Source organism: Mytilus galloprovincialis, chromosome 6 (assembly GCF_965363235.1).
Source record: "Mytilus galloprovincialis chromosome 6, xbMytGall1.hap1.1, whole genome shotgun sequence".
NCBI classification, from domain to species: Eukaryota; Metazoa; Mollusca; class Bivalvia; order Mytilida; family Mytilidae; genus Mytilus; species Mytilus galloprovincialis.
The window spans coordinates 95786864-95908951 of NC_134843.1; the positions used below are offsets into that span (position 1 = coordinate 95786864).

At 32.4% G+C, this 122088-nt stretch overlaps 9 protein-coding genes and 1 long non-coding RNA gene across 12 annotated transcripts in view; 2 read left to right on the forward strand and 8 right to left on the reverse strand.

Annotated features, from left to right (window-relative positions):
• The window catches only part of LOC143080810 (uncharacterized), a 12870-nt gene extending 8023 nt beyond the window's left edge, over positions 1 to 4847 (reverse strand). Inside the window, exon 1 of the mRNA XM_076256867.1 lies at positions 4474 to 4847. Within this exon, the coding sequence (XP_076112982.1) occupies positions 4474 to 4723 (250 nt within the window). The 5' untranslated portion in view covers positions 4724 to 4847. The remainder of the gene's footprint in view (positions 1 to 4473) is intronic.
• A 4799-nt stretch (positions 4848 to 9646) lies between these two features.
• On the reverse strand, positions 9647 to 16052 carry LOC143078439 (uncharacterized). The gene is made up of 10 exons (XM_076253308.1): positions 15605 to 16052; positions 15235 to 15356; positions 14364 to 14529; positions 13836 to 13941; positions 13246 to 13482; positions 12809 to 12909; positions 12420 to 12522; positions 11491 to 11629; positions 10969 to 11073; positions 9647 to 10103 (listed from the first exon to the last, which is right to left on the reverse strand). The coding sequence occupies exons 1-10, from the start codon at positions 15658 to 15660 to the stop codon at positions 9976 to 9978; spliced, it is 1263 nt and encodes a 420-aa protein (XP_076109423.1). The 5' UTR covers positions 15661 to 16052; the 3' UTR covers positions 9647 to 9975.
• An 18815-nt stretch (positions 16053 to 34867) lies between these two features.
• On the reverse strand, positions 34868 to 53911 carry LOC143080811 (hemicentin-1-like). The gene is made up of 14 exons (XM_076256868.1): positions 53755 to 53911; positions 52498 to 52779; positions 51705 to 51992; positions 51119 to 51303; positions 50148 to 50303; positions 49436 to 49583; positions 48808 to 49101; positions 48135 to 48428; positions 46643 to 46828; positions 43106 to 43198; positions 40126 to 40410; positions 39281 to 39391; positions 38862 to 38907; positions 34868 to 35213 (listed from the first exon to the last, which is right to left on the reverse strand). Exons 1-14 carry the CDS (start codon positions 53804 to 53806, stop codon positions 35024 to 35026), a joined length of 2610 nt encoding a protein of 869 aa, XP_076112983.1. The 5' UTR covers positions 53807 to 53911; the 3' UTR covers positions 34868 to 35023.
• On the forward strand, positions 46824 to 49388 carry LOC143080812 (uncharacterized). The gene is made up of 2 exons (XR_012979803.1): positions 46824 to 48026; positions 48779 to 49388. It is a non-coding gene; the product is annotated as an uncharacterized LOC143080812 (long non-coding RNA).
• A 3863-nt stretch (positions 53912 to 57774) lies between the features above and the next one.
• Positions 57775 to 63610, forward strand: LOC143080813 (putative G-protein coupled receptor 156). Of its 3 annotated transcripts, none has more exons than XM_076256871.1 (8): positions 57775 to 57852; positions 59251 to 59398; positions 59818 to 59953; positions 60429 to 60536; positions 60792 to 60914; positions 61200 to 61541; positions 61840 to 61980; positions 62513 to 63610. In XM_076256871.1, the coding sequence occupies exons 2-8, from the start codon at positions 59274 to 59276 to the stop codon at positions 63335 to 63337; spliced, it is 1800 nt and encodes a 599-aa protein (XP_076112986.1). In that variant the 5' UTR covers positions 57775 to 57852; positions 59251 to 59273; the 3' UTR covers positions 63338 to 63610. The 3 variants fall into 3 exon arrangements, with proteins under 3 accessions (XP_076112986.1, XP_076112985.1, XP_076112984.1); XM_076256870.1 differs by lacking the exon at positions 57775 to 57852 and adding an exon at positions 58221 to 58348; XM_076256869.1 differs by lacking the exon at positions 57775 to 57852 and having other exon boundaries at positions 59138 to 59398.
• Positions 63611 to 65344: 1734 nt separating this feature from the next.
• LOC143081077 (uncharacterized) lies at positions 65345 to 78441 on the reverse strand. The gene is made up of 7 exons (XM_076257311.1): positions 77677 to 78441; positions 73741 to 73923; positions 72910 to 73110; positions 71307 to 72088; positions 70478 to 70568; positions 69720 to 69827; positions 65345 to 67821 (listed from the first exon to the last, which is right to left on the reverse strand). The coding sequence occupies exons 1-7, from the start codon at positions 78206 to 78208 to the stop codon at positions 67022 to 67024; spliced, it is 2697 nt and encodes an 898-aa protein (XP_076113426.1). The 5' UTR covers positions 78209 to 78441; the 3' UTR covers positions 65345 to 67021.
• Positions 78442 to 80304: 1863 nt separating this feature from the next.
• On the reverse strand, positions 80305 to 85433 carry LOC143080814 (uncharacterized). Its single transcript, XM_076256872.1, has 4 exons — positions 85274 to 85433; positions 82435 to 82576; positions 80706 to 81020; positions 80305 to 80445 (listed from the first exon to the last, which is right to left on the reverse strand). The coding sequence occupies exons 1-4, from the start codon at positions 85299 to 85301 to the stop codon at positions 80379 to 80381; spliced, it is 552 nt and encodes a 183-aa protein (XP_076112987.1). The 5' UTR covers positions 85302 to 85433; the 3' UTR covers positions 80305 to 80378.
• A 953-nt stretch (positions 85434 to 86386) lies between these two features.
• LOC143078440 (uncharacterized) lies at positions 86387 to 91352 on the reverse strand. The gene is made up of 4 exons (XM_076253309.1): positions 91262 to 91352; positions 90395 to 90530; positions 87876 to 88520; positions 86387 to 86501 (listed from the first exon to the last, which is right to left on the reverse strand). The coding sequence occupies exons 1-4, from the start codon at positions 91287 to 91289 to the stop codon at positions 86429 to 86431; spliced, it is 882 nt and encodes a 293-aa protein (XP_076109424.1). The 5' UTR covers positions 91290 to 91352; the 3' UTR covers positions 86387 to 86428.
• Positions 91353 to 99475: 8123 nt separating this feature from the next.
• LOC143078441 (V-set and immunoglobulin domain-containing protein 4-like) lies at positions 99476 to 103051 on the reverse strand. Its single transcript, XM_076253310.1, has 4 exons — positions 102896 to 103051; positions 102048 to 102413; positions 100716 to 100910; positions 99476 to 99774 (listed from the first exon to the last, which is right to left on the reverse strand). The coding sequence occupies exons 1-4, from the start codon at positions 102954 to 102956 to the stop codon at positions 99626 to 99628; spliced, it is 771 nt and encodes a 256-aa protein (XP_076109425.1). The 5' UTR covers positions 102957 to 103051; the 3' UTR covers positions 99476 to 99625.
• Positions 103052 to 109213: 6162 nt separating this feature from the next.
• LOC143080815 (uncharacterized) lies at positions 109214 to 113620 on the reverse strand. The gene is made up of 5 exons (XM_076256873.1): positions 113556 to 113620; positions 112155 to 112219; positions 111334 to 111702; positions 110013 to 110207; positions 109214 to 109465 (listed from the first exon to the last, which is right to left on the reverse strand). Exons 2-5 carry the CDS (start codon positions 112213 to 112215, stop codon positions 109305 to 109307), a joined length of 786 nt encoding a protein of 261 aa, XP_076112988.1. The 5' UTR covers positions 112216 to 112219; positions 113556 to 113620; the 3' UTR covers positions 109214 to 109304.
• Positions 113621 to 122088: the final 8468 nt, after the last annotated feature.

Sequence of the window (122088 nt, forward strand, 5' to 3'; positions counted from 1 at the left end):
TGTTGGATGGGATATGAGGGAGTAGCCTTAATGATATTATCATGATTATGATAGATTAAGTTCATGAGCATCTGTCTTAAACTATTTTTTGAAAGTCCAGAAAAATATGACCTAGAGTTTGATGAATTTCACATGACTGGAAATTAAATTTATAACACCACAGGACATCATCTTTGTTGTAAATTGAGATTCTTGTTCAAGGTTGCAAGCTTATAAATGAAGATATCTGTCTATAGCATATCAATTAACTGATAAAGAGCTAATTTCTATATAATTTTCTAAAAGATATTTTCCATTTTAACGATGGACACTGCTGATCACAAGCTGGTTGAGTTTCATACAATTTCAATCACATTATCCATCAGTGGACTTTCTACCTTTCATATTTCAATTGTCCATCATTTTAGAACTTGTCCGAGATATTGCCAATATTAACATATACAATAAGTTTTATAAAAATCTGGTAAAAATTGCACCGGTGAGAGCAATAACCATACCATTTTCCATATCTTTAATATTTATAAGTGGCAAAATCTCTTTTTAAAAAGTTGATAGTTCACCATTTTAGAACTTTGTTGCATACAGTGTACTATCAGGTCCTATCGCACCCAATGCATCTTTGCAGACTACACATTCGCACCGCACATGTTTGCCCCCTTGGTCTGTTCATGCCTTAATTTCTATTCAAATTGCATAAGATATCTTTTTATACATTTATATACCAAATAAATGACATTTTCCTGAATATAGCTTCTTTTTTTTATTAATTTGATGATTAATTATTTAATGTTAATTTTATATCGATTTCTGCTCATTTGAATTAAACACAGCTAAATTTGGTATTATTATTTTGAAAATCATAATAGTTGTTTTGACTTTCTTTGATGTAAATACTGCATATACTTAGATTAGTATGAGAAAAAATTTGTAAGGGTTCCGTGGAACCCAGTGTCTCGCCTACTTTTGCTGTTAATCGCAGGCTCAACAAAAACAAGGAAAAAAAAAAATGTCTCTCAATACAATCTTTTTATTGTAAGAAGCTTCTGTCCAAGTTTGGTAAAAATCGAGGATAGTTTATTAATCTAATAAATGTTTTAAAAACTTTAACTGCAGACTATACAATGTATGTAATGTAAACTGGAAGAAAAACTAAGTCCATCTATAAGTAAAATATGAAAATAAACAGGTACAAAATTTTAAAAAAAATTTCCTTCTAGATACAAGCTTTTGATCATAAACAAACTTTTGTCCAAGTTTGGTACAAATCCAGGAAAGCTTATGAAAGTTATTAAAATTTCAAAAACAGAGTGAATGTAATGTTTCCTGACCATGCTGACAGAAAACTTAGTCAATTTATAAGAAAAATACAGGGAAAAAAAATCTTTTTTAATACTAAATTTACATCTGGATACTTGAGATAACTGTATTGTATTTGAAGCTTTAAGGACGTCCATCAGGCCATAATAAATAATAGGTTTGTTTGCCCAAACGCTACCTACCCAGAAAAAAGCTGCCTACTCAAATTCTTTTATTGTCCTGATTTGAAGAAGTTTTTTTTAATCAAATAGGCATGAAGACTAATAAACATCTGATACTTCAATTTCTTTTTTTTGAAAAAAAAAAAGAAAATGCCTACCTACATTGTACCTACCCACTGTCTCAACCTTTGGGTAGGGTTTGGGCAAACCAAAATATTTTTAAGTGTGGCCTCAGTAGTTTTACTTTCGCAAATTTAGTTTACCTGGCGACGCGTAGCAGAGACAGGATAACGGGTATTTGCGACAGTAAAACTACCGATGGACGTCCTTAAAGCTTCAAATACAATACAGTTATCTCTATTCTAATGCAATCAAGTTCATAATTAAATTTCAATCATTATTTTAGTGTAAAATCTTCATTAAAGAAAATTCCGCGAAAAAGATGTTATCTTCTTTGGTCCCTACACTAGGTGACATCATAGGTATGCTTCCGGCGTCAAACATAAACACTGGGCGTTTTCTGGCTTCTGTGCCGCTTCAGGACGTAATAAAATTTGTTAAAAAGAAGATTTTTAGGTGCAACATGTGAGTTTTTTGGCTTTTTATTGTAGACATTACATGTCAATACATTTAACAATTCAAAATGTCGGCTTCCTTAGTTACAGACAAGGAGATAGAATTTTACGCTAACTGAACCATTGATATACAATAATTGCATTAGAATATCTTATGATAATGAACAAGCTTCTGTCAAAGTTTGGTAGAAAACCAGGTTAGTTTAAGATAGTTATTAAAATTTCAAAAACTTTAACCACAGAGTGAATATTTGTGGACGCTGATGCTGCCGATGGAATGTCAGATCCCTATGTCTTGCTTTTCGACAAAAGTCACAGGCTCAACAAAAACAATGCACTAACCAAAATATGATTAAGATTTATTCACCACAAAAATCGTTGTCAGAATATCACTTTATTTGAAACAATGAAAAAAAAAAATTCGTAAGGGTTCCACGGAACCCAGTGTCTCGCCTACTTTTGCTGTTAATTGCAGACTCAACAAAAATGAGGAAAAACATCAATAAAAATTTCCCTCTCGATACTGTCTTTTGATTGAAAGAAGCTTCCAAGTTTGGTAAAGAAATCAAGGATAGTTTATGAATCTAATAAATGTTTTATAAACTTTAACTGCTATATATTTTGAAAGAAAAACTAAGTCCATTTATAAGTAAAATACGGAAAAAGTGAGAAAAAAATTTCACAAATAATACTTCTGAATAATATCTTATGATCAGAAACAAGCTTTTGTCTAAGTTTGGTAAAAAATCCAGGATAGTTTAAGAACATTATAAAAATTTTAAAAACTTAAACCACAGAGTGAATGTTTTGTTTCTGGCAAAAAAACTAAGTCCATTTATAAGTAAAATACGGAAAAGTGGAAATTTATTTTTACAAAATTTTCTTCTTGATACTATCTTATGATCATAAACAAGCTTCTGTCCAAGTTTTGTACAAATAAAGGATAGTTTATGAAAGTTATTAAAATTTTAAAAACTTTAACCACCATGACCACAGAGTGAATGTAATGTTTCCTTGCAGAAAAACTAAGTCCATTTATAAGTAAAATACGGAAAAAGTGAATTTTTTTTTCACAAAAAATACTTCTGAATAATATCTTATGATCAGAAACAAGCTTTTGTCTAAGTTTGGTAAAAAATCAAGGATAGTTTAAGAACATTATAAAAATTTTAAAAACTTAAACCACAGAGTGAATGTTTTGTTTCTGGCAAAAAAACTAAGTCCATTTATAAGTAAATTACGGAAAAGTGGAAATTTATTTTTACAAAATTTTCTTCTTGATACTATCTTATGATCATAAACAAGCTTCTGTCCAAGTTTTGTACAAATAAAGGATAGTTTATGAAAGTTATTAAAATTTTAAAAACTTTAACCACCATGACCACAGAGTGAATGTAATGTTTCCTTGCAGAAAAACTAAGTCCATTTATAAGTAAAATACGGAAAAGTGGAAATTTATTTTTACAAAATTTTCTTCTTGATCATGTTGATACTATCTTAAGATCATAAACAAGCTTCTGTCCAAGTTTGGTACAAATCAAGGATAGTTTATGAAAGTTATTAAAATTTTAAAAACTTTGGCCACAGAGTGAATGCAATGTTTCCTCACAGAAAAACTAAGTCCATTGATAAGTAAACTACCGAAAAAATGGAATTTTATTTTTACAAAATTTACTTCTGGATACTTTCTTATGATCATAAACAAGCTTCTGTTCAAGTTTGGTAGAAATTCAGTATAGTTTAAGAAAGTTATTAAAATTTCAAAAACTTTAACCACAGAGTGAATATTTGTGGACGCCGCCGCCGACGGAATGTATGATCGCTTAGTCTCGCTTTTTCTACTAAAGTCGAAGGCTCGACAAAAATCTAGAAATACACCATTTGTACATTAATCCAAACATGATTAAGATTTATTTAACCAAAAATAAACAGTCAGAATCTTACTTTATTTTGAAACAAAGAAAAAAATTACAGCAATACCATGAATACGTTTGCTAACCAAAACATGATTAAGATTTATTAAAAACTTGATTACAAAATTATTAAACACAAAACCTAATAATATTCAAATCCTTGACAAAACCAATAAAAAAGGGAGCGAACGTGATGGGTGTGAAAGGACTTTGGATGTAAAAATGTAAGGTTTCGAAAATAAAAGTGGACGATCAAGAAGGACTTGAATGTGTTTTGTCTTTTGAGGCAATCGGACCAGGATTCCTACTATAAAATGTATCATTCATGATTATTGTACAAAACTTAATTTGGTGAAATATCAAAAAATATATAAATGTGTAAAATATTTCCATTTGATCTGCTTTAAAATTACCAGGGAGACAAAATAAATAATTGGGTGGGGTGTACCAAACAAAACCACGCCCACGTTAACAATAACAACTTCAATATCAGAAATTATTTTATACCTGGGAGATCTTTTTCAATTTTGAAATTGTCTGAAAAGAACCATTTGCAATTATCTAGTATCCCAGATGTAGCAGGTCCGCCAAGACAACTGATCCATAGACCGCAGTCACAGTTTGTTGATGCACAATGGCATAAGGTGTCTTGTTTGTTGACAAAATGTAACCAGTTTGGCATTGCAAAACACACAATCGTAGCTACAGTCGTGATTAACACAAGTAAAACTGCTGTAACAACTAAACAAGAAGCCATTTCTATCGTCTGTTAATCTGTAATTAACAATATATTGTGTACTAGTCAATTTTGTCTTAGACACTTCTTTTCTTTCTTTTATATTTCTTCTGCTTCGGTGCTTTTGTACACTTCCGGTGTCTTTTAAGGCATTTCCGGTTATAGTCTCTTTCAACTTTCGGTGAATTTGAACAATTTCGGAAGCTTTCACGTCACATAGGAAGAAATTTTGTCGTTCAATGTTTACACAAAACAATTTTATAATTTAACATGGGAAATGTTAGCATACAGGGTTAATAAATCAAAAGTATGTTAGAATTAATTTCAGAAATAGACTGAGATTCAAATTGTCCAGAAGTTCTGTAGAATGTCTAAGAATCCAAAAATGCCTACCACTACTGGATTAAAATAATTTTGTCGTTTGTCGTTCAACGTATTTTCTTATTTATAATAGAACTGCAACATAATGACATTTAATAGAAGAATAATATAATGACGGGATCTTTTAAAGTACAGAGTCACGTTATAAGAACCAAAGAAACATAAAAAGTCGAATATACAAAACACACTAGCAAAAGTGAAAGATAATACAAATAAATTCCTGTTTTGCATCAGGAACTTTCTATACTAAGTTAGTACAGAAAGTTTATACTAAATTTGTATAGAAAGTTGTACTAAGTTAGTATGAGTTATACTAAGTTAGTATAGAAAGTTATACTAAGTTAGTATAGAAAGTTATACTAAGTTAGTATAGAAAGTTATACTAAGTAAGTAGTCCTTAGTATAGAAAGTTGTACTAAGTTAGTATAGAAAGTTATATTAAGTTAGTATAGAAAGTCCCTGTTTTGCTTGTAGTAAAAGAACCCTTCATAAAAGTACACCAGCATAATATATTTTTAGTATTCTATTCCGAGTTAAGTAAGACGGACTAGAACACAGGCGCTTGGTGAATGGACACCTCTTTTTTCTTTCCCATTTTCTTTCTGTTTGCATGGTGTTTACATTTTTTTTAGTAAATATTCTTTTTACTCATTTGCATGACAGTGATTCGGAATCCGGCATTCCGAGTCCTCTATACGTATTTTCAACGTACACTGTTAATGAAACTGGGAACTTGCACATATTTTCGGCTAGGCTGTCTACTGACTGGCTGCTTACCAGTGATCACTTGCACTTGTCTCTGAATACGATTTTCTTTAATAGTATAGATACATATATGTATATAGGCTATGCAAAATTCTGCACTTACTCAAGAGATTGGGAGAACTTTTTCGTATCTATAAAAACTGGCTGTGTAACTGATTAAAAATGTACCAGCTGAAATCCCCTGGTGGATCTTTTGCTATTCTTCAGTGTGAAAGAATATTCTTTAAATGTTTGATAAGTTATTTTTTATTTTCACTGGCATAGAGTAAAAAGAAATTATTCAACAAAATGCATCCCACAACCTGTCCCGTAGTCCGTACATCAGCGTGAACGGTATGCGTTCGATCTGTCAATCCATAATATGTTATATGTTCATGCCGGTGTGGGCGGAACTTAGCACATATGTCTGTACCGCAAAACTCTTTATCCCGTCGGTTGAAAACCAGAAATTTGGTTTCTTCATGGTACTCTTACGGATAAGAGGAATTAGTTTATAACTGCATGCAACAATCGAATACTGAATACAAAACTGTTTTGTGGGACGCCAATTAAAAATGAATTTTACTCCGCTTTCAGGCGATGCAGCTTAAACTGGATATTTACTACCTTTTATCCTGCAATACCAGTGCTATGGACTTAACAGTTGACCAAATTAATAAGATTTGTGTTTTTAACTGGAGCAAGTCTTCAAGAATTTAATGAATTTGTTGTTCAGGTATTTAGCAAAGTTTTCATTGGGGCTAATGCAGTAAAAAATAGTACGTAAAATAGAACAATCTCGATTACGGTGTTGTTTGTTTTTTGGGGTTTTTTTTTTTTTTTTTATTTTTTGGTGCGTATTTTCGATTCATTAAATTTAAGCTCACCTGACCAAAAGGACCAAGGTAGCTTTTTTCATCACTTCGTGCTCGTCGTCCTTCGCCGTTAATTTTTACAAAAATCTTCTCCTCTGAAACTACTTGGAAAAAGTTAACAAAACTTGACCACCTTCATCTTTGGGGTATCTAGTTTTTAAAGGGTGTTTGACGACTGCCAACAAACATGGCCGCCATGGCTAAAATATCTAACATACGGGTGAAATGCAGCTTTAGGCTAATATCTCTGACACTAAAGAATTTAGAGCAAATACCACAAAGGGTATAAAGATGTTCATTCGGTTCAAATTCACTCATAGATACCAGGATTAAAATTTTATATTTACGCCAGACGCGCGTTTCGTCTACATAAGACTCATCAGTGACGCTCGAATCAAAAAATGTTTAAAAGGCCAAATTAAGTACGCAGTTAAAGAGCATTGAGGACCAAAAATTCCTAAAAGTTTTACCAAATACAGCTAAGGTAATCTATCCTCCTTGAAATCTCAGACTAATCAGACGAATTAGACAACCCGTTGTTGGTTTGCTGTCCCTGAATTTGGAATTGGGAATTATCAGGAAATTTTGTAGTTTTAGGGTTATTATCTTGAAAATTATTATAGATACAAATAAACTGTAAATAGCAATAATGTCAGCAAAGTAAGCTCTACAACAAATCAATATGAAAAGTGCTTGAATAGAATGGCGTATTCACATAGGTAATTTTCTATGCTAAAGTGACTGGGAAATTTCATTGTTGAAGTTGTCTTAATGTGTGCAATGCATTAGAAACATTAGGTCACATTCGGGTGAAAGTGGACGGGTGTGGTTACGACAATTGAAACATAACCGTCGTGTTGTCAACATGAACACTGTTTTAAAACGAGTAAAACCCTTTTCTCTTTCACTAGTTATTACAATCTAATTAACATATAGATATCTGATTTCGTTAAACTACATATGATAGTTTAATGAAACCAGAGATCTATATCTTAATTAGATTGTAATTGTTACTGGTTAGAACCATGAGTGATTATTAACTAACTATTAATAGGACGAGTGTATCACCCACCCAGAAGTCATACATTGCTTTTGGTATCGCACATATGTATCATATTATGATATCAGTAAAGAATTTACAGCAAGTATTTGACAAAGTTTAAATGTTATAACATATAGCACATATCGTATCGTGTAACTGTTAGCATGAAGCAAGACATTTAGAGTATTCAGCATGCGTATTAGTCTTGTTTTCTATGTTGTGTTTTATGTACTATATTTGTTTGTTTGTCTTTTTTTGAGGGACCATTGATTTGTTTGTTTATTTTCGATCTATGAGTTTGATTGTCCCTCTGATATCGTTCACCCCTTTTTGGTAAGAGGGTGCTATAAGAAAAGACTGTTAACCCTCGAAAACATTGTCAACTTGGGGATCGGAGTAACAATCAGTTTTAGCACCCTCTCAGTTTAAACCTCAATTTTTAAATAAATTCCGATTGATTCAAGATGTCAAAATTGATGATAGTGGCAAAAGCTTCAAATAAAAACCGGTTTCCATTAGTATGAATGTTTGTGACAACATCACGTGGTAAATGATAATAATGATCTTGTATGATAAAATGTGTCTCTATTGTTAAAAGTTATCTACAGGTCAAAAGTGTTTCACCATTCGGAAATTCACCTAGTATATGTATTTCATATAAAATCACCTTTTTAATAAATGTTAAAAACTTATTTAAAGGTCCAATTTTTATGAAGGCGATATGAAATGTATCATGAACTGTAATTCACATTGGAAATCATGTTGTTTATATGCCAATATCGAACACATTTTCTATGTTGCCATATGATTTTTTTCGAGCAGAAATTCATGTTTGTCTATGTACATAAACAGTGATTTTCTTACAAGTATAAATCATAAATACATATCATAGTTATTGCAAGAAACTGTATACAAACTGTTGTATCTTATGGACAAATGCGTATAATTATAATTTATAATTAACCTATAAAACAAGATAAATAACTCAAAATACATCAGATACAGCGGATATAGACTAGCTAGTATTGCAATCTAAATACAATGTACATTATACAAGTTATACACGATAATCAATTAAGAAGTAAATGATAGCCTGATATAATTTACATACACGATATAACTCAAAATATATTAACCCAACAACATTTGAAGTCACGCCCTTGCGTAGTCATATAATACAAGAATTCGTACTGAAGTCTATATCATTTGCATACAACTGATTTAATCATCGGATATATGTTTTTTGCTATGAATGCTGAACCCCGATAAAACAAAAGTATGATGTAAACGACATGGACCTACGAAGTCTTATATTATTGGACTAGCCCTTCCGGAGTACCTGAAATCACCCCAATTTTTGATGTGGTTCGTGTTTCTCAATTTTAGATTATTATTGTGTTTTGTCTTCATTGAACAGTTATTGATTTCGTTATTTTGCCATGGCGTTGTCAGTTTATTTTCGACTTACGAATATAAATGTCGATGTCGTATCGTGGCGAATCCAGAACTTTTCATTTACGGGGGGAAGGGGCGCTGACGGACCTAAGCCGGGGAGCTCCAGTCATGCTTCAGTGATTTCCTATATAATCAGCCAATTTTTCCCACAAAGCCCCCCCCCCCCCCCAATCCCCTGGGGTCCTGTTGGTGTCTCTCCACCCCCTTGATAAAGTAATCAGTTTTTTTTTCTGTGTGTGACGTCAAGTAAAAGGATTAATTTCTGTCCCTATATCCTACATTCCCTCTTTTTCTAGCGCAAGTCTGAATTTCCTGTCCTTCATCAAATTGCGAGAGACTGACGTGGATGTTGTTTTCCTTTTTTACAGAATAATCGCAAATGTATTTGATATGAAATGTTGGCCAGATATCTTTACAATTTGGAAAAGATGATAAAAATAAGATCTATTCATAAAATTAACTATTTAATCTACAGCTTTTATAAACATACACACTCTCTTATACATTTACACTCAAGACAAATCTTTTCTCTCTTTCTCCCTCCCAAAACACAAATTTCTCTCACCCTCTATAAATCAGTCCTACCTTCGCCCATTTTCACACACGCGGTTACTAACAACTTCCCAGTTTCAGACAGAAATATATATACTCTCATTCTCCCAACCATACAGAAACACACAAGTGTATATATGATACCATATAAAAATAATCACAATCAATCACAATCAAAGCACACGGATCCATCCATAAAAGAATTGGAAAAATCTCATCAATGTTTATGTCCTCATGTTGTCAGCAGATTTGCAAAAGAATCCCCATTTCTTTTGGTTCCATGGATTTGTCTTATACCACCCAAAGGCAACTTTTGATTCGTCTGTGGCAATCTTCAACTTGACGATCATTCCTGAAAGTTATAAGGCCGTGTTAATCATTCTCTATATTATTTATAGTAATTGCAATATAAAACAAATTCTTAACATTGTATAAACATACCGGTTATTAATTCGACATCTTGTAGTCTGTATTTACAGAACCACTTTAGCTGGTTTATAATACTGTTCATGAGAATGTAAATTGGCGGAGCATTTATTATGGTGATATTGGCATATCTACTTTAAAAAAGGCCTGAAATAATAATAAAACGCCAACCTTTAATAACATGCGTATGTTCAAATGTCTTTCAACCAATTCATCCCCTTCAAAATATATATTTCACAACTCTTTGTTCCCTAAATTGTCTAAATTGTGACCCATTATGTTCCGGAAACCCCCAACTACTGAAAATAACACTCTGGATTCTGAATACGTTTAATAGGCATACTATATAGCACATCCACTCATAAGTAATAATGCAAATTCACAGAAAAGTTAATTTAGGCCCGCAATATTTTAATTTTCATTTAGCAAAAATGTCATTCATGTAAATTTATTCTGCTAGTTTTAGAAAACAACATCACCAAAATCTCTAAGAGCTTGGTGTATTTTATAGGCACTGTATTGAATCATCTAGATGATGATCTCTTTTTGATGTCGAATTGTTATCTCGTGTCAAGCCTAAATGCAATTTCTCTGATTGAGATGGTACATATCTGTGAATCTTCTTCAAGTTGTTAACATCTGAAAATATCAGTTTGACCTCTAGATGTCCTTTTATGGTCTTATTTTGTTTTAGTTTGCAGTTTCATTGACACATTCATACATCTCTCCTTATCCATATGTTTTTTTTCTGGTCATCAATTGTTTTGTTTTCGATCATATAATAACTTTACCTTTGGTTATATTGACGAAGCACTCGTTGGGTTTTTCTGATAAATCTTTTGTTTTCACGTAAGTGTTGCTTAAAAACTTGAACTGGTTGTCTTGGTAACTGATGTCTGAAAAAAAAATCATTATTTTTTTTTTCATTAAAAAGACAAATCATATCACAAACATACTTTATATTGTTTAAGCCTTAAAGTGGCCTATAGTTGTTAATTTCTGTGTCATTTGGTCTTTTGTGGAGAGTTGCCTCATTGACAAACATACCACATCTTTGTTTATGTTTAGTTGTAAGCATATAGCTCCTCGGACAATACCGCCTTTGGCTTTACAGGTAATATATTCTATGTGTTCGAGATTTCCTCTTGATAACAAACTTGACATATCTATGCTAGCAAAACACGGTGAACTATAGATGTCTGGTTTATTGTTACAAAATTGACGGTTCCTTTTTAAAAATAAACCAGCCGATATAAAACTGATTCAAAATGATTACATGACCTACGTACATGTACAAGAGATAACTGACTTACTATTATTATTACGTTGTTCTTCTGTCTGTTCAGAATGAGGCTCTGATGGTTGTTCCTTCGATATCTGTGTAGCTGCTTTGCAACTTACAAATCGTGTATCTGGTAACTTGGCATTAAATCCGTTTGCAATGTGAAATTCCTACATAAAGATGGTCAAAATAATTAATTATTCTACAAATTATAAAATGTATTTTCCAAATATATGTATATGGCAAAAAGTATGAAAACAAATCTTGAGCCTTGTTCTGCTCTTTGGTCGGGTAGTTGTCTCTGACACATTCCTCGTTACTGTTTTATGGATTATGTATGACTATCCGTGGCTGAAAAGTATCCGTGACGGAAATCGTTCCTTTGACATATCTTTCTCTGAAAAAACGAACTTTAAGATGTTAAAACATTTAGAGGTGACGGTGCATATTTCTGCTCAGCAAAAAAAAAGCTGTTGCGAAAGTTAATTATAAATGTCAAGTTGTTAGATTTAACGACGGAAGTTCGCTTTTGTCAGATTTTCGGAATCCTCTGGTTTTATCCATTTGAATTCCTTAAAAAAATTGCCCATTGACCCCCATTTTCCTTTTTATAAATCTTTTATAATAATAAGCCATCTGTAAAAGTCTTAACTTAATAATGATAAAGCTATGAAAAGTCAAGAGAGAATATTTTCCCGCCAAAATCTCAATGGCTAATATCTCAAAAACAAGCACATTTACCTTATTATATTTTTTTGCTCTTTTGATTCCTTTATTAATCCCTATATAAAATAGCGTTTTTAAAATTAATTATTTTGAGACTGAGAAAAATATTTCAAGTTAACAAGTGTGCACACAGATCAATGTGGATAGTATGTTTGGATGTTTGACAATGTTTTCTGACAAAAATTCTCTGGTATAAGTTAAAAAATTAATGTTCATTAGAAAAACCCTATTTACCTGTGGTGAATTATATTGGTATTTGGAGCTTATCTTCTCTATTAGTGACTCTGCAGCCAGTCGGCAGTCAAAGTCGTCAATAATTGGAAGTAATTCATAAAGTCTACAAACGAAGAATGAAAATGAGTGAACTTGGGTGTTGATGAAATAAATAATTTCAAACTAAGATTCTTTAAATAACGTATTCGTTGAAACTTGGTGTCAATATAAGATAACCGTCATGACAGATCTCCAAAATCAACAGAGAGTTTAAAGTCTAAAAGTGTTAATTTTAGGTAACCATGTTGTAAGAGTATTCACCCCTCTTAGGTAACCATGTTGTAAGAGTATTACCCCTCCATTTGCTTTTACCCTCCACAATACATACATATTTGATATAAATAGCTTACTTATTAGTCTGTGAGGCTAAGATGTACTTCATAGATACTAGTCCGCTCTGAATACGATCTATCAAGTTAAATTTGATATCGTCCAAAAGGTTCCTTTCAATCTATAAAAATATAATTTTAAAAAATCAATTCAATACTAAAATACAGATAAAAATGTTAATTGGTGTACGAGAACCGATAAAAATTTTAATTGGTGTACGAGAACCGATAAAAATGTTAATTGGTGTACGAGAACCGATAAAAATGTTAATTGGTGTACGAGAACCGATAAAATGGTTGATTTGGTGTTGACGTGTTCATGCTATGAACCATTTTATCGATTAGTCTACAACAATATACTGTTCGCCTTTCACAATTTCAATGAATTTAAATATAACTACATCTTTTTCTGATTTGTTACGATTTATAAAAAAATGTCATTCTTCTGTTTTACTAACCAGTTTCAAGGCATTTCTTGTTGCCTTCTCCTTTGTTATTAAGGTTTGGTATGTCTTGGCTGTTTCCGCTGCTCTCTCCTTTTTATCATTAAGTGTTTTCTGCAAAAATTGAATGCTGTCATCTCGTTCTTTCAATTTTGAACTAGATAGTTTATCTGCCATGTAGTTTCGTGACATCTCGGCCGTCTTCAAGCATAATTCGTATGTCTGGACCTTACTATTAGCACTCCAACATATCTTTAAATATAAAACATTTTTTATTTCAAGTTGTGAGCCATATGTACACTGCATTATTTATCACTAGCTTTAACTAGTCAGTTGAATATTTGAAAACATTTGAAATTTTGTGTGGAAAACAATGTAAGATTATAAGTATACCAATGATTCTATAATGATCGTTATTAAATGGAGTTCTCAGAAAAGTAGTTGCTGAATTTCGGACTTCGACTAAGAGGAATAGACCATATCAGTCACACATTAAAGCATTATCTACAATTTCTCGATTGCAAACAATAGCTCTTGAAAATAATTAATTAAACTAACCACATGCAGAAAAAAGTTATTTACAAATGTATGTTGTTTGAAATTACCTCTTGTTGTCTTTGCATGTCTTTGTATATATGTTTGTGTGTTCTCATCAGTTTATACATTTCATCGACATCTGTATAATATTCCTCAGTTTTTACATGATCAAATCTGAAAATGTGTAATTTGATATGAAAAATAACTTTTACAAATATATTGCATGTTACTTAAAACTTTTGCGTATTTGAAGCAGAAATCTACTCATGTACTATATTTTTTTTCATAAATGCATTGGCAATTTGGTAAGTAGGGTTTAATTGTTTGTTATCCTGTTGATATATATTAAATCATGTTCATAGAACTTTTTTTACACAATCATAGACCTCTTCCACAACCTATTACCGGCTATCACTACGGTAGATCGGTAGGTAATGCCTTTCGGGTTGTCATTCAAATGTTTTTGTCTGTTTTTTTTTTAATCAGCGCAACAAGGAATGATATATTAAAAATCAATGCTTTAGTTTACAGAAAACTCCTGCCAGTAAATATAAGAAAACAATATTTCTGTTTTATTTCTAAATCAAACAACTTACGTTGGTATTGGCTGAAAGTTGTCAGAGGAAACTAGTTTAAGAAATTTGTTCTGGATCCTTTCACCAACAGATTTTCCACCACTGACATTGTCTATCTGGTGTGATTCGACAACACCCAACACCATTTCAGTCAGCAGATAAAGCAATTTGTTAATTTCTGGGAAATCTGGAAAACAAAAATCCTGCAACTTAATGATTAAATAGATATATACAATCAAATGGTATAATAAAATAGGGAAAAAAACTTAAAAGGGAGAAAACACCAAGTTCAAATGATCTTTTTCTGTTCACTTCACCGCAAATGTTTTTTGTGTCGTCTTTGGAATCATTGTAATTTTTTTTTATTGTATTTGCATTTTCAACTTATATCTGTCATTAAAAAGGCCTTTTATCTATGCTTTATACATATAATTATACATTATCTTGTAAAACATTTGGTGAAGGTCGCAAAGGTCGTTTAAATGCTTATTGTCACTATCTTGGAAATCCTTTTGAGAAATGTTTTCTATTGTAGCCGGATGTGGTAATTTCGCCTTTTTAGAGCTAAGGCGAAATCGAAGCGAAAACAAAACAATTTCGCTCCTTGGATATATGGAAGATTAAATAAGAAAACGCAGAACGACCACCTCCGGCCAGCATACTTTAAATTTATTTTGACTATTAAAGAACGGTGATTTTTTTAAAGTTTATAAATAAATACACGTTTTATTGAAATGTCCTCCATTGTGTATACAGGCGCTGCAGTACAATACGATGGAAGTATCTGTTTTCACAATAGATGTATTTTCTCGTCTAAGTTCCAATCAAGTGGTGTCATAATATATTTGTTGGCAATGTTTTTTTAAATTGATTACATTACTTAAAATCTTACCCGTCTTCTGTCTGTAATTCACCATTTCATGCATGATGTCATGTATTTGTTGTCTTGGGAAATCTGTTCCCGAATTGAAGTTCACTTCAAGGGACTCGCTGATGGTAGCGAAAACATCGATTCTAAAGAAAAGAAAAACGAATTACGCTTGACACCAAGTCAGGACCCTTACTTATAAAAAAAAATCTTGATTTTTCCCCATTTAAGAACGATTTCTCTGCCTATGGTAAGGAACAATTGTGAACTAGTTAAAATTCGAAGACAGAGGTTTTATGTTTAGATCATATATTTTTAAAGCAACTAACTAAAAAGGTATATGGAAAGAAGAGTATTGATAAAAATCTGATTACTAAAAGAATTAAAAACTTACGTTTTGTGTGAAACTGAAGTAATGTTAAAAATATCTGGAAAATAAACACAATCCATTTTCCTTTTCTTCGAAATCTTTTGAAAACACTGCTACTAGGAAATCTCTAACTGGACGTTCTGTCGTAGCGAGGGAAAGATAGCCCGGACGACGAAAAGTGGTAACGTCATAATCTGGACGTCTTCTTGTTGGACGTTGGCACCAGACGGATGGAAAGAACGTCACAATTTATCTATCTATGATGGGTTTATTTACAAACTATATTATGCAAGGTGTAAAATAATAATAATTATGCTTATTTATTTTCACCTGCTTGATTATTGTGCCACAAGATTAGTATATTTTGATTGTAATAAAATTGAAAATAGAAATGGGGAATATGTCAAAGAGACAAAAACCCGACAAAAGAGCAGACAACAGCCGAAGGTCACAAAACGCAGCTTACTCGAATAATTCAAGCCCTTTCCGTGTCTGATTTTCTCCCACACGTTAATGTAGCCTTCGTAGATCAGCGGAATATAACGACTGAATTATTCGGGTTACAACGCAGCTAGAAAATTACGCACCCGGAGGTGGTCCTCAGCGGGCCCCTAAATACAATTGTGTACTATTTTAGTGGAAATGGACGTCACAATCAACTCCAAAACATATAAAAGAACTAAAATTAAAAAAAACATACAAAACTAACAAAGGCCAGAGTCTCCTGACTTGGGACAGGCGAAAATGCGCTTGTAAATTCACGAAGAAAAAATATATATAAAAAATAAAAACTATATTATGCAAGGTGAAAATCCTCTGCATTTCGAATTGATTAAAAGAAAGTATGGCTCCGTTCCTGCAAATAAATGCTTATACATGCATGTTATACAAACGCATTTATATTTGTGTACGTAGACTAATGGTGAAGTTGACTGACTCTCTGAAGATATTCACCAGAATATAAATGAATGTGTTTAGTAGCAGATTCAGAAATATGTCTCTTGGAGATACTATATATCTGAGAAAATAAAATATCCTTATTTCTTTTTTGGCCCAAAAATGTTTTGAAATGTTGATTGGCAATTAAAACAGGGTATACTAAAAACCAAAGGACGCGTCATTTCACATATACGAATAACACCTGGAATGACCGAATTACACATGAAAATTTAATTTTAGCACATATTGGTGACTTTCAAACATTTGTTTTTAAATAATTTTACGTAAAAAATATACGACCACCCAATGTGTTCATTTTGGACCACCAAAGTGGAGCGCTCACACCACGACTGAATATGTTCTATCTAATTTCCCTTTAAATTACCCTTTTAAGTTACTGTAGGTAACTGTCAAGAATAATTATGTTTTATCGTATTTATATATTATCTACATTTTCTAATTTTTCACATTATAATCAAAAGTTACGATGTATTAATTAGAACGAAAGAAAACTTTTTACAGGATACCTCTTGAGAGATAACAGGTAACGGGCATACCTGTCGTAGTACGCAAAAAACTTTTTATTTAGAATTTATTGTAAACATTTAAAACTACTAAGATATCCTGCACAAGGTACGGGCATACCTGTTCTAGTCCGCGTAAACACTTTATTTAGAATTTATTGAAAAAGTTTAAAACTATTAGATATCCTGCACAAGGCACGGGCATACCTGTCGTAGTCCGCGTAAACACCTTATTTAGAATTTATTGTAAAAGTTTAAAACTACTAAGATATCCTGCACAAGGCATGGGCATACTTGTTGTAATTCGCGTAAACACTTTATTTAGAATTTATTGAAAAGTTTAAAACTACTACGATATCCTGCACAAGGCACGTGATACCTGTTGTTATCTGCGTAAACTCTTTATTTAGAATTTATTGTAAAAGTTTAAAACTACTAAGATATCCTGCACAAGGCACAGGAACACCTGTTGTAATCTGCGTAAACACTTTGTTTAGAATTTATTGTAAAAGTTTTAAACTACTAAGATATCCTGTACAAGGCACGGGCATACCTATTGTTATCTGCGTAAACTCTTTATTTAGAATTTATTGTAAAAATTTAAAACTACTAAGATATCCTGCAAAAGACATAGGCATACCTGTTGTAATCTGCATAAACACTTTGTTTAGAATTTATTGTAAAAGTTTATACTACTAAGATATCCTGCACAAGGCATGGGCATACCTGTTGTAGTCCGCATAAACACTTTATTTAGAATTTATTGTAAAAGTTTAAACCTACTAAGATATCCTGCACAAGGCACGGGCATACCTGCTGTAGTCCGCGTAGACACTTTATTTAGAATTTATTGTAAAAGTTTAAAACTACTAAGATATCCCGCATAAGGCACGGGCATACCTGTTGTAGTCCACGTAAACACTTTATTTAGAATTTATTGAAAAAGTTTAAAACTACTGAGATATCCTGCACAAGGCACGGGCATACCTGTTGTAATCTGCGTAAACACTTTAATTAGAATTTATTGTAAAAGTTTAAAACTACTAAGATATCCTGCACAAGTCACGGGCATACCTGTTGTAGTCCGCGTAGACACTTTTATTTAGAATTTTTTGTAAAAGTTTAAAACTAAAAAGATATCCTGCACAAGGCACGGGCATACATGTTGTAGTTCGCGTAAACACTTTATTTAGAATTAATTGTAAAAGTTTAAAACTACTAAGATATCCTGCGCAAGGCACGGGCATACCTGATGTAGTCCGCGTAGACAGTTTATTTAGAATTTATTGTAAACGTTTAAAACTACTAAGATATCCTGAATAGACACGGGTAAACCTGTTGTAGTCTACGTAAACACTTTAATTACAATTTATTGTAAAAATTTAAAACTACTAAGATATCCTGCACAAGGCACGGGCATACCTGTTGTAATCCGCGTAAACACTTTATTTATAAAATTTTGTTAAAGTTTAAAACTACAAAGATATCATGCACAAGACACAGGCACACCTGTTGTAATCTGCATAAACACTTTGTTTAGAATTTATTGTAAAAGTTTAAAACTACTAAGATATCACGCACAAGACACAGGCATACTTGTTGTAATCTGCATAAACACTTTATTTAGAATTTATTGAAAAGTATAAAACTACTAAGATATCCTGCACAAGGCAAGGGCATACCTGTTGTTATCTGCGTAAACACTTTGTTTAGAATTTATTGTTAAAGTTTTAAACTACTAAGATATCCTGCACAAGGCACGGGCATGCCTGTTGTTATCTGCGTAAACTCTTTATTTAGAATTTATTGTTAAAGTTTAAAACTACTAAGATATCCTGCACAAGACACAGGCACACCTGTTGTAATCTGCATAAATACTTTGTTTAGAATTTATTGTAAAAGTTTAAAACTACTAAGATATCCTGCACAAGGCATGGGCATACCTGTTGTAGTCCGCGTAAACACTTTATTTCGAATTTATTGTAAAAGTTTAAAACTACTAAGATATCCTGCACAAGGCTCGGGCATACCTGTTGTAGTCCGCGTAAACACTTTATTTAGAATTTATTGTAAAAGTTTAAACCTACTAAGATATCCTGCACAAGGCTCGGGCATACCTGCTGTAGTCCGCGTAGACACTTTATTTAGAATTTATTGAAAAAGTTTAAAACTACTAAGATATCCTGCACAAGGCACGGGCATACCTGTTGTAATCTGCGTCAACACTTTATTTAGAATTTATTGTAAAAGTTTAAAACTACTAAGATATCCTGCACAAGGCACGGGCATACATGTTGTAGTCCGCTTAAACACTTTATTTAGAATTTATTGTAAAAGTTTAAAACTACTAAGATATCCTGCACAAGGCACGGGCATACCTGTTGTAGTCCGCGTAACCACTTTATTAATAAAATATTGAAAAAGTTTAAAACTACTAAGATATCCTGCACAAGGCACGGGCATACCTGTTGTAGTCCGCATAAACACTTTATTTAGAATTTATTGTAAAAGTTTAAAACTACTAAGATATCCTGCACAAGGCACGGGCATACCTGTTGTAGTCCGCGTAAACACTTTATTTAGAATTTATTGTAAAAGTTTAAAACTACTAAGATATCCTGCACAAGGCACGGGCATACCTGTTGTAGTCCGTGAAAACTAAATTAGGTTTATTGTAAAAATGTTAAACTACTTAGATATCCTGCACCAGGCACGGGCATACCTGTTGTAGTCTGCAAAAACACTTTATTTAGAATTTATTGTAAACGTTTAAAACTACTAGATATCCTGAATAGGCACGGGTATACCTGTTGTAGTCTACGTAAACACTTTAATTACAATTTATTGTAAAAGTTTAGAACTACTAAGATATCCTGCACAAGGCACGGGCAAACCTGTTGTAATCCGCGTAAACACTTTATTTATAAAATATTGTAAAAGTTTAACACTACTAAGATATCCTGAACAAGGCACAGGCACACATGTTGTAATCTGCGTAAACACTTTATTTAGAATTTATTGAAAAAGTTTAAAACTATTAAGATATCCTGCACAAGGTACGGGCATACATGTTGTAGTCCGCGTATACACTTTATTTTAGAATTAATTGTAAAAGTTTAAAACTACTAAGATATTCAGCACAAGGCACGGGCATACCTGATGTAGTCCGCATAAACACTTTATTTAGAATTTATTGTATAGTTTAAAACTACTAAGGTATCCTGCACAAGGCATGGGCATACATGTTGTAGTCCGCGTAAACACTTTATTTAGAATTTATTGAAAAAGTTTAAAACTACTAAGATATCCTGCACAAGGCACGGGCATACCTGTTGTAATCTGCGTAAACACTTTATCTAGAATTTATTACAAAAGTTTAAAACTACTAAGATTTCCCGCACAAGGAACGGGCATACCTGTTGTAGTCCGCGTAAACACTTTATTTAGAATTTATTGTAAAAGTTTAAAACTACTAAGATTTCCCGCACAAGGCACGGGCATACCTGTTGTAGTCCACGTAAACACTTTATTTAGAATTTATTGAAAAAGTTTAAAACTACTAAGATATCCTGCACAAGGCACGGGCATACCTGTTGTAATCTGCGTCAACACTTTATTTAGAATTTATTGTAAAAGTTTAAAACTACTAAGATATCCTGCACAAGGCACGGGCATACATGTTGTAGTCCGCGTAAACACTTTATTTAGAATTTATTGTAAAAGTTTAAAACTACTAAGATATCCTGCACAAGGCACGGGCATACCTGTTGTAGTCCGAGTAGACAGTTTATTTAGAATTTATTGTAAACGTTTAAAACTACTAAGATATCCTGAATAGGCACTGGTATACCTGTTGTAGTCTACGTAAACACTTTAATTACAATTTATTGTAAAAGTTTAAAACTACTAAGATATCCTGCACAAGGCACGGGCATACCTGTTGTAATTCGCGTAAACACCTTTTTTATAAAATATTATAAAAGTTTAAAACTACTAAGATATCCTGCACAAGGCACGGGGATACATGTTGTAGTCCGCGTATACACTTTATTTTAGAATTAATTGTAAAAGTTTAAAACTACTAAGATATCCAGCACAAGGCACGGGCATACCTGTTGTAGTCCGCGTAACCACTTTATTAATAAAATATTGAAAAAGTTTAAAACTACTAAGATATCCTGCACAAGGTACGGGCATACCTGTTGTAGTCCGCATAAACACTTTATTTAGAATTTATTGTAAAAGTTTAAAACTACTAAGATATCCTGCACAAGGCACGGGCATACCTGTTGTAGTCCGCGTAAACACTTTATTTAGAATTTATTGTAAAAGTTTAAAACTACTAAGATATCCTGCACAAGGCACGGGCATACCTGTTGTAGTCCGTGAAAACTAAATTAGGTTTATTGTAAAAATGTTAAACTACTTAGATATCCTGCACCAGGCACGGGCATACCTGTTGTAGTCTGCAAAAACACTTTATTTAGAATTTATTGTACAAGTTTAAAACTACTAAAACATCCTACACAAGGCACGGGCAAACATGTTGTTGTCCGCATAAACACTTTATTTAGAATTTATTGTATAGTTTAAAACTACTAAGACATTCTGCACAAGGCATGGGCGTACAGGTTGTAGTCCATGTAAACACTTTATCTAGAATTTATTACAAAAGTTTAAAACTACTAAGATATCCTGCATAAGGCACGGGCATACCTGTTGTAGTCCGTGTAACCACTTTATTTATAAAATATTGTAAAAATTTAAAACTACTAAGATATCCTGCACAAGGCACGGGCATACATGTTGTAGTCGACGTAAACACTTTATTTTGAATTTATTGAAAAAGTGTAAAACTGCTAAGATATCCTGCACAATTTACGGGCATTCCTGTTGTAGTCCGCGTAACCACTTTATTCATAAAATATTATAAAAGTTTAAAACTACTAAGATATCCTGCAAAAGGGACGAGCATACATGTTGTAGTCCGCGTAAACACTTTATTTAGAATGTATTGTAAAAGTTTAAAACTACTAAGACATCCTGCACAAGGCACAGGCACACCTGTTGTAATCTGCATAAACACTTTGTTTAGAATTTATTGTAAAAGTTTAAAACTACTAAGGTATCCTGCACAAGGCACGGGCATATATGTTGTAGTCCGCGTTAACACTTTATTTAGAATTTATTGTAGAAGTTTAAAACTACTGAGATATCCTGCACTAGGCACGGGCATACCTGTTGTAGTCCGCGTGAACACTTTATTTATAAAATATTATAAAAGTTTAAAACTACTAAGATATCCGGCACAAGGCACGGGCATAGATGTTGTAGTCCGCGTATACAGTTTATTTAGAATTTATTGTAAAAGTTTAAAAATACTAAGATATCCTGCACAAGGCATGGGCATACCTGTTGTAATCTGCGTTAACACTATATTTAGAATTTATTGTTAAAGTTTAAAACTACTAAGATATTATGCACAAGGCACGGGCATACCTGTTGTAGACCGCATAAAAACTTTGTTTAGAATTTATTGTAAAAGTTTAAAACTACTAAGGTATCCTGCACAAGACACAGGCATACCTGATGTAGTCCGCATAGACACTTTATTTTGAATTTATTCTAAAAATTTAAAACTACTAAGATATCCTGCACAAGGCACAGGCACACCTGTTGTAGTCTGCATAAACACTTTATTTAGAATTTATTGAAAAAGTTTAAAACTACTAAGATATCCTGCACAAGGCACGGGCATACCTGATGTAGTCTGCGTAGACACTTTATTTCGAATTTATTGTAAAAGTTTAAACCTACTAAGATATCCTGCACAAGGCATGGGCATACATGTTGTAGTTCGCGTAACCGCTTTATTCAAAATTTATTGAAAAAAGTTTTAAATTACTACGATATCCTGCACAAGGCACGGGCATACCTGTTGTAGTCCTTGTAAACACTTTATTTGGAATGTATTGTAAAAGTTTAAAACTACTAAGACATCCTGCACAAGGCACATGCACACCTGTTGTAATCTGCATAAACACTTTGTTTAGAATTTATTGTAAAAGTTTAAAACTACTAAGGTATCCTGATCAAGGCACGGACATACCTGTTGTAGTCCGCGTAAACACTTTATTTATAAAATATTATAAAAGTTTAAAACAACTAAGATATCCTGCACAAGGCACGGGCATATATGTTGTAGTCTGCGTTAACACTTTATTTAGAATTTATTGTAAAAGTTTAAAACTACTGAGATATCCTGCACTAGGCACGGGCATACCTGTTGTAGTCGGCGTAAACACTTTATTTATAAAATATTATAAAAGTTTAAAACTACTAAGATATCCTGCACAAGACACGGGCATATATGTTGTAGTCCGCGTAAACACTTTATTTAGAATTTATTGTAAAAGTTTAAAACTACTAAGTAAACCTGCTCAAGGCACGAGCTTACCTGTTGTAGACCGCGTAAAAACTTTGTTTAGAATTTATTGTAAAAGTTTAAAACTACTAAGGTATCCTGCACAAGGCACGGGCATACCTGATGTAGTCCGCGTAGACACTTTATTTTGAATTTATTGTAAAAGTTTAAAACTACTAAGATATCCTGCACAAGGCACAGGCACACCTGTTGTAGTCTGCATCAACACTTTATTTAGAATTTATTGAAAAAGTTTAAACCTACTAAGATATCCTGCACAAGGCACAGGCATACCTGTTGTAGTCTGCGTAAACACTTTATCTAAAATTTATAGTAAAAGTTTAAAACTACTAAGATATCCTGCACAAGGAACGGGCATACATGTTGTAGTCCGCGTAGACACTTTATTTAGAATTCATTGTAAAAGTTTAAAACTACTAAGATATCCTGCACAAGGCACGGGCATACCTGTTGTAGTCCCCGTAACCACTTTATTTATAAAATATTGTAAAAGTTTAAAACTACTAAGATATCCTGCACAAGCCACGGGCATACATGTTGTAGTCCGCGTAAACACTTTATTTAGAATTTATTGTAAGAGTTTAAAACTACTAAGACATCCTGCACAAGGCACAGGCACACCTGTTTTAATCTGCATAAACACTTTGTTTAGAATTTATTGTAAAAGTTTAAAACTACTAAGGTATCCTGCACAAAGCACGGGCATACATGTTGTAGTCCGCGTTAACACTTTATTTAGAATTTATTGTAAAAGTTTAAAACTACTAATATATCCTGCACAAGAGACGGACATACATGTTGTAGTCCGCGTAAACACTTTATTTAGAATGTATTGTAGAAGTTTAAAACTACTAAGACATCCTGCACAAGGCACAGGCACACCTGTTGTAATCTGCATAAACACTTTGTTTAGAATATATTGTAAAAGTTTAAAACTACTAAGGTATCCTGCACAAGGCACGGGCATACATGTTGTAGGCCGCGTAAACACTTTATTTAGAATTTATTGTATAGTTTAAAACTACTCAGAAATCCTGCACAAGGCACGGGCATACCTGTTGTAGTCTGCAAAAACACTTTATTTAGAATTAATTGTATAGTTTAAAACTACTCAGATATCCTGCACAAGGTACGGGCATACCTGTTGTAGTCCGCGTAAGCATTTTATTTAGAATTTATCGTATAGTTTAAAACTACTCAGATATCCTGCACAAGGAACGGGCATACTTATTGTAGTCTGCAAAAACAGTTTACTTAGAATTTATTGTAAAAGTTTAAAACTACTAAGATATCCTGCACAAGGCACGGGCATACCTGTTGTAGTCTGCAAAAACACTTTATTTAGAATTTATTGTAAAAGTTTAAAACTACTAAGGTATCCTGATCAAGGCACGGACATACCTGTTGTAGTCCGCGTAAACACTTTATTTATAAAATATTATAAAAGTTTAAAACAACTAAGATATCCTGCACAAGGAACGGGCATACCTGTTGTAGTCCCCGTAACTACTTTATTTATAAAATATTGTAAAAGTTTAAAACTACTAAGATATCCTGCACAAGCCACGGGCATACATGTTGTAGTCCGCGTAAACACTTTATTTAGAATTTATTGTAAGAGTTTAAAACTACTAAGACATCCTGCACAAGGCACAGGCACACCTGTTTTAATCTGCATAAACACTTTGTTTAGAATTTATTGTAAAAGTTTAAAACTACTAAGGTATCCTGCACAAAGCACGGGCATACATGTTGTAGTCCGCGTTAACACTTTATTTAGAATTTATTGTAAAAGTTTAAAACTACTAATATATCCTGCACAAGGGACGGACATACATGTTGTAGTCCGCGTAAACACTTTATTTAGAATGTATTGTAGAAGTTTAAAACTACTAAGACATCCTGCACAAGGCACAGGCACACCTGTTGTAATCTGCATAAACACTTTGTTTAGAATTTATTGTAAAAGTTTAAAACTACTAAGGTATCCTGCACAAGGCACGGGCATACATGTTGTAGGCCGCGTAAACACTTTATTTAGAATTTATTGTATAGTTTAAAACTACTCAGAAATCCTGCACAAGGCACGGGCATACCTGTTGTAGTCCGCGTAAACACTTTATTTAGAATTAATTGTATAGTTTAAAACTACTCAGATATCCTGCACAAGGTACGGGCATACCTGTTGTAGTCCGCGTAAGCATTTTATTTAGAATTTATTGTATAGTTTAAAACTACTCAGATATCCTGCACAAGGAACGGGCATACTTATTGTAGTCTGCAAAAACAGTTTACTTAGAATTTATTGTAAAAGTTTAAAACTACTAAGATATCCTGCACAAGGCACGGGCATACCTGTTGTAGTCTGCAAAAACACTTTATTTGGAATTTATTGTAAAGGTTTGATAAAACTACTAGGATATCCTGCACAAGGCACGGGCATACTTGTTGTAGTCCGCGTAAACACTTTATTTAGAATTTATTTTTAATGTTTAAAACTACTAAGATATCCTGCACAAGGCACGGTCATACCTGTTGTAATCTGCGGAATCACTTTATTTAGGATTCATTGTCAAAGTTTAAAACTACTAAGATATCCTGCACAAGACATGGGCATACCTTTTGTAGTCCGCGAAAACACTTTATTTAGAATTGATTGTAAATGTTTAAAACTACTAAGATATCCTGCACAAGACACGGTCATACCTGTCGTAGTCCGCGAAAACATTTTATGTAGGTTTAATTGTAAAAGTTTAAAACTACTAAGATATCCTGCACAAGGCACGGGCATACCTGTTGTAGTCTGCAAAAACATTTTATTTAGAATTTATTTTAAAGGTTTGATAAAACTACTAGGATATCCTGCACAAGACACGGGCATACTTGTTGTAGTCCGCGTAAACACTTTATTTAGAATTTATTTTTAATGTTTAAAACTACTAAGATATCCTGCACAAGGCACGGTCATACCTGTTGTAATCTGCGGAATCACTTTATTTAGGATTCATTGTCAAAGTTTAAAACTACTAAGATATCCTGCACAAGACATGGGCATACCTGTTGTAGTCCGCGAAAACACTTTATTTAGAATTGATTGTAAATGTTTAAAACTACTAAGATATCCTGCACAAGGCATGGGCAAACATGCTGTAGTCCGCGTAAACACTTTATTTAGAATTTATTGTCAATGTTTAAAACTACTAAGATATCCTGCACAAGACACAGTCATATACCTGTCGTAGTCCGCGAAAACATTTTATGTAGGTTTAATTGTAAAAGTTTAAAACTACTAAGATATCCTGCACAAGGCACGGGCATACCTGTTGTAGTCCGCTAAAACACTTTATTTAGAATGTATTGCAAAAGTTTAAAACTACTAAGATATCCTGCACAAGGCACGGACATACCTGTTGTAGTCCGCGAAAACACTTTATTTAGAATGTATTGTAAAAGTTTAAAACTACTAAGATATCCTGCACAAGGCACGGGCATACCTGTTGTAGTCCGCGTAAACACTTTATTTAGAATTTATTGTATAGTTTAAAACTACTCAGAAATCCTGCACAAGGCACGGGCATACCTGTTGTAGTCCGCGTAAACACTTTATTTAGAATTAATTGTAAAAATTTAAAACTACTAAGATATCCTGCACAAGGCACGGGCATACCTGTTGTAGTCTGCGTTAACACTTTATTTAGAATTTATTGTATAATAGTTTAAAACTACTCAGATATCCTGCACAAGGTACGGGCATACCTGTTGTAGTCCGCGTAAAAAATTTATTTAGAATTTATTGTATAGTTTAAAACTACTCAGATATCCTGCACAAGGCACGGTCATACATATTGTAGTCCGCAAAAACAGTTTACTTAGAATTTATTGTAAAAGTTTAAAACTACTAAGATATCCTGCACAAGGCACGGTCATACCTGTTGTAGTCTGCAAAAACACTTTATTTAGAATTTATTGTAAAGGTTTGATAAAACTACTAGGATATCCTGCACAAGGCACGGGCATACTTGTTGTAGTCCGCGTAAACACTTTATTGAGAATTTATTTTTAATGTTTAAAACTACTAAGATATCCTGCACAAGGCACGGTCATACCTGTTGTAATCTGCGGAATCACTTTATTTAGGATTCATTGTCAAAGTTTAAAACTACTAAGATATCCTGTACAAGACATGGGCATACCTGTTGTAGTCCGCGAAAACACTTTATTTAGAATTGATTGTAAATGTTTAAAACTACTAAGATATCCTGCACAAGACACGGTCATACCTGTCGTAGTCCGCGAAAATATTTTATGTAGGTTTAATTGTAAAAGTTTAAAACTACTAAGATATCCTGCACAAGGCACGGGCATACATGTTGTAGTCTGCAAAAACACTTTATTTAGAATTTATTGTAAAGGTTTGATAAAACTACTAGGATATCCTGCACAAGGCACGGGCATACTTGTTGTAGTCCGCGTAAACTTTATTTAGAATTTATTTTTAATGTTTAAAACTACTAAGATATCCTGCACAAGGCACGGTCATACCTGTTGTAATCTGCGGAATCACTTTATTTAGGATTCATTGTCAAAGTTTAAAACTACTAAGATATCCTGCACAAGACATGGGCATACCTGTTGTAGTCCGCGAAAACACTTTATTTAGAATTGATTGTAAATGTTTAAAACTACTAAGATATCCTGCACAAGGCACGGGCATACATGTTGTAGTCCGCGTAAACACTTTATTTAGAATTTATTGTCAATGTTTAAAACTACTAAGATATCCTGCACAAGACACGGTCATACCTGTCGTAGTCCGCGAAAACATTTTATGTAGGTTTAATTGTAAAAGTTTAAAACTACTAAGATATCCTGCACAAGGCACGGACATATCTGTTGTAGTCCGTGAAAACACTTTATTGAGGATTAATTGTAAAAGTTTAAAACAACTAAGATATCCTGCACAAGACACGAAGTCTGCAAAACACTTTATATAGAATTTATTGCAAAAACTACTGAAATATCTTGCACAAGACACGGACATACATCATCATCCGTACCCCTTGTAGTCAGTGTAAGATTTAATGTTAAACATTTAAGACTTTTTGGACTGGAATTTCTGGCAAGTTTTTTTTTTTCAAAACACCTACCTTACCTAAGTGTAAAAAGGAGAACACTGACTAGAAGATTTTAAATGGATTTAACATAACAATAAAATTACAAAATAACATAAACGTGTCCATATTATTCTCTATGTGCGGTGGATCGTAGAATTGAAATGCAAAACAAACCCTCTAATTTTGCATTATTGAGGCCAGGGTGTTTTCCTCAATTTGGATTTTGAAAAGCAGATAACATGTCAATCGGTCTAAATCTTGAATGAAATGTGCAAATTTCAAGAGTAGTGTGTAATTCATGTGCAAGACTTTTCGTGTTCTTATAGAAAATTATGTATTGTATCATATTTATGGTTGAATTTGACAAAAGAACAGAATTCTTTGTTTGATTAACTTTTTTTAACTTTGTCCATCAAGGGGAGGTTACTCAGATATAAGGTTGATAACTCCGATTAAGTTATTTTAAAAATAGAATGTGTCATGAAATTATCTTTTTTTTTTTTTTGGTGTAGCAAGAAAACAAGTCCGGTGACGCCATTTATTTCTTTGTCTTATTTAGGCCGTAGCATATTATTAGACCGACACATGTATCCCTAATATTGTATCGTTAAAGGTGTAGTTTTCTTTCTATCCCACAGAAGTTGGTTTCCATGCATATTAGTTTATACAACCCATAGCATGACAAAAAGCCCGGAATATAAAAAAAGCATGATATTTTGTTTATGTAATTTAGACCCCTCCCCACCTACCTTAAAATTAGAAAGATCATATATCATAGGGAACATATATTTAGTTTAAAGTTGATTGGACATCAAAAACCACCTTGACTAAAAATGTCAACCTGAAGCGGAACGTTTGACCAAAAGATTACAAATCTAATATAATCAATTTACAGTTGATATGCTCGATAATTTTATTAATTTTCAGAATACCATAATATCAGAATGTATTTCTGAATTTGCAGAAAATAGAAAATGAAATAAATTTTCTATACTGCGATAATAATTTTATTATTCAAGTTCAATGTTTCTTCATTTTTATCATCTACAATACCGTTTATAAAAAAAAATGTTAACAAAATAAAATAAAAACCTTACCTACCTATAGGGCCTTGACAATGTCGTACTGGTTGTCTGTTAAGCAGCAGTCCTTATATAGAACTTTAGAGACTTATCCAGGCCGATTACATTGAATCATCATTGGGACACAAGCACTGTAAACCCAACGATCACAACTGCTACACTAAATTATACAATAAACACATTATTTTCCAAAACATATTTTACTTGTAAAAACACATTTATATTAACCAATGAAAATCTTTTAATTTCGTTTTGAGAAAATGCTATTACAACTCACATAAACATCATCCATTCAGCTGCTTTGTTTTTATTGTAATACAATCAAGTATAATCAAGGTTGAAAATTAAATCAAATTGAATATGTGAAAGGTCTTAATTACATTTTACTCATTAATGAGTAAACCGTTAAGATAACTAGTTGGTGATTGGAGTAATTTCATGGCTTTGATGTAGTAATTATCTTTTTAAAACTTCGCCGAAATGCAATAATCAGACAATATCACATTAATTAATACTTTATTTTCAAAGCATTACTCTTTGAAATGTATGCAATCGTTCTTTTATTATTCCCATTTTGATTCTTTGGTCATATCGACTAAATGTATAAAAAAAAAACATCTCTATGAACTTACCTGCTTTTATAAATATTTTTTATGTTATATCATAAACTTCTCAAATTTTATAATTTATTAATCAATGTTTAAAATTCACTGTTGTGTGCTTTATAGAAGTTAAAATTTCAGGCGTCATTTGGTCATTCCAGGTGTTATTCTGACAATGACGCGTCATTCTGTCTTCTGAGCTATAGACACGATGTCACAAGCCCTAAAGAGCCTGAGTCGCTCACCTTGGTCTATGTGCATATCAGACAAAGGACACTCTCCAACATTGTAGATGAAAATAAACTTCATGACAATAATCTCTATTGTGTTGATCTTGTATTACTGATCTTTTAGTCTGTTTGGTTTCTCTCTATTTTTTTTTTTTTTTTTTTTAGTTTAATCTGAACATTTTTGCTCCTTTCAGATTTACTCTATTCACAATGGTTAAAAAAATAACAGACAAAAACTTGCCTTTTACCCCTTTGTTTTATTTTAAGCCATGTCGGCCACGTTGATTAGTAAATGGGAGGGGGTACATCGGATATATTTTAAAACTAGACACCCAAATGATAATTCTGGCCAAGTTTGGTTAAATTTGTCTCAGTAATTTCAGAGAAGTAGATTTTTGTAAATGATTACAAAAATTAAAAAAAATATGTTAGAAAAATACTATTAAGGACAATACCTCCTTAAGGGGTCAATGGACAATTTTGAAAAATGTTGAAAATGGTGAAGAATATTGTAATGAGAAACAGATACGATTTAAATGGAACAGTAACAAAGCTCAGTTGTGCAAAGATCTAATAGTCAATCCGACTTCCTTAGCAGGTTTAAATGATATTTTAGAATTAATAGACAGCAATACAAATGACGCTGCCAAGGCATTAATATCTCACTTGCAAAATATTTGTACAGAAGCAGGTTTATTATCATGTCATAATAAAAGCAGTGAACGTGCTATTAACAATCAGGAAGGGTATGACTCAGAATGTGTGTCTATGAAAAGAAAAAAGTGTAAATTATTAAATGATTTTCGAGCAACTAGCAATGCTGACATACTACAAGAATATGTTAAAACGAAACAAAATTTTAACAAGTTGTGTGAAACTAAACAAAAACAACACAAAGAGAATAAGAAAACTGAATTATGTAATATTGCCAAAACTGGAGATTCTTGTAAATTTTGGAAATTGATCAAATCAGTTATTAGTAAATCTAATATACCTAGGTCAAATATTTCTAGCGAAGAATGGAAAACTTATTTTTCTGATCTTTTGAACCCTGAAATAATAGATAAAGATGTAAATTTTTCTGAATTTGTTGATAATTTTGTACAGGCTCATAATACTGAATGTGATTTATGTACTGATGAAATTTTTTCATATTTAGACAGTGATATTACTAGTGAAGAAATTTTAAGTGAATTAAAAAAGCTTAAAAATAATAAATCACCAGGTGAAGATGGTTTATCAGGGGAATTTTATAAATGTTATCTTCAACACTTCTGCCAGTGTTATTAAAATTATTTAATAAAATATTTCACACTGGAGATTTTCCAGAATGTTGGTCTACTGCTATTATTATTACATTGTTCAAAAAAGGCGATAGAAATGATTGTGGTAACTATCGTGGTATATCACTTTTATGTGTTATAAGTAAAATTTTTATGGGTATTATTTGTAATAGATTAAAAGTATGGTCAGATTTGAATGAGCATTTAATAGAAGAACAAGCTGGTTTTCACAGTGGCTATTCCACAATAGATAATATTTTCATACTGTGTAGTATTATTATGAAATATTTATCAAGGAAAAAGGGTGTTCTGTACTGTGCGTTCATTGATTTTAGCAAAGCCTTTGATGGCATAAATCGTTCAAAACTTTTTTATATATTGTTAAGTAAAAATTTACATGGTAGAATGATAAAGCTATTGCAAAATATTTATGGCAATGTCAAAGCAAAAGTTAAAACAACTGATGGATTATCAGAAACTTTTACATGTAATTCTGGTGTGAGACAAGGTTGTACTTTAAGTCCTTGGTTATTTGCAATGTATATAAATGAACTTGCAACTGAAATTGAGAACAGTGGTGGAAATGGCATCTTTATACATGAGAACTTTCATAACGTTATGCTACTACTCTTCGCAGACGATCTTGCACTTATAGCCGATACACCAATTGATCTACAGAGAAGATTAAACAATTTAGAAAAGTATTGCGAAAAGTGGAATATGACTATAAACATGGACAAATCAAATATTGTTGTATTTAAAAATGGAGGTAAATTATCTAAAAACGAGAAGTGGTACTTCAATAATGAACCTTTAAAAGTTGTCAGTTATTATAAGTATTTAGGAATATATTTTTCCAATAGACTGAAATGGACTTACTGTTGCAAAACATTACGAATGCAGTGTGAAAAGGCTCTGAACATGATAAAACATTGTATGTGTAAACTTGGAACTAGAGATATAAATCTTGGATTTAAGTTATTTGACTCTATGGTTGCTCCAATTCTTTATTATGGTGCAGAATTATGGGGAACAGAGAAAGTGAAAGACATTGAAACTGTTCAAAATAAATTTTGTAAATGGCTACTAGGAATGGGCCAAAAGACTAATAATCACATAGCAAGAGGTGAATGTGGCCGTCATGAACTATATATAAATTATGCGTGTAAACCTATTAAGTATTTTCTACACTTACAATGCATGGATGATAACAGACTCCCAAAACTATGCTATCGTATGATGTTTAAAATGAATGAACATGGACGTTTAAATTGGTGTTCTAAAGTGCAAAGACTATTATTTTCAAATGGATTTGGTGTTGTATGGGAAAGTCAAAGTGTTGGAGATGCAAAATTGTTTTTACATTTATTTAAACAGAGACTTACAGATATAAACTTACAATCTTGGTCAGATTATATTGGCAACTCATCAAAGTGTGCTTTTTATTCAAAAGTTAAGGATTATATTTGTATAAATGAAAATATACAGAAACTGTCATATAATCTTAGATATGATTTTTTTTCAATTTTATGTTCAAACCATAAGCTAGCTATTGAACAAGGTAGACATGAAAACCAACCAAGGGAAAATAGGTTGTGTAAAATTTGTAATACAAATGAAATAGAAGATGAATTCCATTTTGTACTAGTTTGTCCAATTTTGGCTGATATAAGGAGAAATTTTTTACCATTATGGTGTCAAAGTAATTGTAACAGAGACACTTTAACTAGTCTTTTTAGAACAGAAAATTTAATTACTTTGAAAAATCTGGCTGTATTTTTGAAAAAAGCTAAATGTTGTAGAGAAGAAGTCTTGTCACTATGACTTGATCAAATGAATATACTTAATAAATAAATAAATAAATTTATTACAAATACAAGTTTATAAAACTTTTTGAAAATTAATAGATATATATATATATGTTGGTAATATGTGTGTGTTGTATTGTTTAATATATGTTATTATTGAACTGTAGTTGATATTAAAATGTGAATTTATAAATGTACCGTGGGCTGGAGGCCTGTTTTTGTACAATAAACAGTATTATCTTACCTCCTATACATTTCCAGGAATATGATTGGTTAAAAGCGTCCGCGTGCAAACCGTGTATATTTGATATTAGGTTAGTAGGGAGGCGGGGCTTATCTCATACACGGTTAGTAGTGGAGTTACGTCCCTTTATATTCCATATTAGGTAAGAAGGGGCGGGGCTTATTTCATACACGGTTAGTAATGGTGTTATGTCCCTTTATAAAAACAAAACGGTACTGAGAAAAAACTTAAAAGTTCCAACAGACGAAGAAATTGATGATTAAGATTGAAGTGAATCCATAAAACACATTTAAACCTTACAAGTCGTTATTGTTGGCATCTGTTTTTGTAGGATCAATGGAAGTATTTTCTTAATGCTAACAGTATTGAAGACTTGCTCATTTTGAGAATCACTAGTCTTAATTTCACACGTTAAGATAGTCGGTAAGATAAATTCGTTACATAGTGTGCTAGTGACGTAATACGGTATATATGGGGTCAGTAAATTCCATATGGGGATTCGAGCTTCGCTCTCACCCCATATGGAATTTACTGACCCCATATATACCGTATTAGGTCACTAGCACACTATGTAACTAATAATATTCAAGATAATAACCATATCTGCAAAATTTCATTAAAGTTACAAATCCAGGCGCAGCTCCCCAACAATGGGTTTTCTAATGCGTCTGAAAACTTCCCGGCAGATAGATTTTGACCTAATGAACATTTTAACTCCATATCAGATTTGTTCTAAATGCTTAGGTTTCAAAGATATAAGCCAACCACTGCTTTTTACCACCATGTTCTATATTTAACATGTTTTACAGTGTTATAATAAGATATTGATTGGTTCGTTTCCAAAGGCACTAGGGAGAACCATTGTAGATATATATATCTATCTGATAAAACTTGCATGATCAATCTCTGCCTGGGTTTGTGATTTTTTTCGAACCCATAGATGTAAACAAACAATTTTATATGAGCGTGCATGGATACAATGCTTGTTTTAATGTAAATTAATAATAAAGATAAAAGAAAATATAAACTTTATTAAGAATTAACAAGAATCACAAATGACACAAAATATTTAGTTTTATATCATCATGTTGCATTGTAATACCACACATACAAAATATCCATTGTATAGCAGACTTTCTGCAAAAGTGAAAATGTTCATCAAGTTTGCTTATTCAAGCTGACGAAATTTGCCTGTCGCGAATTTTTGGTATACGTTCATATGTCAACGACGAATCATCTATCGTTGATGCGTCCTCCCATGGATCAACAGGTGGCGGTGGAGGTGGAAGTTGGTCAATTTCTTCCAATGACGTCATACTTTTGTCACGCGTTACAACTTGCATTTCAACGTATCGTCTAGTCCTGAAAAAAAAAAACGTAAACAATAATTAAAAAAGTTATTGTGACTTTTACACAAAGAACACAAGAACACCAAATTAAAATTGCCAGTTTAATGTTTAACATTGAAAATGGCTTCTGACCTTGCATGATACTCATGGGGTAAATTCAGTAAATAAACATACGTCATCAGGGACCGCCTATTTGGGGAAAGCTTTCAGTATAAAACTGAAGTCATGTGCTCTTCTAATTGGTAGATAATGTTTGTAATAAATATTTTTTGGAAGATGGATCAAAACTAGAGTTGAAAAAAAAAATGCTGAATGTACTAATTTTTTTTACTAAAGGGTTGAAAAGTAATGGGGGACAGTAAAGGAATTCAGTGCGAATCTACATTGTTTGTAAACAAGGCCATGTGAATGCCCAAAAATGCCGCATGACCCTATGTTTTTATTGTTGGAAAAGATAGGGCTACATTTGTACTTTCATGATTGATTTATGAAAGTTTCTAATTTCTAAAGGTAAATCAGATATAAATTTAATTCCATACATAGATTAGCATTAAAGTCAATGGGAGATTTTTTACTGAACTTACCCCTCATCAATCTCCCACGCAGAGTTATCGGTCCTTTCTCTCTCTTACCAAGTTTTTTTTCAAGTTTTTTATTTCTCAAAGACCCCAACAGGGGTATGTGAAGAATAACAAATACTACATAAGTATTCATAATATAAAAAATAACAAAGTATCAAAGTAATGCAGTGAACATTATAAACATACATTTGAAAAAGTAATGCATTTAAAGGAAGACAGTAAACTTCAAATGGACATATTAATGGTTGAAACAATATTAGTTTAATTAACAACAGCTAGTACAATTTTACAAAATTTTGCAATTTTAAGAACAACATTGTAAGAGTCAGAATTAAACAATTCATAAAATCTGTCAGTATTATGGTTGGTAATAAGATTACAAGGTAGTAAAGATTTCCTTTCATTATTGAAAAAAGTACAATTAAATAAATAATGATATTCATCACCTAGTTGGTTTTTGTTACATATGTCACAAATTCTGTCGTCACGTTCTATACCCCAAAAGCGACCCCTTTCAATAGGGAGTCGATGATTTAGACATCTAAAATTGCATAAGGCTTTTTTCAAATCATCTGGTAAATTAAGTAAATAAAATTCTAAACCATGATTATATTTAAAAATTCTGTAGTTAAGACATTTTGGTGAGTTAAAAATAGTTGTATACCAATTCTGCTTAAATTGATCACATAATCTCTGTTTAACAAGTTTTGATAAATTTATACATTTTGGTACATTTTGTGCAATCCAATATTCAGAAAAACCACAATCATTCAAGATATTTTCAATATATGTTATCCACTTAGAATGGAAAAAATCTTTCTTATGTATAATAAACAACAATTTGTACAACCATGCGCGTAGCTACGTTTACGTCAAGACGCCCGGGCGTACACTTGAATTTGGTAAAAAAAAATATTTTCATATAAATAAAATTAAAGCAATTGGTGAACAGTACATCAACCTTCTAATTCTTTCTTCAATGGCTTGTAATTGCGAATAAAGGGGACGAAAATTAGTTTCATATTATTTCTGTCAAATTCTAAATCTACCGTTAATTCTATACTCTCTCTCCTTTATTTTTTTAAAGCAATTCAATATGAGCTAAGATTCGATATGTGGTTTTCATTTTTTGTCGAGATATGACATTTATGTCGCGAAAGGAGTGCCAATATTATAACTATGTACATGCCGGTTCATTATGTTGTTTTAGTTTTAAGATATAAATAACTTTGTTAAACATTTGTGAAATTTTACGGTAGCTGGTCAAAAACTGTTTTGCTCAAACGAGTATCCAGAGCATAATGACGAAATTATAAATGATGAGTTTTCCCGTTTTTTTTTTTAAGATCTTTTTTGCCTTTACAGTCTAACGTTAAAATTTATTACATATCAATTACTTTGTTAAACCTTCGTCGAATTCACTTAAACTTCCTTGAAGTGTTTTATTTTCATGGTTAATTTCAGAAGCCATTTTTTTTCGTTCCTTTTTCAGTTTTTGCGCGATTTAAGTCAGACGATCTGGTCACCGTTTAGTAACATATTGCAAGCTTTCAAATACTTGTAAGATCTAGTTACGTTGCTACATCAGATCGACAGATGCAGAAGCCATCGCTCTGCTAGGTTCAATTTCAGATGAAAACATTTTACCAAAGAAGTCGAGAACACTTTTCTGCGATTGATCCATCTTGTTTTCATAAAGTAAAATAATCCTAAATGAAAGACCACGCATACTGCTTCGGTAATGATTGAAGGTTATCCACGGCTCCCTTTAATCATAGTTTAAGGTAACTGCGGTTTGGACGTTTACTCCAAATTAAACCAATGACCGTCATTAGATTCATTCTAAATAGATTTTAAACACAAAAATAGATTAAACATAAAAAATAAATTATATTGAATCTAAAAAATGTTGTTTTTGATGAGTTTTCAATGACAGGAATTTTATGACATTCTCTATTACTCTAAAACTTCCGGAAGCTTGTCCCTGCTTATCAACCTCCAGTATTATTGTTTTTGGCCTGTAACCGCTTGGGCATTCAGGCCCCTTACCGAGGTTCGGGCGTACACGTAAAAATGACCTAGCTACGCCACTGACAACATAGCAGATATCTTGTCTTGTTTATTATATATGAGCCTTTTCCACATACCTATCATTCTGCTCTTTATAAATATGTCAGTAGGATATCTACCTAATTCTCCATATAAAATACAATTAAGAGTAGATTTTTTAACACCAAGTATAATTTTGTAAAATTGTAAAAACAAAGATTCAACAGCAGCATTATTCTCATAACCCCACACTTCACAACCATAAAGTAGAATTGGATAAACCATAGTATCAAACATTTTAAGTTGGATATCAATAGGTAAACCTAAGGATCTACATTTTCTCAACATACCGAAAATTCTGCATGCTCGAGAGAGAGAGAGAGAGAGAAAGAAAGGGCCGATAACTCTGCATGGGAGATTGGATACTCATATTTGTTATTTCCGAGAATCCCCTTCCTTGAGAGTATTGGTTTGTAGTTTATGTTTCATTTCTGTAGGTTATATGGTTCACGGTTGCAAAAAATCCCTTTCCATTGGTGTCATGATTAACCATTTGATACAATTAATTGCAGAAGTCAGTTATTCTTCGTATTTATAGAAACATTTGTTCGTAAAACAGTAACAAATGTGTTTGGCAACTTTACTGCGTGAGGTAAACTATAGTTACAGTTGGTTTATGTTTTAAAATGGAAACGAAGGAATGCAGATATAGTTACGTCAATGAGTCGGGATCCAAACGGCATTAATACAAAAAACAGAGGTCAACAGGTTTTCAAGAACAGGCTTATATCCAACCTCTAGAAGAATGAATTCACATGTATGTTTTAAAACCTACTGCAATTTTGAACTACACATATATATAAAAGATAAGACTATATCGCGGCAATTGAAAATTAGAGTTGCTGTTGCTTATATGGATTTAACAGGTATATTCAATAATTCTGATGTTGTAAATGTATTTTACAAAAAAAGTATGAAAAGGGATATGAGATAAAAACGTCAATGAAATTGTAAAAAATATATATACTTACAGAAGAGGTTTGTTTTGCAATGGAGTCCTATACTGCATTGGTTGCTCTAAAAGTGACAAAAAAGTTCTGCTTTAAAAAAAATCGTTAACAACTTAATAATCAACACTTATTTCAAAGTTATATTTTGGTTTGGGTTTTGGCTTAAGTAATTGTTAGAAACGTTCAGACTGAGACCCAAAGTATGCACTGTGCCGAAACATTTTAAGAAGCATACAACAAACATAATTTGTTACTTTTAATTTTACATTAAGTTCGTCTTTCGCTTCAAAAAAAATACGAAAATTGTAATATTAAAAAAAGTTCAATTAATTTCTTTTCAAGAAACCCTTATTATTTCTTATAAATCCACACCAACTCTAAAACAAGAAATATAAAAGGTTCATTTACAGGTTATCTTAATGCTTCTGTATTTCACTTACTATGTTTTGATTTACATCTGATGCATGCAGCACAGCATACTATAGCTAGAACTATTACTGAACCTGTCACAGCCACACACACAATCAACAAGTTGTCTGTCAATAAGTTACCTAAAATCACATATTAAACTCTGAAAAAATCATCATGCTCTTATTTCAGAAAACACACAGAAAGTACACAAAATAGCATAACAAAAGCCTAGATTGTTACAGAGTGACCTCTTATTTTGAAAAAAAAATCAATACAACGTTGCATCGTTTTATCGCCTACTGACAAATCTGTGTGTACCATTAGTCAATAGTGTTTACTATAGAAACAGCTAGATACATTTCTCTGAATCACGAAGTCAATGAATACGGCCGAAATTTACCGATGTTCAAATATCGTAAATCAATCTAGAAGAGACACGATGAAGATATGACATGTACTCTGACAGCAGGGAGACCGAGAACATCGACAAGCATCTCCTGCTATGCGAGTTCATATTAAGTCAAACTGTCACAATCGGCAAAAAAAGGACATATGCGATAAAATTACTAATTAGACAAATATACTGTATCGTAATTTCAAAGACTCCGACAATTAATCGATAGAGTTGAGACATTGACACATCATATGATGAAACATCGGTCAACTAATTTGAAAAGGTGACCGTAAAACTTATGTAGCGTCGATATCAGTCGTTCTTCCACATATTCATGATATTGTACTGAAGCAGTTTTGTAACGAACAAAACCCTGTTGATGAAGTCCATACATTACATATTCAAAAACAATAAAAAAAAAAAAAAGACATAAGAAGAAATTGAAACAATAAACAACAATACACAAATAAACAAACATACCTTTAACTGTTATAAGCAGAAACGATTCTACAAATTCAGATTCCACTGAAGTTCCTCGACATTGGTATTTACCCTTGTCGCTCGAATTAATATCAAACAAAACAAAATGGCCTTTCTGTGCGTCATCGTAAGGCAGAAAGTTACATCTGTCACCACCAGTTATTGGGTGGTCATCTTTATACCAGGCTATCGTAGGAACAGGGTAACCAGTAACTTTACAGTATAAATGTAACGTGTCGCCAGTCTTTACCTCTTTCTGTCCTTCCAGGCTTATCGTAGGTTTAGCTGAAATATCAAAAAGTGTGACAAAATAGTTTTACAAGCATGACTAAAAAGAATCCTGTGTCTTAATATCGCTTCCCTTTTCTCAATATTTGCACAATATATTTGCTTTGGATTTTATGAATGAATGCAACTCAGAGTTAGTGCCTATTAGAAACCGTTGCTATAACATTTTATGCTTGAAATAAGTTGGTCTTTTAAGCTTAGGTTTTATATTGACCATTTAATAAGCTTGTGAATTAACACTTTAACGAGTAAGCAAAAACATTATTAACTTAACCAAATCCCACACTTTTATATTCTTATAAGTTTGATAGCATGAATACTTTTAACATTATCCGATAAATCGTCAAACATCCATTATCCAGCCATTCGAATGTAGATGACGGAAGAAAGCTGTTAAACATATAACTCCGTCTTCATAGTTTCGTTTCTTATACATCAGTTGTCATTCAGGTATTTAAACTTGAGCGTTTTTTGATAAAGGTTAATCCGCAATAGCGCTTCAGATACTTTAAATCTACAATAACATTAACGGTACCAATTTTGCTGCACCAGATGCGGATTTGACAATACATGTCTCTTCAGTGATGCTCGTGGCCAAAATATGTAGAATCCAAAGCTTATATAAAAGATGAAGAGCCATAATCCAAAAGTTCCAAAAAGTATAGCCAGATCCGTGAAAGGAATCAGAGCTTTGTTCGTCTGTAGCTTTCAAACATATTAAAAACTAACAATTTTTATTATACGACCGCAAAAATTTTAATTTTTCGTCGTATATTGCTATCACGTTGGCGTCGTGTCTACGTCGTCGTCGTCGTCGTCCGAATACTTTTAGTTTTCGCACTCTAACTTTAGTAAAAGTGAATAGAAATCTATGAAATTTTAACACAAGGTTTATGACCACAAAAGGAAGGTTGGGATTGATTTTGGGAGTTTTGATCCCAACATTTTAGGAATTAGGGGCCAAAAAGGGCCCAAATAAGCATTTTCTTGGGTTTCGCACAATAACTTAAGTTTAAGTGAATAGAAATCTATGAAATTTTGACACAAGGTTTATGACCACAAAAGGAAGGTTGGGATTGATTTTGGGAGTTTTGGTTTTAACAGTTTAGGAATTAGGGGCCAAAAAAGGGCCCAAATAAGCATTATTCTTGGTTTTCGCACAATAACTTTAGTTTAAGTAAATAGAAATCTATGAAATTTAAACACAAGGTTTATGACCACTAAAGGAAGGTTGGGTTTGATTTTGGGAGTTTTGGTCCCAACGGTTTAGGAATAAGGGGCCCAAAGGGTCCAAAATTGAACTTAGTTTGATTTCATTAAAAAATGAATAATTAGGGTTCTTTGATATGCCGATTCTAACTGTGTATGTAGATACTTAATTTTTGGTCCCGTTTTCAAATTGGTCTACATTAAGGTCCAAAGGGTCCAAAATTAAACTTAGTTTGATTTTGACAAAAATTGAATCCTTGGGGTTCTTTGATATTCTGAATCTAAAAATGTACTTAGATTTTTGATTATTGGCCCAGTTTTCAAGTTGGTCCAAATTAAACTTTGTTTGGTTTCATCAAAAATTGAATAATTGGGGTTCTTTGATATGCCAAATCTTACTGTGTATGTAGATTTTTAATTTTTAGTCCCGTTTTCAAATTGGTCTACATTAAAGTCCAAAGGGTCCAAAATTAAACTAAGTTTGATTTTAACAAAAATTGAATTCTTGAGACTTTTTGATATGCTGAATCTAAACATGTACTTAGATTTTTGATTATGGGCCCAGTTTTCAAGTTGGTTCAAATCAGGATCCAAAATTATTATATTAAGTATTGTGCAATAGCAAGAAATTTTCAATTGCACAGTATTCAGCAATAGCAAGAAATCTTCAATTGCACAGTATTGTGCAATAGCAAGAAATTTTCAATTGCACAGTATTGTGCAATAGCAAGAAATCTTCAATTGCACAGTATTGTGCAATAGCAAATATTTTCAATTGCACAGTATTGTGCAATAGCAAGAAATATCTAATTGTACAATATTGTGCAATAGCAAGAAATTTTCTTGCTATTGGAGTTATCTTTCTTTGTCCAGAATAGTAGTTGAATCAACTTAAATCATTGTTTTATACAATATACAATGTATATTCACTTTTACTACCAACTGATAAATTAAAACAATCTTTACCATTCAGTGATAACAAGCACCTTTTGTTACATTTTAATATTTTATGATGTATTTAAATGAGTAGTTATTGTTGCAAACTCCATTACCAATTTGAATTGAGATCAGTTTTGGAAAAAGGGAAAGGGGGATGTGAAAAAAAAATGGGGGGGGGGGGGTTAAATTTTTCTCATTTCAGATTTCATAAATAAAAAGAAAATTTCTTCAAACATTTTTTGGAGAGGATTAATATTCAACAGCATAGTGAATTGCTCAAAGGAAAAAAAAGTATTTTAAGTTCATTAGACCACATTCATTCTGTGTCAGAAACCTATGCTGTGTCAACTATTTAATCACAATCCAAATTTAGAGCTGAATCCAGCTTGAATGTTGTGTCCATACTTGCCCCAACCGTTCAGGGTTCAACCTCTGCGGTCGTATAAAGCTGTGCCCTGCGGAGCATCTGGTTTTATTTTGGTCAAACAATTTCTGTTTTGTAGGAAAAATATTGAGGTAACTATTTCAGTGGCTATGTACTTACAATTGACTTCTATGGGTAAAGTCAAATGCTGTTGTTGGCTGCTGCCAACCTCCAGTAATATATTGCACTCATAATGACCTGCATCAGCTATGTCTACAATGACATAGTAGCAGTAAATTTGAAAATAAAAATATGTTATGTTTCATTTTGTGGTCTAAAAAGCAAGAAAAATTGTTTACTGGGCAAAGAACCGAAAAAAATAAATATAGTTGAAGTCTATAAAGTTTAATTGCAGTTCCATGAATTAAAACAAAGCGGACAAGCAGAAGAAAAAAAATACTATTAACTAATGAACCGAACATACCATGTTTCTTGCGTACAATTGGCAATTGAAAAACCTGATTTAAAGCCAAAAAATATGTTTCAAGAGTGTATTCTTAACATACAGAGAATACCTATATACGTTAAAGTTACAATTGTTATTGTATATCTGTCATTTCAAATAAATCAAGACGCCTGATATACTTTGTATTAAGGCGAAGTGTACGTAATTAAACTACACAATGGATTTTTTTTAAATTTTACATGTAGATTCTGCTTGTAAAAATAAATCGGAAAATAAAATAAAAAAAGGGGGTAACCGTTTTCGTTTTTGAGATACGAGCTGTTGAAGTTAACAGCATCATACACCAAAATTACAAAGGATATATAGGGAAAATCGTGAAATTCGGCAGGAATTGTTACATTTCCAAGATTTTCTATTATATTAGACAATCGATTTTTTTTTAAATTTATGAGACGATTCTAAAATGTCTGAGGAATCGATTGGTGCAAAGAAAGTCCTTAGCAACCGTGCTACTTTTCAAGCTATACCCTGTTAAAGTTGAATCTTGAGTGTAAAAAAACAAAAAACAACGACAACGTTATTGACGTCGCCGCAACAGTTACGACGCATCATATAGTCCTATACTTGTATGAAATATATACCGTTTTGTTGGAGCTCGTGTTGCTCGGTCTTTAGTTCTTTATGTTACGTTTTGTGTACTATTGTATTGTATTTGTCTATTATATTCGGGTGCGTGCGGAGATCGCCAACTAGAAAACGGTTGACATTTTCTTCTTTATGAACTAGAACTATTTTCTACCTTGGTGCCTTATTTTTTGTTAAAATCTAAACACTGCGACGTGTTTTCAAAATCTTTGTTCCCATAAAACTTCATTTCATCAAGGTCTCTTCTCAGAATATTAGCCATCTGTCTAGCACAGGATAACAAATCAATATTTAAGTAAATTTAAGCTGTTTGGTAATTCTTAGTACATTTGGGTAAATTAATCTTATCTTTGTGCCGCATAAGCATCTCTATAATTCAACACATCCCTAAGCCACAACATTATATATTTTATGCATTGCATGCGCTTCTTTGTATCACAATCCAGACCGGCTAGTAACCGTTGTATAACTTTACACGTCTGAAGACGAATATTTGCGTGAAACATTTTTGTATGATTTTTATTTCTGGAACAGTCCTTTTCCGAAAGTCGGGCTGGACCTTTACTTTTACAAAATGTATGTGCATTCGGGATTTACACAAATTGTAACCCGAATAATTCAGTCGTATTATTCAGCTGATGTACGACTGCTACATTGCTCTTGTGGGAGAAAATCGGACATGGGAAGGGCTTGAATTATTCGAGTTACTCAAATTGAAACTCGGGAATATATTTCTAGCTGTTCGGAATTCGCGGAAACAAATGATTGTATTTTGTCATTACGGTATTGAATCAATAGAGATACCAATTATTTCTTTTAACAAATTCGAATACCAGTCAGTTTATAGGACTTCAGTTTGAAATAGGGGCGGCAATTCATTCATTTTATCCAATCAATTGGAAGGGGGAGGTCAACATTGATAGTCTAAAAGCCTTGAAATATTCGATAAAAAACGTTGAATGTAAATTATATGAACTCCAAAGTCTCATATTATAAGACTAGTAAACCACAGGCTTCTCAATATTTGTATGATCATGAACTAGGTGAAAACCTGGAGCTGACCGAGTGCGAGATCCTCATGGATAATCATCGAGGTCGTTAAACACCCCTTGCAGTAAACTTTGGTTAAATTAAAAAAAAAAATTGAAATGTAATAGTCTGAGCACATTTCACCTCTCATTCCACTAAATATTAATTTGCAGTTACAAGTATCACAAAACTTCCCTGACCTCTTTTCTTTAACCATAATAGAAGGAGGAGGGAAGGAGGGATCCAGATCCCGAAATCCCGAGCTTAAAAACACGAAATCCTGAGGTCCCGAATTTTAAAAAAAATAAATCCCTACTACCCGAAATTCGAAAATAGAATTCCCGTATCCCAAAAGGGTCAATCCCGAAATCCCGAGCTTAAAAACACCAGATCCCGACAGTTCCGATTAAGGTCCTCCCCCTCCCCCCTCCCCCTCCCCCCGTAATTCTATATTCTATTCATTCATAATCTTAAATTGCTATATATCTCTTCGAAATTGGAATTTGTGAAAGAAAAAATGACAAGTTATATTTTATCTTACATGTGTACTTTCAATTTCAATATGGTTCTAAATTTAGATTTAATTTTCCCATAAATTGCGGACGGAATAGAAGACACCTGTTTATTTTCTGCAGATGTAGAAAAAGTTGAAAACTGGGAGTTGAATGACATAATTTTTACTTATTTTAAGATAAATGTTAGAGTGAGTCAATTTTTAAGTTACTGAGTAATTTTTGGGGCATAATTTGTTTAGTTTTTGTTTGTTTTCCGTCTTTGTTCTTCCGACTGGTAAGTTTTGCAAATTATTCTCTTGGTATCGTCTGATTTCTTATATGAATATAAATCATGTCCTTAAATTTTCAATTGCACAAAATACGAACATTTCAACGTCTTTTTAATTAAACAATTAAATTCACACGTCTTTCATTTATTATTTTGTAACCTATTATAAAACTTTACGTTGAGTACTGTGTTTTTCGTTCAAGACTACGGCTTTTTAAAACGATATTGTTGGGTCAATCCAGTTTTCATTTTAATTAATTTGATATCAATAGAAGAAAAATTGTTACATGTTTATTTGTTTATTTGTTTATAATTTTGTTGTGAGGCGTTTTTTCTTTCTGTTGATATCATAAACACGAAATGCCTTCTACGCGTCTAAAACAAAAACAAAACACAGTGTTTTTAAGTCAGGCTGCACACAGAACAATGTACAGAATGCTGTGATTTCTAATTGGAGTTATTTAGATAATTTCAATGAGGTTTAAGACAGCACAGGCGTGCTTGTTGGATTCATTATAGACCGCAGAAAGTAGTTTCTCTTTCGTGTGTCCTTTCTTGGAGTAAGGGAGATAACTTGCGTAACTAACGACGAACGTTTTTAATCCCGTATTCCGCTAGAGGCGTGCAATTACGTACACTTCGCCTTAAAAGAATGTTTTTACTATATTTTGCTACGAGGAGATGGGGGAATGAAATGACCACAATTAACTGAATGGTATGACATCTATAAGTACCGAGGAGATAGGGGAATGAAATGACTACAATTAACTGAATGGTATGACATCTATAAGTACCTGCATGCTGAATTGTTAAGGTCTTAGTGTCAGAACTGTATTTGTATTTCCCTCTCAATGATTCTATCATATTTAGTGGCTTGTGATTTTTAGTCCAATAAATTTCAGTGGCGACGTCTACTTCCCCTATTTCACATGATAATACCAAGTCTTCACCAAGTACCAAATACTGTGAATTTCCCTCTCCTATTAAACGAATCAAATTGAAGCAAAGTCATTTTTATTTTTTTGTACTTATACTTTTCTGTAATCAAAATGAATATAATTACAGTAATGCATTATAATATGTAAAGTGCCCTTTATTTTCCCCGAAAAATATCCCTGCTGCCAATGTGCATAACATACATGTATTCAGTGTGAAATTTGAAAAACAAAATGTTCCTTTCTTTTTTTTTTCTTATTATATAGTGGATTGACATGCTAAAAGGAAAAGGACCAGAAACACTATATGGAACTACAAATAACAAATCAGCAGTTTCTAACAAATTATCCGAAAGGAGAAATAACAAAACAGTTTTACAGAGAATCCACAAAACAATCGTATGGAGAAACAACAAATTATCCATAAGAATAAACAGGATAAACAACAAAGCAGTCATAGGGAGAAACAACAAAACAGTCGTTTGTAGAAACAACAAACCATTCGTACGGAAAAACAAAACAGTCGTACGGAAAAACAACAAAACAGTCGTATGGAGAAACAACAAAGCATTCGTATAGAAAAACAACAAAACAGATGTACAGAGATATATATAAAAAAATCATTCATACGAAGATACATATATATAACAAAACAGTCGCAGGGAGTCATAACAAACTATTCGTAAGGAGAAACGACAAAACAGTCGTATGGGGGAACACCATAACAATTGTACGAACATAACAAATGTGATCATACAAAGAAACAACAAAACAGTCTGAAAGGAGAAAAATCCTGGCAAAGAACAAACATATATATGAACACAAATGTTGGGTTGTTGTCGGTTTGACACATTCCTCATATCCACTCTCAATTTTAAATGAAACGTCGAGTCGAGCTATCATTAAAAACAAAAGTACTACAGATATTTAAGCATATCCTGTATCGCATGGGAAATATGTGGTTTTGGTTAATCGCTAAAGCCTGTTATTATTCACATTTTACAAGGGTTGAAATAGTCCAAAAAATGAAATACATTTGTCGACCGTCATCTGTGACAAATTCCTTGACTATCCTCATGCGATTGAGCTCTTCGGGAGTGAACTTTTACATGTACATTGCTACAAGAAGATAAAGAAAATGAAAAGACCACAGTTAACTGAATGATATGACATCTATAAGTAGATTGCAAATTCCTTGACTATCCTCATGCGAATGGGAAGTGAACTTTTGCTTTTAAGCAAGGTATGTTGCTACTCAGAATAGGAAAATTCACAAATTGGAAATTAAAATTATCACGCTTGTTAAAGATTATTGTAGCCGATATTAATCATTTAGATTATGTTTACTGACCTGTCAACACTCTCACTTGTATAGTCCTAGTCAGATCCCCTTCAGAACACGTGATATTATTTACATTATCCAGTGTCTTTGTATTCTTTGTTATAGTCGATGTAGTGTGGGAAATACTGTGTTCAAATTTAGTGTTTGTCACCACATTAAAACCTAAACTTTGTACATGTTTATTGTTGTTGTGAGTCCAAGATATTCGTTTGGTCTTTGAACCAGAATATTTACAAGAAACTTCAAGCTCCGAATTTTTAAGAACCCATACTCGTTTAAAATTTGGGTTCATTTTCAATTGTGCTGAAATCAAAACAAAAAAGTTTAAATCTACAATGAAATGATATACAGTTACTCAATTTTAAGATGTTATGATGTGGTCGTTAGTGCTTATGGTATTTTTGCATTTAACATATTTTCAAACTGTTGCATATATTTAAACCTTGATATTATTGAAAGATTTTATGTGAAGTTTATATTAAAACCACGAATAGAAAATATACTTTATTCAAAGGCTAGCACAACACAACACTTGTAAAAAATAAAATCAAATACTAGTATAGATAAAAATTCCTACTGTTTTAGAGCGTATAACTGTCAGTAGTCATATCATTTTTATCTTGTTTAATAATAATTTCTGATTATGATTTTAGAGATTATGCAATGTTTTTACAGAACCTACCAGCCTCCACTGTCACAGACTTATTTTGTTTGCTCGTTCTGTCGACACATGTATACAGTCCTGAAGCATTGTACATAGTTATCTCTCTTGTCAGAGAAGCCGTAGACACAATCCTGTCGTCAAGCCAAGACGTGTTTACTGTCTGTGTGAAACCAGAACTGTCCAAGATTCTAACACCATCTTTATACCACACAATATTAGGTCTGAATGGACCAGTGTAGTTACATTGAACATTTAAATGATTCGGGATGAGCAGGTTTAATTTCCCAGTGTCTTCCTGTGTTATACGCAGCTCTGAAAAAAAACAACAACATTTATTAAATAATGAATGAGTCAAGAACATTCTTTTAAAAGACCTTTTTTTTCAACAAAATCAGTGTTTCGTGTAAATTTTAGCATGGAAACTTCAGCAACTGATCTGGAAGAGGACTGCTTACTGTTATCAATAGAGAATGATTGAATACATCAATTTATTTCTTGCAAACAAATTATATAGATACAATTTTAATACAATTTTTTTGTCTCTTTTTCTTATGTATCTTATGTCAAATCAATAAAAACAAAATGACGCCTCCAAATAACAGTAACACTTAATTTGAAAAATCATTAATGAATTATAAAATATTACCGCTGGGTAGTAAACATCCAACCACGTCAAATCTGAGAGATATCTTCTGGTTCCATGATGTTGGTTGTAGGCGTAGATATCTAGCAACAACAGGTATGGGAAGTACAGTAGATACTGGGGTCGATTTATCAAAGTTCGCTGCAAAATTCTGTAATGTATCGAAAAATGTATAATATTTTTCTCGTTCACTTTTCTAAGATCTTTTAAAAAAAAATACTTTTAATATAATAAATTTTCGTAGGTGGTTTAATTTTTTCACTCTAGATTTTGAATAAAGTGTCTTTATTCCATTTTCCCTTTTACATAGGACGTGCACCAGACTTGCTAATAGTCACTATTTCTCTGTTCCTCTATAGCTTATCAAATTACACAAGTTATGAATTTGTATTTGCATTTTATAAAGAGATTCCATTGTTTTATATTATGGAATATATAGATATTATAAAGATGGTAAACGTATACACAAATTGTCGATGAATTTCATTTCGATTTTGTTATTGAGACAGCACCCCAACAACACAAATCAACGAATGTGTGCATTTAGAAGACAATAGAGCCCACATTTTAGACTTGGAAATATTAGTTTGTGTATTTTAAGTGACATCAGATACACTTGCTTTTACTTCACGAGCAAGCTGCAAAGAAGGGCGACAAAAATTCTTAATACAAGTAAAATCAACTTTGTATTTCTAAGGTTACCATTTCTACTCACCAGTATCTTGCCTTTTGTATCTTTGTATTTATCCCAGTTTATTCCATCTTTACTGTATATAACTCTGTAAGCCGTTACCCATTCATTTCGTGATTCCGTTGTATATCTCCCCGCGGTCACTATAGATCGTACTACTGTAAAATGTGGAAATGACACCTGCAAAAGTATTTTAGGATTAATTGTAAAAGAAAGGTTTGAAAATAAACTAGCTTGACCTTTTTTAATACTAGTAGATCATAAGCAGCAGTGGGCATAAATGTATAGTTAAAAATGCATAAATAAAAAGTCAAATATGTTGTTACAAATAATTAGTACGCCATTTTACAAAATCTATATTTTGTGCTTCTTTATTTTTTTTTTTTTTTTTTTTTTTTTTTTTTAAATTTAAAGACCATTTCTTTACAAAAGCTCTCCAATAATTATATAAATTTGGTCATCCCTTGACTTATTCCGTTCCAGTAGTTTAAACCTTGGTACAGTGGGGCATCCGTTTTACAGTGCGGGTGTAAAAATATGCAGGAAAGTCTGGTTGAAATGATGACGTGTACTCTCATGCTTCGTGTAGAAAGTGCCACTCTCTAAGCAAGTTATAGATTCATTGCAATTACTCTTATGGGTCCGAAGGTGGCCTATTGCCAGGCATCATTTCTGTCCTTATCAAATAACCTAATTTTCTAGCGGCAGTCCAAATGTCCCTTCCTTGTCCTGGTCGATCAATACCTTACAGAACCTACATAGCTTTCATGTGTACTTCTAATTGGTTCTTGTATGTCTTCAACATGACTGAAATATTCGCCACTAGACTAAGGAGGTAAAAACACTTATTCAGTTAGTTTTGGAATGTATTATTGGTGATTGATTACGTTGTAATTTGATATTCTACATCTTTCATTAGAGGGTTTACTAGATGGAAGGATAGTGTACATCACATGGTAAAGATATCAAATAAATAAATGAGATGTGGAGTATACCTGTATCCACTGTCTCGTATTCATAGCGATGGGAGACCATCCTCCACATAAAGGTGTGTTTGTATGATTGAGACGAGCGCAATACGGCGAGTCATCATGCAGAATATCTTTGTAGTATGATAAAGCTGTAATCTTGTCATCTGGTATACCAGTCATTCCAGAAACTAGTCGATTATTACAAGAATCTAATAAAAAATATGCATAGTGTCAGTATTCTTCATTAGAATAAATGCAACGTCCTTTGCGTTCAGTAGTTTTCAGTTCTTTTGCCATTAAAATCAAAATATACCTTTCTGTATGGACAACTTATTGTTTTAAAAATGAAAAATGGACTACAAATATACAAAAATATTTCATGAGGTAAGAATATCCTCTTTTTAAGATGTCTATTGTTGAAAACTGAATGTAAGTGTTTAGAGTCTTTTGGTTATTTTTGTCGTTGAGTTGCTGTCATCTTGATAAATATCTCGCGTCTCTTTTTACGTATATCTAGTTCTTGACCGACTTTCCCCCTCTAATAATATAATTACAGTCAGTTGTGTTATTCTAAGTTGTGTTGTTTGTACAATAAACTGATAATACAAACCTGTAAGTACATGAATTACTATTGTCTTGATATAAGGACCAGCTTCACAGTAATAAGACCCTCTATCAGATCTTGATAGTCGTGTTTTAGTTGTCTGTAAGGTTGTTTTAACATTCTGATTGGATACTGTTCGTCTGCTGGACACAAATCCATGACTAGCTAGTGATTCTTTCTGGTCTTTGTACCAGTTTACATCCAGTCTGGTATCCCCTTCATACTCACAGACAAGAGTTAACGTTTCACCTTCAAATGCTGTTATTCCACTGGAGGGATTTGTCTTTACGCGACCTAAAATGAATTAATAAGGATGTTTCTTTTTGTCTAAAGTAATTGTCCTATTGTTGAAATTATTTTGCTATTTATTTTTTGGCCTTTTTTGTCTGATATAGCTTTTCACGTTTTCAAATAGTTAAACATCCTTGCCTTTCACATTTTTGGGTTTCAGAGTTCCTGATAAAGTGTTACTTTTAAAATAATCGTTGCTCAAATAATGTTATAGCTTTAGTCCTGTCTCGCATACAGCATGACAGTATATTTTTTTTATATAACGATTTTGTGGTTGTATTGTACGACTGTTTCAGCTCTACCTAAACTGTAGTTCCAGTGACAGTGTAGTCCATCAGAAGGGCATGATTAAAATAATACATATTCTGTACTTTCATCTTATTATAATTATGTCTATCATACATAAGCATACAATTTGATTTAAGTACTCTTAAGAATTAATAAAATGTTATTTTTAATGGAAAAAATACTTCAAATTTTAAATAGAAACTTGTTTAAGTTATCTTGCCTTGAACAACTTTGACTTGTATGCTCTTTTGTTCAGTTCCATCTGAGCAGTTGTAAATTCCACTGTCCGTCGGAGTGGTTTTGTCGATCGCAATATCCGTCACATGCTTTTCTGTATTTCCGGTTACCAAACGTTGCTTCGAGATAACTACATTGTCATTGCTTTCTAAGAGTTCCGAACTTTTGTACCAAATTATTTCTTTATCGCCATTACAGGATAGTTTGAACGATCTAGATTTCTTTATCCATAAGGGGTTATCTGTTGTTTCAAGGTTTACATACCCTGGAAATTAGTACAGGCGTACATAAAGATTTTATAAAATATAATATGTACATCAAAAACATTTGACACGACAGCAACCAGAAACAACCAATAAATACAAGCTCATGCAGAAACGACCATCTAAAAATCATAAAAAGGCATAATGACTTGAATGGTATCTGAAAAAAATGTGATGGGTTAATTTGTGTTTCTTGTTGCATCAACGCGCGTTATATTAATTGTTTAAAACACTTTTCGTGTTGTTCTAGTTTGGTACGACGGTGTCGCATTAATAGAGAAAGGGGATATTCTTTCACTTTTTTTAACAGCAACAGTCACAAGAAAAACTGAAAACTGTGGTTTAACAATTTTGAAACAAACAGCCTCGAAAGATATCTTTTTTTTTAGAAAATGTCGGTTTATAAATTTAACTGATTTTGGGTTTCATTGAAAAATTTCACTGTTGTATGAAGAACATGGTGTACATATTCAAGTTTATCCTCTAACAAATATATCTCTTTGATTTATCAACATAAAAATGAAATTAAGAATGGACTGAAATGGGGAATGTGTCAAAGAGGCAACAACCCCACCAAAGAGTAGACAACGGCCGAAGGCTACCTATGGGTCTTGAACGCAGCGAGAAAATACCGCACCTGGAGGCGTCCTTCAGCTGGCCCCAACATAAAATAGTATACTATAGGTTAGTGAAAATGAAATAAATAAACTTCAAAACATATAAATGAACTAAAATTAGAAAAAAACATACAAGACTAAAAAAGGACAAAGGCCCAAATCAACGTGTATATCAACATCAGCTTTACTATAGTATAATTTTCTCCCATCGTGTAATTTAAGAAACTGGTATGTAGCCAAATGAGGACAGTATTGTTAGCTTCACGTATGTTTGTTTTAGTCTTTATTTCTAATGCATGTCATTTGGAACTTTTTTTTAATTTTATTTTTGTTTTCTAACATCAACTTTTATTTTCTTACCTGATGTTTGTGAAATATACAGAATCATTAACCATCCCTGCCAAAACATCATGGTGTTATCTTAATAGCCTCCATATTTGAAAACTATAAATTATTTACTAATATTTATCGACATTGCTTATTAATATTTCCTTAAGTAAAATCATGACATAATTTTCTCCTATCATATTGTTTTATTAACTTATTTCATGCATAGCAAAACGAGGGGCTCCATGGCAAAGAAGATTATAATCTTATATGCATATCAAATAATACAAAAATGTTGTGTATTTGTATTTTAGGGTTCGATAAATCAAAACTGCATTGATTAGAAGAAGATCTTCTAACCGTCATCGTTTACTTGAAGATACAAAAGAATCTGAGCGTACTGATGTGAAGACCCTCAAGTATCAATCTAAAAACGGACATATCAGATTTAGACCTAAGTTAATCGGTCGTAAACATAATATTGTGGTGTTAAGTTATGTTACGAAGTGACGACAGAAAGACAAAAGATAGCTACGGGTGACGATTTTCAATACACACTAATTTTGAACTTAGATTGACAAGTTTGAAGTGTACTGTTTTTATCTAGTCAGGTCTGTTATACTGAAAGAAACGTTTTAGTAATAGAAAAAAGAAACAAGTCGATTAATTTAAACTGGTTCTGTTAAGAAAGATTAATTTACAGCCGAATTAGAAAGTTATTACATATGGATGTACTACCAACCACTTTATTAGACTTTATTGGTATTGTTGAAATTGGGTATTTTTAAATTTTATTTGCTAAACGTCCAGTGACAAATACCACGATTTCTACTGATATAACTTCAAAAAAAGTAAACCTAACTTGCGTTATTTGAAAGCATTAGTGAAATTTGATATTGCAAAAGAACAATAACTTTTACATGGGTTTATGATCAAAGCTCACCTTTTCTCATGTGCAACCAAATGAAATTTACGTAGGTTAATTGGTTCATTTCAAAAGCCGACCGTGCGAGGGCTGTATAGCCAGTCAAGGTCGTTAAAAACTTCCATTTGTTGTCATTTCAAAACGATCGGCACGGGACGTTTGCGCTTTTTCATAGGACATTTGCGCTTTTTTGTGGACACTTGCGCTTCAAAACATAGGACATTTGCGCTTTTTAAAAATGGACATTTGCGCTTTTTACATAGGACATTTGCGCTTTTTTTTTTTTTTAAATATATATCTATGACTTCCCTCCTCTTTTATCCGGGCTTGGGACCGGCAGGTTAGACCTGGCAGAGTTAAAGTCATTCTTTATGGTTAATATAATTTACTGACTGTTGTTCAATAATGCTCTTCAGAAATATAAAAATGGCAGGATGAGTCATGTAAAACTGTGCATTGTAGTGAGCATGGAAGGATTCTGGACCATTTGTTGTACGCTTACTGTAAGATGGCTGTTCAGCCCATAATATTGGTGGAAATCTTGATTCAACTGTAACATAATTTTCTGTCAGGTAGTCTGCAAATTTGCAAATACATCTCGGTTCTTTAGGTGCTTCAGCCATCATATCTTCAACAAATGAGTCTTCAACATCTGAATCCGGAAGAAAAGAAAGTCCGAAAAAATTGTGCAACAATTTTCCCACTTCAGTTGTACATTCCTTGTATTCTTTAGAGAGTCCTAATGCTTGAATTTTTCTCCACCAGGCTTGAGATAGATGGAAACGGCAGCACTTCAAGAGGGCTGATGGAAATAAATTTCTTACAACAACCATAACTCGGTCTTCAAAGTCAACATGAACCATCTTTGGTTTCAAAGTCAAATTTCTATCATCAACTAGCTTGGTAAAACAATGATGCTATATTTCTTCAGACTTCCCAGTCAACAGAATAAATACAAGGGGAATATAGTTCCCATTTTTAAATCCATGAATGGTATAGAGCTGCTTAAAAAATTTAGGGCAAAATTTAAATGTTCCGTCCATAAAAATTTCTTCAACATAACCCAAGCATTCTAAATTGGTTGTACATGTAAAGATGATTATTCCATTTTCTCTGTCGTTGACTTGAAGAAAATTTTCGAATTTTGAGGTCTGTACAGGATAACCTTCAAAGAGAGTGTGAACCTCTTCACTTGACTTAGGCAAATTCGGTTGGGATTTTCTTCTCACTCTGTACATTGCCTTTGAAACAGACTTTAAATCCTTAGGATGTAAAGAATCTTCACCAACATCTTTCAATCCAGCTCGAATGATTTTTGATGGTCTCTGTGTGAGGTCGTCAACAGCCTTTCGTTTTGCATACACTCTTAGCTGATGGCGCTCAAATTTTCTGTCGTCGAATTGTTCAGATTATGATCATTTTTCTGACTCAAAATAATAGAAGTCCCATTGTCTGTTTTAATTCTTGCATTACAGTTTTTAACGGTACATCTCCATGAAAGGTCTCCAATTTTTAGGGTTTGGTCGAAACGAAATAAAAATCCATCAAGACATATACATTTTTTTTCTTTACTAGTCACTATAACTTTAAAATCCATGTTCACTGTGTAAATGTGAACTAACTAATGACAAATATAAGTTAAATTTATTTACGTAATGATTACTTCTCATTAAGATTACAGGTAGTCGACTATAGGTAAAAAGCGCAAATGTCCGGTCAATTTAATACAGGTGAATCAAAATTAAAAGCGCAAATGTCCATACTATTTGAAGCGCAAATGTCCTATCGTTTTACAGGTAAAAAAGCGCAAACGTCCTGTGCCCAAAACGATAATATCTTTCTGTTCATTGTCTTTTGTCAGCTTTTTTTAATACTACTTTTCATTTTTATTTTTTTTAAATAATAAGCCTTTGTACCGTAACAGACTTTAACCATGACCGCTATGCAATGTTGTCACTGGACGTAAAGCAACCAACAATCAATATATACACGAGATGTTCAATATATTATGAAATACATGCAGGTCAAACTGATTCTTCTATCAGCCTATAATGTGGACACCAACACGATGGGATTGCAATTACATTGGAGATCACTTCTAACCACTCATTAGAACTATCAGAATAATATGTCATAGAACTGTTATAAACTGTCATAGAACTCTTCTAAACTGTCCCAGAACAGTTCTACTTAGAACAGTTTTACCCCCATAACTGTTCTTTTAGCAAATGGAACTAACAAGATCAATTCAGGGTAGAACTGTCTAAAACTGTTCTACATAAAACTGTCCAAATAAGTTCTTGTCTTAGAACTGTCAGCAGAATTGACCAAATCAATTCTAACCGTAGTGAACTGTCAGCAGAACTGTCTAAAACTGTTCTAGTCGTAAAACTGACCACACGTGTCAGGATTGTAACTGTTCTAGCCGTAGAACTGACCAAACGTGTCAGGATTGTAACTGTTCTAGTCGTAGAACTGACCAAACGTGTCAGGATTGTAACAGTTCTAAATGATTTTTTTTAATACGTATTATATTCTTTTGACTTATTTATATTTAAGACAAAGAGTTCTTAAAACTGTTCTATGGATAGAACTGACTAATCAATTTTACCGTAGAACTGACCAAATCTGTTTTAACGTAGAACTGTTCTAGTCGTAAAACTGTCTTAAACTGTTCTAGGGTTGAACTGTCTGGATCTGTTCTAGGTAGAACTGACCAAATCAGTTCTAGGTAAAAACTGTTCTAGCTAGAACTGTCTAAAAGGTGTCAGGATGACAGTTCTACATACTGTCCTGGAACAGTTCTGACAGATTCTTACAGATTTGATGAGAGGTTAGAAGGGATCTCCACTGAATCTATAGTAAGCAGAAATAAGCCTAAGCATAAGTATATGTACAATATAGAAACAGATGATTTGAATTTAATAGGCAATACTTGGACGCAAAAAAAGTACAAAAAATGTTGACACAACTAATAAAAATTAATCCGTTTGACATGTTGTTTCTGTAATTAATTTATGAATTGATTTTATTTATATTATTCGGGTATTTATATCAGAGGTTTTATGTAATAAATAAACAATAGAAATCTCCAATCATGTGTTGTATTTTAGACAGGGTTTTTGTTGATAAAGGATCATTTCGAGCGATATTTCATTAATTTTAGAATGGCTGTAACGCAGCAGTGTATTATTATTGGCGGTCAGGTCTGTACATTATATTTTTGTTCCTTATTCTTTTTTTTTAAAGTCGAATTTATCAAAATGAAGTTAATTTCACTTATCATAAAAAAAAATATATGTTACTTGCAGATAAGTATTTCTATCAATGTCTGAAGGCGATTGTATAGAAATATATAGTTACATGTATCCTGTTTGTGCCTAATTATAATAATTGCAATTTTTGATTAACATGATAAGTGTTTCCTGTTAGTGCCTCCAATTGTTTAGGGTGTAAACAATACATTCTTATCAGTTTAACAATAATTATTATTTAAAAATGGATCAATAAGTCACACATCATTAAAATCTATAGTATAAAAACCCATCAACGAGAAATATGATAATTATTATTGAAATTCTCTCCCTAATGCGGTACAAAGCAGAAATAGTATACACATGTGAAATATATATATATCAATATTTATTTCAAAAGTTTCTTATTTTTGATATTTCTCTTTTTGAAATATACAGTAAATAATTGGTAAGCTATTTGATTATTTTTCCAAAACCAATTGTGAATTATGTTCGTTGATCTTAGAAGTGTGACTGCTTTTATTTGGCAATATTTTAACGCTGGAAAGGTTAGAAAGAGTTTTTCGCGTATTAAAGGAAGAAAATGCATTTAAGTTTATATGACATTAGAATATTTCAATTGATTTTCCAATCATTCTTTAAAAAGGTCAAATCTTAAATTATTTTGAAGTGTGGTTTTATTCCATTTGCAAAAATAAAGCCATATTTATCTGTTAAAGAATGCATATACTGTGAAAGAAACAGTGAAAACAGTGCTCGTAATTTTATATTGAAACAAATGTATAACATGACAAATTGTAATTTAAATTAGAACATTGTTTATAACAAGTCGAGTTGTCGGGTTCACGTACCTGTCTGCAGATATTTATCTTTCAAATTTTCGTTTAAAATCAATGAAAAAAATCTTGATTTTAAATTCATTTCATTAACTTTCGAGAAACTAAGATAAATGTTTGTAAGGTATACGATAGTTTTACACAAAGACAGTATAATTTTCCAGTTAATTCTTGTTTGTTTCCCATGACGCTTTCTTCTGTCAGTTTAAAATATCGATAAGCTAGGATAATATCTCCAAAAATATTTAAACGATTTAAAACAAAAATATTTTCTTTACATATTCTTCTCTCTTTTATATTTACTAATTTAAAACATTTAAATGATAAGAACGGAAAGCGAATTGAAAAACAAATAGAAGCGAATCTTTATTTATTACAAGTTTGCTCTATTTAAATTGATACGTTTATCACACAGTTGAGAGCAGTTTTTAGTTTCTATGATTAAGTTTCTTGTGTGACAATATATGGTAAAACATGCATGATCAATAACAACATTATAATATGAACTTTTCAGTAAAAAACCACAGCAGTGTTGGAATGCTGACAATGGAGACCAGAACTATATCAGTGGGGACCTTTGTGGCCTCTTGTTTCGCCACCACCATTGGAGTCGTAGTATCAGTCAGTTTTCTCACTTTTAATTTGTTCCACAGACATAAAAGGTAGGAATCTAAACTTTTGCATCTCATAAATAAGCGAAGTACAAATTTGGCTAAAACAACCACTTTTGATATTGATATTCCATTGAAAAATATGTTTTTAACATATTTTGACATTGTAAAAGAAAATTCCCAATGTGTTTTGACATTGTAAAAGAAAATTGCAATATGTTTTGCCGGACATTGTAAAAGAAAACTGACACTGTATTATGACATTGTAAAAGAACATTGACAATATATTACATTGAATTTTATCTTACGAAATTTAGTTGAGAAAAAAATATGAAGAAACAATTCCTATTCAGATAAATCAAACAAAAGTCTTTAAGATTAAAATGTAGCTTTTTTTATCATACGTAGCTGAACAAAAATTCTATGTATGCAATATGCAGGTATTCAGTTTTTATTTTGTCTTTTTGCAGATTTATGAAAATGTCGAGTCCGAATCTCAATATTCTGATCAGTGCTGGTGGAATACTGTTAAACATTGTCTGTTTAATGTATGGAATGGACTATTTCTTTGTGGAACGTTATCAGGAGGCTACAGTAACATGTCAGGTATACATAAATGTTTTATTTTTTGTCTTAAAGCTTCGAGATTTTCTATAAATCAACTTGTCTTCAAATACCAATTACTAGTAGTCGGAATTATCATGTAATTTGTTCCTTCTGTATCTTTGCCTCTCTTGTAATATGTATCTTCGTAACAGCTATTACAATCATTTCTAACGGAATTGAACAGATTTTTGTGTTCGTTCCTTTCGAAATGTACCCCAATCTAATTCTAAAATCAGATTTGCTGTCGTTAAAATGGAGCAAGGCACTAATATAAGGGACACGTTTCATTTTTGTTATCGACATTTCGACAATATTAGTTACCGCTAATGTGTCATAAACAAACATTACCGGTACTGTTTGTAGAGGAGCAACATTGAAAAAAATGCGGGCTATAAAAAATGTATAAAAGCAGTTAAAACTAACGGAACATAGATTATTTATATGTTTTCTGTAAACATGAATATTTATTTTCCAGATGAGACTATGGATGATAGTGTTTGGAGTATCCTTAGTGTTTGGACCAATTTTCTCTAAGAGCTGGCGAGTGTACAAAATATTCCGGAATGCTGGCATCAAGAAAGTGGTAATTATTTTTTTCAAATTTATGTTTATTTCTCTGATATGTGAAATTGTGTTTAATAAAACGACTTACACTTTCAATTTCTTGTCAATGGTACTGTGATTATTACATTCAATCATCACAGTATGAAGTTTACTATAATCGTACTTCTTTTTACGATTTAACCTAGTAAAACAGAAACAAAATTGCATATTGAATACATGTATAAATAAATAAATGATATTATACCATGCATACTAACCATTTTCCCATTTCTAGGTAATCAAAGACAAGAAGCTATTTATGATATGTGGTATTGTGCTGTGTCTGGATGCTTTCTTACTGTTCCTTTGGCAAATCATTGATCTCGTCCAATCAAAACGTGTGGCTGTTTTGTTAAAGGTATGTGAAATTCTAAATAGTATTTTTTTTGTATAATTATCCACAAAGGAAAAATAATATGTAAATTCTATCAGAGACATTATTTTAAGAAATGCACTTTTCTATCCATTGACATTTGTTGAATATATAAAAGGCAACTTATAAAAAGTATGTTAATTAATAAATTATAAAAATACTTTTTGAAAATGGTTTTAATCAAGTTGATTCTTTTACATCGTTTGTTTGTATTTCATTGTGACTTACATTTTGGTGCATCAAATTTCATTTAACTTAAATCTCTTTCAGAAATCGAATACAAACAACACGCATAGTCTTCAAGATCTGGGTTACATACAGGAATGCACGTGTGGAAGAGTTGACGTATGGCTCAGCCTTATCTTTATCTGGAAGTCACTTATATTTTCCTATGGACTTTATATAGCCTGGAAAACGAGAAACGTCTTGTTGCCTCCAATGAAAGACTCACCAAGTATCATTATCAGTGTTATTTTCAGCATGTGTACTACATCATTAGTTGTTGTTATGTCGTCATTATTACGCCACGACCCGGATGCAGTTTATGTTCTCCATATATTATCGATAACCACATGTTGTGTGGTTATTCAAATAACCGTATTTTTACCCAAGGTAAGACTCCAATCTTATTTACAATGAATTAAATGTCTAGTTATAACAAGTCTTATAGTAATTTCATTTTAAATTTAGAAAAAAAAATATTTTAATTGATTGTCATTTGCTTTAGGTTCAGTGTCAAATATTTCATGTCTGGTCAAGACTTTGACAAATTCAAATTTTAAACAATAGGTAGGTTCTGTGATGTAAGGCGAGAATCGAAGACAGTTTTTTTTCGGCTGCATATAAAAAAGGTGAAGTACACAACACTGCTTTCATTAAAATTGAATTAATTTCATTTTGAACATTTTAGGTTCTGTATTGGTGGAGGACCCCAATAGAAAAACCCGTCCGTCTGTCAACATCAGTATACGAGTATGGAGGGCTAAACTCAGAAGAGGAGATGTACGAACTTATAGCAGAAAACAGAGCTCTTAAAAAGTCTTTAACTGAGGTAATCGTTAATAGAGTTTAAAAATACTACCAAGGATTTGTATAGCTACAGTTATAATATATTATAGTCTACTATACAAATCCTTGATAATACTATAAATACGCATGAAAGGAGGGAAAATACTACATTTTATATGCATCAAAGGAGGGAAAATGCTACTTTAAATACACCTGAAAGGAGAGAAAATACTACTTTTAATACGCATGAAAGGAGAAAAAATACTACTTTAAATACGCACAAAAGGAGATATAGGCTAAACGTCATTGAGACAAACGATACAAACAAAAACTAAAAATAATCTACTGTGTGTTACATACTATACATGGAACTTCGCTAGAAAGTTGGATTTATTGAATTATACAAAACTTGCTAATCTTTAAATACTGCTTTGGACAAATTTTGTCGTATTAATCGATTAAACATTGAATACCTTCAATTATTTATTAATATCTGTCTATTTATGATGTTCTTAATAACCAAAATGAATCTGGAACTGTTTTGTACTTTTATTTTATTCATTACCAATTTTCAGAAAGCATCTAAATTATCGAAGTTGGAAGAGAACTTGCAAACAGCGAAACAGACACTCAAAAGTATGTCAGAAAAAGATTTCAAATTGGATGGCGAGTTTGACGTTGATTTATCCGAATTTAAACTTGACAGTGGCCTCGATGTCGATTTGTCCGAGGTAACTAGCACCGATGATGAACTGTCTATTAGATATGGTAAAACAAGAATAAAGACTAGTATGACTAGACTTATTCCAGGAACTAATGAGGTCTCTAATGTAAATGATGTACCAAAGTTTCGAGACCATGCTACCTTACAAAGATCGAACTCGGATAGAGGACGTATGGTGGCTTACCGGAAACAGCAATCCAGAACAAGTGTATGTAGTTTACAGAACTATTACCGTTCGACAGAGTGTTATGATAATCTGCAAGCATCACTTAAGTCGAAAAATGACATTGTTGGATCTGTAGCTAAAAGTTATAACCTAGATGACAACGAAGATACTCTATCGTATGTCAGTAGTTATCTCCCCTTGAAGGGTACCAGAAGAAAGCTTAACTACACTTTAAAAGACACAGGAGTTTACTTATCTCCGGCCAATACAACAACTATATCCAACGACCAGTTATATCCGTCTTTTGATGACGAACTCAGTTTTGGAAGTACAATTATTGCTAAATCATCAAATATAGACCCTCATGACAAACCATCAAATATAAACCCTAATGACAAAACATCAGTGTCTAAATCAAAGAGACACAAGAAGTATAGAACACCCAAACCTTCTTACGAAAGGACTAAACAAGGAGATAAAATTGTTGTACGCAAATGTTATTATTTATAGAGTCTGATATTATTTATAAACATTAAATTATTCTTGATTTAACTAATAAAATTGTGTATAAATGAGGAATTGTTCACTGGAATGAACATAACATGTAGATATTCCAAGTTCTGACATCAATGAATTTTGTCAAATTCCGGCTAAGGACCATGTTCTACGAGAGCCCAAGTGGATTGTGTAACGATATGGGCATCGTCTTTATACTTTAGTTTTGGGGTTGTGACAAGCGCATGAACAAAAACACGTCTTACGTTAACGACATTTAATGAAAGAGAATAAAACAAAAAGGCGTTTCCGGACATCACTTATACAATTCCGTAACGGAAACACAACGTAAAACATATAAAACTGAACGACACATATGTAAAACATATATATCTAAATATATAACAATTGTCCTTGTTTAACGAGGCCCAATCTAAAAGAATTATGAAAAATCTGACCAATAACTATGTCTGAATTTTTTCCTCAATTCCTATATATGTATAATGAATGGATTAAGCTAAAAAAATATATACCTTACCTTTATTGTAGTAACGGGAGGGACATGCTAAAATAGGGCTAATATTATAATGGATATATAGTAAAAATTGCCCTGAAATGAACTAAAAGTGAATTTAAAAAAAAACTGTTCAATAACTAATTTTGTTTTTCACATATGACATGCATCAAACATCACTCTTTCCATTCAAAGTCAGAAAACCAGGTGTTGCGGGGGAAAATTTTTATAGGGGGGGCTCTCAAAACCTACATTTTACCATTTTTTTAAAAGAAAATCAAGATATCACTCAAAATATCCAAAATTAATTTTTAAAAATGTAATAAGTTGTCTCTTTGTTATCCTGGATCAACAAAACTGTAATTATTAATTAAAAAAACATACTTAAAAGGTAAAATTTCACAAGGAGGGGGGTGGAAGGGGGGGGGTGCAAAATTTCAAGTCATTTATTATCATATCTTCACAAGCAAAAATCTAATAATCAAAAATAATTGAAAAGAAATATGTAAATGTAAATAAAACAAACTTATAATACATACATAAAAGAATGCATTTGAGTTGAAAGAAATAAAAAAAACTTGGTTTATTGGGTTTGACATTTTTGAAGGGAGAGTCTCAAAACTTTTTTTTATTTATTTTACAAATAGAAAATATCAATAGGAATTGAATTGCACTTTATTTGAATAAAGTAGATTCCTAGTTAAGACTTGCAAATGGAAATATTGGTTAAAAATCTTAATGGGGAACATCTCAAAACACAAATTGAATATCTAAAAAAATAAAATGTAATGCAATACCTTTTTTACATAATCAATGAACCGTGAAGTTGATTAGAAGGGTTAAATACCAAAATGATATTATTTATACTCTGATGCCTATAGGTTTATATAAAGTTTTCATAATGATATCATAGCACAATCCTTTATGGTAAAATAAAATAACTTCTACCTGCAGTTCAACCAGACTTTGTACCAATGGACTGTCGGACACAGAGATCTTTACACTATAATCCCCTACTTTTAGTAGACGTATATATATAAACTTGTGAGGGTTCAACTATAAAAACAGATATCTCATACAGAATCCTGTTGAAATCATTAAAAGCTGGTCTTTATAGTCTGAAGGCTTGGGTACTTTTAAGGCCGTGTGAACTCCTCTCTTGGAATGACAAGTCTTTTTTTTTCTGTCATATCATTTATCTTGAAATTTTGCTGAGCCATTGTATTCAACTGTTTTTTTAAAATGTTTTTGAGGCAATATGGAGCAGACTGTCAGTAGTCAATTCCAATGTCATTCAGTGCAGATCATATTGTGAGCCTTTATAGCTGAATCGGTTTCATTCGTAATCATACCACATCTTCTTATTTGTTTATATCTACTGCACCCGGGAGACTTGGTGATGACTTCATGCATTTGTTTCAACAATGTTCATTACTACAGACAGAACTAACACTCCCTGATCTATTCTTTGGTTTCTAGGCCAGATAAACATAATAAAAAAAACAATCTCTTACTGATTGAGTATTTAATAATTTCAATATTAACAATATAACAAATAACATAAATTCAACAATGAAAACAAGGTAACTATATATGTTTATGAACAGATTTTTAAAGTCCCTAAAACATAAGGTTGATAACTGAAATCAAATGAAATTGTAATTTTTGTGCAACATTATAGGATTAAACTTATTTACTGGACGGAGTCCTAAACTTACAAACAAAAAAGAGGGCTTTTATGTTGAATTTGTGAGTCTGAGACCAGATTACAAAGCAACCACGTTCTAAAAAAATGTGCTAAATTCTGATAATTATTAATTGATACATTTTTAATATTTGTTTTCCAAATTTTATCTTTCTTCAGACCTCAAATTCTTTTCATGTGTACTGCGCATGACTATATTAGGGAAGCAGTTTTGGCAAAGGCGTTTATTGACGTACCCATCCTTCCAAGCATACCTTATCAATATAAACTGAACAGATGGTCACTCAGGAAAATGTGATTCAAGTTTTCCTACTGGTTTATCCAAGATATCCATTAGTATTACACAAATTTACAAAAGGTTAACAAATATAAAATGATTGTCTTGTAGAGAAGCCAAGAAAATTTTGTTCACAAATTTTCCTTATACACAAATACAATTGGTAGTAAAATTTCAAACTACCCTCTTACAGGAAGTTCCTGTACTGAAGATCTAATTATTGCACTCAACATGTTAAGATCTGGAGTCTATTCTGGACCAAATATGAAATTATTCCCTTTCATAGAAGCTTAGACAATTTTGAAGACAAACTTTTACCTTGTACAATGAGTAGTTACATTTCAAACTATCAGCAAACACAAAGTGGCTGAATTCAGATCTAAAAACTGCTTAATCGTTACAACTCAATATTTTCAAGCTTTGGGCCAAATATAAAATCATCCCCTTTCATAAAAGCCAAGAAAACTTTACAAAAATAATTTCCTTGTACATTCAGCAGTCATACTTTAAACTGAGTAATTAATTTGGCTGCATACCAGATAAAAAAAATGCTTACAACTCTCCATGATCAAGCTCTGGGCTTCATATAAAATCATTCCCTCTCATAGAAGCGAAGAAATCATTGTCGAAAGATTAATAGACAGACAGAATTACATACCGTGATGCAGGTAAAATGATACCCCCACCTGAATATTTCCTTATAAAACAGAAAGATGTTGAAATTTCAGAAATCTTGGTAAATTGAAATTGTTCCTGGGAAAAATGTAACTAAAATTTTCCACATTGCTATCATGTGTGAAATGATACAAGTGTAAGATAAATGGGATGTTGTTGATTGATGAATCTGAAAAAGAATCACATGGTATTGCTGACTTATATAGTAGTTTCTGAGAAAAATGTGACAAAAAAAATATCAACTTGGCTATAATGTGTAAAATCATACTAATTTTGTTAAACAGGAAGTTGTTGAGTGGGGAATCTTAAAATGCATCACAGGTTAAAGCTTACTTATAAACCCTGAAATAAAATATCAGAAATCCTCGTCTTCAAGTTCCTCAAAAAATTAAACAAAATATATTTATGGCACAGACAGAGGTAGAACAGTAAACCCCTATTTTGTTTAAAGCGCATGTATAAATATTAAATGCTGCCCTATTTATCAATACATGTTCATGTGTATAGTCACTGTATACAGTAATAACATCATTCTTCATTAGAAAAAAAGTCAGCTATCTTTTGGATCACTCGACGATTGTTACTAATTCTGGCCTTTCCACTGCCTGTCTTTTCACTTAACAAATAAAATAGACCATCAAATCCATCTCTATGATAAGAAATTTTCAGATGATTGTAAGTCAATGTTGAATCTTCAAGTTTCTTGAAAATTGTTCTAGAGAGGACCTTACTTCTTAACAAGTGTTCTAATGACTCTTTATTCGGTTGCACACCCTGAAATGTAACTTGGTGACTGCTGTAAAAATAGTCAGATAGGAGAACATCAATTTTCTCCGTCTTTTTTACAAGAGACATAAGCATTCTACAATCATCTAAAGCGTTGTGAGCGGAATAAGCTTCATTCAACAGTTTCTGAGCAATATACTCTTGCTTGTAATTTTCAAATTCTGGATACAACATTTTGAAAAAAGGTAAAGTATCACAGAATCCAACAATATATCTTGAAAAATGATTCCATAATTTATAAAATTTTAATTGATTAAATAGTATGATACTGTCAAATCGCCTATTGTTATGAGCAGCAAGCACAATGTGTTTGTCACTGGCACAAAGTGACATTAAAAACTGTATGAAATCTAAAAGAACTTGCTGTGGGTGTTTATGTGAAACTGCTTCATCGTTGTAAAGGAGCTCATTTGTCGCTGTATTAAACTTTAATCCTGTCACTCTACATGCATCTTCTGAAATTTCTTGAGTAGGAGTTGCGTATCTGTTAAATTCCTGTTCTTCACAAACTGCAGAGATTTGTGTAATTGAACTTTGTCTACCTATATAAAAAAGAAAATAACTTAATAAATTGATGAAAATAAGTAGATTGAATGATTGTCATGGTAAAAGTTCAATTGCAAATTTCTTTTGTATAATTAAACCAAGAGTAACAATAGTGGACACAGATCAGTATGGATAGTACTTAGCAGTCTGAGAGTATTGCATAGGAATATGACTCAACTTACTAAAGGATACCTCCACATCCCACATTTGATTAACTAAATTATATCAATTATCTCCCTTGGAATTTCTTAGACCAGGATTATTTTTCTTTATATTTTCCAATAAATGTGCATCTATGACTTAAATTTTGTGTAAGTTTCATAACATTTCCTTGATGAGGCATTCTAAAAAGTTGCAGATTAAAAAGGTGGAAGGACATTATTTGGCTCAACTAATGAATTCCTGATTGTCTAGAACTTTTTTCCGAATAAAATACCATTGTTATACGACAGTGTGTTTTTTTTACAATAGAACTATAAACGAACACAAGCTTTTTTTTTAGAAAATTTTCTCTTGACTATTTACCTAATAGTAAAAAAGACTTAACCAGCAAATAGTTTTTAACCATTTCCTGAACTTTTGTCTTTGGATAAAAGTGACATCATAGTCTGATAATACATCAATCTGATGCCATGGTTTTCTTTATAAAAAAAATAGTTATTGACTGGCTTTTTCAAACAATAGCAAGTTTAACTATGCTTCCACTCTTTATCCATTCAATGATTTGTCCTTATAGCCTGTCAGTCAATAAGTATATAATATTGTCAGAAAATATCAAGTTTTTATACGCCCATCGTCTTTTAGACGGGACGTATTATGGTATACCGTTGTCCGTCCGTCCGTCGTCCACACTTCGGACAATAACTCAAAAACACTTTTACCAATTTTCATGAAACTTCAGTGAATTGTTTATATCTATTGACGTAAGCTCCCTTTCGTTTTTTTTTAATTTCAGATTTTAAGTTTTGGATTTATGGGGCTTTATTCATAAAAAAGGGGGGATTTTCAACACTTCGGACAATAACTCAAAAAGGCTTTCATTAATGTCCATGAAACTTTGGTGAATTGTTTATATCTATTGATGTAAGCTCCCTTTCAATTTTTATAAATTTCAGATTTTAAGTTTTGGATTTATGGGGCTTTATTCATAAAAAAAGGGGGATTTTCAACACTTCCGACAATAACTCAAAAAGGCTTTCACCAATGTCCATGAAACTTTGGTGAATTGTTTATATCTATTGATGTAAGATCCCTTTCAATTTTTATAAATTTCAGATTTTAAGTTTTGGATTTATGGGGCTTTATTCATAAAAAAAAGGGGGATTTTCAACACTTCGGACAATAACTCAAAAAGGCTTTCACCAATGTCCATGAAACTTTGGTGAATTGTTTATATCTATTGATGTAAGCTCCCTTTCAATTTTTATAAATTTCAGATTTTACATTTCCGTGTTATGAATTTTTATGCTTAAAAAGGGGGGATTTTCCAATTTTGGGACAATAACTAACACTTTCACAAAATTTTATGCAACTTTGATAAATTGTTTATATCTATTGACATAAGCTCCCTTTCCATTTTTTTAAATTTTAGATTTTACGTTTTTCTTAAGTAATGAATTTTTATACTTAAAAAAGGGGGATTTTATGAAACTTTTAATGTAACATCCCTTTTGATTTGTATATATATTTCTAGTTGATCATATAAATTCATTTAAAGCATAAAAAACAAGTTAAAAGAGCAACGGGCGTATCATGTGCTCAAGCGCAGCCCTTTATTGTGAATACTTGGCTGATAGGTGAAATTGTTTGGCAAGTCTGGCATATTCCCTTACTCCTAAAGCTTGTACAAATAAACTTGATGCTTTCCTATTTCCAATTCATATTTATATCATACTTAGTCCTGTGGTCTCTAAATCATAAAAAACGACAACTTTCTCAATATGTTCACAGTTGTCCTCTGATGGTCCTGGAATAACTGTCAAATCAGGTTCTTCTGCATCAGCTAAAATATACAATTGAGGTCAAATTATATCTTGTAAGAAGACCTATCTGGAAAAATTCAATATAATGTATAAAATTAGAAAGAAGGGATGTAATAACACTGTTTCGGTTTTTGTGTTGTAATCCACTGTCATATGAAAAAGTAATGGAAACACTTTTTTTTTGTTAAATCTTCAAAATACATTTTGATTTCAAATTTCTTTCTTATTTTGATATTGTTATATATTGGATAATTGTATATTTGAAAATTGTATATTTGGATATTTGAAAAAAAAACATAATATAAGTTATATGAAATAGAAACCACAAAAGAGAGTAACAGTATTATAAATAATTTACCAATAGTGTTAGCAGGGCAATTTCATTAATGGAAATTAGTCATGTTCTTTCATTGTCAAAATTATATTAAAAGGTTGTTCATCATGAAAGTTCAATCATATTCCCCAAACATCTATGTTGTCAAAAAACTCTAACAAAAATTATCTTTCTTTGTTAGAAAATAGTAAATCCCAAATTAATATAACTATAATTTTATATCAAATATTTTGAAATATATTTTATATATGGGTAGTGCTTTGATAGCATGTTGTAGGAACAATTATTGTTTTTTTAAATTCTTATTGAAAACGTACAGATAAAATTTATACATACCAATGACATTTGAGCAGTAAGTGTCCCCTTCCCTGATTTCATGACTTCTTGTTTCTGAAGATCTCTGACTTTTAAGTTTTAAACGTTGTAACTGTAAAATAAAGTCTACACACTCTAAAGCATGACAAATTTAATGTTTATTCACATAGTTATAATGATACAATAGGATAATACTTTATATAAAATTTAAAAAAAACCCAACAATTTAGAGGATTTTTTTTCATTTAAAACTTTCTATCATATGATCAAAGGGATGTAACTCCCACTAAACAGGGATTTAATTTTTTTATCATGAAAATAAGAAATTTCAAAAGGCTGCATAAAACTATGTTTAGAATTTATCAATCTCCTTAAAAGTCATTTAATGTATAAAGATTGTGTTCGAATGAAAATTCTGAAAGGAACCTGTAATTCTGTGGTTGTTGTTTGTTTATGTGTTAGTGTTACAAATTTGTTTTTTGTTCTATTTCTTTTATAAAAATAAGGCGGTTAGTTTGGTCTGAATTGTTTTACATTATCATTTCGTGCCTTTTATAGCTGACTATGCAGTATGGGCTTGGCTCATTGTTGAAGGCCATATAGTCGCCTATATATATAATTGTTAATTTCTGTGTCAAGTTTGTCTCATGGAGAGTTGTCTCATTGGCAATCATACCATATCTTCTTTTTTATATCTATGAGTTTCATGTGATTATGGTTTATCTTTCAACTTAACCTAATTAGTGAACCAGTTTTACAGTTTTTCAAGTTTATAAACCATATTCTGTTTAAAAAAATAATTTGATGAATGTTTTTATATTTATACTTTATTTAAATAAATTATTAGTACCTGTGCAACATATTTGTAGCCTTCATTTTTTTGACAAACAGCAGCAGACAATCTGTGAGCTAAACTTCCACTCTCACTGTAATGCTTGTCTTTTGGGGCCTTTGATCGAACAGTGTTGTTAAAGCTTTCATTAGGATTACTGGAATCTAGTTTGCTCATCTTTCCCGGGTCAAGGTCTGTAAACACTTTTAAAAGATCTTTTTTCAAGTTTTCATCTTTGAGATCTGCACCCCATGGTAGATTTCTGTGCTTTGCTGTGGGTTTGTTTTTCATTTGGCACCAGTCTCCACATCCATCATGATTACCAAACTGGTGTAGCACTACAGATGGTAAACTGTTCTTTATTCTGTCTGAGTCACCTTTGTTTTGGGCTAACATGAAAGAAAAACTTTTAATGAGAGCAGTAATTGTTTTTACAGAGAGTTCTTTATATTTGCCTTTTATTTTGTGGAGCCTATTTGATATGTTCTTCTTTACATGATTGATGTCACTGACCTTTTCCAAACATGAGTCGACTTCACATCTTGCCCGATTGAATGCTGTGCAATCGTCATCTCCTATTAGTGTTATTACCGGGGTATCTTTCTTTTTGGCGTCTTTTAGTATTTCCACAATCATGTCTGGTTCCATAGATTTGGCTGAGCCACACCAATTCTTACGACATTTATGTTTTGTTGGTAGCCGTTTTTTAAATTTTGCCACATCACATTTCCTGCATCTCTTATATCGAGCACTATAGCCAACAACCTTTCCTGTTTTTTTCCCAATCATGGAAGCTGTTCCTACAAAAAAAGTTTTCCATTGAATATTTTTTTTAAATTACTGGATTTCACTAATTACGTGTTACACCCACTTTCATGTCAAAAGGAATCTAGCTCCTCATATATATTATTCACATTATTGTACCCTTCATAAAAATAGTTGATACCAGGAGTATTTTTAATGTATTTTTATTCAAATTTATTTCATTTTTATAACCCTGTTCATTTTTATACACATATGTTTTTCTGCTGGTGGAAAATATTCTTTTTTACCTCTATGCCTTTTTCAATTTAGTTTTGCCAACAAACATAAACATATTTTACATACAATTTTCCTTACTTAGAAAAAAACCAAAAGAGAAAAAAAAAGAAGATGTGGTATGATTGCACATGAGACAACTCTCCACAAGAGCCCAAGATGACATAGAAATTAACAATTATAGGTCACTGTACGGCCTTTAACAATGAGCAAAGCCAATACAGTATAGTCAACTGTTAAAGGCCCCTAAGTGACAAATAGATCAATATTGTCTGATGAAGTATTCATTTTGTCCAAGAAACCCGTAAAAGGTAAACAAGATGGATAAAATCCAATTGTTATAATTTCTTTAGCCAAATTCTTTTGCAAACGACGAATCTTTCATTGCAAACATTTTTTTTTCTTTTCCAAAATGTGTAAAAATGGAGGCTGCCAACGGAAACCCTGCTTCCAAGAATGATATATCTGTTCAATATTTCTTAGTTTTAAGAATAAAATAAGTTTTTTTTTAGTTTTAGTATGACATGTAAACAGATCATAATACTTCCATCTTAAGATAGGTAAATAATAAAGATATAGTTACCAGACAAACTATTGTAACACCTTCCTGAGCCCCTTCTCTGATAAGCTCCGTCTGCTGATGCTGTTATTCCAGTTACACTAATAGGGCCACACACAGGATTAGTGTTATCTGTTGAAGCTATTCCACTACTGCTTGTTGCAGTTTCTGACCCACTAGCAATGGCATGAATTGCATCACTGTCATTATCGGCTTGTAAATTACCTGAAATGAAAAAATGATTGACAAGTTAAAAGATAAAAGCACTACATATGGACAGCAACCCTACAACAGGTCAGGCAATGTCTGATTCCCCTGAAAATTTAAGGGAATATAGATCTTGACCCCATGTCAAATATATACTAATTGCTTTAGTTTCAGAGTTATAAGCCAAAATCTGCATTTCACCCCTATGATTTATTTATAGCAATGGCAGCCATGTTTTTTTTACAAAAGAGAAAATAAAACACAAACCTTGTACTAAATAAGGATAATTTAGACTTAGTTTGGTGTTCATTGTTTCATAGCAGGTTTTTTGAAAGTTAACAAACTCAAATAATAGACAAATTACATGTGAACAAAGCCAGATCTAGCTAGCCTCTTGTTTATCATATGAATAAAGTTCTATTTTTCTTTAAAGACTGACATATAAAAACTTATGTTTCGTTAATTATGATTTAAACTTCATTTCATGCTCATTCAAAATAGTGCTAATTTTCACACAACAAATCACATTCACATTAATATTCATGACATGTGTAGAGTGGTTCAATCCTTTGTAGATTGATATTCAATACTAGAAAATATCAGGCTTACACAAATCTGTCATTAAAGAGTCATCATTGATTTACTCACAAGTTTTTGTTAGCAATCCCTCCTCAAACAAAGCATTGTCTACGGACTGTTGTGCTATATTTTCAAGAATAGGCCCAACCTCTTCACAACGTCTTCTTATCAGGCTTTCACTGACATTTGGCAAATTTAGTGATGTAAATAAATTATTAAGCTGTATTGGTCCTATTCCACTGTGGTACATACCTGAAATATTAATTTTCATTTAAAAAATTGCAGTATTTGTATGTGTCAATACATTTATGTACATATAGGAATCTGATGTACAGTAGTTATCATGTGTTTTATAATTTATATTTTGTAATTTATACATGTTTCTCGTTACTCATTTTTATATAGATTAGACCGTTGGCTCCAAGTTGAAGGCCGTACATTGACCTATAATGGTTTACTTTTATAAATTGTTATTTGAATGGAGAGTTGTCTCATTGGCACTCACACCACATCTTCCTATATCTAACATATATATATTTTAAAACTAAAAATTTGAACAACAGTACTAATATAAGGTGACATACTGCAGCTGTGCTATATGAGCAGTCAAATTGCATCGACTATAATTCATCTGTGATAAACAGTCAGTGATCGTATATGTATATATCCCCTTGTATATGACGTAGACAATGGTTTTCTGTACAGTTTAATTGATGACGTCAATAAAATATACAGGTTGGCGGAAATTTTACGCCTTTGGCTTATAAGTAAGAAATGATAGTTTCTACTCTAAATACATCAATTAGATCAGTTATAAGAGTTGCAGTTTATAGTGAAACAGCATACCTTGTTTCGAAATATAAATTTTATTTGTACTTGGCTGGAAAAAAACTTTTTCTCGCCACAGCCTCGCTTTCTATCTGCATCTACATGTTGTAAGTCTTGTACAGATAACATTGATATTTCGAGACATCAAAAGATAATAACCAAAGGCTGCAAAATTTTCCTAAAATTACTAATTCCGGGGCAGCAGCCCAACAACAAGTTGCCCGAATGGTCTGAAAATTAAAGGGCAGATAAAACATGACCTACATGTAATGAACAAAAAAATACTGCATTTTACCCTATGTATTTTTAGCCATGGCTGCCATCTTGATTCATGGGGGGGGGGGGAGGGTCATGGGACACATCTTTTTAACAAGATACCATAATGATAAACGCAATGATCATGATGACTGTCGACAAGTTTGGTTAAATTTTTCTTAGTATAGTTTCAGAGGAGAAGATTTTTGTAAAAACCATGATGGACGCAAAGTGATGAGAAAAGCTAACTTAGCCCTTTTTACTTATTTATATGTTTACTTAAAATCTTGCCTTGAGCTGATAGACAATTTAATTTTTATGTGGTGTTTTTTTCATTAACAATTAGCAATTTAATGATCAGTATATATCTGGACAACTGATCTGTCAAATTAATTGCTATTTTTTTTTAAAAGAAACAAAAGTATTTAATGATTTCAATACACAAATAATATAAATATAAAAAGTCTGGTTAAACAGTTTTCTATATATAGAACAAGGAGACTATATCAGACCCTAAAAAAAGAATAGGTTTGTTTGCCCTAATGCTACATGTACCTTCCTTGAAAATACTACCTACTTAAAAATCTTTTATTGTCCTAATGTGAAAATATTTATTTTTATTCAGATAGACATGAAGATTTATAAACATTGATACTTAAATTTCTCATAGCCAAAAGAAAAAGAAATAGCCTACCTACATTGTAGCAACAAATATACCCACTTTCTCGATGCATAGATTGGGTACTAAGGGTTTTGGCAAACCAAAATATTTCTAAGTGTGGCCTCATTCTGACACAAAATTTTCACTGATTTTGGATATATCCACATTGCGGCACATGATGTTAAAGGTTTTGTTATAAGAGTCAGGGTTCTCACTAGGAATTTTTCATGGTGAGTCCTGGGACTCATCACTTTTAGAAATGGTGAGTCCCAAAAGATTTTGATGAGTCCAGGATGCAATGTATTTTTTTTGTGTCATAAGATAATGAAATGTGACGAAATACAACTTATAAAACGATGCGTGTTGGGTTGGTAGATTTTATTAAATCAATAAAAAATATGACTTCTTAATAGTTATTGCTCAAAATTTATACATTTTACAGACTTCTTTCTGGGTCTATATCATATCCTTGATGTGGGGCCACATTGAAAAAAATGTTGGTTTGCCACAACCAGAGTTCCATAAAAAAGATCAGGGCAATAGTCTGAGTATTTGGTGCATAGTACAGAATAAATTTAAAATGTACATGTACAGAATATAAAAAAGAAGATGTGGTATGATTGCCAATGAGACAACTGTTCACAAGACAGTTTTTACAACTAAAGGTCACTGTACAGCCTTCAACAGTGAGCCAAAGCCCATTCAGCATAGTTACATGTAGCTTCAAAAGGCCCTGAAAGCTATATCATAATTATGTCAACAAATTTAATCACAATCCCAATTCAGACAGTATCAAGCTGGAATATTGTGTCCAATATTGCCCCAATTGTCAGGGTTTGATAAGCGCTCAATGAAGCATTTTATTCTACTGTGTAAAGTACCTTTTCACTGGATGATGTAAGATTTTGGTTCTGTAAATTTGATTTTGTATTTTTTACATTCTTGCCCGACAGAAAAAAAACCAACCAAAAGCAATAAACTAAAGTAACGATGATAGTCCGTTGGAAGGGGACGAAAATTGGCTGACCCGTGTTAAGAGAGAGTCATATCTCTTGCACGGAAGCAGGACAAGTCGCCCCACTGGCAAGTCGCCCCACACCTAATCGCCCCACTTTTTCACCAACTCGCCCCACTTTAAAAAAAAATGCCCCAACCTGGATTACCAAATCGCCCCACTTTTTAAAAAATCGTCCCACATGTGAAATTGGTTTAATCATGTTAAATATTTATTTTAACTCTATTCATACTTGTACTATTCATAAGTGGAAATATTAATACTCACTTCTTACTGCTATATTAAAAAAAGGGAATAATATAAGAAGTTTCTATAAGGTTTTCAATGGGATAGCATCTTTTTCCATAAGTGGGGCGAGTTGGCAGGAGTAATATTCATGGAATTTAACTTATATACAATGGGATAACATCTTTTTCTACAAGTGGGGCGAGTTGGCAGGAGTAATATTCACGGAATTTAACTTATATACAATGGGATAACATCTTTTTCTACAAGTGGGGCGAGTTGGCAGGAGTAATATTCATGGAATTTAACTTATATACAATGGGATAACATCTTTTTCTACAAGTGGGGCGAGTTGGCATCCTGGTTAATAATATTAAATATAATATAAATCTAGATTATTATCATTTTCTTTTAAGTGGGGCGAGTTGGCAGGAGTAATATTCACGGAATAACATCTTTTTCCATAAGTGGGGCGAGTTGGCATTACTACATTCATCCTGGTTAATAATATATTAATCTAGATATTATCGTTTTCCATAGTGGGGCGAGTTCGCAGGAGTAATATTCACAGAATTTAACTTATATACAACGGGATAACATCTTTTTCCATAAGTGGGGCGAGTTGGCTTTACTAAATTCATCCTGGTTAATAATATATTAATCTAGATTTTATCGTTTTCCATTCAGTGGGGCAAGTTTTCAGGAGTAATATTAACGGGATTTAACACATTTCACAAGTGGGGCGATTTTTTAAAAAGTGGGCCGATTTGGTAATCCAGGTTGGGGCGTTTTTTTTTTTAAAGTGGGGCGATTAGGAGTGGGGCGACTTGTCATGGATTCCTCTTGCACGTTAAAGACACCCTTGTAGATTTCGAAAAAGAGTAGGCTAATGCGACTACAAGGCAGCACTCGCAAGACATCATAATTATTTGCAGTCCAGGAATTGGTACTAGGTAAACATGCTACATGTGAATATAAAGTATAAATATACAGGGTGTGCAGATTTTATTTTTGCACTTACCAGTTGCAAGTTTGGTGTTGACATCAAATATCCTTGGCCCATGGGATGCATTGTGGGTTTTGCCCATGGCAACACGTACAAAGTCATTACAGTTATAACAACGAACAATCAGGTGACCACATAAACCAGCAGGCAAAATTCCAATTCCATCTTTTAACTTCAATGTAATGTCACATCTGGAACATCTCATATTATCAAAAAAGGTTTGAATGTCAATCACATGTCTGGTATAACCTATTGGCTTTAATTTTCCAGAAAAATAGAACTCATTGATCTCATCAAACGATGCAGAGGATTGATACGTGTGATCATGTTGGAAAGAACCTGGTGTACATGGTGTAAAAGATGTATCAAAATCGGGCGTAAAAGTAGTATCAAAATCGGGTGTAAAAGTAGTATCAAAATCGAGTGTAGATGGTGTATCAAAATCAGTTGTGGATAAATCGGGTCTAGATATGTTGTCTAATCTGTTGTTGTAAGTCTCTGCCTGACAGTTTTTCAAAAACCGACCGTTCTTCTTTCTGCTAGGCATGTCGTCTGATATTGTTTACATTGCCGTAAATGGCGCGAAACTATGTCGTAAACAATAATAACAGTATAAATTTAAATAAAATATAAACTACGATCAAAAATTGATTTATTTTATCATTTTAGTTCCTAAAATAATCAGAAAAGGTATTGTTTATATTTATTTAATGTGTTATGTTATAACCGTTAAACCAACTACCGAAAAATCCCTGAGTTGCGCAATATTCAAAAACGCGTTCTAGATCGGGCCTCGTTAAGACGACTAAGCATCTTTTCCGTCTGGTGCAGTGTAACTTATGTAAACATAACATAGTTTGTGTTACGTCTTCTTGTACACGAAAAGGTCGCTAAGCAAACAGTTTCGAATATTTGTATACCGTGACAACTGTGTACATAAAACACCTTGTTACCCCGGTTTTAGGTGGGTGTACGTTACTCAATCTTTTGGTTTTTATGTAATGTTTTGTGAACCTGCTTGTCTTTTTGATTATTTTGGTTTTTACTCATTGTCAGTTTCTCTCGTCTTGTGAGGTTTGGATGTGCTGAAATATTTCCCGCCTCTTTTATAAATTATGTTATATATAAATAGAGGTCACCAAAAAACAATAAATCGAAATTGGTGCTCAAAATTTTAATCTCACCTTGTCACGTAAGATGTAGTTAATAGATCTTAATAGAGTACCAGCCGAGCAAACAGACGGGTGCATACTCGCAATTAGGATAATTTAAACTCAAAAACCAAGAATGAACACAAGATGCAAGAGAAGAAAAGAAAAGAAATCAGTTAAAAGGTGCAAGGTATCAAAACTGAACAAGGAACAAATATAAGTAGCGTATAGGTAACAGGGTATCAGTCGAGGCGCGTAAATCATTAATGGATAGAGACGCGATTGTTAGTGTAACTTAACCTCTACCAACCAAACATTATAACAAGAGATAAAATAGAAAAGAAAAGAGGTGATACGTATAAATAAAGGCAACAGTAGTATACCGCTGTTCAAAACTCGTAAATCTATGGACAAAAAACAAAATCGGGGTAACAAACTAAAACTGAGGGAGACGCATTAAATATATGAGAACAACGACACAACAGTAAAATGTAACACACACAGCAACGGACTAAGCATTAGACAAAATCCGATGAGAATAACCAATATAATATCAAAACCAAATACATGAATTTGGGATAGAAAAGTACCTTGACACGTCTTATAGTAATGTGAATTCACACTCAAATATAGGAGAAAACAAACAACACAACGGAAACACAACGTAAAAATGTAACACACACAGAAACGAACTATGATATAACAATGGCCATTTTCCTGACTTGGTACAGGACATTTTTAAAGAAAAAAATGGTAGGTTGAACCTGGTTTTGTGGCATGCCAAACCTCGCACTTTAATTGCATTGTTAAATATAACATTAAAATGACAACATAATAATACAGGACTACAATACAAATAAATAGGAGAACGTATTAGGCAAAGAAACACATGAATAATAGATAACAAAAGTTAAAAATTGAATAAGGAACAAATAAGTAACATGGTATCAGTCGAGCGCAAAAAGAAATATGGAATACGAAATAAATAACAAATATAACGAAAAGGTATCGGATAAGGAATAAGTATTAAGTAACAATAACGGATAAATAACGAATAGGCAACGAACAAGGAATAAGTAACTAACACGACAACCATGAAAAAATTACCAATCCATCTAATAAATAACCTTTGCAAATTCGGTCGCCCATGATGAAGGACGGAAAATCACAAAGATGCACTGGAAAAAATAGTATGCCGGAAAGAGGAAAAACCTAATTTATTGCAACGGACCACCTAAGAACCCTTAAACAAAAGTTGCAATGTTTTTCAAGCGCAAAGGATTTCACTCCTCCATTCTGACAAAACCGGACGTGGCTGGGTATTTATACATGATCCTGCACAGCAAACAATTTTAAACACCCTTTTAGGACAAGTCTTTATACTCATGAGACGCAGAAACTGGAACCAATCTCTATTGAAAATTTATTTCTTTAATTTCTTCAATATAGCTTGCACGTCTTCTATTATTGTAAAGCTTTGGTTAACTAGAAGTGATCAGATCAATTTTATTGAACGATACTGTATGGGATTATTTCTTCCGTCAAATTCTTTATTCAAGCTTTTTTTCAACATTGACCCGTCTTTACTATTGTTAGCCAGATGTTGTCACATTGTGCCTTCTGAAACTCACAGCTGAAAGAAAGAAAGAAGAGATTGCTTGATTCAGATTAATTAATGATTAAAGTCTATTTTTTCTCAGCTAAGTGTTTAGTGGTGACTGGAAACTTTTCGTTCCACTAATAACATACCAATGTAATTGTTTCCAATTGTTAATACTAACTTAGATGTATTACTACTGCATTTGAATCTCAATAATTTAAGTGTTAGTGAGGGGGATAGTAAACCGCCCTACACCCATAACATTTTCAAATGACACGTAATATCATACTTACTTATTTGTGTGTGTAACTCCATTAGAGGCGCAAACTTTAACTTGATCATAGCTACATGTTACTATGCCTTTATTATCACAGAACAATTGTCCGAGCTGGTCACGTGTTGGCTTGGGCGTGGTCGTAGGTTTGGTCGTTGTTGTAGTAGGGGTAGGAGTGGTTGCAGGCATAGGTGTCGTTTTCATTGGAGTTGCCATTTTGGTTGTCATGGCAACATATGTTGTAGATGCCATTTTGTTCGTTGTCGTCACACATCCAAACTCAGCATCTATTTGTATACGTTTGTCTTTACATCTGGCCTGATCAAAAGCACAGCTATAATAAAGAATAATGATATTCATTTTAGATCTTTAGCATAGTTTCAGCTGCTTTCATATCATTTGAATTGTAAATAAGACGGCGTATTCACCAGAGGAAAATGTTGAAAATGGATATTCAGCGCTCAAAGCGTCAGGTGTAATCTGTAATGCCAGCATTTTATAATGTTCTCTATATATTGATATTTCGTTTAAAAAGTTTATTCTTGAACTTGTTGAATAAAATTGTTACAGTCGATTTCAATGAGTGTGTAGCTAAAGGTAATATCTTTGGTTAGCTTGCTTGCTAGCTGAACCGTGAAGTCATTATGAGGTAAGGTATACTACCCTCCTTTCGAAGTAGCCTAGTCATACAGAAAGATAGAGTGGTTATCTGTCGGAATAGGCTAATATTAAAGGAGGGTAGTTTACATAACCTATCAATGACTTCACAGTTTAGCTAGCAAGCAAGCTAGCCAAAGATATTACCTTTAGCTATAAACTCATTGAAATCGGCTGTAAAGCAAACTACTAGTAATCAATTATGATGAAGGAAGTTTTTAACGATCTTGACTGGCTATACAAACCTCGCAAGGCCAATTAAATAATTTGCACATAAAGTACATATCAATTAGACAACACAGAGAAAACCAAAGCACCATAAATACATTTAGAGGTCAGTCTATGGTTTCCAACAATAGACATCAGTATAAATAACATACCAGCTCTTCATCGCATCGAGTATAATCAGCTGTGAATGGATTAAACACAGAGACTATGAAATCCCATACTACCAAATACACCCCCTTTCCCCCCTCCCCACCCCAAAAAAAACTAAATAATATATCTCAGACCTTTGTTTTAATCTCAATCAATGTACAAACGAGAGTGTTTTTAAAATATAACATAAATAAGTCAATAAATGGAAATCGTTTAACTCTATAATAAGTGTATAAAAGGGGATAAAAAAAAACCAACCACAAACAAAACAGCTTTGAACAATATCATATCAAAGATTGATCATAGTAACCAGGTGAAAGCAAGTTCTCAGAAATAAATAGGAAATCATACTGAAATATCGGTTACCTTACTTCAAAGTAGTTTTCACAAGAAAACACAACCTTGTGAAATGTCCCGAACAACCTGTACAGAAAAGAAACATGCAAAGATGTTTACAATCAAATACCAGACAAAATGATTGAACGACATCAGCTATGTCTTTCTTAGTAAGTCTTTCAAGCCAATTGCTAACGGTGTTAGTCTAATAAATAATAATTCCATTACCATAGATATCTGTTGAGTAATATTACAAATGCTACAAAAACCATGCACACTGCCGTTCTTTTCTGTCAAATGTAATCAAACACTTAATGTACACAAATATACCGTAAGGCCGCTCACTGGTAAAGTAAATACAGAGATTAACTACTCACAAATTCATATACGAGTTTCCATTAGAGTCACACACTGTTTCATCTGTGTCGACTGTCAGCTGACTACAGTCTAGTAGTATTATCTCCCGGCATAGCTCTTCAAAACTTACTGTGGCTGATACTCCGTAGATCACGCTTACAACTGTAATACATAAAAACAAATTTCTTGTATGTAGGCTTGACCGATATTGGTAGAATTTGTCCACAGAACATGTATTACTTATTATATTGAAAAGGGGTATAAATGAATATTTAAATACATCAAATTTGTTTTTATACGTACTAGAAAATACCCTCGAAATATACATTTTTGCACCCCAAACCCCCTAACATTAAATCCTGGATCTGCACCTGATTTCTGGTATTTCCGTACTCAGAACAACCCAATATATGAGTGGGCTTAACATTTTATGCGTTAATATATGAATGGGGTGGGTCACATTCCAGCCGAAAACTGAAGTTGAAGTAATCCCCCCCCCCCCCCCCACAGGTCACCACCCTTTTCCTGTTGAATTGATGCAGTTCCGCGGAAGGAAAGGCTCTTAAACATCTGTTGTTAAATTGCAGAGAGCGTATGTGTATCACAAAGTGTTTCAGTGTAAGGTCAATATTTACCGTATCTGATACGAAATAAAATTTAATTTTGCTGAGCAGACGTGCAATGACGAAAATGTTGGATGACGGCACGTAAATCTCAGAGCCGAACGTCGTGAAATGCGGTCGATCCGAACTGGCATTTTTCCCGATTTTAACAAACAAAAAAATCTTGAAATATACATATAATAAAGTAAAACTACGCTTTGTGGTATAAAACAATATTCGTGGATTTTATGTGAAAAAAGAAAACGCGACAACCAATTTCAATTCCATTCATTTAGTAATATAGACACGGTTGATAGAAAATGGTGAAGTGTTTTCAGAGTACAGTAATTGAATTGAGAAGGGGTTAAATTCACCGCGACCAATAACCTTTATATAGTTACAAGACAGAACTTTTAAAGAAAAGATAGCCTTATGCTTTAGTGAATCGCCACGATTTAAAAGAAAATTGTATCCAATGTAACACTGCAAGGTAACATTTGGCTTTCTTCTACGAAGGACGAAGAGTTGCTAAATAATAATCAAAACACAAGATCTAGATAACGATTCAGACGATAAAAACATAAAAAAAAAAGGTAAATGATAGTGAAAATGGGAGTTGTTTGTCAAAATATGGTCTTGTTACTCCTGGTGTCATAGGGTAGAACTTTGCACATTTATATCTTACATGTCTTATCTAAGATCGGTATTTAATTGCCCACATTAATTTTCTATAGTAAAAGAGTGTTAAGTATTTTTAAATTTATTGCTCTAGTGAACTTTAGCAGACTGTCTGATTGACCGTTAAATTTAATGTATGATGCAGCTGTGTGTTAACTGTAATCATTTATAATTAGAAGCCGTATAATTTATGTCTCTGTTTGTTTATATTCGGTCCCTATAGTTGTGTGGTCCGGGGATGAATGACGATTTTATTTGTGAGAAAGTGACGAAAGTAGTGAAGGCCTTCACGATAATGAAAGTTGGTAAATGTGGAGATGCGAGAGAGTTGAGGGTTGAGGATAGTTAATGAGAGTGAATGGATGTGTCTATATCAAACAATGTAAATTAATTGAAGTGTATATTTATGAACCTAGCTGTTTATAATAAATAAATCAAATCAAATCAAATAATTTTACTGGTGACAATTCCTATACAGAAATGATACCAGCCGACATTTACAAAAAACAAACAAACAAACAAACAAACAACCAAACATATGTTCTCAATGATCATGATAAGAGATACGTATTATATATTTACATTGCGTGGAGATGTTATTCATACAATATTATTAATTCAAGCTATTACAATCAGCTTTAATACTATAAAAGCTCTTAACAACATTATGTTTGCTTTAAATGAATGTTCAAATCATACATATCGCTTATTCCAGCTACACTTACAGTACTAATGTCCGTATCATTACTTTTCAACATGAAACTAAACTGATCTTGTTCACACATATTAACAAAAGATGGAACTATATCACTTAAATTACAAAAGAGTACATTTCTATTAAGTTCTAACGCTTTACATGAATAAGGAAATGGAACTCATCTTCAATTCCATCCTTAAAAATTGACAAATTCTCTGTTCTAAAGGTGTTCTTGTATATCTACCAACTTCTATTAGTAATTTACTATTACTAATTCTGATTTTTACCATTTTAGAAATAACACTTTTGTTAAGGTCCAGTAGAAGATATTTTTCTAATTCAAAATTGTTTTTAACTTTGCGATATGTTCTTAGTTTATTACCATGACTATTACCATTATTAGAGTCACAAAAAAGAGCATGTTTCCAGTATTTTATGAATTCCTCTTCTAATTTCTTTTGAAATGAAAAAAGTAATTTTTTCTTTGACATAGTATTTTGATTTTCCCAGACATGCTGAAAACCAAGTTTACCTAATAACACTTTTAATTTACTACAAAAACCATTAAGAAAGTTTAAGTTTTCATAACTTAAATATGTATATCTGAACATGAGTCTTTAAAGCCAGTGCCTTATACCAGCTCCGTGACACTGGGATCTGCGCCTAAGACCTAATTGACACGTTGTCCCTTGGATGTCTTTTTGGTAATTTCGTCGTTGTGTTTTTTTTTTTCTCACTAGCGTACTCATCTCTTTCTCGATTTTTTAAAGACTGCTCAGTTAAAAATAAACTTTGAACTTGCAAATTGTGGAACTACTTTTTACGGAATAAGCAATACCAATTCACTGGAATTGGAAAAGTGATTTAATATACAATACTTACCAGCACACAGATTTATTAAAACATTCATTTTAGTGACGTTTCCTTTTTTGTTTCTCCTTTGCACACCTATTACTGTTCCTTATGTGCTATATCCGTGACTTATCTATGTTCTTATCATGACGACTTCGACCTGAGTCAATCTGGTTATTGTTGTAGTGTATTTACGAGGAATGTTTTCATCCATATAGAACTATTCCGTCATTTCATGACAATTATATTGAGGTCATGTAGTACAACAGATAGACGCTTAATCTGATCCTCATTTATCATGTTTATTACTCTTCCAAATTATTGCTAAAGCCAACAAATACTTTAAAAAAGAAGTTCACTTGGAATAGTTATAAATAGAACAAAAACTCAATATCAAAAGAAGCTATGTGTTTTATGTATCCGAGCAGCTGCACACAAGTAAAAATAAGGATTCAAGTTTCATTTTATTCTGAAATTGACCTGGAAAATGATTATAATGGGCAGTCCCATTTCTCAGCGCGCGAACTTCGTCTATTAAAACATACGTCCACGTGTTCGTTACCATTATTAGTTCCTAAATCAACGGGATTTTGTATTATGAATAAGATGAAATATTGGATAAGAGACAATGAGATACCAACCAAACTATATACAAGATAACAACATTAAATGACATTTATAGGTTTAAAGTTTGGTCTTTAAAGATATAAAAGACGTCCATTCAGTAAGACACTATTTAGAAAAGAACTATACATTTCTGTGCATGCGAAGATTCCATATCATACATATAAAATAATTATTGTCCATTGCAAGGCAAAGATTCCATATCAACTTGAATAGTTTCTGAGCAAGAAAAACACTAAAAAATCTACTTTTCATTAAAACATTCCTTTTAAAGCCAAGTATTCATGGCTCACAAATTATGGCACTGCCTGACTATACACACGTTGTCGCTATTTACACCTTCCAAAAGTGAAAATAGTGTACAATAAGGCTTTGCCTGTTAATCAACCAAATAGGGCGAATTAAGATCATTTGTCTGTTTTTAAAGATCATAGGATGACCTCTAGATGTCCTTTTGGTTATGTAAGTTATAATTTTAAAACCGTTTTTAAAGTTCTCATATCAAAATTATAACCATAGTTTGAAAGCAGTATATTTATTTGAGTGAACCCGTAAAATAGTCTATGAACTGCAATCTCCAGCGTTCTTTATTTGCAAGTAGATGTTATCACACTGTACTTTGGCAAACTCACAACTGAAAAAGTAGCATATGATAGTAATATTAATTGTGTAATTGGAACATAATTTCTAAGAATTACTAGCTGTAGACACAAATAACAATAGATTGTTTACACCGAATCTAGAAAGATTTACACCAAGCGGATTATGTAAAACAGTGGCGGATGCAGGAATTTTCGAAAGGGGGGGTGCTAGCCCAGGGCAAAGGGGGGGTGCAGGGGGGGTGCAAACATATGTCCCGATTCAAATGCATTGATCGGCCAAAATAAAGGGGGGGTGCGGACCCCCGGAACCCCCCCTCTGGATCCGCCACTGTAAAATGTGAAGAGTCAAAAATTGATTTTATGGTTCATTAAATTCAAAATAAACTATTGACTTTCATTATAAATAAATTTCCATCAAAAATTAAACTCAAAGAACTTTTTATATTATTTATATTTACAATAACAATATACACACATGATGACGTATAATACACAACGTCAGAGTGGGCGTGTCGCCATAAAAATTGACAACATTGAAAATAAAAGTAATACTTTTAACCAATCAGAAGACAGTAAATACACCAAATTAAGTTATAATTAAATGTCTCCCGTTTCATTATTACGAAAATGGTTATATTTTTACAAACGTTTTAAGTTCTTATACTCTCTAAATTACAGATAGAGCAAATTTTACCCAAATAAAATATTGCCAACCGAGTCAAAGCCAATGTTGACAATGTTTTTTCCCCTGGGTAACAATCTGCTCTGTCACATTCTCATATATATTTATATGTTATACTGAGTTATCTGTCCTTTTTGTATTCAAATTTTTAATTAACTATAATTAATGCATTATGAATTCATTTATATAACGTTACAGCCATTCAAAAACTAACAAATAAAGCAAGATGGGTTAATTTATGTTGACAGTCTATTACCAATGTCATTTCAACTGCTTGGGCGGAGCTTACGTTTTAATTTGCATAAGGACAGTCTATTGAAGATGTGTGTGATTAGGATGATTGCTGTTATAATTATTACTGATTTATAATCACCTATCAGTGCCATCAAAGGAATTTACAAAAGAATGACTGGACACTTCATTGATGAGTTTATCCTAAAACACCTATCTATAGATGGAATGGTTTATTATGAGCGAAACATTCAAACTCCGCCCAGTCAAGTGAAATAAATTGATGTAATACGAAACCGGAAGCATGTGTTGAAATTAAATTTGTTGTCTTTTAAATCATTGATTTTTGATAGTTCAACACGAGAGTGACATTTTAAAAAAATGTTTCCTGCTGATCCATGTGAAAGAGTAAAATGTTTCTCTCGTATTAACTATCAATGAAAGGTATTTAACTTCCAATAGAATGATATAAAACAACATGAGCGGTACTTACTTGTTATCATACGTAACGCCATCAGTACCACAAACTTTGCTTGGATCATATTTACATACAATTGTATTCTTATTGTCACAAAACATTTGTTCTAACAGATTACGTGTAGGCCGGGCTGTCGATGGTTGTTTAGTCGTTGGTTGGGGATTTGATGTCGTTGAATTAGGCTGTGGAGTCGTTGATTGCGGCTTTTGTGTCGTTAAGGTTTTTGTTGTTGGCTTATCCGTTGTTCCTGTCATTATGATTTGTGCTGTTGTAGACATTTTTGTGCCGCTTGTCATCGTCGTCGTTTTGATTGCGGTTGTCGTTAGTTTAATCGTTGCTGTTGTTGGTGGTTTAACCGTTGCTGTTGTCGTTGGTTTAACCGTTGCGGTTGTAGGTGGTTTAATCGTTGCTGTTGTCAGTGGTTTAATCGTTGCTGTTGTCATGGGATTAACCGTTGCGGTTGTCGGTGGCTTAACCGTTGCTGTTGTCAGTGGTTTAACCGTTGCTGTTATCAGTGGTTTAATCGTTGCGGTTGTCGTTGGTTTAACCGTTGCGGTTGTCGGTGGTTTAACCGTTGCTGTTGCTGGCGACAGTAAACATGAGAATGAAGAGTCTATCACTACTGTGCTGTCTTTACAAACGGCTTGATCAAATGCGCAGCTAGTTAAAAAAAATAAGGTTGACTAAATATATCAATTGATTACACATAACCGTATTCAAATTCTAAAACAACTTTAAAAATAACACACGGAGCAGGATTTGCTTACGGTTCCGGAAGACATAAGATCACCCCTAGTTTTTTTATGAGGTTCGTGTTGATCCGTTTTTAATTTCTATGTTGTGTTTTGTGTTTTGTGTTTGTCTTTTTCTTATTTAGGCATGGTGTTGTAAGTTTATTTTTACGAGTTTGGATGTCTCTTTGGTATCTTTCGCCTCTCTTATATACGAAGGCGTTTAATAAAGTCCTATATCGTTTAAATATTTTATTGTTCGGTCAATAAATAGAATAAAGGTTACGTCCGTGGAGAAAAAATGTTTATGTTTTCAAAATTATATACAACACTGAGAGAATTATGAATGAAGGTCAAAAATCAAACGATTAGAAAGAAACAAAACATTTACCCGAACTGACGATAATTACTTAATATCAGATGTTATTTATATATTAAATTCTTCAAACTTAACAGTATGTATTTCTAGGACGAAATAAAAATCTTAATCAAAATGTATTAACACTAAAATGATACAGAACACTTTGGGAAGAACACACAGTTTGGCTGGCCCCTGACTTCTCACATCCATCAGTAAATCCCATGCTTAACATTGTCCATTTGCTAGCGTAGGACGTATTGATACGCAGCCGCGGTCTCAGTGCGTTTATGTTTGTTTTTTTAGTGTTCCTGGTGAACGTAAATCCAGAAAGGCGCTTCTGACTTATGAAATAGTTCATTCATGGAGCCTTTGCATGCAACATTGCTTTTTATAGATCCAAAGATGACAAGTTGCAGACAAAAATCCGGTCCTTTTTTAATACACCCTCATTTTTAAGTGGCATAATTTTTGCAAAACCTATCTATTATGTCATCCTGACAATGCAGAAAATATTTTGGTACTGTACATTCGATCGATCAATCCACATTGGGATTAGAGTAATATTTTAAATAGCGTGATCAAATTTATGATTTGATGACAATTCTTCTAAAAAACTTACTTTCACAAAGCTAACTTTGGATCTACTCATGATGTTATAATATGAATATCAAGGGTTGATTTCCAAAAAATATAAGAAATATTACTATGACTTAGTTTATCTTTGTGATATTTGATATAACCTATGATGAACAGGTTGATGTATCTTAGAAGGTGTGCAGTGATATAACCCATGATGAACAGGTTGGTGTATCTTAGAAGGTGTGCAGTGTGAAGGTGTTTGAATTTCAATATTTTAATGTCGTTAAACTCCTCTCTGGTCTAAATCCCTGTTTCTATGGTGATTACTGTTTTCACTTCTATCATAGAACATGTAAAACAATATTGGCTCCTTTATATAAAAAAAAGTCATGAGAATTTATTTCCCCAATGTGTTCATTTATAATAGAATTGTTATTCTTTTGCTATTGTGTGGTTTGTGTTTCACAACCTAAATATGCTAGATAGTAAAATATTAATTAGTATGTCCTGTTCCAAGTCAGGTATAAGACAGTTGATATCAAATAGTTCGTTTCTATATATGTTGGCGTTTGTTTTTGTTGCACTTCAGTGTTCTCTTTATTCCTTTTTTCCTCTTATAGTTGATGATTTTCCATCGGTTTTGGTTTGTGACCCAGATTTGTTTTATCTCTATCGATTTAAGACTTTTAACACCGGTATGATACTGTTGCCTTTATTCATAACATAATCGGGTTTTTTGCCACCATACTATATGTATCAAACCTATTTGGCTTTTAGTTTAAACATATTTAATTTTTGTATCTATGTGGCTTGTATAAATAGCTGTTAATAAAATGCAAATTAAAGTCATACAGATTACTCACAAGTTGTGATACAAGAATCCGTTTGTGTCACATATTCTCTCGTCGGTATCCACACTGAACCTGTCACAGTTAAAGCTTAAGATGGTGTCACATGGCATACCATTATTGAAGAAAGCCGATGTCTTTCCAAACAACACTACAAAGTCACGTGACAAAGTCGTAAAAAAATAACTTATTTATCTGTATGATTGTTGTACAAAAAAGTGCAAATGACTAAGGGAGCTACCATTTGATTTTTAGGGGTGGGGGGGGGGGGGGGGGGGGAGGTGCTAGGATGAAAAAGTTTGTCCTGCATTTTTTTTTAGTTGTAATCTCTGTCCTGCCTTTTTATTTTTCACTCTATTCGGTCCTGCCTTTTTTTTATTAGTTTATCCTGACTTTTTTTACCTAAATTGTCATCCTGCCTTTTTTTTTACTCAAAACTCCTGTCCTGCCTATTTTTTTCAAATTTCATCCTAGCCCCCCCCCATAAAAATCAAAAGGTAGCTCCCTAATTCCTCAAACAAGGGTATTGTGAATAATCAATTTCTTCGAAGAAACGGTTTGATAGTTTTACTGACAAGCCTTTGTGTTATTAAATCAATTAAATTTCCTATTTTCATGCATAACATAGTAATAAATTGTAAACGCTACACAACAAAAAATCTTTTAAAAATGTTGAAACATCTTTTATAATTTCATGTTTGTCCTTTAAACAATATTAAAAAAACATTCATTAAACAGCTGCAGTTATATCAAAATAAGCAAACACCATACAAAAAACAACAACATTGTACTTGAAAAGAATAAAAAAAATCATAAAAGTTTTGATGGAACAACAAAAGAAGGTAGTGAGTAGCATCAACATATTTTCATAATTAAGCTTACCACAAAAGAAAATACATAATTTGTACATTTTTCCTGGTGAATTGTCTGAATTTTAATAGTTCGTAAATATTGTATTAACTAACGAGCGTGACCTATCTTATCAATATATATTAAGTACAAGTATTAGTACTACCAAATTCTTCATCTAACATTCTTTCTATATATATACCCTATATACTTCCTTTAGTCTTCTAATAATAATTTGAATAATGGCCATTTCTCAATTATTTCAAAAATGACCGTGTTTCATTAAATCTCACCACAATATAGAAATTATGTATTTCAATGATGATTCCATCTACAGGAATTGTAATACAACATTTGTAATAAGAAGTTGTATTTCTCTATGATTCCTGGTTCGGTTAATTTTACGCAATGTATTTTATGATTTCGACTTTTAAATCTTCCCATTTTGCTATGAACATCTATCGATAAAGGTTTAAACAATACAACTGTTTTTCGACCTTTGCTTCTGGTTTTTTTTTTACCTTAAAATGACATTAGCAACGATATTAAGAAAAGAATCAAAATATGATTTATTTTGTTCAATCATTAACGAAAGTAAAACAGGGAAATGATAATTCACTTTAAGATGCCAGTTTTGGTTCAATCTTTCCAAAAAAAGAGCTAAGAAACAACGCTAATGAATTATTCACTTGCGAGTAAAAAAATCGAACTCATTGAATCCATTTTCATGGGATCTTCAATTCAATCCCTAAGCTAGATATGGGTCACGCATGAATTAGGAGTATTCAGTTATAAAAGAAAAAGAATGTCAACATTGGAAGTGAAGCAAGAATGAACTCATTTATATACAGGTAAAAACGATGATTTACATATATCTTTAACCTAAAATATGAAATCAAACAGTGTTTAAAAAAATCTAATTGAACAAGTTCCCTATCTGTTCATATGTGCATTTATGTTTATATCGGGTTATATTACCGATGGCAGTCTGCGGTGGTCACCTCTATTGTTAATTAGGTGGTGTCTTTACTAAAATACATACAATATGCTGATACATATAATAAAACCTATACATTGTAAATTGTAAATTTGTTACAAGGAGTGCGGAAATAGTTTTTACAAAATACAATTAATATTAAAAAATCATCCATCAGAGACAAAAAAAAGTCATTTACTACACATCCCAGGGATTTAGTGTTTTAACGCCACGAAGAGTCAAAAGAAGACATGATTTGTGCACTGCCAAAATGGCTTAGCATTTTGAGATTGCTTTCAGTGATGCTTATTCCATTTGATAGCATTTTGTTATAAACATGTTCTAGAATTGTTTTGTTTGTTTTTGTGTATCTGTTATACGTAATACTGTAATGGTTGTTTCCCCTGTACTGTTTTTTGTTTTATATTTTTGAATGCACTTCCGGCTGTTAGTTTACTGATTGGGAATACAAATGTTAAGGGATAAAACAATCTAGATTAAAACCACTGTTTGTCCAGTACCTTGACGTTGAATCTATTAGGTTTTGTTTAACTACCATTGTGTCTTCTATTTTATTGCAATCTGAACTACTGCATTGAATGGCTTCATCACAGAACATGCAACTTTTTTCCAATCCAAACTGTGACATAACATCTCATGCAAATAGAGGCCTGAAAGACACTCCACACCGAGGTCGTATTTCATCATTCATTTATTGTTGTCTGTTTTTTTATTTTTTTTCATTTTTACCATAGATACTCTTTTCAATTCTTTTTGTTTCTAATGTTATATACGATTTCCAACAAGCCATTCGTAAGGCTAATATATTGAAATTAAACATGGAGCTTGCATAAGACAAAGGATCTCGCACCCCTTATGTATTACATTCTAATGATTTATTTTCATTTCGTAACTGAGAGAATGCTTGTTTGTATTGTATTCACTAAACTATGTTGTATGTCTTTTAGTCGTTTTTCGTCATTTTGCAATGTGAATGTATTTATCGTTTATCGTGAAAATGCCTTACCAAGTCAGGAATATGACAGTTGTTATCAATTCGTTTGATGTGTTTGGGCTTTTGATTTTGCCATTTGATTAATGATTTTCCTTTAAGAATTTTCCTCAGAGTTCAGAATTTTTGTGATTTTACCTTTTATCTTTTGTAATCGATATTCACTTGTTGGAGAACATGGAGAACACTTGATATAAATTTTAATAGACTTTGACATGTAGTACTTTATAATATCATCCGTTTTTCATGTTTCTATTGTTGTATTTTGAGCTTTCTTTAGTCGTTATGACCCCCGAGAAAACGTATTATATCCTGCTTTGTGGTCCTGTATGTTACCCACTTTTTTGGGAGCAGTTATAAATGTGCATACTGGATCCCATTTATTTATTTTAAAAGTCAATTTGACTATTCAAAACATACATTTTATCACTTTAAACCTTATATAGAGATGCACAACAACCTTGCTGCATGCCTTGTCATTTTTGCCAGAAACCTAACCTAGTGGTTTTCTTTGATTTTTGTCTACCATAATTGTCATAACTTCTTTTTTGTTCATGTGAATCGCAAGTTAGGGCTTTAGTTTTCGAAATATTTAATATTTTTTCATCCCGGAAGCGTTCATGGCTTACTTTAAGATGTGAGTTTTGCTATAAAAGAGGGACGAAAGATACCAAAGGGACAGTCAAACTCATAAATCTAAAACAAACTGACAACGCCATGGCTTAAAATGAAAAGGACAAACAAACAACAACACACACGACACAACATAGAAAACTAAAGAATAAACAACACGAAACCCACCAAAAAACTAGGGGTGATCTCAGGTGCTCCGGAAGGGTAAACAGATCCTGCTCCACATGTGGCACCCGTCGTGTTGCTTATGTGATAACAAATCCGGTAAATAGTCTAATTCGGTAGGTCACATTCATGAAAGGGAAGGGGATTGTAGTTACGACGTAAGGAACATATCCGATATCATTTGTGAAACGGTTATTCCATAACGGTCAACCAACTCGTGATGGCGTCCGTAAAATTTACGAAGGAATGATTTCAACTTCACCATTGGAACTCTTGGTTTAATAGCTTCCTTGTAAGCAGCAACCCTCTATCAAGAAAATCATGATAGGAAATGCAAGCACGGGAATATCGTATCAATTGGGAGATATATACCCCGTATGCAGGTGCTGCTGGAATGTTGCTACTTAGAAATGAAAAGTTCACAATTGGAAAGCTGAAATCATCTCTTTTGTCGTAAAGTTTTGTTTTCAACCGACCCTGAGTGTCTATTTCTAGATGTAAATCAAGATATGAGGCCGACTTAACTGTATCTGTAGTATCCTTTATCTCTAGCTCGATTGGATAGATGCGTTCCACATAGTCACCAAATTTTGAATTATTTAGTGAAAGAACATCATCTATGTAGCGAAAAGTTGAGTTAAAGGATATTGCTAACTTCTTATCTTTCTTCCTAAGAAGTTCCTGCATGAAGTCAGCCTCATAATAATAAAGAAACAAGTCGGCAAGTAGAGGGGCACAGTTTGTTCCCATTGGAATACCGACAGTCTGTTGAAAAACACGTCCTTCGAACGTAACAAATATGTTGTCAATCAAGAAATCAAGCATCTTAATAATATCAGTTTCAGAGAATTTTTTGTTCGAATCAGAGTGATCCTTTACAAAGTAGGACTTATCCCTCCCTAAGACAAGATACTTTTATCTACGTTGGCCATTCTTTTTTACGAAACAAAGCAATACCAACTCTTTCAATTTGTCTTTTAGTTTGGAATGTGGAATATAGTGTAAAGAGTAGAAAAGTCAAATGTTTTAATACTGTTACAAGATGAAAGAGAGTTAAATTGTATGTACTCTAAAAGATCTTTGGAATTTTTAAGTATCCACATCTGATTCACGCCCCCTCTAGAATAGGCAGTTTCACAATAACTTTGAAGTCCGTCTTTGATTGCTGATAAAATAGATGTTAATAATTTCGAAAGAGGTTTCGTGGAGCACTTGGAAGACCCAGCAATATACCGTTGTTTTTAAGGACACTTATGTAGTTTAGGTATCCAATATAGTGATGGCAGATCCAGTTCTTCATCTTTGGTTGAAATTCCAAAGGAACACAGAACAGACCTATGATTATCCAGGATTTCCTCTTTGGTAAGTGTCGTGAGGGTATATGTTGAGTTTCCAAGTGAATTGTCAATACCTAATTCGTCAATCAAGCAGTTAATGTAATGAGTTTTACACACAAAAACGATGTTGTTTGGGGCTTTATCTGCGGGGACAACAACATATTTGTCATGGAGGTAGGATAGGTGTTTTGCAACATTTGGGTCTTTAAAGATTGACGTAGCATGGGCATTGATAGACCCATTCAGTTTCTTAATTCTGATTTGTATCAACGACCTCACTGCCTTAATCCATTCGGAAAGAGTGTCTACGTCTTCCTTCTCGCGCTTAGCCCATTGCCTGGCATAATCCTCAACTGAATCCATCAAAATTTTAAAGTTGTATTTCCAATTGATGGATTTAGGCTCACGATATTTCGGACCTTTCGATAAAACATTTCGTATATAATTTTCATATATAATTGTCGTATATAATTGTCGAAGCCATATATACGGTAACTTTAATTCACATCCTTTTTATTCTTTTACGGGTAGTTGTCTAATTAAACCATACCTTATTATTTGTATATTGATTTAACGAGTAGATTTTAAAGTAGTGTTATATCCTTTTGTCAATTCCCTTTGGTTTTGAATTTGGATAATTTTAAAACACGTACAAGTTGGTAAAATATGACAACTTTGAGAATGGTCGTTCTATAGTATGTCTCTAAGATATATAGCATTTGGAACTTATCTTTTTTTTTTTTAACAACAAATATATTTTTTTATTCTAAAGATATCTTGTTACAATTATACTTCACTGTACAAGCGCCAGAGGAGTATTCCTGCAACTTTTGAAACTATTTGCAACTTACACTACAAACCATTAAAAGTCTGAAATGGCCTATATCTGTACTCGACTGTACTGATTTTTACTCGACCAGTCTGAATTTGTCTGAGATTTACTTGATAATACTCGACTGTAGTCTGAACCATACTTAACAGTCTGAATGTGTACTTGACCAGTACTTAATCATTTTATACGAGTCTGAACCGTACTCGACCTAGTCTGAACCGTACTCGACCTAGTCTGAACCGTTTCGACCTAGTCTGAAAAAAGTAAAATCACAAAAATACTGAACTCAGAGGAAAATCAATTCGGAAAGTCCATAATCACATGGCAAAATCAAATAACAAAACGCATCAAAAAAGAATGGACAAGAACTGTCATATTCCTGACTTGGTACAGGCATTTTCAAATGTAGAAAATGGTGGATTGAACCTGGTTTTATAGCTAGCTAAACCTCTCACTTGTATGACAGTCGCATCAAATTCCATTATATAGTCACCGATGCGTGAACAAAACAAACAGACATAATAGGTAAAAATGTCAAAAATAGGGGTACAGCAGTCAACATTGTGTTATCATCTTAATCACTATAAAAACAACAAATGTAACGAAGAAGTACAAAAAGGCATACATCAAATTAACATCCTCATTTTGATTATATTATACGATTATATTTGTCTATGTAAAATGCACCCATCAAGGAAGGAGGGTATGGGTACTGGTGTAAAATTGCGCGTTTGAAATTCGCACAGGTAGACATGAAATAATTTTGTCGTTCAAAGTATGACGGGATGCATAAATACAGTCACGCAAAATAGATATAACAACCATACTCGACCAAGTCTTAACCAACCTAGACCTATTCTTTGTATCTATCAACTGAATTTTATCAATTTAGGAATTTTTTTAATAAAAATGAAATTTGAACAACAACTTGAAATTAAAAATGGATTTAATACAGTATTGAAATTAAAATTTCACAATAATCAATCATAATATAACTTCAACTCAACTTTAATCAACACTTACATAATAATAAATATCAACTTTTAAAATATAAATAAAACAAGCTGATCAAATAATCTAAAAAAATGAATTGTGACTAATATTTTCAATATTATTCAAAATTTCTGTAGTATTTTATGGTAACTGGACTATTTTCACCATTAACTAAAGCCTAGTATAGATTTATGGTGTCAGTTGAGTTCAGGTAATAATGCAGTGAATGTTTTTTTGATTTAGATATATATAAAATAGTATATAAAACAACTTAATAAATTTTTTTAAAAATGAGAGCTTTTAATTGTTTTGTTTTATTAAACCAAGAATTTAATATAATCATGATAATAGAATTTCCATAGCAATCCTTTTTAAAAAAGGAAATTTATTCCAAAGTATCAGTAGAAAACAATTTCAATTAATTTAAGTATTTTTTTGTCAAATTAACATGTCATACATAAAGCACTTTAATATGTTCTAATTACCTCAGTACATGTGTGTTTTACAGGTAAAAAGAAAGCCCTATTTTCTTAAATTCGTGTATTACTTATCTAGTACATACATGTATATTCGAAAGGCCTTGTTATTTAATTTGAACAGGATGTTGCAATTTTGAATCAATGTTATTTAGAATTTAATACCTCTGACCAGGTGTGATCTAATTTATGAGTTTGCCCCCAAGCAGAGGTTATACTTTATATTTCACCGCTAATCAGAAAAACAATTTTATTTATTTGTTTAATTTTATCCCTTTTTGATATAAGTTATATATAATATATTTTTTTTTATCCTAAATATAATCAGAGATATATTTCTTTTATAAGGTTAATTTTTTTTATAAATTTTGTTGGCTGTTGTTATATATGTCAGTTAAAAAGAAATTTATTTTAACAGTTAAAAAAGTAGAGGTTTTTTGGTCTAGTATGGTTCAGACTGGTCGAGTATTGTTCAGACCTTTGGTTAAGTATGGTTTAGACTGGAAAAATATGTCGAGTACATGCCGAGAATGGGTTAAGACTGTTTCAGACTGGTCGAGTAATAGTTCAGACTATTTTCAACGGCAAAAATAAGGGTCAAGTACGATTCAGTACAGTCAAGTATGGTTCAGACTGGGGTCGAGTAATGTCAAGTAAAAGTCAGACCAATTCAGACTGGTCGAGTAAAAATCAGTACAGTCGAGTACAGATATAGGCCACTTCAGACTTTAATGGTTTGTAGTGTTATCAACACGTCAAGAGAGGTACTTTTTTGTTGAAGTGATAGATTTATAGTTTTTATTATTATTATTTTCATCGATATTATCACAATTGTCACTTATATGTGTTTGAGCTTTTGATTTTGCCATCTGATTAGGGACTTTCCTTTTTGAATTTTCCTCGGAGTTCAGTATTTTTTGTGATTTTACTTTTCTTTTATACACTACAACCTATCAGTTTGCCCTGATGTCTCTGATTGATCATTGGGACTAATTTATTAAAGTTTGCTTTGTATCCAGGCAGTAAAAGGTCATGGCTCAGATATTGTGTACGAAATTGACAGAAAAACAAATCGACAAATACAATACATGTTTCTGAATATGTCAAAGAGGCAACAACCCGACAAAGGGCAGACAACAGCCGAAGGCCACCAATGGGTTTTCAACGTAGCGAGAAAATCCCGCACCCGGAGGTTGTCCTCAGCTGGCTCCTAAATAAAATTATGTACTAGTTCAGTGAAAACGGACGTCACACAAAACTCCAAAACATATAAATGAATTAAAAAATAATTTAAAAACCACAAGACTAACAAAGACCAGGGACCCCTGACTTGGGATAGGCGGGGTTAAACATGTTTTGTGAGATCTCAACCGTCCCCTGTACCTCTACCCAACGTAGAATTCCTTTTTTATCCGAGATTTTTTCCTTTACTCGGGTCTAACTTGCAGTCGAGAATAAGGCAAAGTAAAATATGGTTTGTTAATACCAAGATTTTGAAGTCTTGTCTAATTTTATAAACTTGAATAAGTTTTTTTTTAATCACATTTTGATTTTTAAAGTTACAATGATATTTGCGGCATTCAGTAAAAATAAGTGTCTTTAATGGGTTTTTTTTTTAGTATACAATTGTTGAAAATAAACTCATACCATATCTTCTTTTTTATATATCATCATAGATACCAAGATTGAAAGATACCAAGGCATAAAATTGTACGAAGTTGAAAAGCATAGAGGACCAAAAGTTCCTGAAAGTTTTGCCAAAAAAACAGCGAATAATCTATTTCTGAGGCAGAAAAGCCTTAGTATTTAAAAAAAAATCAAAGTATTGTAAACAGCTTATTTATAACATTTGCCATATCAATGACAATTCAAGTCACAATAGTTCTATTTATGTGTTCTGGCACTTTAGCTATATACTTGAACAGTTTGATCAAGGATAAATTGTTTGTGGTTTAATTTTTAAAAGGACCAATTCAGGTCGAAACATTTATAATCACGTCTTCCTGTTCATTTCCTACTGCACACCTAAGTCTGACTTCCGGCGTACTTATTGATGCAATAAATCCCAGTGGAAATGTTGTGAAATAGTTGCATAGGTTTCCAATCGGCAATCTTCGTGAAGCTGCAGAATAAATTGTTAATATAAGATTTTATTCAATCTCAAACTCGGCAGAAGATATTGGCAAAATACTATCTCCCCTGTAAAAACAAATCAATATGATTGTTAAATACATGATATACATACAATATTTGCCTCTGGATGTTCAACATTTGGTGGGGTTCGTGTTGCTTATTCTTTAGTTTTTCTATGTTGTGTCATGTGTACTATTGTTTGTCTGTTTGTCTTTTTTTTTTCATTTTTAGCCATGGCGTTGTCAGTCTATTTTCGATTTATGAGTTTAAATATCCCTCTGGTATCTCTCATCCCTCATTTATCCAACTATTCATCTATCTAAAATATATATTATTCATAAAGTAAGTATGTAACTTTCGTGTACGTGTTTGTTATACACTAAAACTATTGATTAAATTATCATAATAAATTGAATAATGGAAAAGCTTCAAAGGTTTATAAAAGCAAGTTACAATATTGCATGACAGATGCGCGGTTCGTGTACAAAATTCTCATACGTGACACCCAAATCAACAAAAATTGTAAGATGAAATAAAGTAAGAAGCAAATATCACTTAGGAGTGAGGACCCAATTCTCCAAAATGTTTGCGAAATACATCTAAGGGAATCTATTCCTGGGGTAGACAATCCTTGATATTTAGAACAATTCAAAGGCTGTCATCAGTAGCATATCAGATCTTTCAAGATTTGTAAATATTGCAAATCTAGAATTTTCTGTATTTATCATTATTGAAGAATATTAAAAGATTTTAAATAGATTGGATAATATCACATAATATATGAAGATAGACTCTGTAAACAGAACCCATTCCAGTTTTGTAGAGTTATTTTACCACTGGTATTTCCCTATTTAAAAATACAATTCATCCTGAATCATTCTTTGCACATATTTTTCAATATCTTTTGGGACAAATTTCGATAAAACTTACGTTTGCCTGTCATGTTTCTTTCGGTGATATAGGAACCATTGTTTGCATCATATTTGTACCAGTGCATAGTTATAGGCGGTTTTCCAACATACGCATCACATTCTATATGAACTTCTTCACCTGCCTTTACCCCTATGAATGTCTTATTAAGAACAGATGATCCATTTACTGTTATTGTTGGTCTTTCAGGGTGAGCTGTAAAATAAAAAAAAAATAATAGTTATCAAAGGTACCAGGATTATAATTTAGTACGCCAGACGCGCGTTTCGTCTACATAAGACTCATCAGTGACGCTCATATCAAAATATTTAAACAGCCAAACAAGTACAAAGTTGAAGAGCATTAAGGATCCAAAATTCCAAAAAAGTTGTGTCAAGTACGGCTAAGGTAATCTATGCCTAGTATAAGAAAATCCTGAGTTTTTCGAAAAATTCAAAGTTTTGTAAACAGGAAATTTATAAAAATGACCACATTATTGATATACCGACGTGTTGACTACTGGGCTGGTGATACCCTCGGGGATGAAACGTCCACCAGCAGTGGCATCGACCCAGTGGTGTAAATAGTTACCAAAGGTACCAGGATTATGAACATGTGTTTAACATTGAATGAAGCAAGAATAAACATACATAATTGGTTCTAAATGAAACAAGCCTTGTTTAACTATTTCTTTTTATAATCATTATACGAAAATTGAACAGTTTGAGTTACAAAAAAAACGTTGTCAACCTGTAGTCAAATCACTCTGCGAGCACTTTTTATCGTTACTGCTTTTCTTGTGAATCTCCATTAAATTTCTATTCGCGCGCGCGATCGGTAGTGCATATTGCACATTATGTCTCTGCGTTCTTTCGTCCGGTCATTCGATTGTCCTTTTGCACTTTTCTTCATTACCCCATGATGACCTAGTGCACTTGCAGTTTTATTTTTCATTCTATTTAATTGATTTTTAGGGTTTCCAACAACAAAACAAGGACATACTAATGTCTGTTAACATGAAATATAGTGGTAAGAAGAATTTTAGTTTACTCCGAAATCAATAACTGGATTCTCAGATATGGTGCTCTATACTTATTTCTAAAAAGGTTTTCATGACATATGCTGGAGACAAAAAGTTAAGGAAGTCTATCATTTCCGTTATATAGCACCGGCTTATAAAAATAAAAAATAGTCAAAATTACCCTTTTCTCGACTTTTTCAATTTATTTGAGAAACCTTCATTTGTTTGTCAGTACATTTATTCTAAAAGTAAATGAAACACTGAAAATGTTTTAAAAAAGTGGTTCCTTTCAAATTTAATGAAATATTGATATAAATTTTGTACATACTCACAATTAACAACTAAAGCATACGAATCTGAAAACATTTGCAGTGACCCCTGGTCATTGTGACCACCAACAACGCACTCATAGTGTGCTTCATCCTCACACTCCATTGTTCTCATCATAACATTAACACGTTGGTCAGCTACACTTCCATTAATCTCCATCCTTGATCTGTATTTACTATCACGGAAAAACTCGCCCAGTTCTGTTTTATTACCAGTAGCAATAACGACGTCATGTAATAGGAAAAGACCATTTCTTCTTATAGTTATCCACTGTGGAGTTTTAACCAAATTTGAATTGAACTCGCATGATATATTAACATCTCTTGAATCAAGGAAAACATGCTCTGGTACGATTTTAATGTTGATATCTATCAAGTAAGAATAGTAAACATTGTTTTTATTTTGTTATTGCAAGAGTCAATATTATATTGTCTCGATCTAAATTCCTAGTGAAAATAAGCTACAGATTTCAACTATTTTTTTAGATTAAGAAAACAGCAAATAAAAAAACTATCACTGACACAAAACTGTGAATAGTACATTTGATAGAAACCCAAAGCATATGAGCCCATTTGACAGCATCTCATGTCTAGGTTCAGTGGACCGTGAATCGGGTCAACAGTAGCATAAATTCGCATCATATTAATAAACAAATTTCAAGCTGATGTTGACACGACTATATTGTCAACTTCCTAAAGCTTTAACCTGATACAAAACTGAATAACCGACGGACGCAAAGACCCGAAAACGTAATGTTTTACAACTAACGTAGGCGGAACTTAAATATAAAGTTCATGGTATAGTTTTTAAGATAGAACAATAGTAAACCCCTGAAAAAACTATGACTTACCTTTTGTCCCTGCTTCAGCCAAATAAAGAGCTATGCAAGCTAATCTCACATACGTTATCATATTTCATAAATTTCGGAATTCTAAATAGATATATGAGTACATGTTCTCCTGTCCTAGTTAAATTATAGTAGATAGGAAGTATACAATATCATACATACAGATAAATATGGAAGGTTGTAGACTTCATGTCACTGACTGTCCGTGGTCGAACGATGAATAACTCTATCAAAATTTCTCTAGATATTTTTATTCTTGCTATAATCCTAGTGCTTTACAGTTTGGTGAATAATTGCAACAGTAGTATAACGCTGTTCGATAGTCATAAATCGATTAATCGAAAACAAATCCGGGTCACAGACCAAAAAAAACGAATCCAACGGAATAACAGAAATACTGAACTGCAACAACGACAATTGCCAACATACATAGAAACGGACATTTGATAACAACTGTCATATTCCTCACTTGATACAGGATATTTTAAGGTAGATTCGTACTATATTTTGTCCTTTATAACTTTTTTGATTCGAGCGTTACAAGTGAGCCTTTTTTTAGACGAAACGTGGGTTTGGCACAAAAACAAAATGTGTATCATGGTATCTATGTTGAGTTCATTTACAAGCATATAGTCGATGCCACTGCTGATGGAGTTTATTATTCCCCGAGGGTATCACCAGCCTAGTAGTCGGCACTTCTGTGTTGAGATGAACTATTATTGATATGGTCATAATCATAAATAATTTTTTTTAAATACTAAGGCTTTTCTACCTTAGGAATAGATAACCTAAGCTGTATTTGGCAAAACTGTATGGGGTTTTTTTTTTATCCTCAATGCTCTTCAACTTCGTACTATATTTGACCTTTTTAACTCATTTTTACTCAAACTTCACTGATGAGTTTTTTGTAGACGAAACGCGCGTCTTGCGCAAATAGAAAAGTTGTATCCTGGTATCTATGATGAGTTTATTCATTATATACCGCCATCTTCGATTGTTCAAGAGCAGTTCACAATCGTTGTACTTTTTTAAGACAGATTTTTATTTTATGTGTTACCTTAGCCGTATTTCGCACAACTTTTTGGAATTTTTGGTAATCAATTCTCCTCAACTTTGTACTTGTTTGGCTTTATAACTATTTTGATCTGAGCGTCACTGATGAGTCTTATGGCGTATAACATTATATGCCTGGTACCTTTGATAACAGATCTTCATCTTATGTGTTACTGTGAAAGAAAAGCAAATAAATCATGTGCATATAGTTGCTTTCAACTTAAAATCATGCATATGAACTAGCTGACTTATTATCTTAACATTTCCATACATATAGACAATACAATTAGAATTCAAACCACAAACGATGAAACATAACACACTATCGAATCAGGCTTACAAAAGACACATCATAACTAAAAACATAAATGTTTGATATATATAGATACCGAGACACATCTATTAGCAATGTGAATTCACACTCGGTAAAACAGTCATGTTCTAGAATATGCCATTGTCGGTCTTTAGCAGACCAGACGACGTGGACTGTAAACCACAATCTAAGCTGTGGTAAAAAAAAGTCGTGGTAAATAAGTGATGAAAGTGAAAGTTTTTAATAAATAACTGTCTTTTGTGGAGAAATAAAAAAATTAAAACGAACAGCTATGGGAACCCAAGGAAATGATAATCTAAGTCGAATGGTAAAATTTCTTTCTAAATTTAAGGTCGTCAATGCTGATTAGCATTTTATTCTACCTTTTTAACGTTTTTGATTTTTTAACGTCACTGATGAGTATTTTGTGGCCGAAAAGCGAGTCTGATGTATAAAATGTTATATGATAAGTTTATTTCAAGCAAACCTACGGATGAGTTTAGTATAAAGGACATTGTGAGATTATAATACTTATGGAACTTTTTTTAAAGGTACATATTTCGACTTGTAAAATGTAAAATGAAAAAAAAAACAAGAATGTGTCCCCAGTACACGGATGCCCCATCCGCGCTATCATTTTCTATGTTCAGTGGACCTCGAAATTGGGGGGAAATCTCTAATTTGACATTGATTTAAGAAAGATCATATCACAAGAAACATGTGTACTAAGTTTCAAGTTGATTGGACTTCAAGTTCATCACAAACTACCTCGACCAAAAACTTTATCCTGAAGAGGGACAGACGGACGAACGGACGAACGAACAGAAGGACGTACGTACAGACCAGAAAACATAATGCCCATAAATGGGGCATAAAAAAGAAACAAACCAACAATCCTTGACACATAAACTAGAAATGTGCTTTAATTTATGTACATGAAAAAAGTAAAATCACAAAAGTACTGAACTCAGAGGAAAATCAAATCGGAAAGTCCCTAATCACATGGCAAAATCTTATGACAAAAACATCAAAAACGAATGGACAAGAACTGTCATAATCCTGACTTGGTACATGCATATTCAAATGTAGAAAATGGTGGACTAAACCTGGTTTTATAGCGATAAACTCTCTCATCAAAGCCTTTGCTTTTCGACTAATTTTATGATTTTTAGAGGATATTTTAATAGTTAAACAAAGGTACCATGCTCATAATTTAATTTACCAGACGCGCTTTTCGTCTACATAAAACACACCAGTGACGCTCTGATCAAAATAGTTATAAAGCCAAACAAGTACGACGCTGAAGCGCATTAAGGACCAAAAAATCCAAGACATTGTGCCAAATACGGGTAAGGTTATCCATTCCTGGAATAAGAAAATATTTCTAAAAATTTACAAAAAATTCAAGGATTGAAATTCATGCCAACACCGAAGTGCTGACTACTGGGCTCGGAGACAATAGTTAACAAAGGTACCAGGATTATAATTTAATTCGCCAGACGTGTGTTTCGTCTACATTAAACTCATCAGTGACACTCAGATCAAAATAGTTATAAAGCCAAAGAAGTACAAAGTTGAGGAGCATTGATGATCCTAAATTCCAAAAAGTTGTGACAAATAGGGCAAAATTTGCCATTTCTGTAAATACTGTGCAATTTATTTTTGATAAGGAATTATTGTATTTCGTTTTATAAAATTCATACCATTTCATAAAACGATAAGCAAAGAAGAGCCTGGAAAATACTGAAGTCCGAGGAAAATTCAAAACGGAAGGCCAAAATAAATTGCAAAATGAAATGATAAAACACATCAAACGAATGAACAACAACTGTCATTTTCCTGACTTGGTGCAGACATTTTCAAATGTAGAAAATGGTGGATTGAACTTGGTTTTATAGCGCTAAACCTCTCATTTATATGACAGTCGAATCAATTTCCATTATATTAACAACGATGCGTGAACAAAACAGACATAACAGGCAAAATGGTCAAAAATATGGGCACATCAGTCATTACTGTATAATGGTGTCACAATCTCAAAACAAACAAATATTCAACAAAGAAGCACAAAAAGCATCTATCAAATTTAACAACCACATTCATTGCTTACTTATATATGAAATTGAGAAAGGAAATGGGGAATGTGCCAAAGCGACAACAACCCGACCAACAGTCGAAGGCCACTGATGGGTCTTCAATGTTGCGAGAAACTCCCGCACCCGGAGGCGTCCTTCAGCTGGCCCCTTAAAAATATGTATGCTAGTACAGTGATAATGGACGTCATACTAAACTCTGAATTATACACAAGAAACTAAAATAAAAATCATACAAGACTAACAAAGGCCAGAGGCGCCTGACAAAATTGCGGCGGGGTTATACATGTTTATGAGATCTCAACCATCCCCCTATACCTCTAGCCAATGTAGAAAAGTAAACATATAACAATACGCACATTAAAATTTAGTTCAAGAGAAGTCCGAGTCCGATGTCAGAAGATGTAACAAAAGAAAATAAATAAAATGACAATAATACATAAATAACAACAGACTACTAACAGTTAACTGACATGCCAGCTCCAGACCTCAATTAAACTGATTGAAAGATTATGTCTTCCTCATATGAATATCAGGCACAATCCCTCCCGTTAGGGGTTTAGTATTATACTATCATAAAATATATGAGAAGAACATAACCCGTGTCATGCCAACAACTGTTTTAAAAAAAAATGTGTTTAGTTCCGATGCAAAGACCCTATAAGTGAATCAATATTAAAGCCAAAATATGCAATCTTTAATGACCTGAATACAGTATCGTAACTATATCCCTTCCAAATAAGTCTATTTAAAGGTTTTGTAAGCTTTTGAGGTGAATACTGACATTTTTGTGCTTTGTACAGAATATTACCATAAAGATTGGATGTGAAATACCTGAACATATAAGATGTCTGCATGTTGAGTTATATTTACGAATTATTTCCTTATACCGATGATAAAATTTAGTAAATGTTTTGACTAGTTCGTGATATCGAAAACCCTGGTGTAATAATTTTTCAGTAATACATAAATTTCTCTCGCTAAAATCGAATACGTTGTTACTTACATACACGAGAGAATCGTACAAGTTGAGATATATAAACACCATAGATGGTGACAAGAGAACGTCACCATCTAAAAATTGTTAATTAACGATAGGAAATGAAAAATCATCTCTTTTATCATAATTTTTTTGTATTAAGCTTCCCTTTAATGTTATCGATATCAAGATCGAGGAAAGGGCAGTGGTCATTGTTAGTATTAGCTTTATTTACAGTAAGTTCAACAGGGTAAATTTATATACATACTGAAGTCGTCATTATTGAGAGCTAATATATCATCCAAATATCTAAAAGTAATGTTTAATTTTTGTGTCAAATGTTGTTTTGATGGGTCTTTGCTAATTCTAGTCATAAATTGTAACTCATAGCAATACAAAAACAGGTCCGCAATAAGTGGTGCACAGTAAGTCCCCATTGGAATTCCAATAACTTGACAATATACGGAATCTCCAAAGCGAACAAAAATGTTATCAAGTAAACATATGTATATATGTATTTAAGATCAACCCATGAAGAATTGATATATGCCTGCATTCACATCAACTCTAAGTGTTTGACGTCAGAAAATGTAAACGTCACACAGGAAGAAATATGAAATAATTTTGTCGTTCAAAGTATTTTCAATGTTATAATTTTACATTGGGAATGGTGGTACATGTATAAAGGGTTGAAAAATCAAAAGTTTTGTTAGAACTTATTTCAGAAAAAAGATCGAGATTTAAAATTATCCAAAAGTTCTTTTTTTAGAATCCATATATTTGGTTAATACTACTTCGCGAGTCAAATAATTATGTCGTTCAAAGTATTTTTAAAATTATAATAGAACAATAACATAATGGCGGGATCATTAAAAGACACAGCCACGTCATATGTACCAAAGAAACATAAAAAGTCACACTGTACGAACATTTTACGACCGGACAAATCTGAAAGTATGGATAATAAGCTTTCAAATGATATACACTATTTGTAAGGTTGGGACATTAAAGTCGTTAACAATGGGGATTGGTGAAAAATGTCACTCTACGACGAGGTAAATAAAGGCAACAGTAGTATACCGCTGTTCGAAACTCATAAACCGATAGAGAAAAAAACAAATCCGGGTTACAAACTAAAACTGAGGGAAACGCATCAAATATATATAAGTTATAGGTAAGATTCAGTACTCATCAGAAACTGTTTTTTTTTTAATGTTAGCTTTTTGCTTTTATGTAACGTATTCTTTGTTATAAGCAATGAAAACAACACGTTATAAATTGTGTGCGTCTGAAGCGCTTTTCTGTATTTACCTTCATCAGGAACACTCAATGCCAAACATTTGAAAGCCAGGGATATATAAGAATCAAAACAGTTGAAGACAATAAGATAAAAAAAAAAGTACATAAAAATAGCCAAATCCATATACGGTCAACTTTGCTTTAGGGAGTTGAATCCTTAGTTTCCAATTAATTTCAAACTTTTAAACAGACAATTTTATTAGGAAGAATGTTATATATTTCTAACCATTTCGTATTGACTCGATATAGTTTTGTCATTACTTGATGTGGTTTTGTCATTGCGCGATGTGGTTTCATCATGATTTAATGTGGTTGTGTCATTAGGTTAGGTGGTTTTAACATTACATAATGAAATTTCGCTTTGTCGAGAATACAGAACGTTGATCACTATTGATATGGAGTTTCAAAAGATCTACCAGCAGAGGTATCTACCTATTGACGCTATAAATTATATACGTCCGAAGCGCTTTTCTGGTTTAAAAAAAAATTAAATTGTGTTCTACATGCAAGTACTAATGTGAACAACTGAGTAGTGCATTTGCATCAGTTGTTGAATTTTAAATAATGAATTGCAAAATACTGAATTCAAAACAGCAAAGAAAATCCAATCTTGGTACACAAATATTTTCACTTGTAAACGTGTGTGAGCATGCATGTAACAATGTTTAAAATGTTCTATGGGCCCATGGCTGGTGCGACTGTTATAATGACGTCCTCTTCTTCATTACCTACGGCACATCTAAGTCTTACTTCCGGTGTACTTAAGGAGGCGATAAACCTTATAGAAAACTTTGTATACCATCTACAAAGGTCTCGCTCCAACAATCTGCGTTCAACTGTAAATATAACATTCTTTTGTTAAATTGAAACATTATATTGCACACAAAAAAACAGTAAGATAAAGTCTTTAAAGAAATTTCGCTTTGTCGAGAATACAGAACGTTGATCACTATTGATATGGAGTTTCAAAAGATCTAATTATGTTGAATATCTTCCTTATGTCGTAACTATAATCCCTTCCCTTTTCACCACGAATGTGAACTAACTACCGAATTGTACTATTTACCGGGTTTGTAATAACATGAGCAACACGACGGTGCCACATGTGGAGCAGGATCTGCTTACCCTTCTGGAGCACCTGCGATCACCCTCAGTTTTGGTGGGGTTCGTGTTGCTTAGTCTTTAATTTTCTTTGTTGTGTCCTTTGTACTATTATTTGTCTGTTTGTCTTTTTATTTTTTAGCCATGGCGTTGTCAGTTTATTTTCGATTTATGAGTTTGACTGTCCCTCTGGTATCTTTTGCCCCTCTTTTATCTATATTTATCAAAGATTTAAAATTCATAATTTACCTATTTATTATGTGTTTAATCGATAATACTTACTTTTGGTTATCATATTTCTTTCAATAACATAGGAACCATTATTGTTGTCATACCGGTACCAGAACATAGGTTTTGGTGGTTTGCCAACCAGGGCATCACATTCCACTTTCACTTCATCACCATCTACCACACCAATTGCCATCTTTGCAGGAACAATCAAGTTATTCATTTTCACAATCGGTCTCTTTGAATGTGCTGTTAAAGATTAAACATTTAGAAGTGCAGTGTAAGTATCTACGATGTTCTTTTTTGTGACGTCGATTTGCTGTCGTATTGACATACCACCAACATATCCTTTTTGTACGCTGACGATATAATATCAATAAGTAAGATATATATAAGTTTGGTTTATAATGAGATCATAAAATTGAGAAAGGAAATGGGGAATATGCCAAAGCGACAACAACCCGACCAACAGCCGAAGGCCACCAATGGGTCTTCAATGTAGCGAGAATTTCCGCACCCGTAGGTGTCCTTCAGCTGGCCCCTAAAAATATGTATACTAGTACAGTGATAATGGACGTCATACTAAACTCCGAATTATACACAAGAAACTAAAATTAAAAATCATACAAGACTAACAAAGGCCAGAGGCTCCTGACTTGGGACAGGCGCAAAATTGCAGCGGGGTTAAACATGTTTATGAGATCTCAACCTTCCCCCTATACCTCTAGCCAATGTAGAAAAGTAAACGTAGACTGGTTACAAAAGGCATGAGTTGATAAAAGCCTAGTCACACGTGTCCGCTTCCATGTATCAAGATGGTAGCATTGATGACGAGTACACTCTATAAGCACAAGAGTGTGTAGTTGAATAATTAGTCAGAAGTTGAAACATGGATGGTAAAGCTCATCAGAATAATTTGTATGTGTTATGAATTCAATAGGTGAATCAATGTTCCAATATTATTGATGGTTGATTAATATTGACAGAACTTAGCAATAAACCTTTTTTAAGTTGATTTTGTTCTAAATAATTCACTGTGAGAAAATGCTGAATTATTATTAAACTAATATATATCAGTCAGAAACAAAACTGTCAATAAAATATTTGAGTCTCACTTTTTAGAATTCATGCAATTCGAATAAAGTGCGTCTTCCGTAGTGTCCCGTTTTATTAAAAGACATGTTTATAAAGGACTGAAATTCCTCTTTGACTAGAGAATTGGGATATGTCGTGTGTGCACGGGCAATATTATCCCTACAAAACTGTAGTCGTAAGCTCGATTACGGGTTCTCCTAATTAGAAAAATGGTTAAAAGTATTGTTAAAACAAATTATTGACATAAAACGTGGTGTAATAAATATATCAGTACACTTACAATTCACAACTAAGGAATATGAATCTGTAAACCTTTCCAGTCCCCCCTTCTCATTAAATCCACCAGCTGTACACTCGTAGTGAGCCTCGTCCAAGCATTCCACGGTTTTCATCGATACTTTTACAAATTTCTCTTTGATACTACCGGTTACTTCCATTCTGTTAGTAAATTCTCTGCCACTGAAGAAGTAACCAATACTAGGGGGATTTCCATCAGTCATGGTAACCATGTCATGTTTTCCATACCAACCGTTCCTGACAATAGTTATCCATGTAGGAGTTTTGACAGACTGTGAATTGTACTCGCATTTAATCATCAAGTCGTCAGTGTCTAGGTAAACAATCTCTGGTTCTATCCTTACATTGATATCTGGAAAATGTTTGTTGAAATACATCTTTTTATTTTCACCAAGAATAAGATGGAAGGACGAATAATGTGCACATATTTTTTAGAATCCTTTTCGTTTGGAAGTTGATGCTATCTTATTTTTGAAAAATGGCAGGATTATTCCCTTGAAATATATTTCACTCAAGGGCTATTGAAAATTCATTCTTACTAAAATGCTGCTTAGTGCAAGAACTTTGGGGTTCCATAACAAATGTATTTCTGAAATTATATTATATCAAATTTAACTGTTAACACTTGAATAATTTTTAAAATGCACGTTTGCTAGGTTTTGTCAAATTTAAGTGTTCATCCAAAACTATATAAAACGAAATTCCATCATATATCTTTATAGAGTAACTTGGAGTCAAAGGAAACTATTGGCTTGTTTAATATTTTTAAATATTTTGATAAGTGTAAAAGCTGTTACAACTTACCTTTTGAAAGTACTCCACCAAAATATATACCAAGAACAGCTAATATCACATACATCTCCATGTTTCTGAAAGTTATCAAATGACTCGTGCATCTTTACTTCTCAATACCTTTGTATATAAGACTTTTGTTGACATTATACAGTTGATAGGAAGTCAACAGTATCCTATTCTGATTACATATATCATCAAGGTTATGTCAATAAATAAAGAATTTAACAATATGAAATTCTCTTTCTGGATAGTTTAAAACAATATGTTACGTAATGGAATTACAAAATGTAGAATCATTTCGACATCGTTGTTTTCCATTCGTTCCGTTTGTTGATATTGTCGCGCATTTGATTTTGTCAGGTTTAGCGGACATCCCCTTTGTTTAATTATCTTGCAGTTTAGTATTTTTGTTAATACTTTTTTCCGGTGTTTCCTTCATCATGTTTATCTTTACTAACTGTGTACATACACCGAATGTAAATACTTCAGCTTTCTTGTAGAAATAAATTCATTTGATACTGTTGTAGGTAAAAATCCGGATATTATTTGCTTTCGGTGATGTTACAAACGAAAAAAATAGGGCGGAATAGTTGTTACGACAAATATAACATATGCCTCGTTATCAGTGACACAGTTATTCCATATTGTTTTAACAACTTACAATGACGCTCATGACATTTAAGAAGTTACTATTTGAATTTAACACTTGGTTCCATAGCTTCCCTGTGAGCAGCAATCTTCTATCAAGGAAATGTCTCAATAGAAGATTGTTTGAAATCATCACAGTAAACACTAGCTCTGGTATATCGTACCAATTTAGAGATTTAAACTCTTTCTAACGTACAGCAAAGGTGTTGCTGCATGTTGTGAGATGGAAAGTTTACAATGGGAAAATTGAAATGATCTCAGCTAGCATCACAGTCTCTTTTCATAACGTCTTTCTTATACAAATAAAGGCGCAATATTAGAGAAAAGAGAAGCATAAGTGGTTGGTTACCTTATGGAAAACCGACTGGGTTGACAAAAAACACCCTCAACTCAACCAAGCGAATGTCTATCATAAATCAATTAATTTAATGGTGCAAGTTTCATATAATGATTGTGATGTTTGTATCAGAGTAGCAGTATTCAAAGCATTATCTGTCCCTTACTCAAACAATATGTATGATATCTAAAATGAAATCCAATTATTCACTCACAACGAAGGTACAGTATATGTACCATGACCTACATAAAGATAAATCATATGTAACTTCAGTTGTTCATATTCCCCCTTAGATATTATAGTGAAATAAATACTAAGTAGCTGTCTGATAACAGTAGAATCATACTCAATCACAATGTTAGTGCCTACAAATTCTTGTAGGAAGGTCAACAACAGATCAACGGTAAGTATGATACAAATATTACCTTATATAGTGGTTATACAATGCACAATAGTCATGATAAGATCACAGGTGCATATTACCAGCGTGTAATAATTTGAAGATTACAGTCAACTGTTAATACAGAAAGTTAGATACTAAATCTGACACCATTTTATATTTGGACAATGCATAATAATTATGTAAGTGGCGAACTAACCTGTAATGTTCACATTGCCACTAAAACTAGAGTATAGTTTGGCAATAACTTTGATGCTAAACTTTGATTGCTGATAAAATAGATATTAATAATTAGAAAAGGAGTTCGTTAAGCATTTGACAGACAAAGATAGGAACAAAATAAGAAATGGAGTGTTTGAAGAGTAGCCATCGTTGATTGGTGATGTGACGATCGCCGATGTAGTTTTATGAAAATTTGCAATACAGAAGTTTAAAATGATAATTTCAATATCACATTCAAGAGTGTATCCTCGCATTATGAATATTTGGAATATTTTATGTTTATTATTAAATTTATCACTAGATTTGACTCCATTAACATTTTTTTTTTCATTTCCATGATATATATCCTAATTAATCATCTTCATGTTAGATTCATAATTTTATGATGATAATTTTCAAAATCACATTTTAAGCCAAAGAAACATGTGGGATTGTATCATTTCTCTTACATATATTCCAGTTTTGAATTGTGTTTCCCTTTTGGAAAACTCAATCCAAATCCATCCTATAAAATGTTTTACGAAAAATCGGTACCGTTAATGTTATTACTACCACTGGGTCGATGCCTCTGCTGGTGGACTGTTAGTCCCCGAGAGTATCACCAGCCCAGTAGCCAATACTCCAGTACTGGCATGAAAATACGGATTTTTTTGTGTTATTAAATTTGCTGTTACAAAATATTAAAAATTATTATAAATTAAGGAATGTATCTCCCTCATGCAAAGCTCTGATTCCTTTCACGGATTTGGCTATACTTTTTGGAATTTTTGGATTATAGCTCTTCATCTTTTATATAAGCTTTGGATTTTACATATTTTGGCCACGAGCATCACTGAAGAGACATGTATTGTCGAAATGCGCATCTGGTGCAGAAAAATTGGTACCGTTAATGTTATTACGAGTGTACGCAGTATTTTAATGCAGACTTATTCTAATAGATTTTAAAGAAAAATACTGCAATGTATACTAGAACTCCAAAATAATTTTGATTTTACATGTACATAATCATATGAAAGCAACACGAAATATTATGGATAAATCATGTCCTCCTTCATAAATTCTTGGAAATCCAGTCATATTTAGGAGGCAAAATTAGATAGCATCTAGGTAGTGAATTTAAACGAAATATAAAATTCAATATGTTATGCATATTGATTCAAGCAATGCAGAACATATCCATCTGGAAAGTGAAACTAAAATTACCTGAATTTCTTTCATTGACGATTGTTAAATACTATGTTTAAAGGTTAAAAATTTATACATTCATTTATTATGTAAAAACAGTTTTGATTTTCATACATATTTTACATGCAGTTATGAAAGTCTTGTGCTGATTAAAATTTTTGGATCAAAGTTAGAACAATCAGGATATTGGAAATTCAAAACGATGAAAACCATTAATATTTTTTTCACATTCAATCCTAAAATAGAGGAACCCTATATGGAAGAACTTCAGGAAAAAAGGATGCTGCAATTTTAGGTTAAGTGAGTGTAAAATGTACAAGTAGCATTAATGTAGATTCAATTCTAAGAATAGCAACCGAACAATTTAAATGTCCCAATTATATTGTCAATTTTACATTCTGATTGAACAATAGGTGATGGTTAAGGCAACACTTATAGTCAAGTCACAGTAAAGTGCCGACCTCTTCTTATTTTCAAATGAGTCTGGGTTCCTTCGGACACTTGTCAAAGACAAGATCAAAGAAACCAGATCATTTAATTCTACATTCAGATATATCCATGATGTTCTTTCCTTTAGCAATCCAAAATTTTCTGATTGGATTCCATTAATAAATCCTCAAGAACGAACTAGAAGTTAAAGAAACATCTGCCTAATATTTAGACTTATATCTCGAATTTGACATAAGTGGTCATCTCAGTAGTAGAATCTATGACAAACGAGACGATTTTGATTTTACAATTATCAATTTCCACCACATTAACAAGTAAGTAGCAATATACCAAATTAACCTGCATATGCAATATAAATTACCAGATTAAATTCACCATCTTCTATATACTTGTACCAATTCAGGAATGTGAAAGTTGTTGTCCATTCGTTTGTTGTGTTTGAACTTTTTAATTTTGCCACTTGATTAGAGACATTTCATTTTCTTGTTATACCTTGTGAAATGCAGTTTTAAAAGAAATATTTGGTTTAGTATATCAATGATATCTCAATCTATTACAGATTTGTGGGACATTCTGTTTTGAAATTTCCTCGACAAAATGCTCGATGTTCGGTATTTTTGTAATTTTACTTTTTAACCAAATTATTCGGTATTCAAGAGCTTCTCAGACTTTGTAAAACATCATCAGTGTGTGAATAGAAAGTAGATAAACCACATTTATGTCAAACAACTTTTCGGGTTTTTTTTTTTCATCTGAAGATACGAAGACCTTGGTGATTGATATTTTGTATCACCTTCACAAACAATACACGATGGTCTTGAAATGGAGATTCTAGGTACCGACGTTGATTCTCATATTAATATCGTGCTATAGTGTTCTTTGGTTTGTTTTTGTAAATTATTACTTTTACTGTTGCTCGGTACTTATACATTCCGTCGTTGCGTTAATGTACTGAGGTAAATTGGTTTGTTCTCTCTCGTTTTTGCTAATGTGCTTTGTCTATACGCCTTTTGGTTTTTTCTATGTTGTCATATTTGTTTGTTTTTATAGTGGTTACATTATAACACAATGTTCACAGCTGTATCCCTATTTCGACATTTTTACTGATTGTCTGTTTGGTTTGTTCACACATTGATGTCAATATAATCGATTTCATTCAACTGTCCTACAAGTTAGCTATAAAACCCGGTTCGATCCATTATTTGCTACATAAGATAATACATGTATTAAGTTAGGAATATGACAGTTGTTATCCTTTCGTTTAATGTGTTTGAGCTTTTGATTTTGCCTTCAGATTGAGACTTTCTATTTTCTTTTAAAAGCAAAAATTTGGTTTAGTAGATCAATGATATCTCAATCTATTACAGATTTGTAAACTTTGCGTTTAGATCTAGTTCAATGTAACCTTTGTGATACACTATATTTTTCTTGTATACCATGAAACTTATTTGATTTCTCCTCTTTTTCAAAACAAGAAACCATCTAGGTATTACTTTGCAATATAAGAATGAATCACTTGTCGTGCTAACTGTACCACAACGGGAAGTAGGTGTAAAACAGACACTATCAAACACATTGCTGTCAAGCTGCTCACCAAATATGAAGTCATTCTCTTTTGTAGTGTTGGAGAAAAGTATCAAGCAAACAACAAACAACACATCTGTCTGAAATTGTTGTAAACTGTTCCAAATGATACCGCTGAAATTTAATACAACATCCCCTGAATCAAATGACGGTCATTAAATCAAAATTCCTGGAAATTATTTTGATCAACATGATAATTAGTGCAGAGCAGAAAAATAAATGAAGGGAACATATTTTGATATGATGAAGTTCTTTCAGTAAATAATTCAAAATTTGGCGAACTAGAGATAAAGGATACTACAGATACAGTTAAGTCGGCCTCATATCTTGACTTACATCTAGAAAATGACAATAAGGGTCGGTTGAAAACAAAACTATGCGACAAAAGAGATGATTTCAGCTTTCCAATTGTGAACTTTCCATTTCTAAGTAGCAACATTCCAGCAGCACCTGCACATGGGGTATATATCTCTCAACTGATAAGATATTCCCTTGTTTGCATTTCCTATCATGATTTTCTTGATAGAGGGTTGCTGCTCACAAGGAAGCTATTAAACCAAGAGTTTCAAATGGTGAAGTTGAAATCATCCCTTCGTAAATTTTTCAGATGCCATCAGGAGCTGGTTGACTGTTATGGAATAAGCATTTCACAAATGATATCGGATATGTTCCTTACGTCGTAACTACAATCCCCTTCCCTTTCATGAATGTGACCTACCAAATTAGACTATTTACCGGATTTGTTATCACATAAGCAACACAACGGGTGCCATATGTGGAGCAGGATCTGCTTACCCTTCCGGAGCACCTGAGATCACCCATAGTTTTTGGTGAGGTTTGTGTTGTTTATTCGTTAGTTTTCTATGTTGTGTTATGTGCACTATTATTTGTCTGTGTGTCTTTTTCATTTTCAGCCATGGCGTTGTCAGTTTATTTTCGATTTATGAGTTTGACTGTCCCTTTGGTTTCGTCCGTCTTTGATAGGGACAAACTACAAAACAACATTTTATATAATGAAATTATCATTATTTGCATTATTTTTTAAAATGAATTCCTCAGAAATAATGATTTCTGAATTTGCTACTGCAATCCAGTTTTGTTAAGAACACAAGAAAAAATTCAACAAAACAATGATATACTATTATAAAAATACTTATAATCAACATACTGTAATTAATCAAAATATGGTATACATTTTACAACAAGTAATTGCACATGGGAGAAATTAACGACCAGAAAATATTCACTGCTTTTCTGACCTCATCCATATATATCTTACTTATAGATTAAACGAATATCATTATCCATAAAAATGTGGAAAACCTTTAAAAACATCCAATGAATAATATGGTATGAAAATAATCTGGTATATTGTAATGTTGCTATTTTCATGTCGTATTGCTTTTGGCTTTAATTGAAACAAAAATCGTTTATTTTAGAATATTATAAAAAATGTTATGCATGACTAGGTTTTATCTTACTTGGCTCAAGTGGAATTTTTAAATAACCATTGAGGCATGTTACATTTTTGTCATGAACATCCCAAAAATATGGCAGCAATGATGCATATATATCCAACATGATACAAATATCATGTTAAGTAAAAAGAACAATGAAAAATTATAATCAACATTTTTTCACAACAGATCAAACTATTGCTTGCCTGTATTGTGGAGAAATAAACTTCATACTGAAAAGTATGCTATCCACATCAACAAAGATCAATCCTGTGGAATGACTGGAAGAACTCTGTAGTCAAAAGTATATAATCAACAGCATCAATATACAACCAAAAGGTTCAGACATGTACAATTTTCAAAGGGTCATAATGATGTCAATTCATATGCAAACTTGATTTTAGACTAACCATTATACATTATATATCTTTACCCTTATAATCAAAACCAGCTCAATATCTACACTCATTACAAAGAAAAAAGGGGGCTTGGTTAAAAATCACAGGAAGCTACAATATAAAATTGTTTTTAAAGAAATTTGTAATATGAATGAATTACTATTATAGTTGTTTTGGGGAAAACAATAGGAAAGCACTAATAAATGGTTACAATTTTGTAAGTCTGGCAATGATTAAGCTATATAGGGGGAGGTTTAAATCAAGTTACAAAATCAAAATTATGGTAAAAGAAACTGAACAAATTAAAATGAATGCTGTACTAAGGAAGACATTAGAAAGCACTGATGAAATGGTAGATAATTTTGTACGGCAATGATTGGCAAAACAATAAGCAAACATTTCTCCATGAATTCATAACACATGCATAGTATATATTAACCTTGAGGTAACTCACAACGAGATAAAAACAAAGATTTCTGTTACTGCAAGAAATTAACCTACAAGCAATAACCTATACAATAATATGAGGCAGGCTTTACCTGTGAAAGGGGACGAAGTCTGTATGATTTTTTTTTTAGATTCTTTTTATATTCAAACATATCTTAATTTCAAAACAGAAATACCATAACGTTTCCGATTTTGGTTCTGTTGTTAGGGATTTTGTCTGTTGTTCAACAGGAATAATTATAATGTAATAATTTAAAGTATTATTATATTATAACTGATGAAATGGGAACATCTTTAATTTTATCAAAAACTATAATGGTCAATTAGGCAGTGTTTAAACCTATATGATCCCTTATATACAAAAAAGTAAACTTTAAGAATAATATGCCTTTTGCAGATAAAATAAAGGGTAGATTGATATTATGGCTAACCTTAATAGGACATTAATCTATTCTTACAATTTGTTGCTTGTTACTTGGTCTGCCAATTTCTGTCCTTGTTGTCAAATCTATACAAGATCGTATGTCCTGAACGTGAAAAGGGGGAAATAGAAAATGTCAAATTTGACCTCCATTTTGTTATCAATTACAAAATTTGAAAAACATAAATTATTTCACATTTACTATTGGCTGCTGAACATGTATACTTCTAAAAACCCAATTAAAATTTGTCATTTAACAGGAATCGCTTCTTTAAAAATCTTAAAATAAACAGTAGGTAAATCTTGACATTGTCATTCCAAACATTTCTGCCTTTTAAATTATTTCTATTTATAAGATAATAATGAAAATAGTTAGGTTGAAACCTTTTGTTCTATTTTAAGCCATGTTAGCAGGGCTCGACATTAACGCTTGTCCGATTGTCCGGGACAAGTGCACACAGATGTCGGGCAAGTAGATTCACCATACTACTTGTCCGATGGGACAAGTGAAAAATCAAGGTCAGATAAAAAAAAATAGATCAAATTCAAGACTTATACATTCCCAAAAATATGAATGATTGTTTTATTGATCATACTTTGTGAAATAATTATTCATTGATTAAACCAGAGACATATAAAACTTGTATAATATGTCTCTGATTTGGAGTATTGAACATGCTGGCAGCCATTGACAAGGGGGATATAAGTAAGGGGAAAGAAACCAATGTTAATGTATCTTCTTAGTATAAGCTTCCTTGAATTAGGAGCACCTCCATATGGAGTTTTACCTAAACTTTAAAATATTAAATTAAAGTATGTTTCATTTGATTTTGCTTTTATTTGATAAGATCTATGACATGTGATATAAAAATTTAAGATGAAAAAAAAAAAAAATCTTAAAAGGCAGATTTTTTAGTGAAATGTGTATGTACTTCATGATCATATATCAATGTATATACAAATCAAAATAAATTGTAAAAGCTTGTTTTGACATCATCAATAAATTAAAAAGGTTTACTCATATACATGTTCAAGGTGGCCAGGTGTATTTACATCCTTGGTTTAACCCATTACCACTACTAAAGAATGAATAGGTCCATAGGGGAACGTAGTGGTTTGGGAAGAAATGATGATTTAATGATTGACAAATGATAGTGACATTGAGTCAGAGAACACAGTCTTGCAAAAAAACTTTCATTCTGAAATAATGAAATGTATTTTGATGCGATATTCATATAATATTACAAAATGCTCCTTTTATTAGGTACAATCAAAGCCCAAGTGTTATTATTGCATAAATCATCAATATGTAAGATTTTCAATAATGAATTCGGACAAGTGAGTTAAGAGTTCGGACAAGCTGATTTTCCTGCCACTTGTCCGATGGGACAAGTTAGAAAAAATGTTAATGTAGAGGCCTGGTTAGCTAACATAAAAAATATTCAGACACATTTTTTATTCAACTACATACTCAAATCATGATTGCGGCCAACTTCGTTTTGAATAGGTTCATTGGTTTCAAAGGACAACTTTTTTTTTAAGTAAGCAGATGACGGATGATGCAAAAAGACAATGGACATCAAGTAAGAGCATTAACTCATACTAGGACCAGATGAACTTAAAAGGGGGAACAGTACAATTATCCATATGAAACATCATCATTTGTATTGCTAGTTTAGAAAGGAAAGTGACATCTGTTTCAGTTGAGGTAGGTATAATAAAAAGCACTGAAAGCTAGAAAAATATACAAGAACACAAGTACACACTCCTTTAACACTGAAAACTAGAAAAAATATAAAAATACAAGCTTCTTTTACAGGGAAAACAAGGAAAAAACAAAATACCATTTACAACCGTAGCAGACACTGAAAGCTAAGAAAATACAAAATACAAGCTTTTTAACACTGAAAGCTTGGGAAAATACAAATGCAGGCTTTTTAATCACTCAGAAAATACAAAATGCAAGCTTCTTATACACTGAAAGCTAAGAAAATACAAAATACAAGCTTCTTAAACACTGGAAGCCAGGAAAATACAAAATAAGAGCTTTTTAAACACTGGAAGCCAGGTAAATACAAAATACAGGCTTCTTTAACATTGAAAGCTAGGAAAATACAACATACAAGCTTCTTTAACACTTCACTGATCAGCATAAGACAGTAGGTCTCCAATTTATAAAGTTATTACAATTTGTATGTGTGCTTTAACAACATTAAAATGTGAAACTTAAATTTATAAGCGTCTTATGTTTGATATATCAAAAGGGTCCAGTATTCTATTTTCTATTGAAGGAAAAATATATTTGATATTCAATGAATTTGTTTACAAAATTAGACTCTCCACTTGACTAAATATTTATATAATGACATGTCATTTAATGTATGACTGGTCACC

What these genes read in the sequence shown, in the direction of transcription:
- LOC143081077 (XM_076257311.1), bottom strand. Translation starts at nt 78,208, where the DNA reads ATGCCTAGCAGAAAGAAGAACGGTCGGTTTTTGAAAAACTGTCAGGCA. An exon ending in TTACTGCTCAAATGTCATTG is followed by an intron (nt 69,828 to 70,477) that starts GTATGTATAAAT and finishes TGTATATTTTAG; the next exon opens with CTGATGCAGAAGAACCTGAT. An exon ending in TTTAGAGACCACAGGACTAA is followed by an intron (nt 67,822 to 69,719) that starts GTATGATATAAA and finishes TTTTTTATATAG; the next exon opens with GTAGACAAAGTTCAATTACA.
- LOC143078441 (XM_076253310.1), bottom strand. Translation starts at nt 102,956, where the DNA reads ATGATAACGTATGTGAGATTAGCTTGCATAGCTCTTTATTTGGCTGAA. An exon ending in GGCTGAAGCAGGGACAAAAG is followed by an intron (nt 102,414 to 102,895) that starts GTAAGTCATAGT and finishes CTTACTTGATAG; the next exon opens with ATATCAACATTAAAATCGTA. An exon ending in AAGAAACATGACAGGCAAAC is followed by an intron (nt 99,775 to 100,715) that starts GTAAGTTTTATC and finishes TTTATTCTGCAG; the next exon opens with CTTCACGAAGATTGCCGATT.
- LOC143080814 (XM_076256872.1), bottom strand. Translation starts at nt 85,301, where the DNA reads ATGAATGTTTTAATAAATCTGTGTGCTG. An exon ending in GGAAACTCGTATATGAATTT is followed by an intron (nt 81,021 to 82,434) that starts GTGAGTAGTTAA and finishes TCTTTATTATAG; the next exon opens with CTGTGCTTTTGATCAGGCCA. An exon ending in GGAGTTACACACACAAATAA is followed by an intron (nt 80,446 to 80,705) that starts GTAAGTATGATA and finishes TCTTTCTTTCAG; the next exon opens with CTGTGAGTTTCAGAAGGCAC.
- LOC143080811 (XM_076256868.1), bottom strand. Translation starts at nt 53,806, where the DNA reads ATGATGTTTTGGCAGGGATGGTTAATGATTCTGTATATTTCACAAACA. An exon ending in ACAAGTCAAAGTTGTTCAAG is followed by an intron (nt 51,993 to 52,497) that starts GCAAGATAACTT and finishes AATTCATTTTAG; the next exon opens with GTCGCGTAAAGACAAATCCC. An exon ending in CTTAACAATTCAGCATGCAG is followed by an intron (nt 43,199 to 46,642) that starts GTACTTATAGAT and finishes ATGTCATTGTAG; the next exon opens with ACATAGCTGATGCAGGTCAT.
- LOC143078440 (XM_076253309.1), bottom strand. Translation starts at nt 91,289, where the DNA reads ATGTACAAATTATGTATTTTCTTTTGTG. An exon ending in ATTATGTATTTTCTTTTGTG is followed by an intron (nt 90,531 to 91,261) that starts GTAAGCTTAATT and finishes GTGACTTTGTAG; the next exon opens with TGTTGTTTGGAAAGACATCG. An exon ending in GGCGTTACGTATGATAACAA is followed by an intron (nt 86,502 to 87,875) that starts GTAAGTACCGCT and finishes CTACTTTTTCAG; the next exon opens with TTGTGAGTTTGCCAAAGTAC.
- LOC143080813 (XM_076256869.1), top strand. Translation starts at nt 59,238, where the DNA reads ATGAACTTTTCAGTAAAAAACCACAGCAGTGTTGGAATGCTGACAATG. An exon ending in GTGTGGCTGTTTTGTTAAAG is followed by an intron (nt 60,915 to 61,199) that starts GTATGTGAAATT and finishes AATCTCTTTCAG; the next exon opens with AAATCGAATACAAACAACAC. An exon ending in TAACCGTATTTTTACCCAAG is followed by an intron (nt 61,542 to 61,839) that starts GTAAGACTCCAA and finishes TGAACATTTTAG; the next exon opens with GTTCTGTATTGGTGGAGGAC.
- LOC143080815 (XM_076256873.1), bottom strand. Translation starts at nt 112,215, where the DNA reads ATGGAGATGTATGTGATATTAGCTGTTCTTGGTATATATTTTGGTGGA. An exon ending in TGGTGGAGTACTTTCAAAAG is followed by an intron (nt 111,703 to 112,154) that starts GTAAGTTGTAAC and finishes AACATTTTCCAG; the next exon opens with ATATCAATGTAAGGATAGAA. An exon ending in AAGAAATATGATAACCAAAA is followed by an intron (nt 109,466 to 110,012) that starts GTAAGTATTATC and finishes TTATATTTACAG; the next exon opens with TTGAACGCAGATTGTTGGAG.
- LOC143078439 (XM_076253308.1), bottom strand. Translation starts at nt 15,660, where the DNA reads ATGGATTGTGTTTATTTTCCAGATATTTTTAACATTACTTCAGTTTCA. An exon ending in ACTTCAGTTTCACACAAAAC is followed by an intron (nt 15,357 to 15,604) that starts GTAAGTTTTTAA and finishes TCTTTTCTTTAG; the next exon opens with AATCGATGTTTTCGCTACCA. An exon ending in GAATTACAGACAGAAGACGG is followed by an intron (nt 14,530 to 15,234) that starts GTAAGATTTTAA and finishes TTTGTTTTCCAG; the next exon opens with ATTTCCCAGAAATTAACAAA.